This window comes from Neoarius graeffei, chromosome 17 (assembly GCF_027579695.1).
Source record: "Neoarius graeffei isolate fNeoGra1 chromosome 17, fNeoGra1.pri, whole genome shotgun sequence".
Lineage (NCBI taxonomy): Eukaryota > Metazoa > Chordata > Actinopteri > Siluriformes > Ariidae > Neoarius > Neoarius graeffei.
Window position 1 is genome coordinate 70,135,669 of NC_083585.1, and position 142,500 is coordinate 70,278,168.

Consider the following 142,500-nt stretch of genomic DNA (forward strand, 5'->3'; position numbering starts at 1 on the left):
ACTCTTGCTCTTGCCCGCTCTCTCTTGCTCTGTCTTTCTCTCTCTGTCTATTTCTGTCTCTCTCTCTCTGTGTGTCTCTCTCTCTCTCTGTCTCTCTCTCTCTCTGCCTTTCTGACTTTTGCCCTCTCTGTCTCTCTCTCTCTCTTTTGCTCTGTGTCTCTCTCTGTCTATCTCTGTCTCTCTCTGTCTATCTCTGTCTCTCTCTGTCTTTCTGACTCTTGCCCTCTCTCTCTCTTGCTCTCTTTTGCTCTGTCTCTCTCTGTCTATCTCTGTATCTCTCTCTCTGTCTTTCTGACTCTTGTCCTCTCTCTCTCTCTTTTGCTTTCTGTCTCTCTCTGTCTATCTCTGTCTCTGTCTATCTCTCTCTCTGTCTTTCTGACTCTTGCTCTCTCTCTCGCTCTCTTTTGCTCTATGTCTCTGTCTATCTCTCTCTCTGTCTCTGTCTCTCTCTCGCTCTCTTTTACTCTATGTTTCTGTCTCTCTCTCTCTCTCTCTCTCTCTCTCTCTCTCTCTCTCTATCTCTGTCTCTCTCAGTGCTGAATTAAAATTCAAGGACAAAGCAGTAAAAACATGCAGGAAACAAACGCCTAATAAAACAGAATCGTTAACTTTCATTAGTGTGTGTTTATTTTGTGGCAGATGTTCACACCCCACACAGTCAGATGTTCACTGGGGGTCAGTGCCATACACAAGCGCTGTTCACTTTATTAGGAACCCCACATTACATGAATACTGGGTAGGACCTGCTTTACCCTCAAACAGTATCCACTGCAGTTCGACCTGAGCTGGATGGTACAGTGAAAACACTCCCCACATCGTTACACCACCCCCACCAGCCTGACCCAGAGACACAAGGCAGCTTGGGTTGAAGCCAAATTCTCATCTTACCATCTGCAGCAGAAATGTGCATAAAATCTGCATTTGATTTAATATGTAACATATAAAGCTATAAATAATAAATACGACTGAAAAAATGTTATATCTTTATGATTGGCTGACAGACTGATGGGTTCTAACACTCACTCATTATTTTAGGGAGTTTGATTGCCTCTCTGACACGCCCTTTTAAACATCATCTATATTCACACTAAACTTGCGTATATGCATATGTTGTAAAAACAGGTTTATCAAATAGAGCAGATCTGATGTGAATCTGATTCACACGTTCTGATCAAGAACACCATTTTTCAGACAATGAGGCTCTCAGTTTCTTTTGTGTAGTGAATTTAGAGCAACAGGAAGTGTTCTGATTGGCTGAGAGCATCAGGAAGTGCATTCTCGTTGGCTGAGAACAGCAGGAAGTGTGTTCTGATTGCCTGACAGTAGCAGGAAGTGTGTTCTGATTGCCTGACAGTAGCAGGAAGTGTGTTCTGATTGCCTGACAGTAGCAGGAAGTGTGTTCTGATGAAAGTGCATACTAAAAGTACAAAAAGAACAAAAATAATTTTGAAGCAATAAATAAACTATTATTAATTTATTGGTAATAACGAATGAAGACTTTATTGATACAATGTACCTGTGATAGTTAATCAATATGTTTCACTGTACAACCCCGATTCCAAAAAAGTTGGGACAAAGTACAAATTGTAAATAAAAACGGAATGCAATAATTTACAAATCTCAAAAACTGATATTGTATTCACAATAGAACATAGACAACATATCAAATGTCGAAAGTGAGACATTTTGAAATTTCATGCCAAATATTGGCTCATTTGAAATTTCATGACAGCAACACATCTCAAAAAGTTGGGACAGGGGCAATAAGAGGCTGGAAAAGTTAAAGGTACAAAAAAGGAACAGCTGGAGGACCAAATTGCAACTCATTAGGTCAATTGGCAATAGGTCATTAACATGACTGGGTATAAAAAGAGCATCTTGGAGTGGCAGCGGCTCTCAGAAGTAAAGATGGGAAGAGGATCACCAATCCCCCTAATTCTGCGCCGACAAATAGTGGAGCAATATCAGAAAGGAGTTCGACAGTGTAAAATTGCAAAGAGTTTGAACATCTACAGTGCATAATATCATCAAAAGATTCAGAGAATCTGGAAGAATCTCTGTGCGTAAGGGTCAAGGCCGGAAAACCATACTGGGTGCCCGTGATCTTCGGGCCCTTAGACGGCACTGCATCACATACAGGCATGCTTCTGTATTGGAAATCACAAAATGGGCTCAGGAATATTTCCAGAGAACATTATCTGTGAACACAATTCACCGTGCCATCCGCTGTTGCCAGCTAAAACTCTATAGTTCAAAGAAGAAGCCATATCTAAACATGATCCAGAAGCGCAGACGTCTTCTCTGGGCCAAGGCTCATTTAAAATGGACTGTGGCAAAGTGGAAAACTGTTCTGTGGTCAGACGAATCAAAATTTGAAGTTCTTTATGGAAATCAGGGACGCCATGTCATTCGGACTATAGAGGAGAAGGACGACCCAAGTTGTTATCAGCGCTCAGTTCAGAAGCCTGCATCTCTGATGGTATGGGGTTGCATTAGTGCATGTGGCATGGGCAGCTTACACATCTGGAAAGACACCATCAATGCTGAAAAGTATATCCAGGTTCTAGAGCAACATATGCTCCCATCCAGACGACGTCTCTTTCAGGGAAGACCTTGCATTTTCCAACATGACAATGCCAAACCACATACTGCATCAATTACAGCATCATGGCTGCGTAGAAGAAGGGTCCGGGTACTGAACTGGCCAGCCTGCAGTCCAGATCTTTCACCCATACAAAACATTTGGCGCATCATAAAACGGAAGATATGACAAAAAAGACCTAAGACAGTTGAGCAACTAGAATCCTACATTAGACAAGAATGGGTTAACATTCCTCTCCCTAAACTTGAGCAACTTGTCTCCTCAGTCCCCAGACGTTTACAGACTGTTGTAAAGAGAAAAGGGGATGTCTCACAGTGGTAAACATGGCCTTGTCCCAACTTTTTTGAGATGTGTTGTTGTCATGAAATTTAAAATCACCTAATTTTTCTCTTTAAATGATACATTTTCTCAGTTTAAACATTTGATATGTCATCTATGTTCTATTCTGAATAAAATATGGAATTTTGAAACTTCCACATCATTGCATTCCGTTTTTATTTACAATTTGTACTTTGTCCCAACTTTTTTGGAATCAGGGTTGTATAATGTTATAATAGTTATGACATACTGTATAGTTTTCAGAAAATCCAGGCACTTATGGAAGCAGTTGCAGGGGAGAGCAGGTGTGTTGCAAGCTGTTAACCAAATCCAAATCAGAAATCTTAATCAAAGTCATGGGAAAGCAAGGGGTCAAGCAAGGTGCAATCAGAACATCACAGAATAGATGTAGAATCAGAGTCAGGAACAAATGGAACTAAGGTCAGAGTCACGAGAAGTCAAAACAGTAAACAACAGCTTGGTAGGATCAGCTAGTTACATGCTGAGTGATACTTTGCACTGATTGTGTGGAGAGGGAGCTCTGGGATCAGCCTATGCCTGATTCAGTGGCATTTACCTCCATAGTGAAGGATTTTGAGGGGTCTGGGTGCTTGAGGATGGGAGCTGTGGTGAAGGCCAATTTGAGCTGGGTGAATGCATCCTCCGCTCCCTGGTTCCATTGGAGAAACTTAGGTCCCTTTTTGAGTAGGACAATGAGGGGAGCGGTGATGGTGCTAAAGCCCCAGATGAACCTTCAGTAAAAGTTTGCAAAACCTAGGAATCATTGAAGCTCCTTTACTGTAATGGCCGTGGGCCATGTTGTGACTGCAGCTATCCTGTCTGAGTCCATGGTGACCCCCACTGCACTGATAACCCAGAGAAGAGATTTGTGAAGCATTTGCATGTTTTTGCCTTGATGTACAAATGATTGTTGAGGAGCCTGGTGAGCACTGTTCTAACAAGTTTCTTGTAACTCTCCTCATCTGGGGAGTAGATAGGGATGTCGTCAATGTAGGTGATAATGGAATGACCTAGTATGTCTCTGAGTACGTCATTAATAAAACATTGGAATAAGCTGGGTGCACAAGACAGCCCATATGGCATTACACAGTATTCAAAGTGCCCAGAAGTGGTGCTAAAAGCTGTCTTCCATTCATCGCCCTCCTGGATATGTACCAGGTTGTAGGCGGTCCTGAGGTCCAGCTTTCTGAAGATACACACTGCTCATAGTTGTTGCAGCACCAAAGGTACCAGTGGCAATGGGTAGGAGTACTTGACAGTGATTTGATTGAGCCCTCTATAATGATGCATGGCCTGAGGCCCCCTCCCTTCTATTCTACAAAGAAGAATCCTGTTGATGTGGGTGATGTGGATGGGCAGATGGAGCCTTGTTGCAGAGCTTCCTGCATATACTCCTCCATATCGTTCTGTTCAGCGATTGAAAGGAGGTAGATGTGACAGCATGGTGGTGTGGTGCGGTGCCTGGGAGGAGGTCTATTGCATAGTTGTAAGGTCTCTGAGGAGGTAGCCCACTGGTCTTTCCCTTACTGAAGACTTCCTTGAACTCATGGTAACAAGTGGGAACATGCTTGGTGCCAACTGGTGCAGGGATCTCCACTGAGGTGGAGGCTAGGGTAATCTGGGTTGATGAAGATGAAGACAGTGCTGTTGACAGGCTGGTGTCCAACAAAGGGTCTCCCTGTTATGCCAGGAAATGAGAGGGTCATGGAGCTGTAGCCAGGGAACCCCCAGAACAATGGCTTAGCTCTAAGTGCAGGTGAAGAACAGGGATATGGTTTCTTTGTGCATGGCACACACATGAATCTCCAGGGATAGTGCATGAGTGGTGAAGAACCCCTTCCCAATGGTTCCGCCATCAATGGCCCAGAGGCCTACGGTTGCGGGAGTTCTTGCATGGGTAACTTGAGCCTTTGAATGACCTCACAGTTGAAGTTGCCCATGGCCCCAGAGTCTATCAGAGTTGAAAGAATATGGGAAGACTCTGATAGGTTCAATAATACCTTGAGCTTGAGGAATTGATGTAGTGAAGAGGTTTTGGAACTCACCGGGGGAGCGGCGGTGGTGTTAGAGTCTCTCAGTGTGTCGTCACATCTCCTCAGACTTGGAGGTCAGACAAGGCAGTGATCCAGGAGATGGCCAGTTGCTCCACAGTAGAAATGTAGCCCCTCCCTGCATCATCTTTCTCACTCAGAACATGGCATGCGAGTGTTGGAAACCTCCATGGGCATGGGAGACTGGATAAGTTGGGTGCTTACTGGGGAACTCTGCAGGGACGGCCTGTTATGGAAGAAGTTGTCTAAACTGATAGCAAGGTCTATGAGAGAGTCAAGGGTCTGCTGTCCATCACAGGACACTAATTTGGTGAGAATGGGTAGATCTAGTCCTTAGCAGAATACAGTCTTCAGAGCCGGTTCATTCCAGCCAATCCCGGCAGTGAGAGTGCGGAACTTGAGTGCATATTCAGCCACTTGTCTTTCTCCTTGTTGTATAGTCAGTAACTTCTCACCAACCTCAATGCCCTAGGGCTGATGATTGAACACTCTCTTAAACAGTTCAATAAAGTTCTCATATGATGTTGTGGGCTCGCCACCTCTCTCCCACACCATGGTAGCCCATTGAAACACTGAAGCACCTTACCAGTGAGCAGCTTGATGAATTGTGCGATCTTCTGCTGATCTGTGGTGCCAGACTGTGCTGTGAAGAAGAGTGAGCACTGTAGTAGGAAGCCCTTGCATTCCAACACTTCTCTGGAGAATTTATGCAGCCGGGGCACAAGTGTAGAAGGGTTGACACTGGGTGTGGAACGTGTTAGGAAGGCCTGCGATACAGCAGCAGTGAGTTGGGATCAGCGGATGTGAAGATCAGTCAATATTTGCTGATGTTCTCCTAACAAGCGTCCTTGCACGGAAAGAGGTGTTTGTGTTACACCCTGAAAATTTTAGTGGCCAAATGACACCATATTTGATGAGTGTAGTTTGGATGGTGTCCAAAGTCATGCCACTAAACATGGTCTTGATACGTCAGAGCATTTCTGAGATATGAGCTTACTTCCTGTCTGGTGGAAGTAAATCTCTAATTTGTTAAATTTGTATTAATTACATGTTAATTTAAATGGGGGAAGACTTAGAACAAGCCTTTGTGCTTTTTTTCTTCCCCCAGCACATTTTCTGTTTTTGTTCCATTTATATTTATCTTGTAAATTTCTTTTATCATGTGCAAATAAATAAAATAAAATAAAAAAGGGGGAATCTCAGTAAAGACACTGGACACAGTGCTTTTTCTCTATTAGCTTCATTGAGAATGGAAAGAAAATATTTACATAGTCACAATAATTTTGTTTCATTTGAACATTAACCTTTTTTTCTTTTCACAGGTAAACACACTGGTAAGTATCATAATAACATTTCTCTTTTTTTGCTATAGGTCGCATTTAATCAGGTAAGTATATCGCCATTTATCATATTGTCTTACAGGTTAATTTCAATCAGGTGAGTACTCAGGTAAGTATATTCCCATGTCTTTTTCTTTCCCTTTCTTACAGGAAAAATGCTACAGGTAAACATAGAGGTGTGTACAAATCTTAATAATTCAACATAACCTTAAACTAAAATAAAGTGCATTTGAAATAAATAAAAAACATTGTAAACACAACCATTTTATCTTTCTCTTTTATAGTGTTTGATCCCAACGCACACTGCGCCATAATGGCTACCTATTGTATTGTGCAATGAACCAGTGAATAATGTACTGATCAAAATAATGCTCCAAAACACTCAAAGTTCAGTCAAAGTTGCTCAAACTGTACACCGGGGCGATTTCTCAGAGACAACAAGGGAAGCCGAGCTTCCCCTAAAATTCTCTCCCCAAACTGTGGCGTCTACGACGTTGAATTCTCATTAAAACAATAACTTGCATAACATAATATATGCCCAAGATTGTATTTATGTTCATAACGATCCTGCAACTTATTTGAGTGATGTCTGACGAACTTGCAGTTTGCTACGAGAATCACCTTTGCTGCCAGGCTGTAACCTTTCTTATTTCAATGGGCTGTATGGACTGGCAGCAGTGTTGCCAGATTGGGCGGTTTTAAGTGCATTTTGGCGGGTTTTGAACATATTTTGGGATGGAAAACATCAGCAGTATCTGGCAACACTGACTGGCAGCCGGGTATCCATTGCAGTCTATGAGATGGCTCTGAACAGCCAATTTCGGCTAGTTGTTATTGGTTAAAATCAACAAAATTGTCACTTCCAGGGAAGCCGGGCTTCTCTGGGACTAAACGAGACAGTGGGAGGGACAAGAAGCCGGGCTGATGAAGGATTATTGGAGGTGGTGTTTGAAAGACATGAGGAGGGCGGTACTTCAGCGAGGAACACGGAAGTATGATCAGTCAGTCCCTAGTGGATGTCGAGAAAGTGTAGTCATGTGCCAAAGTGCTGTCTGAATTTCTTTTCATATAAACGTTTCTTCTCATTGATGTCTCTGTACATTACTCTGTAAATAAATGTAAATATTACTCGTTGTGCTCCGTTAACTTTCATCCATTCTATCAGTTTGATCATTCGTGAATTCACTCGTTTATTTCATTTGTAGTTCAATCTGGTTGTAGGCTAGCTTGAGCCTTATTGGGATCTGCAGTGCTAGCTGCTAACAGAAATTGGTGAAGTCTCTGGAAAGCACAACCAGCTGGTATGACAGGGTCACAGACCATTTTCTGGAAAAGGAGCGGAGGGCAGAATTTGTGTATAAATAGTGTTCATGTTCATGAATCTGAAGTGTGTATATTGTTCAGTAATGTTAAGAGAATGGTGGGCTCTGTGTTATAGGTTATACCTGGGTATAATATTCAAGGTTCTGTGTGTTGCATAGCCTACCTGGTTATGAATTTCCAGACTGTGTTGCAGAAGATGTTCAAGGATGTGTTGCACAGCTGGATGCTGTGTTAAAGACTCTGTGTTGCATATCAGGGTATGATGTTCAAGGCTCTTCGTTGAATAGCCAGTGATTTTTGGATGTTTGATATTTTTGATTAAGGATATGAGGCACTAGCCTGGCAAGCCAGACTATAACATGAAATGTACAAGCAAAAATACTTTCTGCCACTAGGTAGGGTTGTTTAGTTCACTATGCTAATGGGGCACACCTTTCTATGCTTTGATATCCGGCCTACAGGTTTTACGATGAATGCGTAAAATGGGCTTCCCCTGTTTTAAAAACCAGCAGCTGCCACTGCTGTACACAAAACAATTTAACAACACATACAATCGTGTAAGGGCAGAAATACTTGTTTTATACCTGAAAAAGGGGGAATCTCAATAAAGACGCTGGACACAGTGCTTCTTCTCTGTTAGCTTCATTGAGAATGGAGCAAAGTGCACACGAAAGCCTTCTGCCCCTGCAGACTTGACCAATCGATCTCAGACACCAGGACTGAATGAGTAGATTGCAGAATCACTGATCTTTTTCATCTTTGTTCATCCTTTTAACCTCTTGTATGGACCAAAATGTTTACATAAAAACTGTATATACAGTTATGAATCATAACTTATTTATTTACAAAATGAATTCTTTTAGCTGGATCAAAATCAACCTATCACACACTCCCCCGCAACATTAGATGTCGTCCCGATATCACACATTTATAGGATAAAGGTTGTCGACCTGGCATACTTTAGTTCTTTTAGCTGTGCTTTAAGCGTGATTGCAAATTAGTGACGGGCTGTACAGTATACATATACATGACTTTACTGGATATAGTGACTTTTTTTTAGTATTAAGTAGCCAAAACCTATTTTATATCTAATGTCCCTGCATCAATCATGGCTAGTAAATTTGGTAGGGGTTTGGCCATATTGTCATTGGTTGAATTTCTCCATACAATCTGGGCTGATACTGCTAAAACACTTCATTGGCAGCCTGTACTGTACTATAGCATGCTGGGGTACCAAGTTGATCATAAGTGAATATTTTAGGGGCTCTTCTTTCTCTCCTTGGTCTGTTAGGTACTTGTTCTCTGTCATCATCATCACTTGAATCTGGACATTGGGACATGGCTTGTTCAACTGGTTGTACATCTTTACTCTGATTATCATTTTCCAGCAACACATAGTCCTCCTGTGTTTCAGACTCATTTGTGTTTGTTACAGGCCTCTCTACAACCACTGGTTCATCATCACTGATAACAGGTGTCTCTTGGTCACTATCCTCTTATGTGCCAGGATGCGTAATAACCCTGTCTGCATTGGGCACTTGAGACTGTACTACTGGCTCATAGTAATACCTCCATTCATCTTCATCACATTCCTCTTCCTGGTTTGTATTTTCTGTGTCTGTCCTTGTTATCCTTTCCTTTTGCTTAGGTGCTGCTTTTGGCTGGATTTCCAAAGGTAAATAATCACATGATAGTAACAAGTTGCGATGCAAGATTCTGGACCTTCCTCTTCTATGCTCAGGCTTGACTTCATAGACTGGAATGTCATTTCCAACCTGGCGGATCACCACATGGATAAGTTCTTCCCAGTGATTACGGAGCTTTCCAGTGCCTCCTCTAGGTGTTAGGTTTCTAACAAGGACACGATCACCAGGATACAGCACTGAGCTTCTCACTTTTCCATCATAGTGTCTTTTACTTTTCTCTGTGGATTTCTTTGCATTTTCTTGCACTATTTCATAGGCTTCCTGCATTTCTTTTTTCCACTTCTCCATATATGTGACCCCTCACCGAATCCAGGGACACATGTCGGCCGAAACGAATCCGAGATAATCGCAAAAGAAGCATTTTTTTTCGAAATTTGTGATTTTTGTTTTTTTCCATCATGTGCAAGTTGAGATCTTGAAGAATGCAATCAGTATTTCAGATAATAGATTGTTTTGTTGGAAAAGCATACATTTTTTGTTGCAAATTGTCTCGTTTTTGTCAGGACTGTAGCCTGCTGGAGGGTGTGGGTAAATTACCATATGGGCCATTCACATGATGATTTAAGTCAATTGTTTTGTTTTTTTCCGCGAATCAGCTGTATGATCCGAGTTGAGTGCATAGCTACTTAGGCCAAGTTTACATTAGACCGTATCTGTCTCGTTTTCTTCACGGATGCACTGTCTGTTTACATTAAAACGCCTGGAAACGCCGGGAAACGGGAATCCGTCAGAGTCCACGTATTCAATCCAGATCGTGTCTGGTCCGGTGCTGTGTAAACACTGAGAATACGTGAATACGCGGATACGCTGTGCTGAGCTCTAGCTGGCGTCATCATTGGACAACGTCACTGTGACATCCACCTTCCTGATTCGCTGGCGTTGGTCATGTGACGCGACTGCTGAAAAACGGCGCGGACTTCCGCCTTGTATCACCTTTCATTAAAGAGTATAAAAGTATGAAAATACTGCAAATACTGATGCAAATACTGCCCATTGTGTAGTTATGATTGTCTTTAGGCTTGCCATCCTTCCACTTGCAAGTGGTAAGTGACGCGCATGCCTGACATGCACTGAGATCACACACACAGCGGCTCAGTCCCAAATCACAGCTCGTGCGCTATACTCGCGCGCTCTGTGAGTTGCGCAGGGCCGGAGTGCGCACCCTCCAGAGGGCACTCGCTGTTCAGGGCGGAGTGATTTGGAGCGCAGGATGCCTGCGGAGCTGAGCGTATCCGTGTATTGGCGTTGCTATGTGCACGCAAATCGTGTATTGGCGTTGCTGTGTGCACACTAATCGTTTTAAAAACGTTAATCTGATGATCCGCTGATACGGTCTAATGTAAACCTAGGCTTAACTTGCATACAGGCATGTGATTTCACTACGGAATGAGGAAGCTAAACAGAGCGCAGAGGAGCTGAAACACCGCGAAGCAAACAGACACTCGGTATTTACATCGGAGATAACCATTTCTAGCAAAAAAAATGCAACCTCGTTTTCCAGATTGAATGGAATACTTGAATGATTGGATGATACACAGACCATTCTAGGATTACATTCCATCGGAGGCATTGGTGTGTGCAAGGCGCCGTTTCTCTTTCTGATGGGGTAAGTTTATTAATCTAAGGCTGTGTGGTTATTTTTCCATGTAACGGAGAGTGTTGTGGTTTGGTTAAGCCTAGGTCACAACCGGACGTACGATTTTTTGGCCGTGTGATTTTTGGCATTTCCTAAATCGCTGCGTTTTTTTTTTTGTTCACGGAGAAAGACGCGCGTTGGCCGTAAGTTTGTCTTGCAACCTGAAAAAAACGTAAGCGCCCATAGAGTTTGTTTGACATGACAAAGAACCTCTGCGGCCGGTCTGCGGCTCGAAAATCAGCACATCACACGCGCGCTCTCGTGCTTTTCACACGCGCGCACTCTCGTGCGTTTCATGCGCGCTCTCCGTGCGTTTCATGCGCGCTCTCCGTGCGTTTCTTGCATTCTTTGCATGTAGACTGGCTGTAGGAGCACATATTGTACGGCCGGTTGTGACCGAGGCTTTACATGAAACTAGCGTTGTGTTAGTTGTGTCATCATCGTGCTATCTTTCTTTCTTACGGTGTGAGTAATTTTTCAACCACAAAACGTTAAAGTATACTTTAGGACTTATTTTTGCACTTCATAATTGTGTTGGGCATACTTTGCATGGAAGGAAAATTGACGTGGTGATCTTTGTTTACATGAAAGTAGTATCGTGCTAGCTTGTAGGGGGTAGGGCTTTCCTTAATGTCATGCAAATGAGCACCATTATGTGCCCGCCCTACACCCAGAGTAGCTGAGATGGAAAACTTTGAGGGTGATTTTCTCCCTTTTCTGTTTTAAGAGGTATACACTTTCAAAAGGCCACACATTCTTCAAATATTGTCAGATCTCCACATGGAAGGCATCATTGGAAAGCTTAGAAACTGTACTTTCTGAATCTGTCAATAACTCAAAATGCCCCCAGGCAGACATGTGTCCCTGGATTCTGTGATCTGCCACATATGTTTGATGGTCTGTTTTCCCTGTCTCTGAGGCAAGACCAAACAAGAGGTCAATGGGTAACCTTGGGGACCTTCCGAATAGAAGGTAAAAAGGGGAGAAGCCTGTGACCTCACATCATGTGCAGTTATATGCATAGATTAACTTGTTCAATGACTTGTTCCAGTTGGTCTTCTGCTTATCGGTAAGTGTCTTTAGCATTTGCAACAGTGTTTGGTTAAAGCATTCGACTTGCCCGTTTCCCTGTGGATGAAAGGGTGCAGTTCTCGATCCCGTTACACCACAGTTCTTTTTTAGTTGTGCAAAGAGTTGATTCTCGAACTTGCCACCTTGATCATGGTGTATCCATGTAGGGAGTCCAAACTTTAGAGCATAGTCGTTAAATATGCGATCAGCGACTGCTTTGGCAGACTTGTTAGTGGTGGCGTAAGCCTGTACGAAACAAGTAAAGTGATCAAAGATTACTAATATATACTCGTATCCGCCTTTACATTTGTCTAAGTGGAGGAAATCAATTGACAAGTTCAAAGGGCTGGGTGGTGACAATATTGGTCAGAGGTGCTCGTGTTTCTCTGCATGGTGTCTTGTTTCAGGCAGGTACATGTTCTTGCCACATAATGTTCAATTTCTTTTTGCATGTATGGCCAAAAGAATCTGTCTCTGATCAATGATGTTGTTCGATCTATATCTTGGTGGCCCATCTCATCATGCAATTCTTTCAGTACAATGGCCTTATATCTCTCAGGTAATACAAGCTGTGTTTTGTTTGATGTTTTTCTGCAGAGAATGCCATTTTCATCAATATGAAGTCTCTCCCATTCACGCAGCAGACACTTGCTTGGCTTACTCAAGGCATTAAGTTCATGTCCTGATGGCTTGTTGTCCTTCAGTTTGCATTGCATTATTGGACCAATACTCTGGTCATCTTGTTGTGCCTGCTGAATCTCAGCAATAGAGAACAGCTTGCATGTGTGATCACTGACTGCTGTCCATTGGAGAGGGGTAAGTATGGGGCAAACCCATGGTGAGTTGAAGTCTTGAATCTCAACAGCTTGGTTTGTCGCTGCCACACAATCTGATGTTAACTCCTCCGTACACTGTTCCATCACCTTCTCAATACTCACAGGCATTCTTGACAAACTGTCTGCATCAACATTTTCTTTTCCTGGACGATATCAGATGGTAAAATGGAAATCTGCTAGCTCTGCTACCCCTCTGTATCCAATTGCATTGAGCTTGGCACTTGACAGAACGTGAGTGGATTGTTATTACTGTACATGGTGAAAGTAGGTGCATAGTACAGGTAATCTCTAAATTTTTCTGTGATTGCCCACTTCAAGGCGAGAAATTCCAACTTTCCAGAGTGGAGGTGATAATTATGTTCAGGAGCTGTCAGTGTTTGGGAACTGTGGGCTATCATATGGAGTTTACCATCTTGTTGCTGGTATAGATCTGCCCCAGGCCTCGGTTTGAAGCATCAGTATGAAGGACAAATGGCTGTGAAAAGTCTGGGAATGCAAGGACTGGTAGCTCGACAAAGCAATTTATTAGCCGCTCCAATATGGCTTGATGTTCTTCAGTCCACACAATTGGTTTATGTGATGGAACTCCTTTACTCCTCCTGGTAGCATGCCTTGTGTCTAACCTGGTTTGTAGCACATTGTTGTCTTCCGTCGCTTTCAGCAAATCATAAAGTGGCCCTGCAATACAGGAAAAGTCTTTTATGTGTTGCCTATAGTAACTTAACAGGCCCATGATAGTTCGTCGCTCTCCTACATTGCTCGGTCTTCTATCTTTCAAGGCTCTCATAGCAATGGTGTCAGCTGGATCAATTTTGCTACGTTTGGCTGAAACAACTCTTCCCAAATAGCGGAACTCACATTTGAACAACTTACACTTGCTGGGTTTTAACTTGATGCCATACTTCCTCAACAGCTGGAGCACTTTTCTGACATGGTTTACATGGTCCTCAAATGACTGACTGTACACTAGTGTGTCATCTAGGTAGGGGATGCAGATGTTGTCTCACACATCTTGCAAACACTCCTCCATACAGTGTTGAAAGGCTGTGGGTGCATTCATTAACCCGAATGGGATCCTTATCCATTCGTATAGACCCCATGGAGTCACAAATGCAGTCAAGGGTCTGCTGTCTTCATCCATAAAGCCCTGATGGTAGGCCTTTCCTTGGTCTAGCAATGAAAACCATGAATTGCCACCAAGACTGTCAAGGATGTCCTGGACTCGTGGAATCGGTTGTCTATCAGGGTGTGTCTTTTTGTTTAGTTCTCTGTAATCTATGTAAAGACATAGGCTACCATCCTTTTTCCTTACACAGACTACCAGTGAGGCATATGGTGAGTTGGATTTCTGCACCCACCCTTGTGCAATCAGGTCGTGAAGGTAATCTTTCATCTCTTTATATAATGGCTTTGGCATCGACAGGTAGGCATATGCTACAGGCTCCATATCTTTCAATGATATGCTCAACTTCAGACTCTTGATACATCCAATGTCATTATCTGATTGTGAAAAGGAAGAGCATTCTTCATGAAGCATGTTCTGTGCCATTTCTCTTTCAGGTTCACTCAGGTGACCCAGGTCAATTGGTGGACTCCATGAAGTGCCAGTAACTTGCTCACTCTCTGCTTTTACTTGACTCACTGACACTGGAGGGCAGAGTTTGGGTTTCTCTAAAACAGTAGCTGGATACACAGCCTGGACTTGCTGTAAGGTACCCAAAACAGTTTTTCCTGACAGCTCAATATCATGATCAGTGGGGTTTTGCACATCAAGAACAATGTAAGGGGGGACACCACTTTTGAAAGTTACCAAAGTCTCACAAAACTCAAGGCCTTCAACCCACTGAGGATTTATGTCAGGCTCAAAGACAAGTGTAGTACCTTTTTTCAGTGGCCATGTTTGTGCTTTACAGTCAATCTGAACAGAGGTGTGGTTTGGCACAATGACTTTCTCTTTTGTAGTTCTCACAACATAGTTACATGAATGTTCTGCAGTAACCAGATCAATGAAGGCTGTAACATTTTTCTCGCTCAAGACTTAAGAAAGTTGCTTTTAATGTCTCATGTAACTGCTCTCTTTTCATAGCATCATGTTGTTCTGTGACACTGTTTTTTACTAGGAGCTCAAATGACATTAAAGCCTAGGATGGGCTGCATAAGACTTTGGCCTTTCATTACTAGCATGGGGACAAGAAGTTCTTTGGGGTTGCTGCCCTCTGCAGCTAATCCAAAAGTGACCTCAATGAAACCTATGTAAGGCATGCTCTCCCCATTGGCAGCAGTGATCTTCAAATCATCAGGGGCATCAAGTAATTCAGACACATCTCTCAACTTTTCACATGGCAAATGTCTGTTTTTTCACTTTTCATCAACAATGCAAACTTGGGAGACTGTATCCCATAATGCTTTGGTTTTGTGGCCTTGTATGTAGCACTCAACTATGCAATGTTTTCCAACCAGGCCAACAAGATGAGGACGACTGTCCCTTTTCTCTGTATGAGTGGCATTAACTTTTGGGTGAGAGTGCTGAATGCATCGCTTTTTATGTTTTGGCCAATGTTCAGCTTGACAGATCTTAGAGCAATACAGTTCTTTTTTAAATGACGCACATCTTTTAAATCTTAGGTCTTTATCAGGGACACCACAATTTGGGCAATGCTGCTGGGACACTACACTGTGACTGGTTACTCCCTGTCCCACAGGGGCAACCCTTATGTGTTTAAAGGACCCTCTTTGTCTTGTCTCGTTGTTCTCACCCTGCAGCCTGCGAAGAAGTGTTCACTACTACCACATCAGTAGCAGTGGGTGCAATATTCAGTTCCACTTTGCTGGCAGCCAATACATTTTCTTGGCTGAGTCCGATTTGGGGTGGGATACTGCTGTGGTAAGAATCTGTGCTGGTACTAAGCCCTCACTTCTCTTTGTCCTGGGGGAAGCCAGTAATTTTGTGGGGGATACTGGGGCTGGGGAGGGGGAATGCATTCTTGGAGTACGGGTGAGGCTGGATACTGTGTCTGTGCTGAGTTGGGTTGGTGAGTTGACTCTCTGATTTATGCAACTTCAGCACCTATATTTTTCAATAATGCCATGTCAGAACGCATTTCTTTTAGCTCATTTAGTACATCAGAGTGAGTTTTGTTAGTGGGCTCCGAATTTGGGGGCTTAATCTTTTTCTCTGTAAGGGTGTCACTAGACTAGACTGTGTCCACAGTGGTTGGCCTCTGTTGGATAAGTAGTTTCTTTTTATTTTGTCTTTCTGTTTCATTTGCGCATGCAATATTTAGTTTTCCCAGGAGCACCTCATCACTTCTTGTGGTTTGTTGCAGGTATGGCTGGAGGTCGCTTCTAATGCTATCATTTTACAGGCCTGTCAGAACAGTATGGAGAAACATACTCTGTACCAGTACAGGATCATATTTTAGGCTGGATTCTGCTTCCTGTGAAGCAAAGAGAATTTTTTTTCTCAAATCTAGTGCATGGATAAGGAAATTTTGTGGTGTTTCCTTACTACTTTGAACCTCTGACATGAGCTGTTTATACAGTTCTGTGGCTCCTTTTTCTTGATAATGTGACCTGAGAACGCACCTCAAAGTAGATAGAGTAAGATTGGGTTTTCCTTCTAGGTAGCTGCACAATTGTAAGCCTGGTGCAATTGCCTTGATCACTGCATCAACTATTTCTATTTCAGGAAATTCCTTGCTGATGCCCTGTTCAATTTGGTGGGCTAGGCTGGAGAATGTAAGTTTATCTTTTTGCCCTGGTTCACCAATCTGGCCTGATATTTTGAATTCTCTATTCCACTAATGACACATGAGGCTGGTAGACAGAAGCATGGTCTTGTTTAGCAGTATTATCTTCCCCACCCACTTTTGTTCCCCTGGTTTGGTTTGATTTCTCCTGTAGTGATAATGCTAATGCCAATTGTAGTGCCTCTAATTCTTTTTGCAACCACTCTCTTTCTGAGGGCTGAATGACCTGCTCTGGCTCCGAACCTGTCTGCTTAGCATCTGAGATTGCTTGTTTTTGTACATCCCTTTTAACAATCTGTTGCAACTCAACAATTTTATCTTTCAGTGTAAGCAGCTCTGCCATACTCTGGTCCTCAAGTTGACTTAACTCTTCTCTCTCTAAGTACCTTGTGATGTGAGAGATGAGAGAAGAGCGGTTTTTACCTGACACATTTTCAAACTTTGAACTGGCAATAATCAGAAAATCACAAACTTCAATCAAAGCATCTCTTGATAATGCATAGAAGGTACCACCAATCTCTAGTTTCAAGTCCTCTACTCCTGAAGTCTCCATTTCAGTGTCTGAATGCGCCATCTCAGACTCTGACCCGTGTAGAATGTTAGTGCAATACAGTACCTTATCTTTGCAGGGTAGACAACACAGTTCTCTGTCACATGGATGTCAGTGTGGTGCAAAATCTTCTCTTTCAGGATAGGTAACACAGTTTATTGACACGTAGATATATGTTGTGTAGAATCTCCTTGTTCTCTTCGCAGAATAGATAACACAGTGCTCTGACCCATGGACGTCAGTCAGTATGGTGAAGAACCTTCTCCTCGTGCAGTAGACAACGCAGCTCTCCTGGCACCAGTGGTTGACTTCAGATTGCATGCAGATCTCTCTATGCAGGTGTTGTACCACCACACACTGTTGTCCATGCTGGCTGTAGATGAAAACGTCTGAATGTTGATCAGGGACATCTATCTGTGACAGCTGGCCCTCATCATATCCATCCCAGCGGTGCCTCTAAAATGTTACACCCTGTAAAAGGGGGAATCTCAATAAAGACGCTGGACACAGTGCTTTTTCTCTGTTAGCTTCATTGAGAATGGAAAGAAAATATTTACATAGTCACAATAATTTTGTTTCATTTGAACATTAACCTTTTTTTCTTTTCACAGGTAAACACACTGGTAAGTATCATAATAACATTTCTCTTTTTTTGCTATAGGTCGCATTTAATCAGGTAAGTATATCGCCATTTATCACATTGTCTTACAGGTTAATTTCAATCAGGTGAGTACTCAGGTAAGTATATTCCCATTTCTTTTTCTTTCCCTTTCTTACAGGAAAAATGCTACAGGTAAACATAGAGGTGTGTACAAATCTTAATAATTCAACATAACCTTAAACTAAAATAAAGTGCATTTGAAATAAATAAAAACATTGTAAACACAATTAACCATTTTATCTTTCTCTTTTATAGTGTTTGATCCCAACGCACACCGCACCATAAAGGCTACCTATTGTATTGTGCAATGAACCAGTGAATAATGTACCGATCAAAATAATGCTCCAAAACACTCAAAGTTCGGTCAAAGTTACTCAAACTGTACACAAAACAATTTAACAACACATACAATCGTGTAAGGGCAGAAATACTTGTTTTATACCTGAAAAAGGGGGAATCTCAATAAAGACGCTGGACACAGTGCTTCTTCTCTGTTAGCTTCATTGAGAATGGAGCAAAGTGCACGCGAAAGCCTTCTGCCCCTGCAGACTTGAACAATCGATCTCAGACACCAGGACTGAATGAGTAGATCGCAGAATCACTGATCTTTTTCATCTTTGTTCATCCTTTTTACCTCTTGTACAGGACTGAAATGTTTACATAAAAACTGTGTATACAGTTATGAATCATAACTTTTTTATTTACTAAATGAATTAATTAATTCTCTTTTGTTCATGTTTTTAAGAAATGAATTATTTTAGCTGGATCAAAATCAACCTATCACATTTGCTTTGCCTCCTCTGCTGTGTCCATGATGTAGTCAAAGTATCCTGCCAGAAAAGGTAGGGACTTACAGAAGCAGTCGCAGGAGAGAGCAGGTGCATCACAAACTGGTAACCAAATCCAAAATGGAAATCTTAATCAAGGTCAGGGGAAGGCAAGGGGTTGAGTGAGGTGCAGTCAGAACATCGCAGAATAGACATAGAATCAGAATCAGGAACAAACAGAATTAAAGCCACTAGTGGCCTTGACGGGCCTTCGCACGTGTGGTTCCGCAACCCAGGATATTCTGCCACCCAACAAAACAGTCACATGTCATATAGAGGATGTGAAGTCACGTGACCCGTCCGTGTATACTCCGCCATATTGGACGGCTTCAGGATTGTTTACCTTGCGCGAGTGTAATGGATCCAGGGAGTAATCCCCAAGAAAATTTGGAAAATACCCTATCTACATTGCGCGATAACTTGTCTAAGTTTGTTCAGCATCTTGAAGGTGACATGAGGCAGCGTTACGTGGAAAAGTGTTCCAGGTTGGGGATTGCAGATCCGTACAACTTGCCGCAATCCTTGTTCAGGGAAATTCAGAGCTGCGGTGCCGGAGATTTGCCAGATCTGGCCTACCACGACATTTACACTTTTCTTGTTAATCATGAATCGTGTTACACTGGCAAATCCCTCAAAGCTTACAAGAGCCTGGAAGCTTATAAATATTTTGTTGTGGGATGGGTATCCCAACTATACCTCTGGAAGGTTCCGAAGAAGAATGTCTACTTGATAACCTCATGGGTAAGTGGCATTAAGACATTTATCATAAAGAGACTATGCAGGACGTTTTATCATAAGAATGTTCGAAATCTAAACTCAGTTCCAGATATGAGAAGAAAACAGCAAATCAGAAAGCTGTGCACATTTGCGCAGCTTCCGCGAAAATGTGCACAGCTTTCTGATTTACTGTTTTCTTTTCATACTTCCTATGTTTCATGGACTGTAACGGCATTTGCTTATTTAGTAATTTTAATACAGAATTTACTCTGATGAAATTATTCAGACACTCCAACACCCCCCCAAAAAAAATTGGATCTGCAAGATTCAGCCGTTTGTAGTGAACACTTCATATCAGGTAGGTGTAATCTTCTAATTCAATACTCCTAGTACATCTGTTAAGTTGATTTTCAGATTGAATGATAACTGCATACTCAGAAACTAGACAGTACAGTGTTTGTGGCCGTCAGTCTGCTTGATCTCTAATGTTTAAAATGGCTATGCCTAGCCCTACTACCCTGGCCTAGTCTATGACAATGTTTTATCTTTTTGGCTCATATATGCCTTTGAAAGGCCAATCCATAGTAGGGATGGCAAAAACTAAAAAAAATCTTGACTGACCACCGAGCCTCATTAGCCGGTTAAAGTCGGTTAACCTATGAGTTTAAACAGGGATGCAAATGGCGCGCCTTTTGGCGGATGCTGCCTTTTTCACCCTCATCTGCGGGGAATCTATAAAATGACAGGCCCTCCTTTTGGCCCTGTCTATTGGTACAACCAAATGCTGAACAAAATATAACCATTCTCAAAAGATCTACTCCCACACACTTGATAATTGGAACGGGTTTGTCTAAGTTCTATGCATGGCCATGCTGTCCAAGATGGCAGATAAACAAATATCACGTGACCTCGTGATGTCACGTGCACGCTCTCTATATTCATTAAATGTTCAAAGGTGATGTGCATGTTGCAAATGCCATAACTGCTTGATGGATGAGAGATAGACAGACAAAGACTGTGTGTGTGTGTGTGTGTGTGTGTGTGTGTGTGTGTGTGTGTGTGTGTGTGTGTGTGGTGTGAAAATGTACATTTATATATGTACAAAACTATACGTGTCTCCTCCTTATCTGTATCTCATGCTGTAATCTTAAGTCATCTTAGCTTTCCTGTGTCTGCAGTGTGTGTGTGTGTGTGTGTGTGTGTGTACATGCAGAGTTTTCATATGTCTGCAACAAAAATGCACGATGATGGCAGGTCACTAATATATAGATTGAGGCACTCCCTAAAAGCAGAGCTCCCATCTGTTTCTGAGTTGTAGAATTTTCTTATATCCTAGCCAGTCTTTTTTTGTTTTATTTCTTTACTGGCTAACACTAACCACTAGGCGGTGTGTATGACTGGTAATGGCTAACACTGGCCACTAGGCGGTGTGTGTGACTGGTAATTACTAACACTGACCACTAGGCGGTGTGTATGACTGGTAATTACTAACACTGACCACTAGGCGGTGTGTGTGACTGGTAATTACTAACACTGACCACTAGGTGGTGTGTATGACTGGTAATTACTAACACTGACCACTAGGCGGTGTGTATGACTGGTGGTGCACGTACCTGGACAAACCACAAAAAATCGACTCGATGGGTTTACCATTTTTTCTTAGGTATGGTGCTCCGCTGGAGCTCTGCTATTATTGTGTGTGTGTGTGTGTGTGTGTGTCAGAGGGAGAGAGAGAGAGAAAGTGTGTGTGTGTGAAAGAGAGTGTGCTCATAGATATTGCGTGTGCATGTGAGTGCATACTTGTGAGAGAGTGTGTGTGTGTATGCATAAATATGCATATGACTGTGTGTGTATAAGTGTGCACAGAATTCTATATATCATCAGACTCATGATATCCAATATTTTGTGAAGTTTCAGATCAATCCATCAATGAATTGAACATTTTTCCCCATTTCCTGCTTGGCCAGATGGTGGCGCTGTGCTAGGCATCTGAATTACACATGTGAATATCATCACAATCATCTTATCTCATCTCATTATCTCTAGCCGCTTTATCCTTCTACAGGGTCGCAGGCAAGCTGGAGCCTATCCCAGCTGACTATGGGCGAAAGGCGGGGTTCACCCTGGACAAGTCGCCAGGTCATCACAGGGCTGACACATAGACACAGACAACCATTCACACTCACATTCACACCTACGCTCAATTTAGAGTCACCAGTTAACCTAACCTGCATGTCTTTGGGCTGTGGGGGAAACCGGAGCACCCGGAGGAAACCCACGCGGACACGGGGAGAACATGCAAACTCCACACAGAAAGGCCCTCGCCGGCCCCGGGGCTCGAACCCAGGACCTTCTTGCTGTGAGGCGACAGCACTAACCACTACACCACCGTGCCGCCCATCACAATCATAATACACAATATTTTATAAAGTGTCAGATCAATCAGTTAAGGCATTGCCAATTTCTGGCACATTTCCTGCTTGGCCAGGTGGTGGCGCTATAACAGGCAGGCCCATTGGGCGTCAGGTTATCATAATAATCATAATATCTATTGAAGTAAGAAGTGTCCGACCATACAGTCAATGCACTGTGGCTTTCTGACACATTTCCTGTTCATGTGGCAAGATATTAAAATCATAAGGCCATTTCAACATATTACAAGATATCAAAAATCCCTTGGCAATTTAATATCAGCGACATCTTGGCATCACGTATAACAAATTTCACATGAATCTCATGAACCGTCTAGGAGGAGCATGTTAAAATTCATCATGTGTCAAAACACATATTCAAAACCCTATTCTTTCCTTGGCCAGTTGGTGGCGCTATACCAGACAGGCCCATAATGAGTAAAGAGTATCAGAATCAGAATCATATTACAAGATATCAAGTTCAACATTCAGCAATATCTTGGCATATGTTATAATATTTCAACATATTACAACATACAGTGGTGCTTGAAAGTTTGTGAACCCTTTAGAATTGTCTATATTTCTGTATAAATATGACCTAAAACATCATCAGATTTTCACACAAGTCCTAAAAGTAGATAAAGAGAACCCAGTTAAACAAATGAGACAAAAATATTATACTTGGTCATTTATTTATTGAGGAAAATGAGCCAATATTACATATCTGTGAGTGGCAAAAGTATGTGAACCTTTGCTTTCAGTATCTGGTGTGACCCCCTTGTGCAGCAATAACTGCAACTAAACGTTTGCGGTAACTGTTGATCAGTCCTGCACAGCGGCTTGGAGGAATTTTAGCCCATTCCTCCATACAGAACAGCTTCAACTCTGGGATGTTGGTGGGGTTCCTCACATGAACTGCTTGCTTCAGGTCCTTCCACAACATTTTGATTGGACTAAGGTCAGGACTTTGACTTGGCTATTCCAAAACATTAACTTTATTCTTCTTTAACCATTCTTTGGTAGAACGACTTGTGTGCTTAGGGTCGTTGTCTTGCTGCATGACCCACCTTCTCTTGAGATTCAGTTCATGGACAGATGTCCTGACATTTTCCTTTAGAATTTGCTGGTATAATTCAGAATTCATTGTTCCATCAATGATGGCAAGCCGTCCTGGCCCAGATGCAGCAAAACAGGCCCAAACCATAGTACTACCATCACCATGTTTCACAGATGGGATAAGGTTCTTATGCTGGAATGCAGTGTTTTCCGTTCTCCAAACATAACGCTTCTCATTTAAATCAAAAAGTTCTATTTTGGTCTCATCCGTCCACAAAACATTTTTCCAATAGCCTTCTGGCTTGTCCACGTGATCTTTAGCAAACTGCAGATGAGCAGCAATGTTTTTTTGGAGAGCAGTGGCTTTCTCCTTGCAACCCTTCCATGCACACCATTGTTGTTCAGTGTTCTCCTGATGGTGGACTCATGAACATTAACATTAGCCAATGTGAGAGATGCCTTCAGTTGCTTAGAAGTTACCCTGGGGTCCTTTATGACCTCGCAGACTATTACATGCCTTGCTCTTGGAGTGATCTTTGTTGGTTGACCACTCCTAGGGAGGGTAACAATGGTCTTGAATTTCCTCCATTTGTACACAATCTGTCTGACTGTGGATTGGTGGAGTCCAAACTCTTTAGAGATGGTTTTGTAACCTTTTCCAGCCTGATGAGCATCAACAACGCTTTTACTGAGGTCCTCAGAAATCTCCTTTGTTCGTGCCATGATACACTTCCACAAACATGTGTTGTGAAGATCAGACTTGATCTTTTCTTTAAATAAAACAGGGTGCCCACTCACACCTAATTGTCATCCCATTGATTGAAAACACCTGACTCTAATTTCACCTTCAAATTAACTGTTAATCCTAGAGGTTCACATACTTTTGCCACTCACAGATATATAATATTGGATCATTTTCCTCAATTAATAAATGACCAAGTATAATATTTTCATCTCATTTGTTTAACTGGGTTCTCTTTATCTACTTTTAGGACTTGTGTGAAAATCTGATGATGTTTTAGGTCATATTTATGCAGAAATATAGAAAATTCTAAAGGGTTCACAAACTTTCAAGCACCACTGTATCAAAAATCCCTTCGCAATTCAACTTCAGCAATATCTTGGCATCAATGTTTGCCAAGTTTGACATGAATCTGATGAACCGTCGAGGAGGAGTACGTTAAAAATGACCATGTGTAATTTCACTCCAAATGGCCTCATGACATCATCATTCCAAAGTTGTACCCATTCATTTCAATGGGAAATGGAAAAAGGGGCGCTATGAAGTCCCTGGGCCACGCCCGGGGCCTAAAGTCTGTGGCTGAGTAGCAGTGACAATGACTGATGTGTGTATCAAATTTCATGAGTTTTCGTGCATGGGAAATGCCTCAAATAAGGCCAAATGCAACAGAAAAAGAAGTAGAAGAAGAAGAATCCTTCGAAAAACAATAGGGTCTCGCACCGAACGGTGCCCAGGCCCTAATAAGGTCAGAGTCACGAGAAGTCAAACCAGTAAATGACAGCTTGGTAGGATCAGCTAGTTACATGCTGAATGATACTTTGCACTGATTGTGTGGAGAGGGAGCTCTTAAGTACTGTTGGGTGACTGGGTTGGAGATGAGGAGCAGGTGCCGTGATAATTAGAATTCCAGAGAGGGAGGGCAATGTGGCGTTTGGGAGTTGTAGTCCATGGAGGCCATGTTTGGAGGCTGCCACAAACTCTGGTTGCTAGCAGTATGTATGACAATAATGTTATGATCATTATGATGTACTGTATAATGTTATAATAGGCCACAGACTGGTGTAATGTCATTATTTGGACACTTATTTAAAAAAGGAGGTACTATTCAAAAACAAACAACAGTGTGAATTAAAATAAAGTAAGAAAAATCACAATATATATTGTAAAAAATATAAAAATATCTGAATATATCTTTAAAAAATACAAACGTGAATATAAATATGAATAAATGTTACAGCGTTATACTAGATTTTGGACATTTTCTACATTTTTTTTATTACTTGAATTATAAAATAATCTTATGGCTCATTGTATTGTCATTTAGTATAATTTTAAACAATTATTATTATTATTATTATTATTATTATTATTAGTTTGTTATTGTAATAACTTTTAACATACATGAAATATGTGAAAGATTTCATGCTGAAAAAGTGATTTTTAATATTTTTCCCATTCTAGAGAATATAGAGACCGACTAGTGGCCTAGTGGTAGCGTGTCCGCCTCTCAATCGGGAGATCGTGAGTTCTATTCACGGTCGGGTCATACCAAAGACCATCATAAAAATGGTACCTACTGCCATCTGGCAAGGCACGCTGCAATACAGATGTGCATGGGGAGTTAAACTCTTGTGGTTACCAGAGGACTAGCCCCCCACTGTAACCCTAGCTATGTAATAGGTGAGAGGCCGAGGGCTATGGAAACGGAGATTGGCGCCGCCCGATGCGCCACATACAGGTTGGGCCTGGTTAGTACTTGAGTGGGAGACTGCCTAGGAATACCAGGTACTGTAAGGTGTGGGAAGGACTTTGACTTTTTTTTTTTGAGAGAATATAGAATTTTAGAATTTATTTTATTTTTAACCCAAGCTGCTAATGAGTTAAACCAGCACATGTCTGTTATTCTCAAGCAGCAGCATTACTGCTCTCTTACCCCTCCCTTGCCCCTGTCTTACCGCTTTCTTACCACTCACCTTACCCCTCTCTTACTCCTCCCTTACTTCTGTCTTACTGCTCTCTTACCCCTCCCTTAGCACTCTCTTACCCCCTCTTACCCCTCCCTTACTCAGCAGCTCTCTTGGTAGCTCCCCAGGGCAGTTATTTCAGAGTAACAGGATCAGACCCCAATCTAAGTGAATGGTAGAGAGCCATAACTGCTCTTTCAGAGGTCACTGGGACATAAAGACTGCATGTGTAAAATCATGAGTTAAATCTGATAAAAAAAAACTGCTTCAAAAGTTTGGTGATTTTGCCACAAAATATGTTTTAAAATCCTTTTTCCCTACAGATTACTCTTCTACTACACCTACATGACTGTGCACTTCATCAGTACAACATCTCATCTCATCTCATTATCTCTAGCCGCTTTATCCTTCTACAGGGTCGCAGGCAAGCTGGAGCCTATCCCAGCTGACTACGGGCAAAAGGCGGGGTTCACCCTGGACAAGTCGCCAGGTCATCACAGGGCTGACACATAGACACAGACAACCATTCACACTCACTTTAGAGTCACCAGTTAACCTAACCTGCATGTCTTTGGACTGTGGGGGAAACCGGAGCACCCGGAGGAAACCCACGCGGACAACATGCAAACTCCACACAGAAAGGCCCTCGCTGGCCCCGGGGCTCGAACCCAGGACCTTCTTGCTGTGAGGCGACAGCGCTAACCACTACACCACCGTGCCGCCCTCAGTACAACATGATTTGTTTAATATGTTTCCCAGTTCAGTAGATGATTGGCGTTTTGGTGAGGGGGCAGGATTTGTGCGTACAACCATCATCTTTGGTGTTACGGACTGTAACAGTTCTCAGACTTTGGGAAACAGAGGAATGGGAAGCAGGCTTCAACAGGTGAGCTCTTTTATTTTTGCACACTTTTCAGTGACCATACACAAAACAAATACACATGCAACAGGGTTTCACAGCTCTCTCCCTCATTCCTGACTGTCTGCATGATGCACAGAGACACAGGTTAATAGACAGCCAGTAATTTTATACAGGTGCACCTCATCATGTGTTACCTGCTGGTTCAACCTGCCTCCTCACCATTCACAGCCGACGCTCGACCACGCCCCTGCTACCACACCCCCCCACTGCCCAACTCAGGACAGGGAGCCATCTAGCCTGCAGCTGACTACCCCCCACCAGTGGGATAGGTAATCCTCCACCACCATCTGTGCCCCTGGCCTGTGGACCACCTCAAATTTAAAGGGCTGAAGGGCCAGATACCATACCAATGAGTGAGCCGTGCATTGGCATCCTTCATGCAGTGGAGCCACTGGAGCGGGGCATGGTTGGAACAGAAGGTGAATGGGCTTCCTAGCAGGTAGTAGTGAACAGTGAGTACTGCCCACTTGATGGCCAGACACTCCTCTATTGTGCTGTACTTTGACTCTCGCATGGAAAGCTTGCCGCTGATGTACAGCACTGGATGATCCTCCCCCTCCACCACCTGGGACAAAACAGCCCCCAGTCCTCTGTCCGACACATCAGTCTGTAAAACAAAAGGGAGAGAAAAGTCAGGAGAATGCAACAGTGCCCCCCCCATACACACACACACAAAACCACCTTTACCTGAGCAAAAGCCCGTTCATAGTGCTTTGATCAGTCAGGATTTCCAACTCGGGAGATAACACAGAAGAGCACCTCCGCAACACTGCGTGCTGAGATATTGCAGAGAGGCACTGCTTCCGGGTATTGCGCTGCATAATCCACTATGACTAATACAAAGCAATACCCATGTGCAGATTGATCTAATGGCCTGATGAGATCTATGCCAATTCTTTCGAAAGGGCTCTCTATCAGTGGCAATGGGCACAATGGCGCTTTTGTGTGGCCACTGGATTTACCAGCTGGCATTCGTGACATGCCGCACACCACCTGCAGACATTGGCGCGAATCCCTGAATAGAAATGGGCCATGAGACGATTTAGTGTTTTATCCTGCCCCAAATGCCCAGCCATAGGATTATAATGAGACACATAGAATAAAAGTTCCCTGCAGCTCTTTGGGACCAGCAACTGTGTCATCTTTTCTTTAGTTTGAGTGTTCTGTGTCACTCAATACAGCCTATTCTTAATAATATAGAAAAATACGGGAAGGAAAGTGCAATGTTAATTGATTTGGCCATCAATTACTTTCACTTGGTCAAAGGCGTGTCCCAGAGACTCGTCACATGCCTGCTCTAATGGGAAGTCCCCTAAGGGATTCCCCAGAGAGAGAGGAGGGCTCTCCCCACTCTCTGTGTCATCATGATGCAGAGTTGATGCGGGCATGCCTGAGACCACCTCCCCAGCCAATGTTGTGGCAGGATCCCCCCATGATGTACTACTGCAGGACTCACCCACTACTATTTGTTTCATTAATGTTTTAAACCCTGGCCAATCAGTTCCCAGGATCAGTGGGTGAGTGAGACTAACTGTGGTCTCTACACTATGGTTTTCTCCCCGGAAGTGGATAGTGATGGGCATCAGCGGATATTTGTGTATATCACTGTGCACACACTTAACCTTCACCAAACGTGCATTTCCCAGTGACCCACATTGAGTCAGGCTTTGATGTATGGAGGTCTGATAACAACCTGACTCCACTAAAGCCTGATGTGTACCCCCTTGAATACTCACAGTTATCCTGTATGCCCCCGTTCAATCAGGGGAAGCCTGAGATGCATCGGGAACGTGAATCAGTAGCCCTGCCTCCTTGCAGAAGTGCTGATTCCCTGCCTTCCCTCCACATCTACAGACCTGCCTGGGCTCACTCGCGGTTGTTGTGGGCATGGATGAGTTCATCTGTGGAGAGAGAGAGGGGGTTAATGGCAGCACAGACACAGAAGGAGAAGGGAGAGTGGAAACATGAGGATGGACACAAGTGCGGGGAGCAGGTTTGGGGGGAGCTGGCCCCTGTTTCCACAGGGCTGGGATAGGGGAGGGTTGGAGAGAGGGGGAAGGAGAAAGCAAAAGTGGTTGAGAGGGAGTTGTAACAGAGCCTGCTTTCGGATACACCATCAGATGATCCTCAGCCAGTTGGACTGCCTCCTCCCTTTGCCATAAGCCAGCGTGCAGAAGTGCTGGTGCTGTTCTTCTGGGCCACGTCCAAACTGCTGTAAGATGGCTCACTTCAGGTGGAGGTACTCCAGCACGTTGGTGGCTTGGAGCTGTCGAGCCGTGAGCTGGGCTTCCCCCAACAGGAGCGGCAGTAGGTGAGCCACCCACTGTGAGATTGGCCATGAACTCACCTCTGCGACATGCTCGAACAGCTTGATGATGGCATCGGGGTCATCCTGCAGCCCCATCTTCACCAGCTGGACAGCTATGCTGGCTGCAGGAACGACGGCTGGAGCACCCACAGACTGGACCCAGCTCCGGATCACCTGCCGATCCTCTGCCTGGGCTTCAAGCAGGGCCCGGAAGCGCTGGCCTAGGTTGACAGACAGTGCAACGAGGGCATGCTGCTGGCGCTGGAGGTCATCGGCAAACATTTAGAGGAGTTATTGGACTGGCTCAGATCCTGTGGTAACGTTCATTCCTCAGTCCCGGGTTTCGGCACTAGTGTAACAGTTCTCAGACTTTGGGAAACAGAGGAACGGAAAGCAGGTTTCAGAACAGGTGAGCTCTTTTATTTTTGCACACTTTTCAGTGACCATGCACAAAACAAATACACACATGACGGGGTGTCACAGCTCTCTCTCTCGTTCCTGACTGTCTGCACGACACACAGAGACACAGGTTAATAGACAGCCAGTAATTTGATACAGGTGGACCTTATCACGTTACCTGCTGGTTCAACCTGCCTCCTCACCGTTTACAGCTGATACTCGACCACGCCCCCGCTACCACACGGACTTTTCCCATAGACTTCTATTCAGGTGTGTTTTATTCAAGCTTGTCTCCTCCCTTATAATGTCTATTATATTCCGGTTCTGCTAACAGATTCCATAAATCCTACACAGTGCACCTTTAAGTCACACACCAGTGAGAGCCCTGGGTGGGGGGCAGGGCGGAGCCTATTCTTAGTTTAAAATGGAAATAAAATACTTCTAAGGCCCAATCCCAATTCTAATTTCTACCCCTCCCCCTCCGCCTTCCCCTTGGCCCTTCCCCTTGAAACTGAGCTACAAGGGATAGGGCTTGAAATTCAACCCTTACGTATTGGGATAGCCCTTCAACGATCGCATACGTCATCGCGTACCTCCATCAGCGTTTACATTAGCAAAACGCGACCAAATGCGTCATTGGCTGCGACCAGCCGCTACAGTCAGAGCCAGAGGCAGAACCAGAAATCTCTGCTGGCAGGGTGTGATTTGTTAACTAACACCACTGAATGGGATATCTTTGGTGCTTCGTGCACCACATCCGACAGAATGAGGTGTCAGAACACTCATGTAAACAATAAAAGCGAGAATAACAGAACAAAACGTACGCAGTCAAGCAACCGAAAACAATACTCACTCCCAAAGCTTTTTAGCAGCAGCTTGGATTTCAGAAATCGCTGCTCATTCTCAGCTCGAAAGCGAATCAAGCGGCGTGTTTCCTCTGGATAACAACTTAAAACACGTAAATAATGGAGAAAATACATTTATGACAATCTTTCGCCGCGGGAACCGCCATCTTTATGAAATCCGCATGAAATCTCGCTGAAATCCACATGGCATTGTGGGAAATCACTCAAACCCCTTCGTTCAGAGTCTGCTCCAGGAAAATCTCCGTTTGGAGGGGTACAGAAGCCCTCCCCCTTCCCCTACCCCTCCGCGTTAACTGGGATTGGGATACCCCTACCCCTTCACGTGAACGCGCAAAATGGAGGGGAAGGGCCAAGGGGTTGGTCCAAGGGGTGAAATGGGATTCGGCCTAAGTCTCAGGCATCAGGTCAGGTATCAGAATAATGTTACTGTAACACTGAAGGAGGAAAAGCTCACACACACACACACACACACACACACACACACACACACACACACACACAGTCTTCCTATATTTAATATACTTTCTCTCTCTGCACATGTAACACACAGTAGTGCATTAATATAAATCTGCACTACTGTCAGAGCTGCTGTAATAGAAAACTAATCAACACCTTCTGACCAATCAGAGTACAGGATTCAGCAGCACTGTGAGATAAATACATTCAGTGAACATACTGAAACTGGCTGCAGTGCTAGCTTGCTTTTGTAATAGCATATTTAAATTCATAGTGGTAGTGAGGGGAAAGGGGTGTGGCAGTGATTTGGATAGAGGTGGGATATAGAGGGGGAGGGAATTATATTTGCATATTCAGCATATTTGTGCATATTTATAGACCCTGCTTATTTTCTTATGCTAAAGGTTTAACATTTATTCTTCCATATATTTTATTCATGTGGTTTATAAGGACAGTTTCAGGGGGACTTTAAAAGGGTCTCACACACACACACACACACACACACACCCTGTTCCCTGCTGTCTTTTGTTTTCCTCAGTCTTAATGATGAATGGAAAGAAGCAGAGACACACTGGGGTCCAGTGGGAGGTGTGTGTGTGTGTTTGTGTGTGTGTGTGTGTGTATGTGTGTGTTTTAAACCCCTCCTCCTCCTCCTGCCTCAGTTACTCCTTCCCCTCCCTCTCTCCTCTCACCCTCTTTGTGTCCACGCTGCTCTCCTCCTCACGATCACTCGTCTTCTCTCTACACATTCTGAGGAAAGTCATTCGTCCATCTCTTCATCCGTACATCATCCAAACCAGAAGATTCTGGACGATAGATGAAGATAGAGATAGCAGCGTAGGGTGTGTGTGTGTGTGTGTGTGTGTGTGTGTGTGTGTGTGTGTGTGTGGATGGGTGTGTGTGTGCGCGCACTCACCCTGAAAGGAAACACACTCTCATTCCAGTGAATGGATGAAGACAGACAGATCCAAACTGGAGCGCAATAAACGAGTGAAAAAACGGAGACGGACTGGGAAAGAGTCCCTCCATCATCCACACCATCCGAGAGAGAGAGGTGAGAGCAATGTGTGTGTGTGTGTGTGTGTATGTGTGTGTGTGTGTGTGTGTGTGTGTGTGTGTGTTTTCATAGAGACAGCATTCCATTCACACACCAACCTCACAGGGACAAAAGACATTGTGGGGACAAAAGTCCTGGGAACATGGCACTCATTTGGACCACAATTTATAGTGTGTGTGTGTGTGTGTGTGTGTGTGTGTGTGTTAGACAGTGAATTTAAAACATGCACACTTGAGGTTCAGAAAAAGAACGGTCTGATTCACATGCAGCAATGCAGGTGTGTGTGTGTGTGTGTGTGTGTTCTGAGGATCCCGAGTCAGCAGACATTATATCTGTTAAAAAATGCTAAAATGTTGTGGGCGGAGTTTACTTATCCTCTCAGTTTATGATGTCACAAAGTAGTTTAATTCATTTGAATATGCAAATTATTAGACAGTGATGTGTATTTATTTAGCACACTGATAGCCGCTAACTCCTGCACTAGCTAGCTATTTATTACAGCTAGCAAGATTTACTGCCTTATTTTATGTAGCTCTTTATGTTTAGCTCTCTCTCTCTTTCGTATATCATCAGATGGCCAACTCAGTGTCGTGCAGCCACGCCCTCATCTCTGATCCTAAGTCGAAGAGGCCAGCTTCTGAGGGTGGGCTGTATAGGGGGCAGCCGGTGATTATGCACTCGGCAGTCTGTTCAGGTTCGCCACACTCGCATGCTGCACTGTCCGATAGGCCCCACTTCTTCAAAGATGACTTGGAGTGGCCGACCCCAGTGCGTAGACAGTTCAGTGAGGTCCACAGGTGGCATGGCAGGTCTTCTCGTTTTACACCACCTCCTGGGTCCCTGATGTATCGTTGGATGTGGGAGGGCCCAGCCGTCTCCCACGTCTGTTTCCAGGATGCTACCAGCCAGGCATCTCTGGACAAGTCCTCAGGGATAGACTGTAGCATCTCTTGTGCTGTCTTGTTGTAGAGATGGCGAGACTTGAGCCTGCCTGGTGGCCCCACAGTCTTATTGTGGCTTTGTGCAGGACGTGCCAGTCGTACTTCCGGGCTTTTCTTGCCAGGGTGAGGGTAGCTGCATCCCGTCAGAGACTGGCCAAGGTGATTCCAGCAAGGACTGGCAGGTGGGACACAGGGGTGGGTTTCAGACAACCAGTTACTATCCGGAGGGCGCTGTTGATGGCAGTATCTACCTTGTTCACATGTGGACTTCTGCTCCAGGCAGGGGCACAGTATTCGGCTACAGGTAGGACAAGGGCTTGCATGGATATGCGAAGGGTCTGGGGGGAAGCTCCCCAAGTCAAACCCACCAGACGGCGGATGAGCGAGACCCTTGCTGTTACCTTGGCCTTCACTTCATCCAGGTGTTGCTTATAGGAAGGTGTCCAATCCAAGCGTACACCAAGGTACTTGGTGGCTTGGTGGAACTCCAGGCGGTTGTTGCCAACATACACGTCCAGTTCCCTTCTTGCTTCCCGATTGTTGAGATGATATGCTGCAGACACTGTCTTGCCCATGCTGAGCTGAAGGTGCCACTTCTGAAGGTAGTCTGCCAGGATGCCCATGTCTCAGTTGAGACCATCTTCCGTCGCCTTCCATGTTGGGTGTCAAAGCATGATGGCCAAATCGTCTGCATAGCCGTACTTGGTAGATATTATATCTGGCAGGTCGTGAATGTAGATGTTTAGCTAACGCCAGCTAGCTTATTTAATAACGGTGTAGCGTGAGCAGTGTAGCGAGCCTTCACAAACGTTTTCCCAATTATTTTGATTTTTAATGATTGACAGTACAGTGGTGCTTGAAAGTTTGTGAGCCCTTTAGAATTTTCTATATTTCTGCATAAATATGACCTAAAACATCATCAGATTTTCACACAAGTCCTAAAAGTAGATAAAGAGAACCCAGTTAAACAAATGAGACAAAAATATTATACTTGGTCATTTATTTGTTGAGAAAAATGATCCAATATTGCATATCTGTGAGTGGCAAAAGTATGTGAACCTTTGCTTTCAGTATCTGGTGTGACCCCCTTGTGCAGCAATAACTGCAACTAAACGTTTGCGGTAACTGTTGATCAGTCCTGCACACCGCCTTGGAGGAATTTTAACCCGTTCCTCCGTACAGAACAGCTTCAACTCTGGGATGTTGGTGGGTTTCCTCACATGAACTGCTCACTTCAGGTCCTTCCACAACATTTCGACTGGATTAAGGTCAGGACTTTGACTTGGCCATTCCAAATCATTAACTTTATTCTTCTTTAGCCATTCTTTGGTAGAATGACTTGCGTGCTTAGGGTCGTTGTCTTGCTGCATGACCCACCTTCTCTTGAGACTCAGTTCATGGACAGATGTCCTGACATTTTTCTTTAGAATTCACTGGTATAATTCAGAATTCATTGTTCCATCAATGATGGCAAGCAGTCCTGGCCCAAACCATGATACTGCCACCACCATGTTTCACAGATGGGATAAGGTTCTTATGCTGGAATGCAGTGTTTTCCTTTCTCCAAACATAACGCTTCTCATTTAAACCAAAAAGTTCTATTTTGGTCTCATCCGTCCACAAAACATTTTTCCAATAGCCTTCTGGCTTGTCCATGTGATCTTTAGTAAACTGAAGATGAGCAGCAATGTTCTTTTTGGAGAGCAATGGCTTTCTCCTTGCAACCCTGCCATGCACACCATTTTTGCTCAGTGTTCTCCTAATGGTGAACTCATGAACATTAACATTAGCCAATGTGAGAGAGGCCTTCAGTTGCTTAGAAGTTACCCTGGGGTCCTTTGTGACCTCTCCGACTATTACACGCCTTGCTCTTGGAGTGATCTTTGTTGGTCGGCCACTCCTGGGGAGGGTAACAATGGTCTTGAATTTCCTCCATTTGTACACAATCTGTCTGACTGTGGATTGGTGGAGTCCAAACTCTTTATAGATGGTTTTGTAACCTTTTCCAGCCTGATGAGCATCAACAACGCTTTTTCTGAGGTCCTCAGAAATCTCCTTTGTTCGTGCCATGATACACTTCCACAAACATGTGCTGTGAAGATCAGACTTTGATAGATCCCTGTTCTTTAAATAAAACAGGGTGCCCACTCACACCTGATTGTCATCCCATTGATTGAAAACACCTGACTCTAATTTCACCTTCAAATTAACTGCTAATCCTAGAGGTTCACATACTTTTGCCACTCACAGATATGTAATATTGGATCACTTTCCTCAATAAATAAATGACCAAGTATAATATTTTTGTCTCATTTGTTTAACTGGGTTCTCTTTATCTACTTTTAGGACTTGTGTGAAAATCTGATGATGTTTTAGGTCATATTTATGCAGAAATATAGAAAATTCTAAAGTCTTCACAAAATTTCAAGCACCACTGTATATATACCTATAGCAGTCATTTGTAGTAATTAATAAATAAGTTATTTAGCAATTATTTTATTTTATCAAATTTATTTCCAGGGCGGCACGGTGGTGTAGTGGTTAGCGCTGTCGCCTCACAGCAAGAAGGTCCTGGGTTCGAGCCCCGTGGCCGGCGAGGGCCTTTCTGTGTGGAGTTTGCATGTTCTCCCCGTGTCCGCGTGGGTTTCCTCCGGGTGCTCCGGTTTCCCCCACAGTCCAAAGACATGCAGGTTAGGTTAACTGGTGACTCTAAATTGAGCGTAGGTGTGAATGTGAGTGTGAATGGTTGTCTGTGTCTATGTGTCAGCCCTGTGATGACCTGGCGACTTGTCCAGGGTGAACCCCGCCTTTCGCCCATAGTCAGCTGGGATAGGCTCCAGCTTGCCTGCGACCCTGTAGAAGGATAAAGCGGCTAGAGATAATGAGATGAGATGAGAAATTTATTTCCCCGATTTAGAGCCTGGATAATCTGTTAGTGAAAATGCATATGAGCTCGGTGAGTTAGTCACTGCTTTACTGACGGAGGATTGCGTCTTTCAGCTGAGTGAAATAACATGTTCAGATTTACGTGTTTGCCAAATTAATATGTAATAGTGGGCGGAGTCAGTGCTAATTGATTGCTTTATCACTGCAGTTTGTTTGACTGCCGCCTGAAAGTCGTGTGTTTTTTGTGTGTAAATTAATCCCACTGAAGGGAAAGTAATATATTCACAGAAGCCTGTTTCTGGATTTTAAAAAAAATGATGAAATTTTATTATAATCATCAGATAAATCTTTGAATATTATGAGGCATTATGAGTCTGTGAACATGCCTTACATTTATGGATAGAATTAGCAGCAAACACTCTTTTATTGACATTTCTGTTAAATTAGTTTTTTCACATTTTCTTTTCTTCTTTTTTTACTTTTTTGTCTGAGATCAGAACTCTCTCTCTCTCTCTCTCTCTGTATATATATATAATAATAGGAGCAATAGAAGCAGTTAAAAAAAAAAAGTCGATGATGTGATTTAAAGCTGTTTTCTCGTCTCATGATAGTTTTTCCAGTTAAACATGGAGATGGGAGTGGCACGGTGGTGTAGTGGTTAGCGCTGTCGCCTCGCAGCAAGAAGGTCCGGGTTCGAGCCCCGTGGCCGGCGAGGGCCTTTCTGTGTGAAGTTTGCATGTTCTCCCCGTGTCCGCGTGGGTTTCCTCCGGGTGCTCCGGTTTCCCCCACAGTCCAAAGACATGCAGGTTAGGTTAACTGGTGACTCTAAATTTACCGTGAGTGTGAATGGTTGTCTATGTGTCAGCCTTGTGATGACCTGGCGACTTGTCCAGGGTGTACCCTGCCTTTCGCCCGTAGTCAGCTGGGATAGGATCCAGCTTGCCTGTGACCCTGTAGAACAGGATAAAGGAACAGGAAAAAAAATTTTTCCCACGCTTATCCATTGTTAGGGGTAAAAAAAAATTGCTTTTAAAAATAAACAATTCAAAATTGCAGCCAGAGATATTTGAGATTTAAAAAAAAAAATCAGGATACAAATGTAAAAAATTCCAGTCTCTATGCAGATTTTATGTAAATTAGGTAAAAAATAAAGCATGATGTGATCAAACTGATAATGAAAAAGGTTTTATGTTCTACTGAAATACTGAGTTTTCTACAGTGAAGTTGATGATCACCTGATGATCAGTCTCACTATTTTGCTAACATTCTAGCTAGTTAGCTTATGCTAATGTTAGCTATTGCTAGCTGGTAATCGTGATGTAGCCAATATGAACCTTTTAGCAGATTCATATGAATTTAACTCTTTCAGTCGGTTATAAATACCTGAGATGTTTATATGAACCTCATTATGGTTCATACCATATCTACTGTTTGGTCTTCACTTCCTGGATGTGAGCATGAGAGACAATTGTAATCAGCTAAACACTCCGTTCACTTGCTAGTTTACTTTTATATTTCTCTATTTTCCTCGCCCACGATGGAGTCATCAAGGGGCCAAGGTAATGTTTTCAATGGGGCTTCTTTCTTTCTTTCTTTGTTAATGATATTACAAGAAAATGGCTGGAGCGATCTTCATGAAACTTTCAGGATAGATGGGCATTGGTCTCAAATAGAATCTCCAACATTTTGAGGGTCATCCGGTCAAGGTCACCAAAAAGGTCAAAATCGTTTTTTCGCGATATCTTCCTTCATATTCATTCAGATGTGTTCTGATTGGCTGAGAGCAGTCCAGTGTGTTCTGGTTGGCTGAGAGCAGTATGGTGTGCGAATGAGAATCAGAACCATGTTTATTGGCCAAATATGTTCACACACAAGGTCAAAATCAAGGTCAAGGTCACCAAAAAGGTCCAAATAATTTTTTGCAATATCTTCTTTCATATTCATCATTAGTGCTACCAGGCGAGGTTTGTTTTGCCTAACAACACTTATTATATCTGAAATCCACTTTCAGAATGTTTATCAGCTTTCACGCTCAGTAACACTGACATTAACCTCAAAGTATCCTGTAAAATAACTGAATAATTCACTAATCCTGCAGTTCCTCAGTGGTTGTGATGCTTTGTATAATTGTGTGTGTTCGTTGTTTTTATGGATTTGCCACCAGCTGAAGCGTCTCACTGACAGAACATCTGCTCTTCTCCTGCTCTTCTTTGTTAAATGAATGACTGCTGAACAGCATGCGCTTAGCTTTGCGTAAAGATCCTCCACATTTCTGCAGAGACTGAGGAAGATGAACCCCAGAGCTGATGAAGAGCCGGTGTGTGGTGTAACGTATAGTGCATACTGTCAGCTGAATCCTGGACTGTGATTGGTCAGAAGGTGTTGATTAGTTTTCTGTAACAGCAGCTTGTGTGGTGAAGTTTTCTGTAAGGGGAAATGTGTTTATTGAACATTTATGGAAGGAGTCTCCAGTGTCAGAGCTTTATGCTTCTTTGTAGTTTCTTGGTAACATAACAAGCTGAGGTATTAACTTTAAGAGAGAGAATAAGTCGAAGCTGGTGAGGGAACGACTGTTTTTCGCTTCTATAATCTCAGTGACAACACGAACTAACTCATTTCATCAACATTAAATGTAACAATAAACAGATAAAAACTCTATTTGTTGGCGTAAGAGAGCGAACAACTTGGAGACATGATCTGTTCTCGTGTGTGTGTGTGTGTGTGTGTGTGTGTGGTTTCTGTCAGTGATTATTGTAATTATGTACTCTATTTGTATGATTTCATGATTCAGTCTCCTCTCTTCTCTGCATGTCTTATGTCCGTGTGCAGCAAGTTCTCGCTCCAGCACCAGGACGATGTCTCCGAAGGACAACAAACCCAAAAAGCCCCCCAAAGACAGCATGTCCTTACTGCCGTGCTTTTACTTTGTGGAGGTGAGAACGTCCCTAATATTACACTTTCATCCTCAACTCTGTTATTGTTCATGTTTCCATACTCGGACTCCTGAAGCTCCTCATGAACTTCCTGATCAATGATTCATTTTGAGTTGTTCATATTTATTTATATTATTTAAGCTTATATTAAGTGATTATTATTGTTATTATATTCATAGTAGTACTTTATTTTTATAGTGGGGGCAGGCTTATAATAGTGGATGTGGAATATAGTGATATATAGTGATGGGCGTGGCTGTTAGGGGTGGGATTATGGTGTACAGTGAGTGTGTTTTTTGCTTGGATCAAGATGGCTTTGGATTATGTGGTTATGGTGAGGGGTGGAGTTATAATAAGAGGTGTGGCTATGGATTATGTGGTTATGGTGAGGGGTGGAGTTATAATAAGAGGTGTGGCTATGGATTATGTGGTTATTATGGGGGTGGAGTTATAATAAGCGGTGTGGCTAGACATTATGTGGTTATGGTGAAGGCTGGAGTTATCATAAGAGGTTGGGCTAGAGATTATGTGGTTATGGTGAGGGGTGGAGTTATAATAAGAGGTGTGGCTAGAGATTACATGGTTATGGTGAGGGGTGGAGTTATAATAAGAGGTGTGGCTATGGATTATGTGATTACAGTGGGGGTGGAGTTATAATAAGAGGTGTGGTTATGGTGGGGATGGAGTTATAATAAGAGGTGTGGCTATGGATTATGTGGTTATTATGGGGTGGAGTTATAATAAGAGGTGTTGTTATGTTGGGGGTGGAGCTGTAATAAGAGGTGTGGCTATGGATTATGTGGTTATGGTGGGGGTGGAGTTATAATAAGAGGTGTGGCTATGGATTATGTGATTATTATTTATTAAAGCAAAAAGAACCTGGACATGTTAGAAAGATTGTGCCCAGTTTTACACAATGTTATGGCAGACTTTTGAATGGTAGTCTGTGTGTGTGTGTGTGTGTGTGTGTGTGTGTGTGTGTGTGTTGCACTAGAGGAAGTGGAGCAGCATTAACAGTGCCATATGGCAGCGTTCAGCATGTTGTGTTGTACAAACAGAAACAGCAGGACTGTAACACTGGAGGCTCAGTGATGACATCATGACTCATCTTTATGACGGAAAATAACAGAGACATTTATGGAGCAGCACACTGTCACACACACTTCACTATCCCAGGTTACAGTCACACTACAGCTCACGATGGGTTTGCAAATACTTGGCAATGAAAAATCAGTAGCATCATCATCATGCGATGCACGGTGAATGTTCTCTGAGATTCGTGAGTTGTTTTTTGGTGTGTCTCCACCTCGTTAGTGGCCAAAAGCATCATGAAACTTTTCAGTTCATGCACTGAAATGTGGTGGCGATGCTTTCGTCTGCAAACTAAGTGGCAAATCCTTGCAGATGGGTTTGGGAATGCTTCCCAAAGCTCAGGAAACCTTCATTGAATCTCTTGAGATGCATTTCTCTCGAATCCATGTCCCTGATGCTCATGGAAGCCTCATCAACACAGCAGCAAGGCATAGCGTAACCTTCACCGAGACTTAAACAGTGCATTTTCATTCAGGGATCCTTCGGAGCGCATTGTGTGCGCTTGGGGACCCAGTCATTATGGGAACCACCTGATGCTGATTTGAGTGCAATCAGCACGCACATATAAGGACACTGTTTTCACAGAGACTTTGTTAAGTATTGTGTCGGGCATGCAGCGGTAGACGGATATAAATGCAGGAGGAGTGTTTATTAGCAGGTGTGATATTTACAAAAGCAAAACGTGAGGCAAGGTCAAAAGTAAAACCAAAAGCAGAGTCATAAACATGGCTAGAAACAAATGTGACAGTGATAAAGATAATACTTCGCAAAGTCTCTGTGAAATCAGCGTCCAGATGTTTCCCATAATGACTGGGTCCCAAGAGGGCAGACAACTCGCTCCATTAGTGAGCGTGCGAAGGCATGACAGTCATGTGTCCGCCTGCTGTGTGGCCACAACTTTTATCTCACCTGTACATCACCATGGATCACCACCAAAACATTACATTATATTAATGGCATTTAGTAGATGCTCTTAGCCAGAGTGACATACAACACCCCCAGAGCAGCCTGGGGAGCAGTTGGTAGTTAGGTACCTTGCTCAAGGGCACTTCAGCCATTCCTGCTGGTCCAGGGAATTGAACTGGTTACCTTTTGGTCCCAAAGCTGCATCTCTAACCATTAGGCCATGCTTCATTTTCATCGATAACCCATCGCAAAGCATGGTAAGCTATAGTGTGACTGTAGCTTAAAGCCCAGAACACACCCCAACACACACAGCAGAACACCATGTGTGAGGAGCTTCAGAGTTGTTTATTTACTCCCACACTTCAGTCCTGTCAGGTTTTACGCATGTGGCTCATTTACATCAGCGGTGAGAAATCCTCCACAGCTGAAAAAGTCTCTCGCTGTTCTCCATATTTAGCTAGCTCGTTACGCTACTGTCAGGTGTGGACTTTCATAAATATTCTGTTATAGAACAGGGAGTTTACAGCCACAGTACATCTCCTCTGGGTTCTTTATCAAACTGCTGTCTGTCGTATTATGACAACTTTTGATACAAAAAGCAATCAGGAATGTTGAGGAGACATCAGCATCCTATATCTGCCTTGATTCTCTTCGCCACCTAATCCATGACTTTTTCTTCATGAAATCCTGAACCTCAGTAACAGAAAGATAGTTGGTGAGGTGTGAAGTGTGGTGGAAATTCACCTGTAGGTGGCAGCCTGGGCTACTCTTACCTTACGGACACTGCTTTACCTCTGAGTGCTACGAGATTGAGATTGGATACGGTATATATCTGATAACATTCATTAATTATTCGTTTCACTGTTATTTTTATTCATTTAGTAAAGAAAGAATAAATCAGCACGATTGGATGATCGAGTACACTATCATATTTCATTATCATATTTTAAGATAACTGACTCCTCCTGTGTTCCTCACCATCATCTTCTTCCCATCACGTATCAGTGTTCTGCCTCCTTCCAGGTTGCCTCAGATGGAGGAATCCTCAAGTACAGTTCCAGCTCCTGAAATAAACCTCTAGGGTTTTGAATGAGCCATTTATTTTCTTCACACATCGGTCGTCCTTCCCTTTTTTTCACAAAATGTCTGTGTTCAGTGTAGAGTTAAGGATGTACGCAGTGTGGATTTATTCCTCATCTTAGACACATCGGTATTCAGACCTCAGATGTAACTACAGACGTAATTTAGTGTCTCATGGTGACCTCGGCTCCCAGACAAAAGATTAGATCAAGGGATGACTTTCAATGGATCGCAGCGATGAAGCTGCTCTGCCACTGACGACATCCCGACCCAAAATTGGGTCGTTTATGAGTCATTTAGCAAAAGGTTCAACACAAACTTGTGGCGCCCAATCAGAGAGAGTGTGGCGCTCATCCAGCTGCATCCCAGCCCATTCACAAAAGGATCTGCTCATCGGGGGCCCCTGCGGGGGAACTCCCCGGCTACGCCAGACCAACTGAAAATCCATGGCACTGTGGTATCATTATATTTATGTGGGATTCTGACTTAGAGACATTCAATCATAATCTCACAGATGGTAGCTTTGCACCAGTGGCTCCTCAGCCAAGCACAACACATAATCAGTAGGGTAAAACTACCCTGTCTCACAACGGTCTAAACCCAGCTCACGTTCCCTGTTAGTGGGTGAACAATCCAATGCTTGGTGAATGCCGCTTCACAATGATAGAAACAGTCAACATAGCAGGATCAAAAAGTGACATCGCTATGAACACCAGTTATCCCTGTGGTACCTTTTCTGACACCTCCTGCTTAAAACCCCAAAAAACACAGAGCTCGAATTAATCAGTAAAATGTAAAAGAACAGTGTGTGCTGGATCACGTGCTATTCTACACACATGCTGCTGAATAATGAGTGCAGAAGCTGTTTTGTTGAATTAAACCTGTGATTAATGTGAGAATTACAGCCATCACTATTCTTTCAGTAAAATAGTATTAATATACGAGACTCTAGTTAGATTTATTTCAACACTTGCAAAACTTTCTCACTCACAGATCATCATATTAGTCTTTTAATTTTCATTATTTAATTCTCTCTTGATTTTATGTTACGATTTCTATTAAAACATGATTTCCTTCAGTCCGCATTTTCTATCCCAGACATTTTTCAGGTTTAAAGGTGAGTGTTTGTGTTTAAAGTCGGTCGTCTTGGTGATGGTGCAAAACTCCGTCTCGGCGGTGTGAACTACACATGATGATCTGAATGTGGAGCTCAGAAAAGCAGCTCTGTAACCTGATTCTGAATCCCGGGAACTTTCCCGTGTAAATACTTCTGTAACTTTTATACTTAAGGTGCTGGTTGGGAATGCAGTCGGAGGAATTTATTATTACATTCAGAATTTTATTCAGGTTCTACAGTTTGACTGGATGGGAGTTTAACACAAATATATTTTTACGTTTTGTCTCGCTGTCTCTGTCCCCCAGTTGCCCATCGTTGCCTCCTCGATGATCTCTCTGTACTTCCTGGAGTTAACAGACGTCCTCCAGCCGGTTAAATCCGGTTTCCGTTGTTATGATCAGTCTCTGAGTAAACCGTACGTGGAGACGGGAGACGAGCTCATCCCCCTGCTCATGCTTCTGAGTCTTGCCTTTGCTGGGCCTGCTGCCTCGGTAACACACACACACACACACACACAAACCTAACATGCTACCAGTATAGAATTTTCTCTAAATGCTCCTCAATCTGAGATACATCAATGACACAAACAGGAGTGATTCTGTATTTCATTTTAATCTGAGTGTAATAACAGACACTAATGAAAATAAGGCTCATAAAAATATTATATGTTTATATTTATAATATTATAAAAATATAACGCACAAAGTCGAGCTGTAACATGGTGAATGAAGGCATTAGGTTTAATCCAAGAACCATGGTGTCCATGATGGGGACATAACACGGACACACAGGACCATCATGGACATGTTCATTATAATAACCAGGAACATGTGTGACGTCAGAACACAGAACATGGAATATTAACTCAGAAATCAGGAACGCAGGAAACAAGACTCAAAAATATTGCCAACAGAACTTCATAATAAATTACAGAAAGAGCTGAGGGTAAACAGAGAAAGCGATTATACCAAAGCAGGTGCACACAGTGTGATAACAAGCCAATCACAGGACAGGGGCGGAGACAGGACTAAAGCAGAAACTGAAAGGGATATTTGTTGCCATGGAAACATGAGGTGAGAATCCATGTCAGCACGCCTGAGGTAAAAGTTAGTGTAGTGTGTGTGTGTGTGTGTGTTTCAGATCATGCTAGCTGAGGCTCTGATGTACTGCATGCAGTCCAGAGTGAAGTTCAGTCGTGGTTCTGAAGGCAGCATCAACGCCAGCGGCTGCAGCTTTAACTCCTTCCTGCGCAGAACCGTGCGGTTTGTAGGTAATGCCTGTGTGTGTGTGTCTGTCTGTCTATCTCTCTGTCTGTAGCTCACTGTCTGTCTGTCTGTCTGTCTGTCTCTCTGCCTGCCTGTCTGTCTCTCTCTGTCTGTATCTCTGTCTGTCTGTCTCTCTCTCTGCCTGCTTGCCTGTTTGTCTGCCTGTCTATCTCTCTGTCTGTAGCTCACTGTCTGTCTGTCTGTATCTCTGTCTGTCTCTCTCTCTGTCTCTCTCTCTCTGTTTCTCTATCTGTCTGTTTGTCTCTCTGTGTCTGTCTTTCTGTCAACCTGTGTGTGCACATGTGTGTGTGTGCGTGTGTGTGATGGAGAACTGCAGGAGACCCTCAGACCATTCCTCTGATCATTATTGTTCATCACATATTAGTAACAGATACAGTGCAGTAACCATAGTGAACAGAGCTGTAGCTTTGCACTGAATTCTGTCTGTCTGTCTGTCTCTCTCTCTCTCCCTCTCTCTCTGTAGGTGTGCATGTGTTTGGTTTATGTTCTACAGCTCTTGTGACAGATGTTATCCAGCTCTGCACTGGTTATCACACTCCGTTCTTCCTCACCGTGTGTAAACCCAACTACACTCTGCCTGGAGTCTCCTGCCACAAAGACCCCTACATCACTCAGGACATCTGTTCAGGACGCGACCATTACGCTATCCAGTCCGCCAGGTAACACACACACACACACACACACACACACACACACACACACACACACCACCCACTGTTATCTTCAAACATACCAACAGTCAGACCTGGAATGACTGACAGTTGTGTATTCTCATCTCGTCTCATTATCTGTAGCCGCTTTATCCTGTTCTACAGGGTCGCAGGCGAGCTGGAGCCTATCCCAGCTGACTACGGGCGAAAGGTGGGGTTCACCCTGGACAAGTCACCAGGTCATCACAGGGCCAGTTGTGTATTTACAAACCCAATTCCAAAAAGTCGGAATTCTGTGTAAAACATAAATAAAAACAGAATGTAATGATGTTCAAATCATTTCCAACCTAAATCTAATTAAATACAACACAAAGACAAAATATTTAAGATTCAAACTGATAAACTTTTATTGTTCTTTGTAAAATACACTCATTCTGAATTTCATGTCATCAACACGCTCCAAATAATTTGTACCAGGGGCGTGTTTACTCCTGCATTACATCATCTTTTCTTTCACAACACTCAATAAGTGTTTGAGAACTGCGGACCCTCATTGCTGAAGTTTTGAACATTAAATTCTTTCTCAATTTTGCTTGATATATGACTTCATTTTTTTTTCAACAGTGCAGGGTCTCTGTTGTTGTATTTTGTGCTTCATAATGTGCTACAGATTTTCACTGGGAGGCAGGCAGGCCAGTTTATCACCTGCACTCTTTTACTATGCAGCCACGCTGCTGTAACACGTGCAGAATGTGGCTTGGCGTTGTCTTTCTGGAATAAGCAGGACGTCCCTGAAAAAGACATCATCTGGATGGCAGCACATGTTGCTCCAAAACCTGTATGTACCTTTCGGCATTAATGGAGCCTTCACAGATGTGTAAGTTCCCCCTGCCATGGGCACTAACACACCCCCATACCATCACAGATGCTGGATTTTGGAACTTTGCTCTGGTAATAATCTGGATGGTTCTTTAACCCGGAGGACACAACGTCCTTGATTTCCGAAAACAGTTTGAAATTTGGACTCATCAGACCACAGCGCACTGTTCCACTCTACCTCAGTCCGTCTCCGATGAGCTCAGGTCCATACAATTCACCAGCGTGTCTGGAGGTTGTTGATGCACAGCTTTTGGTTTGCATGGTAGATGCAGTGATGGACTGTGTTTACTGAGTTTTCTGAAGTGTTCCTGAGCCCATGCAGTAATATCCTTTATTCAATCATGTGGGTTTTTAATGCAGTGCTGCCTGAGGGGTCGAAGGTCACAGGTGTTCAGTGTTGGATTTCAGCCTTGTCCCTTATGTTCAGAGATTTCTGTGGATTCTATGAACATTTTGATGATATTATGATAGTTGATGGTGAAATCTCTAAACTCCTTGCAGTTGTACATTGAGAGACATTGTTCTGAAACTGTTGGACTACCGTATTTACCCCTGCAGTAGTGAACCTCGCCCCACCCCTGCTTGTGAATGACTGAATCTTTCCAATTACCAGTGAACCTGTTTACCTGTACAATGTTCCAAACAGGTGTTTATGAGCTTTCCCAACTTTCCCAGTCATTTGCTGAGCCTGTCACAACTTATTTGTAATGTGTTGCCGGCATCAGATTCAGAATGAGTGAATATTTACAAAGAACAATAAAGTTTATCAGTTTGAATATAAAATATCTTCTCTTTGTATCATATTCAGTTGAAAGTAGATGGAAAAGGATTTGCAAATCATTGCATTCTGTTTTTATTTATGTTTTACACAGAGTTCCCTTTTCTTGGCATTGGGGTTGTACCATACTAACTCAGCTGAAATCTCTCTCTCTCTCTCTCTCTCTCTCTCTCTCTCAGGAAAACGTTCCCGTCCCAGCATGCAACACTCTCTGGCTTCGCAGCTGTCTACATCTCTGTAAGCACTGCTCACTTTCCTCACTTTAATTTCTTTTTTCTCCACTTGTACTCAAAGATTGAAATTAAAACCTCATTACCATGGCAACTCCTGCATTAGCGCCTGCTAGCTGTAGCTGATTAGCATTGAGCAAACATCAGCTGCTTGCCAACTTTCATCCTCCTGTATTCCTCCCCAGAGGAAACTTCATCTGACATTATCTCTGCATCGCTGAGCTCCATGTGAGACTCGTACTGTTAATTACAACGCTGGCGCTGAGAGAGACAGACAAGCAGCTGAAATAATATCAGTCCATCACAGTGGCTTCTGATTGGCTGAGACTATAAGGCTAGGCTAGCACAGTTATTGTTAGTCAGATATAAAGTTTTGCATTGAACTGTAATTATTATTATTTTAGTCATATTATTTATTATTTTTATTCTGTATTATTATCTATAATGTTTTGTTCAGACTGAATGCTCTCTCTTGATGCTAATCCAACATTCCTCCATCTTTTCCTGAGCAGATGTACTTTAACGCCACCATCTCAGACAGCACCAAGCTCCTGAAGCCCGTGTTGGTGTTTATCTTCGCGATAGCAGCTGCTCTGGCGAGTCTCACGCAGATCACGCAATACCGCAGCCATCCCATTGACGTCTATGTGGGATTCGTCATCGGAGCCGGAATCGCTGTCTATCTGGTAAAACGTCTGCTTTAGTAACCGGAACCTGTAACGAGTAACGAACCTGTAATGACTTAGCGTTTGTAGCTGAGGAAGTAAAAACAGCACACTCAGGATGTTGGACTATAAACATTAAGACAAAGTGAAATGAAGTCTGCATTTTTATTCCACAAAGTGGAACGTTAAATACGGATACGGACGGAGCCTTCTGTTCATATTCTGCGTTCATTTCATCCATAATTGCACAAATGGAGCTGTACCACCAGAAACTGGCGGGCAGTGTAACCAGTAGTTCAAGTGACACACAATTAAGAAGTAATAAAATTGGTGGAACTTTCTGAGGAGAGGTAATGCGATTTACTAAAAATTTTAAACATCTGCCGCTGTCTATGATGCTGCTTCCGCTTTTGTCTCTTTCTTACCAGATACATTATTACAACTTCCTCCACCGTTGCCATGTTTGTTGTTGTCAGAGACTTTTGACCCTCAACTGCTCTCTAGTGGATGTTTTGCTTCACATCCAGACCAAAATAAAGGACGTGTGGGCAGTGATGGTTACATCATATGAAGCAGACACATTTACTTTTATGAATAAAGGAAGAGTAAATGTGCCTTAACAGGGTATGTTTGTGTGGGCAGGACTTATCCATTGGTTTTATCCATCAGCATTTTATTGGTTAGTAAAAATAAAAGTGGGCAATACAGAACAACAACAGAGTCAGATTTCTGTCCTTAGAGCATCGCTGTTCCTCTGTCCTTCACACGAGAAAGGCGAGGTTTTTTTCTTGTGACACTAAAGTCATCATTCTAATGAGTGAATGTCAGTTTGTTTACAACCCCAATTCCAAAAAACTTGGGATGCTGTGTAAAATGTGAATAAAAAACAGAATGTGAAGGTTTGCAAATCATGGAAACTCTGTATTTCATTGAAAATAGTACAAAGATAACATATTAAATGTTGAAACTGAGAAATTTTATTGTTCTTTGAAAAATATATGCTCATTTTGAATTTGATGTCAGCAACACATTTCAGAAAAGTTGGGACTGGGGTGTGTTTACCACTGTGTTGTATCACCTCTACTTTTAGCAACACTCTGTAAGCGTTTGGGAACTGAGGAGACCAACTGCTGTAGTTTTGAAAGAGAAATGTTGACCCATTCTTGTCTGATGTACAATTTCAGTTGCTTAACAGTTCAGGGTCTCCTTTGTCATATTTTGTGCTTCATAATGGGAGACAGGTCTGGACTGCAGCAGGCCAGTTTAGCACCTGGACTCTTTTACTACGGAGCCATGCAGTTTTAATATGTGCAGAAAGCGGTTTGGCGTTGTCTTGCTGAAAGAAGGAAGGCCTTCCCTGAAAAAGATTTTGTCTGGATGGCAGCATATTGCTCTGAAATGTGTTTATATCATTCAGCATTAATGATGCCTTCCCAGATGTACAAGCTACCCATGTCATGTGCACTAACGCCCCCTCATACCATCACAGACGCTGGTTTTTGAACTGTGCACTGATAAGCCGGATGGTCCCTCTCCTCTTTAGCCTGGAGGACGTGGTGTCCATGATTTCTCATAAGAATTTCTACTTTTGATTCGTCAGACCTCGGGACAGTTTTCCACTTCGCCTCAGTCCATTGTAAAAGAGCTCGGGCCCAGAGACGGGGGCGGGGTTTCTGAATATTGTTTATATCTGGTTTTAACTTGCGTTTGTGGATGCAGTAATGAAGTGTTTTCACAGACGATGGTTTTCTGAAATGTTCCTGAGCCCATACAGTGATTTCCACTACAGACACGTATCTGCTTTTAATGCAGTGTCTCCTGAGGGCCTGAAGATCAAAGACATCCAATGTCAGTTTTCAGCCTTGTCTCTCGCATGCAGAGATTTTTCCAGATTCTCTGAATCTTTTAATGATATTATGGGCCATAGATGATGTGATCCACAAATTTTTTACAATTTTATATTGAGGAACATTATTTTTAAATTGTTGCACTGTGTCAGCCAGGCGAAGTATACTGTCACTGTGATGCAGGTTAATAAGAAGAAGAATAAGCCTTTATTTGTCACATGTACACTGAAGCACAGACTTAAGCACACAGTGAAATTCCTCCTCTGTATTTAACCCATCTGAAGCAGTGAACACACACATGCACACACAAGTGCTTGCTCACTGGGGATAGATTAGGGACAAAATTAACTCATGTTTTAAGTCATTCAACTTCTGTAAAGCTGCTTTGCAACAATGTTTATTGTTAAAAGAGCTATACAAATAAACTTGACTTGACAAATGAGCACACACCCAGAGCAGTGGGAAGCACCCGAGGAGCAGTTGGGGGTTAGGTGCCTTACTCAAGGGCATTTCAGCCCAACCTCAGGCCATGGCTGCCCCTATGTTAACCTAACCCATGCAGACACGGGGAGAACATGCAAACTCCACACAGAAAGGCCCTCATTGGCTGCTGGGCTCGAACCCAGAACCTTCTTGCTGTTAGGCGACAGTGCTAACCACTACACCACAGTGCCATGATGGGAGTGGAGATGTATGTATGTGCAGAAGAGTCTTTATAATAAAAAAAACAGGAAACAGGTATAAAATCCAAAAACGGCAGGCTGCAATCATAATGAGGAACAGGCAAAGGGTCACAGACATCAGTGTTGTTTTTGGCAGCCATTTTTGATTGAGTTTTAGTCTTAGTCTTTTGGATGAAATGCTTATTAGTTTTAGTCACATTTTAGTCAATTCTATCCTTGATAGTTTTGGTCTAGTTTTAGTTGACGAAAACTAAAAGGGTTTTAGTCCAGTTTTAGTCAGTCATTTTAGTCGAAAAAATAATTACTTTAAAACATTAAATTAGGCCAATACAGAGATAGGAAATTGTAATCGAAGTTGACAGGTTGTGCATAACATGCGCTCTACATAAACGCTGTCTAGTGTGCATGTTCTCTATATAAACGCTGTCTAGTGTGTATACTCTCTACATAAACGCTGTCTAGTGTGCATGCTCTCTACATAAATGCTGTCTAGTGTGCATGCTCTCTACATAAACGCTGTCTAGTGCGCATGCTCTCTATATAAATGCTGTCTAGTGCGCATGCTCTCTGCATAAACGCTGTCTAGTGCGCATGCTCTCTACATAAACGCTGTCTAGTGCGCATGCTCTCTACATAAATGCTGTCTAGTGCGCATGCTCTCTGCATAAACGCTGTCTAGTGCGCATGCTCTCTACATAAACGCTGTCTAGTGCGCATGCTCTCTGCATAAACGCTGTCTAGTGCGCATGCTCTCTACATAAATGCTGTCTAGTGCGCATGCTCTCTGCATAAACGCTGTCTAGTGCGCATGCTCTCTATATAAACGCTGTCTAGTGCACATGCTCTCTACATAAATGCTGTCTAGTGCGCATGCTCTCTGCATAAACGCTGTCTAGTGCGCATGCTCTCTGCATAAACGCTGTCTAGTGCGCATGCTCTCTGCATAAACGCTGTCTAGTGCGCATGCTCTCTGCATAAACGCTGTCTAGTGCGCATGCTCTCTACATAAATGCTGTCTAGTGCGCATGCTCTCTACATAAACGCTGTCTAGTGCGCATGCTCTCTGCATAAACGCTGTCTAGTGCGCATGCTCTCTATATAAACGCTGTCTAGTGCGCATGCTCTCTACATAAATGCTGTCTAGTGCGCATGCTCTCTGCATAAACGCTGTCTAGTGCGCATGCTCTCTGCATAAACGCTGTCTAGTGCGCATGCTCTCTGCATAAACGCTGTCTAGTGCGCATGCTCTCTACATAAATGCTGTCTAGTGCGCATGCTCTCTGCATAAACGCTGTCTAGTGCGCATGCTCTCTATATAAACGCTGTCTAGTGCACATGCTCTCTACATAAACGCTGTCTAGTGTGCATGCTGTCTACATAAATGCTGTCTAGTGTGCATGCTGTCTACATAAACGCTGTCTAGTGCGCATGCTCTCTACATAAATACTGTCTAGTGTGCATGCTCTCTACATAAACGCTGTCTAGTGTGCATGCTCTCTACATAAATGCTGTCTAGTGCACATGCTCTCTACATAAACGCTGTCTAGTGCGCATGCTCTCTACATAAATACTGTCTAGTGTGCATGCTGTCTACATAAATGCTGTCTAGTGTGCATGCTCTCTACATAAATGCTGTCTAGTGTGCATGCTCTCTACATAAACGCTGTCTAGTGTGCATGCTCTCTACATAAATGCTGTCTAGTGTGCATGCTCTCTACATAAATGCTGTCTAGTGTGCATGCTCTCTACATAAACGCTGTCTAGTGCAGACATCCCAAGTCTCCCGGAAGTTCCGGGAGTCTCCCGCATATTGATGGCGGCTCCCTGATGCCCGCAAATTGGAGAATATCTCCCAGAATCTAGAGCAAGAGCGTGCACGCGAAACATTAATGTCTGCATCGCGCATATGATGGAGTGCGCGAGGGAGAGCGAGAGAGTCTGCGTGTGTGCCTGTTCATGTAGCGCATGCTAGACAAAGAGCATCCTGATTGGTTTACAGACATCCAAACTCATTTTAGGGAGGTGTTGTGACCCCCCCCCATGGGAAAAAAGTCATGCGTCACGACACCTCCCTGAAATGAGTTTCTGCAGGTTGGGATGTCTGCTAGTGCGTATGCTCATGGGCGCAGATAGAGGGTGGGATGGGTGGGATTCGTCCCACCCAGATTTAAATTCACCTCGTTCGGTCCCCCCCACTTATAGGGAGGAAAAAATGTCTACGCTGTCTTTCTTTGCATAAGGCAAACCTCACAGAAAAATCAAAAGACTAATTACCATTCGGTTTATTGAGGTGCACAGCAGTACATACATAGTTGCAACAACTCACATAAAACAAAACAAAGACTGAGATTCAGTTGGTTGAGCTGCGCAGACTGCACAGGTTGTGAGCTCGAGCTTGGTTGCTATGGTTACCCACAACAAGTTTGACAGGCATATCGGGGACAGCTCCTAGTTCAGGACCCCAACACGGCATGATGAAGGGTGCCAAACCGAAAAGGCAGAAAACGATTGCATCTTTTTTTTTTCAAAAAACAACGACTGTAAGTAAACTGTGCCTTACTTTATCATATCACCTTGCAATTTTTTGATAGTCTGTTCAAAGTAATGTCGTAGTGAAAGTAAAATCATACGGAGTAGAGATGCCTTTCTGGTAGCCTCCTTCTTTCGGTGGTAGCCTGTAGATACAGTGCTCAGAAGGCAGTTTTAATGTTTAATCTGGCGTTCCCTGCCATAATTTCAGCGAGCATATTGTTTCATAAGGAAACTTTGCGAAGAGTTGTTGACTGACTGCCGCTCACGCAACACACAGGAATAGTTAGAAAGTCAGGATGCACTGGTTTACACTTTACACACACACGTAGCCCAGCCTCTCGCTATGTTTAACAGTTGGAAGTTTCAGTGTGCTGAAAGTCAGTTAATGTTTAAATAAAACAGTTTTTGCATACGGCATATGGCATGCTTGGGGAGTGATTGGAATCAGTATCAGAATCAATAAGCTTTATTTCTTTCAATGATGGGTAATTAAGTTTGACAGTCCAAGTCTCAATACATAGGATACACAGACCTAGATGCTATAGATAAATACAAAGGGTAGACAAAACAGTCAGCAGTCATCCAGAACACACACACACACACACACACACACATATTCAACCCACATGACATCCTGTCGTGTCAGTGGTAAATAGCACATGAGAGCACCAGACATCACAGGTGTGCTCTATTCCTACTCTTTATTTATTAGTAGGCCTAAGCTAACGGTTGCAGGGATGAAGGAGTGATTTTTTTTTGTCTTAGCTGAGTAATGTCGCCGCCCTGAGGGCATCAGAGTATATTCCTCGCACAACACATGGTGGGGGTGGGGGTGAGGTTGGGGTTGGTTTGCTGGCAGCTTCCCCCCCCCCCCCCCCCCCGTTCAAAAAACATATCTGCGCCCCTGTGTATGCTCCATTGTTCACAGACTCGTGTTTCTGCCTCCATTTAACATGTTGCAATGCACTGATAGAGCACAAACATGTCATGATGAACACACAACTAGAAGATGACCACACTGTCTGTTAATGTAAATATGATGGCTAAACGTGCTGCTAACGTTAGAGTAGCCAGGTGTGCTGCTGCTCATTTAGACATATTAAGGCACAGCAACAGGTCTGAAAAGCTACATTTCCCCCCGCATGTTTCACAGTAACTCAAATGTGGGTCAATATATGACAAAGCATTCAGTTGCTGTCCCACCAATAATCCCTGCAGGACAAGTTTTACTCATGACATGTTAATTGAATTTAAGTTAGCTTAACCAAGCCAACTTTAGCATGAAGCTAGTGGTCCCATTCATTTTTGCCAGGTCACTGTGTTTTGGAAAACTTCATAGGAAATTCATCACAGCCCGATTGTTGAGTGACATTAACCAAAGCTAGCAAACGTATACATGATCTGTTAACAGGACTTCTTGTAACGTTAACTTACTGTCACAGAAATAGCAGCATGGTGAGCCTTTAGATGGCTCTTGAGGTTGGTCGTATTCTTGCCACGTAGTTTATAGCCACAGCGTGTACCTCTGTTTCCCACTACAAGGCATTCTGTTTTATTTTCTGCTGGATTATGTGTAAAGTATGTCCAAAAATCACCACGTCTTTTCCGCCCACCAAGCCCTTGTGCTGGCGTTGCCGCCGCCATGGTCCATGAACTGTGTGGCTGCCCCGGTGTGCACTGTGCCTGGTGGGCGTGACCAAACAAGGACCGGATGCAGGTGCATTGCTGATATTTTCAGCATTTGGCAGACAGGTTGCACGCGCCGTTGGAGGACACGCCATGCATTTTGATAGTCCTATAGCCAACCCACTAACATTTTCGTCTCGTCTTGTCTTGTCAAGGAAAACAACAGATACTTCTCGTCATATTTTCGTGATCAAAGAGTTATGTTTAGCTCATCACTGTCTCATTTTAGTCATGAAAAAAAGGTGTGTTAACAAAATCATTTCGTCATCATTAATGAAAACAACACTGACAGACATGAACAGGCAAAGGGTCGGGTGAGGCACAAACAGGCTTGTAACAGTTCCTGATATGGATGGAGCACAGAAGCACGGCAGGCGAGAGTTGATGTTCACATACACACACTTTATTTTCCTTATTTTAGCTTTTCAGCTTCATTCCCTCAGTCACACACGCAACATACACATGCATTGTGGTTGGGGAGAGGGTGCAAAGGCACTTTTGGAGTGGCCACGGGATTTAGTAATTGGCATTCATGGCACACTGCACACCACCAACGGACGCCCCCACAAATCCCTGGCCAATAGAACTGGGCCATTATTCAGGCTAGTGTTTTATCTTGCCTCAAGTGTCCAGCCATGGGATTAAAGTGAGCTACATGGAATACGAGTTCTCTATGGCTCTTTGGGATTAATAATTGAGTTATCTTTTCTCCAGTTTGAGTGTCCTGCATCACTCGGTACAACCTATCCTTAATAATAGTGAAATAAGGGAAGGCCAGTGTCGCGCTCAGCTGGAGAGTTTGACCATCGATTACTCTCATTTGGTCAAACACATGCCACAGAGTCTTGTCTCACGACTGCTATAATGGGAAATCCCCAAGGGAATCCCCAAGAGAGGGAGGAGGGGCGGGGTGCTCCTCACTCCTCATATCGCCCTGACGCAGTGCTCACGTAGACTGCTCTATGACAGCTTCCCCAGTCAATGCCACACCGGGAGCTTCCTGTGATGTATTTATGCAGGACCCACCTCTCATTATGTGTTCCATCAATTCTTTAAACCCTGGCCAATCAGTTCCCAAAATTAACAAGTGGGTGAGACGAGGGTTAACCGCCGCCTTAATTCTATGTGTTTGGCCCCAGAATAGAATATGGACAGACACTAGAGGGTAATTGTGAACACCCCTGTGCACACACAACACCTTCACCATTTGTGCTCTCCCCAATGCCTCACCTTGCACCAGGCATTGGTGAACTGAGGTCTGGTTACAACCGGAATCCACCAACGTATGATATTTATCCCCTTGAACACTTACTGGTATGCAATATGTTCCGGCCCTATCAGGGGCAGTCTCTGGTGTGTCAGGGATCTGGATCATAGCTCCCACCTCCCTTGCGGAGCTCTGACTCTGGAGATCAAATCAAGTCAAGTTTGTTTGTATAGCGCTTTTAACAATAGACATTGTCCCAAAGCAGCTTTACAAAATCTGAATGACCCAAAACATGAGCCAATTTTATCCCTAATCTATCCCCAATGAGCAAGCCCATGGTGATGGTGGCAAAGAAAAACTCCCCCAGACGACACGAGGAAGAAACCTCGAGAGGAACCAGACCCAAAAGGGAACCAATCCTCACCCCTGACAACAACAGACAACATGACTATAACATGAACAGTTTTAACATGAAGTCAGTTTCGTTGATGTTGTAACTCTTCATTGATGGAAACTTGAGTGCAAAACTGTTCATGACAACCACAGTCCCAAAGTTAGCAAGCCAAATGTAGTCCTCAGCCACAAAAGCATTACTGTAAGTGTCCAGAGTGTCTTCCAAGTGTGATTTTCAACTGTCCATATGGGGCCGTCCTCCACAGGAGCGATGTGATGAGACTCCAACCAGACATAGGGCATTAGGATGGATCAGGCAGGTCCGAGGAGCAGAGGAGGTTCAGCATCTCGATCTCAGGATTGACATGTAACTTAGAGGGACAGATTGGGGGAGGGGGGGAGAGAAAAAACACAGGTTGTTAGGTATGCCCAATGTCACCTGAATAAGTAGGTACAGTATACATTTTGCGCTGAGTACAAGCAGGGACTCCGGCAAAACTAACTATGACAGCATAACTAAAAGGGGAGAGCCAGAAGATAACACAGGCATGAGGGAGCCCTGGGACATAAAGCAGCAGCCACTACACCATCAACAAACTCGAGTGAGCAAGCGAGTGGGGACTGACAGCATCCATACATCCCAGTTTGCCAAAACACTCTGTCTGAGGACCCTCCAGATCTACACCTTTACCTCATAAACACCATTAACAAAAGGCTTGACTAAACAGATATGTTTTCAGCCGAGACATAAACGCTGAGACTGTGTCTGATTCCCGAACATTACTTGGAAGGCTGTTCCATAACTGTGGGGCTTTGTAGGAAAAGGGTCTGCCCCCTGATGTAGCCTTCACTATACCTGTATGAGGTAACAGCAGATAGCCTGAACCTTTTAATCTAAGTAGGCATGGCAGGTCATAAAGGACCAGAAGTTCACTCAGGTACTGTGGTGCGAGACCATTCAGTGCTTTGAAGGTCAATAGTAGTATTTTATCATCAATACGAAATTTGATTGGGAGCCAATACAGTGTGGATAAGACAGGAGTGATGGGGTCATATTTTCTAGTTCTAGTAAGGACTCTTGCTGCTACATTTTGAACTAACTGGAACTTGTTTATGCACTTATTGGAACATCCAGACAGTAAGGCATTACAACCCCGATTCCAAAAAAGTTGGGACAAAGTACAAATTGTAAATAAAAATGGAATGCAATGATGTGGAAGTTTCAAAATTCAATATTTAATTTAGAATAGAACATAGATGACATATCAAATGTTTAAACTGAGAAAATGTATCATTTAAAGAGAAAAATTAGGTGATTTTAAATTTCATGACAACAACACATCTCAAAAAAGTTGGGACAAGGCCATGTTTCCCACTGTGAGACATCCCCTTTTCTCTTTACAACAGTCTGTAAACGTCTGGGGACTGAGGAGACAAGTTGCTCAAGTTTAGGGACAGGAATGTTAACCCATTCTTGTCTAATGTTGGTTTCTAGTTGCTCAACTGTCTTCGGTCTTTTTTGTCATATCTTCCGTTTTATGATGCGCCAAATGTTTTCTATGGGTGAAAGATCTGGACTGCAGGTTGGCCAGTTCAGTACCCGGACCCTTCTTCTACGCAGCCATGATGCTGTAATTGATGCAGTACATGGTTTGGCATTGTCATGTTGGAAAATGCAAGGTCTTCCCTGAAAGAGACGTCGTCTGGATGGGAGCATATGTTGCTCTAGAACCTGGATATACCTTTCAGCATTGATGGTGTCTTTCCAGATGTGTAAGCTGCCCATGCCACACACACTAATGCAACCCCATACCATCAGAGATGCAGGCTTCTGAACTGAGCGCTGATAACAACTTGGGTTGTCCTTCTCCTCTTTAGTCCGAATGACATGGCATCCCTGATTTCCATAAAGAACTTCCATAAAGAACTTCAAATTTTGATTCGTCTGACCACAGAAGAGTTTTCCACTTTGCCACAGTCCATTTTAAATGAGCCTTGGCCCAGAGAAGACGTCTGCGCTTCTGGATCATGTTTAGATACGGCTTCTTCTTTGAACTATAGAGTTTTAGTTGGCAACGGCGCATGGCACAGTGAATTGTGTTCACAGATAATGTTCTCTGGAAATATTCCTGAGCCCATTTTGTGATTTCCAGTACAGAAGCATGCCTGTATGTGATGCAGTGCCATCTAAGGGCCCGAAGATCACAGGCACCCAGTATGGTTTTCCGGCCTTGACCCTTACGCACAGAGATTCTTCCAGATTCTCTGAATCTTTTGATGATATTATGCACTGTAGATGATGATATGTTCAAACTCTTTGCAATTTTACACTGTCGAACTCCTTTCTGATATTGCTCCACTATTTGTCGGCACAGAATTAGGCGGACTGGTGATCCTCTTCCCATCTTTACTTCTGAGAGCCACTGCCACTCCAAAATGCACTTTTTATACCCAGTCATGTTAATGACCTATTGCCAATTGACCTAATGAGTTGCAATTTGGTCCTCCAGCTGTTCCTTTTTTGTACCTTTAACTTTTCCAGCCTCTTATTGCCCCTGTCCCAACTTTTTTGAGATGTGTTGCTGTCATGAAATTTCAAATGAGTCAATATTTGGCAGAGTCAATATTTGGAGAGGAAGTCCGCCATGACCATCTGCACCCCCGGCCTGTGGACCACCTTGAAATTAAAGGGTTGGAGTGCCAGATACCAACGGGTGATCCGCGCGTTGGCATCCTTCATGCGGTGGAGCCACTGGAAGGGCGTGTGGTCTGAACAGAGGGTGAAAGGGCGTCCCAGCAGGTAGTAACAGAGGGTGAGGACCGCCCACTTGATCGCCAAGCACTCCTCGATAGTGCTGTAGCACCCCTCACGCACCGACAGCTTCCTGCTGATGTACAAGACTGGGTGGTCCTCCCCCTCCACCTCCTGGGACAAAACAGCCCCCAGCCCTCTGTCCGACGCATCTGTCTGCAACATAAAGGGGAGAGAGAAGTCAGGGGAGTGTAAAAGTGGCCCCCCACACAGTGCAGCCTTTACCTCAGAGAATGCCCGCTGGCATTGCTCCGTCCACTGGACCGGATCTGGTGCCCCCTTTTTAGTCAGATCAGTCAGCGGGCTGGTGACATCCGAATAATTAGGTATAAACCTATGATAGTAGCCAGCCAGCCCCAGGAACTGTCTCACCCCCTTTTTGGTCTTGGGCCTCGGGCAGGCCGCAATTGCTGCTGTCTTGTTAATTTGGGGATGCACCTGCCCGTTGCCCAAGTGGAAGCCCAGATACCGTACTTCCACCCGCCCAATCATACACTTCTTTGGGTTGGCTGTGAGCCCCGCTCACCTCAGCGACCTAAGGACGGCCCTCAGATGTTCGAGGTGCCTCAGCCAGTCATTACTATAGATGATGATGTCATCGAGGTAAGCGGCCACATAAGTGGCGTGGGGGCAGAGGACCCTGTCCATCAGCCGCTGAAACGTAGCAGGCGCCCCAAACAGCCCAAAAGGAAGTGTGACGAATTGGTGTAATCCGAACGGTGTGGAAAAGGCCGTTTTTTCTCGGGATAGTGGAGTCAAGGGGATCTGCCAGTATCCCTTTGTCAAATCCAGTGTAGAAAAAAAGCGAGCCATGCCTAGTCAATCGAGCAACTCATCAATCCGAGGCATTGGGTACGCGTCAAATTTAGACACCCGCATTGACTTTTCTATAGTCCACACAGAACCGGACCGACCCGTCGGCCTTGGGTACCAAGACCACCGGGCTGCTCCAGTCACTGTGGGACTCCTCGATGATGCCCATTTCGAGCATGGCCTCGAGTTCTTCCCGAACCACCTTTTTTTTGTGTTCGGGTAGCCTGTAAGGGCGGCTACGCACTACCACCCCCGGGGGCGTCTCTATGTGGTGCTCTATGAGGTCAGTGCGACCAGGCAGGGGTGAGAACACATCCGAAAACTCGGTCTGCAACTGGGCGACCTCCGCAAGTTGGGTCGGGGAGAGGTGGTCTCCGCAGGGGACCGGAGGGATACATGACGCTGATGCCCCTTTTTGAACCTCCGACCCCAGCTCCGCCTTCTCCGGAACCACTGACACCAACACCACGGGGACCTCCTCATTCCAGTGTTTAAGCAGATTGAGGTGGTAAATCTGTAGCACCCCACCCCTGTCCGTTCACCTCATCTCACCTCGCCATGTGACCTCAAAGGGCCCTTGCCACTTGGCGACCAATTTGGAGCTCGATGTGGGCAACAGTATGAGTACTTTATCTCCCAGTGCGAACTCTCTAAGGTGCGTACCCTTGTTGTACAGGCGGGTTTGCCGTTCTTGGGCCTGCCGCAAATTCTCCTGGGTTAAGTGGGTGAGGGTGTGGAGTTTTGCGCGCAGGTCCATAACGTATTGAATTTCGTTTTTGCTTTGTGAAGGTCCCTCCTCCCAATTTTCCCGCAGCACATCTAGGATGCTGCGCGGCTTACGCCCATATAATAATTCGAATGGGGAGAACCCTGTGGAGGCTTGGGGGACCTCTCGCACTAAAAACAGCAAGGGCTCAAGCCACTTATCCCAATTACGTGCGTCCTCACTTACGAATTTTTTAATTATATTCTTGAGGGTGTGGTTGAACCGTTCAACTAAACTGTCCGTTTGTGGGTGATACACGCTGGTGCGGATCGGCTTAATCCCCAATAACCCAAACAGTTTGCGCAGTGTCCGTGACATAAACATGGTGCCTTGATCAGTCAGAATCTCTTTCGGGATTCCAACTCGGGAGATAACACGGAAGAGCGCCTCTGCAATACTGCGTGCTGAGATATTGCACAGAGGCACTGCTTCCGGGTATCGCGTTGCATAGTCCACCAGAACTAATATAAAGCGGTACCCTCGTGCTGACCGATCTAATGGCCCAACGAGATCCATCCCAACTCTTTAAAATGGGGTCTCGATTAATGGTAGAGGGCACAAGGGCGCTTTTGGAATGGCCGCTGGATTTACTAACTGGCATTCGCGGCACGCTGTACACCACCTACAAACGTCGCCGTGAATCCCTGGCCAATAGAATCGGGCCATTATTCGGGCTAGTGTCTTATCCTGCCCTAAGTGTCCAGCCATGGGATTAAAGTGAGCCTCCTGGAATACCAATTCCCTGCGTCTCTTTGGAATTAAAAGCTGCGTGACTTGCTCTTTTGTCTGAGTGTCCTGCGTCACTCGGTATAATCTATCTTTCATAATAGAAAAATAGGGGAAGGATGGGGTGGCGTTCGGCAGGAGCGTTTGACCATCGATTACTCTCACTTGGTCAAACGCATGCCGCAGAGTCTTGTCTCGCGACTGTTCTAATGGGAAATCTGTGAGGGATTCCCTGAGAGAGAGAGAGAGGAGGAGCCTGTGGCTCCTCACTCTGACGCGGAGGTGACGTAGACGGCTCTGTGACAGCTGCTCCCGCCAAGGCGACACTGGGACCTCCCCCTGCTGACGTATGGCAGGATCCACTCTCCACTAAACAGCTCATCAACTCCCCGAATCCCGGCCAATCAGTCCCCAAAATTATCGAGTGGGTGAGGCGAGGATTAACCGTCGCCTTTACTATGAATTTTTCCCCTCGGAAAAAAATGTGGACCGACACCAAAGGGTAGCTGTGAACATCCCCGTGCACACACAACACCTTCACCCCTTGTGCTCCCCCCAATGCCTCGTTTTGCACCAGGCTTTGGTGAATTGAGGTTTGATTACACCCGGAATCCACCAACGCCTGATATCTATCCCCTTGAATACTCACCGGTATGCGATACACTCCGGCCCGATCGAGGGCAGCTTCTGGCGCGTCGGGGATCCGAACCACCGCGCCCACCTCCATTACCGTGCACTGCTGTTGGAGGTGGCCCGGCTCCCCGCAGCGCCAGCAAACCGGCCTGGGCTTCCTCTCTGCACCGGTGTTCTGGGGCTCACTCACCTGAGGGGGGGGAGAGACAGACACAGAAGGGAGAAATGGAAAGGCACCGCGGGTGCGGCAGGCTGGCTGGGGTAGTGCCGGCCCCTGCCTCCGCGGTGGGGGAATAGGGCGAGGACGGGACGCAGGAGGAGGGGGAGAGAGAGAGAAAAGAGAAGAGGCTGTCTGCTGTCCTGCCGCCGGAATAGCTGCCAAATGGTCCTCTGCCAGCTTGACTGCCTGATCCGGCGACGCCGGGCGGTGGCACTGGACCCACTCCGCAGTTCCTGCTGGCAAGCGAGCGATGAATTGCTCCAGCACCACCTGGTCGATGATCCCCTCGGCGTCGTGGTTGTCGGCCCTCAACCACCGCCAGCAGGCATCCCAGAGTTGCTGGCCAAATGCTAACGGCCGGCCGACTTCCTCCAAGTGCAAAGCATGGAAGCGCTGGCGCTGCTGCTCCGGCGTGCGCCCCACATGCTGGAGGACGGCCTGGCAGAGGTCCGTGTAAGCCAGCCGGCGGTCGGTGGGGAGCTGTAGCACGGCCAGCTGCGCCTCTCCCATTAGCAGAGGGAGGAGGCGCGCCGCGCGCTGCTCCATTGCCCACCCCGAGGCCTCCGCCACTTGCTCGAAGAGCGCGATAAATGCCTCGGGGTCGTCCTGCGGACCCATCTTGGTTAGGGTGAGGGGGGGACGGGCCCGCGGTGGGAGCGCTGGTGGACCCCGCCGACGCGAGGAGGTGCCAGAACGCCTCCCGATCTTCTTGCTGGGCCAACACCAGGGCCTCGAATCTCTGCTCCTGCTCCTTAAGGAGCATGACTAGCACCTGGTGCTGGCTTTGCTGGGCCGTGGCGAGGGCATGGACCAGGTCGGCGAACGGGGAAGACTCCATGGGGTGGTTCGGCGTCTGCGCTCCAGTCCCTGGTTTCGGCACCACTGTGAAGTTCTTGCACAAGGGTGGAGCACAGAAGACGGCAGGACAGAGTTCAGGTTGATATACCGTTTTTATTGCTACACTTTTCAGTCTAACAACTATGAATGAATTTTACAGACACACACACACTGGCGTATGGTTCGGGGAAGAGCTCCTCTGCTCTCTGCTCTCCCTCTTTAAGTAGGGCACAGTCACTGGGAAGACACACAAACACAGGTTAATTGCTCTCAGGTGTAGTGATTCTGCCACTTACCTTCCCTGACTCCGCCCCCCTGTCACAGACCAGCGCTTGACCATGCCCCCGCTGCCACACTCACTTTTGACATTTGATATGTTGTCTATGTTCTATTGTGAATACAATATCAGTTTTTGAGATTTGTAAATTATTGCATTCTGTTTTTATTTACAATTTGTACTTTGTCCCAAATTTTTTGGAATCGGGGTTGTACAATAATCCAACCTGGAGGTAACGAAAGCATGAACTAGTTTTTCTGCATCATGTAGTGACATTAAATTTCTTATATTCGCAATATTTCTGAGATGAAAGAAAGCTATCCAGGTAATGTTATCAAAGTGAGTTTCGAATGAAAGACTGGGGTCAATAATCACCCTGAGATCTTTTGCTGCTGCATGTGAAGAAACAGAAAGGCCATCCAGAGTTACTGTGTAATCAGAAAACTTACTTCTAGCTGTATGTGGTCCGAGTGCAAGTACTTCAGTCTTGTCAGAGTTAAGCAGAAGGAAGTTAATAAGCATCCAGTGTCTAATGTCCTTTACACACTCCTCAATTCTATTAAGCTGGTGTCTCTCATCTGGTTTTGCAGAAACATACAACTGTGTGTCATCAGCATAACAGTGGAAACTAATACAATGTTTATGAATAATATCACTGACTTTGGAGATGCTCTGACTCCCCGCCATGCCAGCACACTGGCCCAGGCTTTCCCTCTGCACCAGAGTTATGGGAGTCACTCACCTGAGGAGGAGACAACACAGACACGGAAGAGGGAGATGGGAGGACACCACGGGTGCGACGGGCTGGCTGGGGTGGAGCCAGCTACCGCCTCTGTGGTAGGGGAAAGGGTGGGGAAGGGAAAGAGATTCAGAGGGGAAGAAGAGAGAGGAGAAGCAAGGAGAGACACCTCGTCTGCCTGCCATTGGGAGCCACCTCCAGATGGTCCACCGCCAGCTCAATGGCTCGTTCTAGTGATGCCAGGCAATGACGCTGGACCCATTCCACCGTTCCTTCCGGAAGTCAAGAGATGAACTGTTCCAGTGCCACCAGATCAATGATCTCATAGGTGTTGCGATCTTCCACCCTCAGCCACTGCCATCAGGTGTCCTGGAGTTCCTGGCTGAATGCAAATGGCCGGCCGACCTCCTCCAATGCCAGCATCCGGAAGCACTGGTGATGTTGTTCCAGGTAGTGGCTGACCTGCTGCAAGATGGCTTTCTTCAGGTCCACATACACCAGTTGGCTGTCAGCAGGGAGCTGCTGCGCTGCGAGGTGCGCTTTGTCAGTCAGGAGCGGGAGGAGGCGCGCCATGCGCTGCTCCAGTGGCCACCCCCACATCTTGGCTGCTTGTTTGAAGAGGGCGAGGAATGCTTCCGGATCGTCCTGCGGGTCCATCTCTGTGAGGGTGCTGGCTGCGGTGATGGTCAACGCCCCTGCTGACACGAGCAGATGCCGGAACACCTGGCGATCTTCCTGCTTGGCCAGCATCAAGGCTTCAAAGTGTTGCTCTTATTCCTTTTGGAGGGCGATTTTTTTTCTCTCCGTGCTCTCACGGAAGGCGGTCACATTTCTCTCCCTCTCCTCTCCCTTATCTTCTCTGCTTTGCTCCTCTCATCTCATCTGTCCACTGTCTATACTTTTGAGAGACTCTCTCCGCACTGCTCTCCAAACTAAAAAATCATGGAAATGATAAATTGGTCTCTCAACGCAATTGACAAAATTTTCTCGACAAGAAGCCTGGGTTCGGGGGAACCGGCCTGTCCTGCTGGAACGTTCGCAGCTGGCTACACGATGGACGCATGGGAGAAGAGGCAGGTCATGTGCCTGGCGGTTCTTTCTGTGGAGAACATTGAAGACATCTACCTATTCGGAACCATGATTACAGGTCTTTTGCTGATTGGATTAGGCAGTGCCCTGGTTTATTGAGGAAATCAGAAAATGGTGACAGCTGTTCAAAGCCCCATGAAGCTGCCCGACATGATTGAAGCGGTGGGCAGAGCTGTCGGCACTCAGACTGTGGCTATTCAGAATTTGAACCACAACATGGATAACATCATGGAGAAGCTTTTGGCTTTGCAAAGGAAAATGGATCGATTCGGAGACCAGAATGAACAAACAGAGTAGTCGTGTAAAAGAATCCGTCTACTTGCCCCAAGACCAAACAATCCCAATCTTATCTGCTTTAGGCCCCCTCAGACAGCACTGGCCTTGGTCAAGGCCGTTGCTGGAACAACAACTCCCTCTGAAGATTACTGCAGTGAGACACTCTTGCATTCCTTCCCACGGTTGCCGCTTTTTACCCCCAGTGTGACAAGCAGGTGCGCGACCAGCGCCATCATGGCTGCAGGAACTGACGGCTGCTTGCTTGCACTGGGTTACCTCCCCCCCTGCCCCCTCCTCCCTCCCCTGATCGCCCCCCCTCACCCCCTCACCCCTCAAGTCCCGAATTTTCATGTTGTAAAGTGTACTTATTTTGTGCTTATGTGCTGAGGTGTTTTTTTAATGTTCCCACACTGTACTCTCCACAGGAGCATAGTGTGGGGGTTGCTTTTTCTCCTCCCCTCTCCTCATGTTACTCTGTATTTTTTCTTTCCATCCCTGTCTTCCTGTCCTGTCTACTCCCCCTCTGTCAATTGTATGTTTGTGTATATGTATGGACAGGTTGATGGCCAATTTCGCTGGTACTTGTGACTAATGACAATAAAGGATTCATTCATTCATTCATTCATTCATCAGCACTTGATGCTGGTTCTGCTGGGCGGTAGCAAGGGCACGGATGAGCTCTTCGAATGGGGAGGACTCCATGGGGTGGTTCCCTTCTGTGCGTCCTGGGTTTTGGCACCACTGTAACAGTTCCTGATGTAGGTGGAGCACAGAAGCATGGCAGGCGAGAGTTGATGTTCACATACGCACACTTTTATTTTCTTTATTTTAGCTTTTCAGCTTAATTCACTCAGCCACACATGCAACACACACATTAATTGACACCAGGTGTAATGACTTAGCCACTTACCTTCCCTGACCCCGCCCTCCATTCACAAACTGCCGGTTGGCCACACCCCCATTGCCACAAGGCTAAACGATATCGTCATCAAAAACACGGAACAGGAATCAGGAAACCAGGAGAACAACATGAATAACACGGCTTGGTGATGTGTGACTTGCTATGCAATACTTTGCAAAGTGCGTGAGTACTCAGAGTCCTTATATGAGCGCGCTGATTGTGCCTGAATCTGAGGCAGGTGTTAGTCATTCGTGGCACGTGCTGTTCCAAGCACACATGAGTCAGTTCTTTGCACATGCTGTTCAGAGAACACGTGAGAGAAAATCTGTTGCATGCGCCAATGCGCACGGGAGTGACAGAACCCCCCCAAAGAGCTGCAACTGGGAGCTTAAACCCATCTTCAGTGACCCTGGGGATGGGGGCCTGGCACTGGATGCCGTGCCATCAGCGCTCCATTCTGGGCAGATGTGGCACCAGGTTCTCAGCTCAGGTGGAGGCTTGGGCTCAGGCTCTGGACAGGACCTGGACTCTGGACTGGACAGCGACTCAAGCATGGGCTCAGGCTTTGGACAGAACTTGGACTTTGGACTGGACAGGGGCTCAAACATGGGCTCAGGCTCATATATAATTTTTTTTCATCCATCCATTATCTGTAACCACTTATCCTGTGCAGGGTCACGGGCGAACTGGAGCCTATCCCAGCTGACTATGGGTGAGAGGTGGGGTACACCCTGGACAAGTTGCCAGGTTATCACAGGGCTGACACATAGAGACAAACAAGCATTCACACCTACAGTCAATTTAGAGCCACAAGTTATTCTAACCTGCATGTCTTTGGACTGTTGGGGAAACTGGAGCACCCGGAGGAAAGCCACACAGACACAGGGAGAACATGCAAACTCCACACAGAAAGGCCCTCGCCGGCCGCTAAGCTCAAACCCAGAACCTTTTTGCTGTGAGGTGACAGTGCTAACCACTACACTACCATGCCCCTCCCTCTCTCTCTCATTTTATATATAAATTTTTAATATATAATTTGCATATGTGAATAATTGCCCAGCAAGAGGTTCCCCACAGAGCCAATCAAATGGTTCACTGCAGCTCAAGAACCATAAGAAAATAAGAAATCAATATGCTAAAACAAAAAATAAACAACAATGACTTAAGGTCTACCACTCCTTGAATCGCCACCTTAACATGGTGGAGCGGTTTGAGTGCCTCAGTGATTCTAGAAGCTATGTTGTCAGGGGCATTTGCCCCTGGTAGGGTCTCCCAAGGCAAACAGGTCCTAGATGAGAGGTCAGACAAAGAGCGGTTCGAAAGACCCTTATGAGAGAAAGGGCAAGGATCTGAGTGCCCTCGTCCAGACCAGGGATACCGGGGCCTCACCCTGGAGCCAGGCTTGGGGGAGGGGCTCACCAGCGAGCACCTGTTCAGCAAGCGCCTGGTGGCTGGGCCTATGTCCTTGGGGCCTGGCCAGGCCCAGCCTGAATGAGCAACAAGGAACCACTGTCTTGTGGACCTACCACCCACAGGAGGTGCCGTAAGGGTCCGGTGCATTGTGGATCAGGTGGCAGCCAAAGGCAGAGGCCTTGGCGTACTGATCCCCAGCTGACAAAACTGTTTTTTAGGACAAGGAATGTCACCTCTCTGGTGGGGAAGGAGCCTGAGCTTGTGTGTGAGGTTGAGAGGTACCGACTAGATATAGTTGGGCTCACCTCAATGCATAGCTTGGACTCTGGAACCAATTTCCTGGAGGGGGGTTGGACTCTCTTCCATGCTGGAGTTGCCAAGGGTGAGCGGTGCCGGGGAAGGGTGGGGCTATTCGTAGCCCCCCAGTTCAGTGCGTTAACATCAGAGTTCTCCCCAGTAAATGAGAGGATAGTTTCCCTACACCTTCAGGTTAGGAAACGGTCTCTGACATTTGCACTGATGTACCAAATGGTAGTTCAGAGTACCCGGCCTTCTTGGAGTCCTTGAGTGGGGAACTAGATAGTGCACCATGAGGGGACTCCATTGTTTTATTGGGGGACTTCAATGCTCACATGGGCAATGACAGTGAGACCTGAAGGGGTGTGACTGGGAGGAATGGCCTGCCTGATCTGAACCCAAGCAGTGTTCTGTTGCTGGACTTCTGTACCTAACAAATACCAAGTTCAAGCATAAGGGTGCCCATAAGTGCATGTGCCACAAGGACACCCTAGGCTGTAGATTGATGATTGACTTTTTAGTTGTTTAATCTGATCTACGACCATATGTCTTGGATACTCGGGTGAAGAGAGGAGCAGCGCTGTCAACTGATTACTACCTGGTGGTGAATTGGATCAGATGGTGGAGGAGGAGGCTGGACAGACCTGGTAGGCCCAAACATGTAGTGAGGGTATGCTGGGAACGTTTGGCAGAGGCTCCTGTCTGTCAGATCTTCAACTGCCACCTCCGGCAGATCTTCAACTGCATACCAGGGGAGGATGGGGACATTGAGTCTGAATGGACCATTTTCCATACCTCCATTGCTGAGGCGGCCATGCAGAGCTGCGGCTGCAAGGTTGTTGGTGCCTGTCATGGTGGTAATCCCCGAACCAGATGGTGGACACCTGCGGTGAGGGGAGCTATCAAGCTGAAGAAGGAGTCCTATCGGGCTTGGTTAGCCTGTGGGTCTCCAGAGGCAGCTGATGGATACTGACGGGCCAAGCAGAATGCAGCTCTGGTGGCCACTGAAGCAAAAACTCAGGTGTGGGAGGAGTTTGGTGAGGTCATGGAAAGCGACTTTCAATCAGCCTTGAAGAGATTCTCGCAAGCCATACCGCGGCTCAGGAAGGGGAAGCAGTGCTCTGTCCCTACTGTTTACAGTAGGGATGGAGTGCTGTTGACCTCAGTTGGGGACATTGTCTGGTGGTGGAAGGAATACTTCAAGGATCTCCTCAATCTCACTTTCATGTTGTCCAAGGAGCTCATAGAGTCTGAGGGTGCTTGGGAGGACTCGCCCATCATAGGGGCTGAGGTTGCTGAGGTGGTTAAAAAGCTCCTCTGTGGCCAGGCTCCAGGGGTGGATGAGATTTGTCCTGAGTTCCTGAAGGCGCTGGATGTTGTTGGGCTGTCTTGGCTGACACACCTCTTCAACATTGCTTGTAGGTCGGGAATAGTGCCTCTGGATTGGCAAACTGGGGTGGTGGTACCCTTTTCTAAAAAGGGGGACTGGAGAGTGTGTTCCAACTATAGGGGGATCACACTTCTCAGCCTCCCCAGGAAAGCCTATGCTGAGGTGCTGGAGAGGAGACTCTGGTTGATAGTTGAACTTTGGATTCAGGAGGAACAATATAGTTTTTGTCCTGGTTGTGGAACACTGGACCAGCTCTTTACCCTTGCAAGGGTACTGGAGGGTGCATGGGAGTTTGCCTAACTGGTCTACATGTGTTTTGTGGACCTAGAGAAGGCTTATGACTCTTATGACCCTCATGGTGCCCTGTGGGGGCTGCTTCAGGAGTATGGGGTTCGGGGCCCACTACTGCAGGCCATTCAGACCCTGCATGACCAGAGTAGGAGTTTGGTTTGCATTGCTGGCAGTAAGTCAGACTGGTTCCTGGTGCATGTGGGACTCCACCAGGACTGCCCTTTGTCACCGGTTCTGTTCATAACTTTTATGGACAGAATTTCTAGGTGCAGCCAAGGGGCAGAGGGTGTCTGGTTTGGTGGCATCAGGATCGTGTCTCTGCTATTTTGTGGATGATGTGGTCCTGTTGGCTTCATCAATCTGTGACCTACAGCATGCGCTGGGACGGTTTGCAACCGAGTGTGAAGTGGCTGGGATAAGGATCAGCACCTCCAAGTGCATGACCATGGCGCTCAGCCAGAAACAGGTAGAGTGCCTACTTCGGGTCCAGGTGAGTTGCTACCTCAAGTGGAGGAGTTTAAGTATCTCGGGGTCTTGTTCACGAGTGAGGGTGGGGGAAGCGGAAGTTGGACAGAGGAATCAGGGCAGCATCAGCAGAGATGCAGATGCTAAACTGGTCTGTTGTGGTAAAGAGAGAGCTGAGCTAAAAGGCAAAGCTCTCAATTTACTGGTCCATCTATGTTCCCACCCTCACCTATGGTCACGAGCTGTGGGTAGTGACCTGAAAGAATGAGATCGTGGATACAAGCAGTTGAAATGAGTTTTCTTTGCAGGGTGGCTGGGCTCTCCCTTAGAGACAGGGTGAGAAGCTTGGTCATTCAGGAGAGACTCAAAGTAGAACTGCTGCTCCTCCACATCAAAATGAGTCAGTTGAGGTGGTTCAGGCACCTTGTTAGGATACCCCCTGGATGCCTCCCAGGGGAGGTTCTCTGGGCATGCCCCACCGGGAGAAGACCCCAGGGCAGACCCAGGACATGCTGGAGAGATTACATCTCTCGGCTGGCCTGGGAATGCCTCAGTATTCCCCCGGAAGAGCTGGTGGAGATGGCTGGGGAGAGGGAAGTCTGGGCTGCTCTGCTTGGGCTGCTACCCCCATGATCCAGACCCGGATAAGCAGCAGAAAATGGATGGATGGATAGATGGATGGATGGATGGATGGATGGATGGACTTAAGGTCTATTTTGGAGAAATCCATTTGCACGTCCTTTAAAGGACTCAAGGCCAGATATAGATATGTTGCCAACAGTGTGATCAGGAAGACTGTTCCAGATACGCACATTTGAGTGGATGAAGCCTCTATCCAGTTGGTCATCCATTAACCAAATTTAATTGATAATTGGGTTCAGTTTCACCTAGGCATGATTACTGCCAGACCTGTTCAATCTAAATATCACATAAATAGAACCAGACTGGCAATGTGAAGTCAGTTAATAGATCTTAAAAAGATGGTGTGAAGTAAAGAGTTACAAGAACAGATGCTCCAAACTCTTCCATCTTTTGCAGTATTTGAGTCTAGATAGTCAATGATGACATTGTCGGTGCTGGGTGGTCTATATAAGGCTTCTATCAGTAGCTTCTGAGATTGTAAGGTGACTGAGAACCACATGAGGTCCAGGTCTTCTGGATCCTTGAGAGGGTCATGGTGAATGGCAACTCCTTCTAAGCAATACACAGTGATACCACCTCCAGATGTTAGAGTTCTGTCTTTCCGGAAGCAAATGAGGTACACTGTAGCCTGCTATTGCTATACATTCATCACCATCTTCAACAGTTGAATCAAGGAAAGTTTCCACAACAGTTATGAAGGTGTTTTTTTTTTCTCATTACAAACGTTAGCAAGCTCACCAATGTTAGATCTCAAGCCATGGATGTTTACTTATAGTATTCGCAAATTCTTATACATAGTCGTTCAGCAGGCTTTTGTCGTTTCTATTGAGTTCCATCTGTTCGAGGCTTGTTTTGTCTGTTTCTAGTCATAAGAAGATGAATGATGTAAGGGCAGCTGACCCCTGCATCCCAAACACATTTGAGCAGTGTAGCAGAGGTACACACTATACATGACCTGATCTAAAAGCATTAAATGACTCATAACAGATCATGTTCAGAAGAACTGCTTGGTCAAGGATGTGGTGATCAGTGTTTTTTATGCACCTGCACTACCCCATTTTACTTGAGGTTAAATTATTCACTCGATTTCTCTCACTCTTTCTCATCACTGTGATTCTGGGGCAGCAGCTGAGCACCATCATTTTTTATTCTGTTTCTTCTCGCTGTGTTTGTTAAGCCGTCTGCTGGAAGAGCTAAATATAACACTTCTCTTCTGGAAAAGTCTCTGAATCACCAGGAACAATTTCACAGTTCTCTCCTTCTCTCGCTCTCTCTCTCTCTCTCTCTCTCTCTCTCTGATGTGCTGTTATTTTTTTCTGTGAAAGGGAGATGAAAGAGATCTGAAAGTGCTGCTTCTGTTGGCACCAAAAAACAGAACCACAGTCTACAGGAAGCTGACTGTATATTTATACATTAAAATAACTGGTGTGAATTTACTCACTGTGAATGTATTTCATTTTTAATTTAGTATGATTTTTTTTAAATTTTATTAGCATGTTCTTGAACCCCAGAAATGGAAAAGAAATGAAAAAAAAAAATAAATTCATATTTAGGGTCTTTTGTTTGACGCTTTGGGGGGGGACCCTTAAAGGTTCTGTATAGAACTCTACCTAAAATGTTCCAATTAATGCCCTGTTTCAGAAAAACCCTTGAAGATGAACCCCCCTTTTTATGAAGAAGAAGAAGAAGAAGAAGAAGAAGAAGAATATGCATCCTGATTTAGTGTCATGAAAATATTTTCTAATGCATCATGTCATACATTGTATGTCTTTTTTTAACCCCTTTTGTCCAAATAATACTCTCTTTTTATTGTTGTGAATTTCACCTCTTTAATCCACAAATATGTCACTCATTTGGACCAAAGACTTTAGAAACTACAAAATAAAACAGTTTTATGAAAAAGCTGAAGGATTTTAAATGTCAAAATCTGTTTAGTCAGAAGGTGTGTGCAGAAACACTCGGGTAAACAGTGTGGTGTGTGAGCTGAATTATTTATGGAAGGGATTTCTACAACTATTTATCATTGATTTTTTTCCAAAATCCCATATAATTTGATCATTATACAGTAATAAACGTGTGAAATATGAGGACTGAAGGAAAAAACAAAAACGCATGAAGATCCAGCAAACAGGACAAAAAGGTTGTTGTTTTTTCTCATTTTACTTTGTTCTTTGTTGTTTTTTGGTCGTCTTGGTGGTACAGATGGGGTAATAATAATGTCAGACTTTTGGATTATTTTACTAAAACTTCAAGTTTTCCAAGTACGTTTGTGAACTTGTAAGCAATCATAGTGGAAATGTTCATGCTCAGAAAAACATAGGGGAAATATTAGTATCTCATTATAACCATAACATTGCTCTCTTTTCAGGCACTTTATGCTGTTGGAAATTTCAAATCCTCAGTGGAATCATCTCCTCGGATACTGAAGAAGCCTGTTCCACCTCAGAAGGATGCTCTTCATGCTTTAACACAACGTGGCCATGACTCCGTCTACCAGAAAGCACACGCATCTGAGAGTAATGACGAGCTCACCACGCCGGTGGATGTAGCTGGACTAAACCGCAAAGTTCGCCGTGAAAAAGCCTCAATGGGTAGTCTGAAACGAGCCAGTGCTGACGTGGAACTCCTGGCACCCAGAAACCCAATGGGTAAAGAGACTATGCTGACTTTTAGCAACACGCTTCCCAGAGCAAGCGCTAATGCAAATGGTTTGGAAGAACCTGTGCAGCGACACATGACATTCCACGTACCTTCATCCAAGCAACTGGTATCTGAGTGGAAACAGAAATCTTTGGAAATGCGGACTTTGAGCTTGAGGGAAGACGGCCAACAGGGCAGCTCAATTGATGTAGTAGAAGAAACAAATGAAGAGTCCAAGGAGAACTTGGACATGGACTTGTCCACTTCCTTGTATCCCAGTGTTCAAGCAGCAGCAATGACCACCAGAGTCTCAATTCCCCAAAGACCTGGTGCTCCACAATTGGTTCACATTCCAGAAGAAGCTTCCAAACCGCCACCCGTATCTCCTAAAAGCGCTACAACTAGAGCGAAATGGCTTTCCATGATGGAAAAAGGTCCGATACCAGCAGCAACCCCGGAGCCACCTCGTCTCCCAAACAAGCCGCTGGTCATGCAAGTCACGTCCACTCCAAAGTCTTCCGAGACAGCTTCATCTTGTGCTACATCAAGTGTTGCCTCAAGCACTGAGTCACCATATTTCCGCATGCCTTCTGAGCGAGATTCATGCAGCATTGTCACTGTTGATGCCCACGCACCTCATCATCCCATAGTCCGTCTGTCTTCAGTGAGCTCCAACACCTGGGATTGGAGGAGCAGCGCCAACGGAAGCACAGAAGTCCAAGAAACCAGCCGAACCATGCCCAGGAAGGAGTACCGACCTGCTAAAATGGACTCTTTTGGCTCAGAACTGCCACCACACCCAGATTTGGTGCTGCAATTTCACCGAAAACCTGTACCCACCAAGGAGTGGGATCCTGGACAACCGCATCCCGAACCGGACCATTTCTTCAAGAACTTACAACTAGACCAACGATTTAAAGATGCAAACCTTTAAAAGAGCAAAACTATAGGTGAGACTCAAGACCAGAGTCTTATATTGGGGGCAACTTGAAAGTGTACCAGCAAATTAAAGTCAGGCCTTCAAAAGAGTAGAAAAATTGAGGAGGTGCTTTTGTATAGCCAATGGGGTTTGATGTGAAATATTCATGTATTTTAGGGATGTTGGGAAAAGGAATATTCTTGCTTCTCTTAGCTGTCGCACTTGTACAGCAGGTGACAACTTTAAGAACAAAGATGGTGGCCATTTAACGAACAGCAGCATGGGCAAGAATTATTTCTTGTCTCTACCAGTTGGGGTTCAGTGTGAATAACAATTTATATTAGGGAAGAAAGAAATTGGGAACAGGCAAAGGTACTGATTAAACTTACATAAATCAAGAATTTAAAGATTGAGAACCGAGACCAGTTTCTCTTCTCTTGAAGGTAGGATTTTATGGGAACGCATCACAGATCTTAGGGACATGAGAAAAGCAAGACGGCTGAACTAAGTAAATGTTTTCAGAGCAAGCATCTGAATGTGGTCTTTAGATCAGCTGAAGTTGTTTCTTCGCTTTACCGGATGTTGTTTGGGAATACTTTGTGTATCTTAGGGAAGAAAGGAAGACTAGGGAGGTTTTTAAAAGTAGGTGAATATGCGATTTGGTCAAGAAGCAGGTGAACACTTCTTCCAAGACAACCATCAAACAGGCAATTTAAAGATGGAGGTATTTAAAAGAACAAAATACCGGCCAAGATCGAAGAGTTTCCTTTGTTCCCTAGCAGGAAGGGTTTGGTATTGAAGCGTCATGTCTTGTAGGGAGTTGAGGGGCAAAAACAGACAGTTTAACCCAGAACAACTTGGTCAAGTCTCTCTCTAGAAGGTATGAGGTACTTCAAAAAGTTCTCGGCCCCACCTGGAAACAAGGGGCGTAACTCCCATTTTGGGGCATAACTGTATACTATAAAGCCTTATATCACTCTCCACAAAAACTCAACTGAAAGAAGCAGTCAAAGAGAGAAGGAGAAGAACACTTCAAGCTGGCATGCTGTTCCTCCAGGACAATGCGCCCATCCACGCGCACAGGTGGCGGGGCAGAAGCAGCTTTGAACTGTTGCCCCATGCACCTTACTCACCCACCCCGCACCGTCTGACTTCTATCCATTTCACAACCTGAAATCCCACTTGTGTGGTCACATTTTCAGAGTGATGATGAAGTCATCCATGCTGTTGAGGAGGATCTGGAGGCTCAAGATGTGACCTCCTTCCACAAAGGGAGAGTGAAGCTTGACCATCGATGGACCAAGTGCACTGAAGTTAAGGAGATGATGTAGAAAAATAACAAGAATATTCTTTCTCTCGTGACATTTTCTGGGTGAGGCCGATACCTTTTTGAAGTCCCCTCGCAGGTTTCAGGGTGAACAGTGTATTTTAGGGAACTGGATTTTCTGGAAGTGGATCCCCAGTTTAAAGGCTTGATTTTCCGTTTCTTGAGCCCGTGGCGTTCATTGTAAACATGTTGTGTATCATCAATATGAATGCATCGATACTGATACTGGTATCCGATACAGTGCTCATTTACTCGTACCTGTGAAAAACACTTCAATAACAACATCTGATCCCAGATTATACTGTGTACCGTAACCTTACTGTACGATGTTGTGCTAATAAACTGGATGTATTTCACGAATAACAATTAAAGCCAAACAGACTGCAAACTGTGAAAACCTGAAGATGAGGAACTACAGCATCGTCCTACAAAACAAGTGATATATAAACTTTAACATAAAACCCAGCATGTAGTGGTTAGCACTGTCGCCTCACAGCAAGAAGGTCCGGGTTTGAGCCCCGTGGCCGGCGAGGGCCTTTCTGTGTGGAGTTTGCATGTTCTCCCCGTGTCCGCGTGGGTTTCCTCCGGGTGCTCCGGTTTCCCCCACAGTCCAAAGACATGCAGGTTAGGTTAACTGGTGACTCTAAATTGAGCGTAGGTGTGAATGTGAGTGTGAATGGTTGTCTGTGTCTATGTGTCAGCCCTGTGATGACCTGGCGACTTGTCCAGGGTGTACCCCGCCTTTCGCCCGTAGTCAGCTGGGATAGGCTCCAGCTTGCCTGTGACCCTGTAGAACAGGATAAAGCGGCTACAGATAATGAGATGAGACGAGATAAAACCCAGCAATCATCGTTAACACTAAAGCAAAATAAAATGTTCTGTCACAACTGGACTGATGAATATGTTACTCGTTTCAGTATCGGTGTTCACAAGAACCAGAAGAACGTGTCTCTGTACTGTGAAAACGATCGTGTCGATGCATCCTGATTTTAGGTTGGTAAAGGGAAGACCAAGTCTCATTGGCCTGAGTAAACTTTATCAGTTATGATGAGGCTGGGTATGAATGGAACAGCTGATTCTGTCGATCAGACGTTTGTTTTGTTTCTCTAGCAGGTGAAGAATAACATCATGTATTTCAGGAAGTGACATTTGGCTCGACTCATAATCTGGAATCGGAGATGTTTTCACAAATCACTTTGAGGTACAAACTGGAGTGTGTGAGTGTATGTGTGGGTATAAAGCCCAGTTACAGGGTTTTACAGGAACCACCATGTATTTAGGGGGAAAAATCTGTCATCTGAGAAAAGTTTATACGCAAGTAAGTTCTTACTGATTGCTGGATGTAACACCTTTCTCCTTGGAGAAGAAGAAAATGTGTATGTAAACTTTTCCAGTGTCTACAACCTGGTGGTTACTGTAAAACCTGGTATATACACAGTGTGTGCACTGAGCGGCTAACTCGCACAGCAAACAGCATTTTTAATGATTTTCTAACCATAATTACGATTCAAATGATTCCTACAGTGTTAAATCTGACACTTTGTTAGAGTCCGATTTCCTTTAATCTTTAATGGTTAAAACGTTTGGTGGGGGGGCAGAAAAAAACATCAATGTTATCTCTAATAAATCTAAGTAACTGATGTTAGCGATATAATAAGTGTGTACGGTATGTTAGCGATGTGGAACACACACTCAGATTTTATTCCACTTGAACTCAAATGAACTCAAAACCGTCTGCATTTACTGTGACAGAAGTCAAGGACGACATGGCAGACACGTCACAAACAGTGAAATCAAGTCATGACAAAAGATTCCTCATGTGAGATGAGGGAGGGGCGGGGCTTAGATGCAGTCAGTTAATATCAGGGAGTTCAAAACACAACTGTCAGTCATCCCAGATTCACATGTGGATTGGCTTATCTGTCTTTTTAATTTTATTTATTTACTTTTTTTTTTTTTTTTTTGGGGGGGGGGGGGGTTGTTTATGGTTAATTGAAGGTAGACAGCTCCATGTGTTTGAGTGACATGATGGGGAAGGACTAAACAGACTCAGGATCTGAACCAGCAGCGGGACACGAAACAGGAAAAGGAAACTGAACCAGCATGAAGATGAGATTGTCCTAAAGTGACTGGAGTGGAATATGCAACCAAACTTTAATTAACTCTGAAAATCAGGAAAGTTTCATTTGGATTTTCAAATGTGTTAATTTCCATCATCCATGGACTTGAAGTTGAATTAAACTGTGAAAAAAAAATCCGCCATCTGAGTTTTATACAGCAAAAGTACTGAAAAGTTCCTCTCCAGTAACGTAATGTAACATAACGTACAGTGACTTTTTAATGTACGAGGCCCGATTCTGGTTCCGGCTGAGTTTGAGTGTTTTTATACTTCACTGTTGAAAAGTGTTGCTTGTTCTGATGTGTGTGTTGCATGAAATTTGATTTCTGTGTGTTAGTTGTTGAAGGACTGTTCTACATCAGCAAGAAAAGCTTCTTTATCATTAACTTCAACTTTTTGGTAAAAATAAAATTGGATACTGCTTACACTTACTCTCTGACAGTTTTGTAGAAAATAATCAAAGATTCTTGATTCTCTCGCCTCATTGATCCATCATCAGGAACGAGAGTGTCGTAGCTGTGTGTGCTCCACTCAGAACGGAGAAGAGAAAACACGAGCTGGTGGAGAAACACCTTCACACATCAGATACTTTACCCTTTAATTAACAGCCACATTTGTGCTTGTGGAAATGTTCAGGAATCGTCCCAATGTAGTGAATTCATGTAAAGACTTGCAGCATGTGTCGTTTGCTAGCTTGCGATATTTAGTCAGTTAGCTGAAGTACACTAGTCATCTCGATGTCGTATGATTTAATACAATTAAAAACTGTTGCAAAGCTGTTTTGAGGAGATACAATGATGTCTCTCTCTCTCTCACACACACACACACACACACCATAAACCTGTGAGTAAACACGTCCTGATGTTCACTTTTCCTCCTTACCTGCTTGCGATTGCTAAACGTTTATCCAGCAAGCTAACACTGCTTACCCCACAAAGCTGCTGAGTTCTGGATTCTGACTGGTCAGAAGGTGTTGATTCATTTTCTGTTTCTAGCAGCTGCAAATCAGAGAATTATTTATAACTAATGCTCTCATTCTGATATGTTATCATTTCTATGGTAACAGATCATCCACAGGGGCGTGTACAGCAGACACTCTGCTGATAATAAACAGATTAATCTGTCAGGAGGAATGTGTTTATTTATCATTGATGGAAGGAGTCTCCAATGTCAGAGGGATTGTTTGAATATATAATGTTTAAATTTTTGTCTCAGGTTCGGTCACGGATATTAAAATGACTGTGTAGGACATAAAAATATCTGTAAATAAATACTAAAAATTTAAACAAACAAATAAACACATTTATGTCAGCTTCAAAATCTCAGAATGCTTTTAAAAATAATCTTACAGTGCAGTTTCTGCAGTTTAACATGCCTGTGATTGTTGATATTAGCTATGATTATTAAAGGGGAACTGAAGTCATTTTTAAACGTGCATTATTTCTTAACGTGTTATTCAATTACGTTTTGGGGTTTAGTAACCTTATATCGTGACTCGTATTGGCAACTAATTGCAATTAAATATTATACTTATCGGCTTATTCAGTTTTTAGCCGTGTTGAATTTAGTTCGTTTGGTCCACGGCAGGCGTCGCTTATCCGCGCGATCTTCATGAGACTTGTGCAAGACTTCGAAACGTGACGTGTCAGCCAGGTGTCAGTGCTGCCATTTTGAAAACTGTTTTCCAAATGAAATATTGCACAAAAACGAGTTTAAATGACGATTACTGCCTACTTTTTCCAAACTTTCCTGATCGCTATCAAAACAAACAAAACTTCCAGCTTGATTACATCAGCATTCGAAAGAGGGCGCGCACATCTTTTGACAACGTTGGCAAATGTCGGTCGCTTTGATTTCCGCTGTACATTTTACTTCCGTCCTACGATGTCTCGCACAGGTCTCAACGAATCTCGTTTACAGCCGTTGCTTTGACATATGGACTGATCTATTACAGAGCGTATTTCAAACACTCAGAACTTGCTATAGCAGTGACAAAATAGCGATCAAACATGCATTCCTATATTTAATAAAAATTTTGATAAAAAATTTGCCTTGAGTTCCCCTTTAATGTCACTGTTTCTGAAATGAAGTGTGTTGAGCTGCTCAGCACCGCTAGAGGGCGCCATGAGGGTGAGTTTAACACTGAACCCACAGGCTGTGATGATTTTATCTTTACTGTAGTGTTTTCTGAAGATAAAGAACCTGAATTACAGGTGTGTGTGAATATGATCATGTTTTAAATAACTATTAAATTCCATGAAATATTACACCAAAATTCACCATGTTTTCTTTATACTGATGTCAGTTTATACAGGAGTGTATGGACTACTTGCTTATTTATTTGTTTGTTTACTTATGATAAATATTTTGTCCCACCATTAATTTTAAGGGGAAAAAGACTTTGTTTAAAAAATTCAATATGTCCAAAAATGTACATCAATTAATCAACATTAATTCAAGTTATTTTGTTTTGGGGCTGTTTTACACATTTTATATAATTTTAAAGTATTTTTTAATATTTACAAAGAATTTCTAATTGGCTAATATTCAAAGAAAGGTCAGATGAAACAGATAAAGCCTAATAGAAAATAAACAAAATACAGACAAAACAATAAAAGTGTTTAATAAATCCATTTTCAGATTCCTTTTACAGCCACAGCAGTGTGCAACTCATCTCTCTGTAAACACAGTAAACAGCTGTTTACTGATTATAGATTAAATAAATATCCTAAAAATAATTTAATGATAGTTTGAATAAATGGTAATCGTACTCTCTGCTGTAGCTTTTGTTGGTCAGTAAAAGGTGTGTTGTGATGTTCAGCACTCAGTGATGGTGCTCAGGGAAGAAGGAAGTACACCTGAGAGGAAGGAGGAGAAGTTAGTGACATCACTGATTCCCAGGACAGCCCCGCCCACTTCACATCACCTGAAGAAAATTGAGGCAAATCTGAGTTTGGATTCTTTTGCAGCTCAGTTTGGAATAAATTCACCTCAGACTCTATAGACCTAACATTATAAAGGTAATCACAATAAGAAACAAATGATTAATAAATCACTTTCAGGAAACACAGGAAGTGCAGAATCGTGAATATGGTGATGTTTTCTGTTATGCTTACCACAAGTGCTCTGTCCATGGAGTTTGCATGTTCTCTCCCCGTGTGTGGATTTCCTGCCGGTGCACCAGGTTCCCCCACACTACAAAGACCTGCAGAAGGTCAACTGGCTACTCTACACTGTCCATAGGTAGGTGTGTGTGTGTGTGTGTGTGTGTGTGTGTGTGCGTGCGCGCGCAGAAAGAAACTGGTCACCCTGCTGCTGCACTTCTGGGCAAGTCAAGCAAACTTGGTTTGCCTCAAACCCGGACCGGGTTCAGTAGTGACAACAGTGACTCGCTCCACGCCCACAGGTACTCAGTCCACACCCACAGGTAATCTCTCCATGTGCACAAGTACTGTCTACACACCCACATACTCCCTATGCACAAGTACTCGCTCCACGCCCATAAGTATTTGCTCCATGCCCACAAGTATTTGATCCACGCCCACATTACTCATTCCACACCCACAGGTATTTGCTCCACACCCACAAGCACTGTACCCATGCCCACAAGTACTCACACCACGCCCACAAATACTGTAACCATACTCACAAGTACTTGAGCCACGTCCACAAGCAATCGATCCACGCCCACATTACTCGCTCCACACCCAAAAGTACTTGCTCCACGCCCACAAGTATTGTACCCGCACCCACAAGTACTCGCTCCACGCCCACAAGCAATCGCTCCATGCCCACATTACTCACTCCATGCCCACAAGTACTCGCTCCACACTCAGCAGTACTGTACCCACGCCCACAAGTACTCGCTCCACACCCACAAGTACTGTACCCACGCCCACAAGTACTCGCTCCACACCCACAAGTACTGTACCCACGCCCACAAGTACTCGCTCCACACCCACAAGTACTGTACCCACGCCCACAAGTACTCGCTCCACACCCACAAGTACTGTACCCACGCCCACAAGTACTCGCTCCACACCCACAAGTACTGTACCCACGCCCACAAGTACTCGCTCCACACCCACAAGTACTGTACCCACTCCACACCCACAAGTACTGTACCCACGCCCACAAGTACTCGCTCCACACCCACAAGTACTGTACCCACGCCCACAAGTACTCGCTCCACACCCAAAAGTACTGTACCCAGGCCCACAAGTACGGTATCCATGCCCACAAGTACTCGCTCCACACCCACAAGTACTGTACCCATGACCACAAGTATTCGCTCCACACCCACAAGTCAAGTCAAGTTTATTTGTATCGCGCTTTTAACAATAAACATTGTCACAAAACAGCTTTACAGAATTTGAACGACTTAAAACATGAGCTAATTTTATCCCTAATCTATCCCCAGTGATGAAGCCTGTGGTGATGGTGGCAAGGAAAAACTCCCTCAGATGACATGAGGAAAAAACCTCGAGAGGAACCAGACTCGAAAGGGAACCCATCCTCATTTGGGCAACAACAGACAGCCTGACTATAACATTAATAGTTTTAACATGAAGTCAGTTTCGCTGATGTTATAAACTCTTCATTGATGGAAACTTGAGTGCAAAACTGTTCATGACAACTGCAGTCCTAAAGTTAGCAAGTCAACTGTAGTCCTCAGCCATAAAAGCATTACTGTAAGAGTCCAGAGCGTCCTCCAAGTGAGACTTTCAACTGTCCTCATGGGGCCGTCCTCCACAGGAGCGATGTGATGAGACTCCAACCAGACACAGGGCACCAGGATGGACCAAGCAGGTCCAAGGAGCAGAAGAGGTTCAGCATCTCAATCCCAGGACCAACATGCAACTCAGAGGGACAGATTTTTTTTTGGGGGGGGGAGAGAAAACACAGGTTGTTAAGTATGCCCAATGTCACCTGAATAAGTATAGGCAACAGGTGTCAATGTCTAAAAATAACAAGTATTAAATCTGTGTGGTAGGCTCGCAGAGACGAGAGTCCCTACATCAGGCATAATACACAACAATGGCATGTTAATATGGTTAAAAAATATCATGACCTGCTCTGGCTGGATGCTTGAATGGGTGATGGGTGCACACTCCTCAGCAATGAGACAGTTGGAATTCTAGATCAGAGAGAGTGCAGGCAGATGCAGATGGGACCCTTAGGGCTGGCCAAGACAATTCAGTTGCATTTCACCGCGTCTGGGACATGCGACAGAATGTCTGACGGCTGATTCCCTGCAGGCTACGAGAGCCAGTCGAGGTCTCCACCCTCTCCACCAAAAGATTTCCTGTTGACTCCATGTACTGTAACTCAGAGGGACAGATTTGGGGGGGGGGGGGGGGGAGAGAGAGGGAGAGAAAAAACACAGGTTGTTAGGTATGCCCAATGTCACCTGAATACGTAGGAACAGTATACATATTGCACGGAGTACAAGCAGGGACTCCGGCAACTAACTATGACAGCACAACTAAAAGGAGAGAGCCAGAAGGTAACACAGGCATGAGGGAGCCCCGGGACATAAAGCAGCAGCCACTACACCGTGAACAAACTCGAGTGAGCAAGTGAGTGGGGACTGACAGCATCCATACATCCCAGTTTACCAAAACACACTGTCTGAGGACCCTCCAGATCTACACCTTTACCTCATAAACACCATTAAAACAAGGCTTGACTAAACAGATATGTTTTCAGCTGAGACTTAAACGCTGAGACTGTGTCTGATTGCCGAAAATTACTTGGAAGGCTGTTCCATAACTGTGGGGCGTTGTAAGAAAAGGCTCCGCCCCCTGATGTAGCCTTCACTATACGAGGTACCAGCAGATAGCCTGCACCTTTTGATCTAAGTAGGCGTGGTGGGTCATAGAGGAGCAGAAGTTCACTCAGGTACTGTGGTGTGAGACCATTTAGTGCTTTAAAGGTCAATAGTAGTATTTTATAATCAATACAAAATTTGATTGGGAGCCAATGCAGTGTGGATAAGACAGGGGTGATGGGGTTATATTTTCTAGTTCTAGTAAGGACTCTTGCTGCTGCATTTTGAACTAACTGGAGCTTGTTTATGCACTTATTGGAACATCCAGACAGTAAAGCATTACAGTAATCCAAGCTGGAGGGAACGAAAGCATGAACTAGTTTTTCCGCGTCATGTAGTGACATTAAATTTCTTACCTTAGCAATATTTCTGAGATGAAAGAAAACTATACGGGTAATGTTATCAATATGCATTTTGAATGAAAGACTGGGGTCAATAATCACCCCAAGGTCTTTTACTGCTGCACGTGAAGAAACAGAAAGGCCATCCAGAGTTACTGTGTAATCAGAAAACTTACTTCTAGCTGTATGTGGTTCTAGTACAAGTACTTCAGTCTTGTCAGAGTTAAGCAGAAGGAAATTAATAAGCATACAGTGTCTAATGTCCTTAACAAATTCCTCAATTCTATTAAGCTGGTGTCTCTCATCAGGTTTTGCAGAAACATACAACTGTGTGTCATCAGCATAACAGTGGAAACTAATACAATGTTTACGAATAATATCGTCCAGAGGTAACATATATAAGGAAAAAAGCAGTGGACCCAAGACAGAACCTTGTGGAACACCAAACTTTACCTCAGTACGTCTAGAAATATCACCATTTATATCAACATACTGATAACGATCAGTTAGATAAGACCTGAGCCAGGAGAGGGCCGTTCCCTTAACTCCCACAACATTTTCTAGTCTATCCAGAAGAATGGAATGATCAATGGTATCAAATGCTGCACTAAGGTCAAGCAACACAAGTAGCGAGACACAGCCCTGATCAGACGCCAACAGTAGGTCGTTTACTACTTTAACCAGTGCTGTCTCTGTGCTATGATGAGGTCTAAATCCTGACTGATACATTTCATAGATGTTATTCCTATGTAAATATGAGCATAACTGCTGTGCCACAGCTTTTTCAAGGATCTTGGAGATAAAGGGGAGGTATGATATTGGCTGAAAATTGGACAGCTGACAGGGATCAAGGTCAGGTTTTTTAATCAGGGGTTTGATAACTGCTAGTTTAAAGGATTTGGGTACATAGCCAATCGTGAGAGAAAAATGTATTATTTTTAGAAGCGGTTCAATTACTTCAGGTATTATCTGTTTGAATATACGTGTAGGTAAGAGATCTAGTACGCAAGTTGAGGCTTTTGATGCCAAGATTAATGAAAGTCATTCAGTTTCTCTAAGGGGAGTAAAACATTCTAACTGATGATCTGATACAGTTATATTGTTAACTACAGGGTCACTTACATTGTCTGACCTTAAATTAGTAGTTTGAATTTTTTGTCGGATATTCTCAATTTTGTCATTAAAAAAAATTCATGAAGTCGTTGCTACTACATACTGCAGGTGTGCATGTGTCTATAGTGGTCTTATTCCTGGTTAATTTTGCTACAGTATTAAATAGGAATCTAGGATTATTTTTGTTATCTTCTATTAGGGAGGAGAGATATGTTGATCTCGCAGCACGAAGAGCTTTTCTATACTTCAGGAAGCTCTCCTTCCACGCTAATTTGAATACTACCAATTTTGTTTGATGCCATTTACGTTCCAATTTTCGAGTGGTCTGTTTTAATGTGCGAGTGTCATCATTATACCAGGGTGCTAATTTTTTGTCTCTGGCCAATTTCCTTTTAAGAGGAGCTACATTATCTAAGGTATGGCGGAATGTTGACTCTAAGCATTCAGTTCCCTGATCAAGGTCTGCAGGGGCTGACAGTGACCCAATCAAAGCTGATAACTCTGGGAGATCATTTATAAAGCTCTGTGCAGTAGTTGACGCGAATATACATTTAATACAGTAGCGTGGTGAGGTGCATATATTATTACTCATAGTTTGAGTGAGATGAGATAATGATCTGAGATAACTTCAGACTGTGGAAGTATGACTACAGTGCCTTGCAAAAGTATTCATACCCCTTGAACTTTTTCACATTTTTCCACCTTACAACCATGAACTTAAAAGTTTTTTATTGAGAATTTATGTGATAGACCAACACAGAGTAGCACATAATTGTGAAGTGAAACGAAAATGATAAATGGTCTTCAAAATTTTAAACAAATAAAAATCTGAAAAATGTGGTGTGCATTAGTATTCAGCCCCCTGTACTCTGATACCTCTAAATACAATCCAGTGCAATCAATTGCCTTCAGAAGTCGTCTAATTAGTTAATAGAGTCCTACTGTGTGTAATTTACTCTCAGCATAAATACACTTGTTCTGTGAAGGCCTCAGTGGTTTGTTAGAGAACACTGAAGAACAAACAGCATCATGAAGACCAAAGAACTTACCAGACAGGTCAGGGATAAAGTTCTGGAGAAGTTTAAAGCAGGGTTAGGTTATAAAAAAATATCCCAAGCTCTGAACATCTCAAGAAGCACTGTTCAATCCATCATTCAAAAATGGAAAAAGTATGGCACAACTGCAAACCTACCAAAAACATGGCCGTCCACCTAAACTGACAGAGCGAGCAAGGAGAGCACTGGTCAGAGAAGCAGCCAAGAGGCCCATGATCACTCTGGAGGAGCTGCAGAAATCCACAGCTCAGGTGGGAGAATCTGTGCACAGGACAACTATAAACCGTACACTCCACAAATCTGGCCTTTTTGGAAGAGTGGCAAGAAGAAAGCCATTGTTGAAAGACAGGCATAAGAAGCCATGTAGGGGACACAGCAAACATGTGGAAGAAGGTGCTTTGGTCAGATGAGACCAAAGTTGAACTTTTTGGCCTAAATGCAAAGCGCTATGTGTGGCGGAAAACTAACACTGCTCATCACCCTGCACACACCATCCCCACTGTGAAACATGGTGGTGGCAGCATCATGCTATGGGGATGCTTTTCTTCAGCAGGGACAGGGAAGCTGGTCAGAGTTGATGGGAAGATGGATGGAGCTAAATACAGGGCAATCCTGGAAGAAAACCTGTTGGAGGCTGCAAAAGACTTGAGACTGGGAAGGAGATTCACCTTCCAGCAAGACAATGACCCTAAACATACAGCCAGAGCTACAATGGAATGGTTTAGATCAAAGAATATTCATGTGTTAGAATGGCCCAGTCAAAGTCCAGACCTAAATCCCATTGAGCATCTGTGGCAAGACTTGAAAATTGCTGTTCACAGACGATCTCCATCCAATCTGGCTGAGCTTGAGCTATTTTGCAAAGAAGAATGGGCAAAAATTTCAGTGTCTAGATGTGCAAAGCTGGTAGAGACATACCACAAAAGACTTGCAGCTGTAATTGCAGCAAAAGGTGGCTCTACAAAGTATTGACACAGGGGGGTTGAATACTAATGCACACCACATTTTTCAGATTTTTATTTGTTTAAAATTTTGAAGACCATTTATCATTTTCGTTTCACATCACAATTATGTGCTACTCTGTGTTGATCTATCACATAAAATCTCAATAAAAAACGTTTAAGTTCGTGGTTGTAAGGTGGAAAAATGTGAAAAAGTTCAAGGGGTATGAATACTTTTGCAAGGCACTGTATATTGTCTACGTTTAACCTGAATGTTAGTATTAGATCAAGGGTGTGACCACCATTATGGGTCGGTCCCGTGACATTCTGATTAATCCCTACTGAATCTAAAATGGACACAAACGCTGTTTTCAAAGGTCTTCTGGGTTATTGAAGTGAATATTAAAATCTCCAACAACTAATGCTTTGTCTAAGGAAATAACCAGATCTGAGATAAAATCTGCAAATTCAGAAAGAAACTCAGAATATGGCCCCGGGGGCCTGTAAATAATAAGTAACGGAATTAACTGGGTAGACTTATTTTTCGAGGCTACATACGAGTATGAAGAACTTCAAATGTATTAAATTTATAACCAGGTTTGTGTGTTACACGTAGATCATCATTATAAATAACTGCGACGCCTCCTCTGCCAGTTAGATGAGGCTGGTGTATATAACTGTATCCAGGAGGACTCGCTTCATTTAATGCTATATATCCATTTGGCTTAATCCATGTTTCTGTTAAACACAGTACATTAAACTCCTGATCAGTAATAAGTTAATTAATCATTAGCGCTTTAGATGTAAGAGATCTAATATTTAATAGCCCCACCTTTAGATCAAAGGTGCTGGCAGCAGCTGTACAGTCAGTATGATCTAATTTTATATTGATTAGGTTACTGGAACAAACTCTCTGAATATTTCTACCTTTTTGTTTAGCCCGGGGAACAGACACAGTCTCAATGTAGTGGACCCTGAGTGACGACTCTGTGCAGCTAGCAGACAGTCGGTTTAGCCTGTTTGTCTGCTCCCTGGCCTTGGCTCTGGATTGTCAGGAATTAACTAGGCCTGTTCTGAGACTATGACCTATGCTGCAGGAAATGAGAGCAGCACCTTCCCGAGTGGGATGGATACCGTCCCGCCCTAACAGGCCAGCAGTGCCCTCAAAATTAGCCCAATTATCTATAAAGCCCACACTGTTTTCAGAGCACCACCTGGACAACCAGCAGTTCAGTGACCATAACCTGCTGTAAGCTACATCGCCATGCCGCATTGGGATGGGGCCAGAACGTACTACAGCATCGGACATCGCCTTCGCTAATTTAAACACCTCTACAAAGTTACTCTTAGTAACCTCAGACTGACGAAGGTGTATATCATTAGTATCACAAGTACTGTACCCATGCCCACAAGTACTTGCTCCACACCCACAAGTACTGTACCTACGCCCACAAGTACTCGCTCCACACCCACAAGTACTGTACCCACACCTACAAGTACTCTGGGGACTTTAATCACACTACTTTGGTCATAGTTTGGCTGCTTTTTACCAGGTTGTGGACTGTCTAACAAGGAACAACAGGACAATTGACTTGCTGTATGCTAATGTGAGGGATGCATACAGAGTCACACCCCTCCCCAACTAGGGAAGTCTGACCATAACCTGGTTCGTTTACAGCCGAAGTACACCTCCCTGGTTCAAAGGCAGTCTGCAACAACTAGGTCCATCAGGAGGTGGTCCCTTGAAATGGAAGATGCCCTCAGAGACTGCTATGACATCACGGACTAGGATGTGCTGCCTTGCCCATACTGTGAGGACATAGGGGGCTGACACACTGTCTGACGGATTAGCTCAACTTCTGTGCAGACATGGTCTCCCCCGCTAAGACTGTACAGTGTTACCCTAATAACAAGCCATGGGTAACACAGGAAGTCAAAGCTGTCCTCAACAGGAAGAAGGCCGCCTTCAGGAGCAGGGACAGGGAGGCGATAAAAGCAGCACAGCAGGAGGTGAAACGCTGCGTGAGGGAAGCTAAGGACAGCTACAGGAGAAAGGTGGGGCAGAAACTGAAGGAGAACAGCATGAGGGAGGTCTGGGAAGGTGTGAAAAGCACCACAGGCCACAATATAAAGACCAGAGTCATTGAGGGGACAGTGGAGAGGGCGAACGAGTTGAGTGAGTTCTTCAACCGGTTCAACCAGCCCACGTCCCCCCCACCCTCCCCCTCACTGCAGCCATCTCTCATTCTTCCCTCAACACACCTCCCCCCAGTCATCACAGCAGCCCCCTCCTCCCCCACCTCAACATGGACTCCTCCATGCATTACTGCAGACCAGGTCAGAGGTCAACTGAGGAAGCTTCACCCCAGGAAAGCAGCAGGCCCGGACAAGGTGTGTCCCTGACGACTGAAGACCTGTGCTGCTGAACTGGGTGAACCACTCCAACGCATCTTCAACCTCAGCTTGCAGCTGGGGAGAGTGCCCACCCTCTGGAAGACATCATGCATCGTTCCCAAAAAGAATCGGCCCAGTGAGCTGAATGACTTCCGACCGGTGGCACTCACTTCACATCTGATGAAGACACTGGAGCGGCTCTTCCTCAGCCTCCTCAGACCCCAGGTACAATATGCCCAGGACTGTCTGCAGTTTGTGTACCAGGCAGGTGTTGGTGTGGAAGATGCCATCCTCTACCTGCCCACTCGCATCTGGATAAGGGAAATGGCACAGTGAGGATCCTCTTCTTGGACTTCTCAAGTGCCTTCAACACCATCCAGCCCCTTTTGCTTCAGGACAAACTGAACAGAATGGGAGTGGACCCCTGCCTGGTCACCTGGATCTCCAGCTACCTCACCGACAGGCTGCAGTACATCAGGCTGAAGGACATCATGTCTGACACTGTGATTAGCAGCACCGGAGCACCCCAGGGCACGGTGCTGGCCCCTCTTCTTTTCACCCTGTACACTGCGGACTTCTGCTACAACTTGGAGCTGTGTCACATTCAGAAGTTCACCGATGACACAGCCATAGTGGGGTGTATCAGGGACGACAGAGAGGAGGAGTATAGGAGCCTGGTGAGGGACTTTGCTGTGTGATGCAACAGGAACCCTCTGCAGCTCAACACCTCAAAGACCAAGGAGCTGGTCACTGTCTTTGGGAGGTCCAGACCAAGGTCACGACCAGTTCTGATCAAGGGAGTCGAGGTGGAGGCTGTGGATTCCTACAAGTACCTCGGGCTGTGGCTGGACAGCAAGCTGGACTGGACTTGCAACACCAATCACTTATACAGGAAGGGACAGAGCAGGCTATACTTCCTTAGGAGGCTGTGGTCTTTTAACATCTGCAGGAAACTCCTGTGGATGTTCTATCAGTCTGTGGTCCCCAGTGTCCTGTTTTACACCGTGGCGTGCTGGGGGCAGAAGCACATCCAAGAAGGACACATCCAGGCTGGACAAACTGATCAGGTGGGCCGGCTCTGTGGTCGGCATGAAGCTGGACTCTCTGGTGGCGGAGAAGAGGACTATAGACAAACTATTGAACATCATGGATGATGCTAGTCACCCTCTGCACACCGTCATCAGCAACCAGAAGAGCCTGTTCAGTGACAGAATGCTCCTTCCCAAGTGCAGGACGAACAGACTTAAAAACTCCGTTGTCCCTCACGCCATCAGACTGTACAACTCCTCTCTGGGGGGAGGAGGGGTAACAGGAGGACAGAGGACGGGAAGGAGCAGTAGCCTAGCCTAACAATAAGCAATACTAAGCAATACTGGACAAATGTGCAATATAAAGTGCAATATAAAGTGCAATATCTCTCCTGCTGGCCCCTTCCCCCCTTCCCCATATCTTATTCTTTTTATATTTGTATACGTAAACATTTAATTTATCTAGAAGTTTTTTTCTCTATTTTCTATGTATCCTGTAATGATGCTGCTGGAATCTTAATTTCCCTGAAGGAACCCGCCCAAAGGGATCAATAAAGTTCTATCTAATCTAATCTACTCGCTCCACACCCAGGAGTACTATACCCACACCTACAAGTACTCGCTCCACACCTACAAGTACTGTACCCATGCCCACAAGTACTCGCTCCACACCCACAAGTACTCACTCCACGCCCACAAGTAATCATTCCACACCGACAAGTAGTGTACACACACCTACAAGTACTCACTCCATTCTCACAAATACTCATTCCATACCCACAAGTACTGTACCCACACCTACAAGTACTCACTCCACGCCCACAAGTACTGTACCCATGCCCACAAGTACTCGCTCCATGCCCACAAGGACTCATTCCATGTCCAAAAGGACTCATTCCATGCCCACAAGGACTGTACCCACACCTACAAGTACTGGCACCATGCCCACAAGTACTCGCTCCATGCCCACAAGTGCTTGCTCCATGCCCACAAGTACTGTAGCCACACCTACAAGTACTCACTCCACGCCCACAAGTACTGTGACCATGCCCACATTACTCGCTCCACACCCACATTACTCGCTCTACACCCACAAGTACTTGCTCCAAGCTCACAAGTACTCGCTCAACACCCACAATTACTGTACCCACACCGACAAGTACTCGCTCCACACCCACAAGTACTCGTTCCACGCCCAAAATTACTGTGCCCACGCCCACAAGTACTCCCTGGTTCCTGAGTTGTTTGCGCAGAGTCCTTTTTTCCTGCGAGTGCTGGCATTAATTACTAATCTTTTTTAACTTTTTTCTACAAATAATTTTCCAGGAGCCTCTTAATTTTTATTGTACTGTCGTGTTCCTTTTGTACTTTCCACTTTCACTTTCCTTTTTCCATTTTTTTCTCTCTTTTTTTCGGAAGAACACCGAGACTGGAAGTTTTCTTTTTCTTTTTTTCTCTCTCCTCCTGCATAAAGACCACAAGCGGAGGCCATCTACATCAGATCTGCTTTAATATCAACAGATCTTCGATTAAGGTACGTGAATCTTTTCATCATGGCACACCTTCAGCCTGTTCAGTGTGCTGAGTGCAGGATGTTTAGTCATTCTTCCTCTGTCGCTAGCGATAGCTTTATTTGTGATAAGTGCAGAATAGTTAGCTCTCTGATGGAGAAGATTACAGTGCTAGAAGCGCGTGTCCAGGCTTTAGAGATGGTCAGTGAGCATGAGAACAGTGTAGTTTCTGTAGGGGAAAGTCTGGACGCCTTAGATGGAGTTAGTAATCCCCCAACTCCGGCATTAGAGCCCTTACAGCGGGGCGAATGGGTGACGGCTCGGTGGCATAAGCGTAGAGCCAAAGCTACCGCTGAGGCTCGCCCACTGGAGCACCACTCCTCTCTGCATCACGTGTCGAACAAGTTTGCTCTCCTTAGTGATGCACCCGCTGAGAAACCTGATAGAGCTCTGGTTATAGGGGACACATGAAATTAGCTCAGCTTTTAGGGGCACCAGCAGCTTTAGTTAGGTGTATACCGGGAGCCAGGGCGCCGGACATAGCAGGTAATCTTAGGGTCCTAGGCAAGCAGGTTCTCAAAGATAGTTATCCATGCAGGAGCTAATGATATACGCCTTCGTCAGTCTGAGGTTACTAAGAGTAACTTTGTAGAGGTGTTTAAATTAGCGAAGGCGATGTCCGATGCTGTAGTATGTTCTGGCCCCATCCCAATGCGGCGTGGCGATGTAGCTTACAGCAGGTTATGGTCGCTGAACTGCTGGCTGTCCAGGTGGTGCTCTGAAAACAGTGTGGGCTTTATAGATAATTGGGCTAATTTTGAGGGCAACGCTGGCCTGTTAGGGCGGGACGGGATCCATCCCACTCGGGAAGGTGCTGCTCTCATTTCCTGCAGCATAGGTCATAGTCTCAGAACAGGCCTAGTTACGTTAATTCCTGACAATCCAGAGCCAAGGCCAGGGAGCAGACAAACAGGCTAAACCGACTGTCTGCTAGCTGCACAGAGTCGTCACTCAGGGTCCACTACATTGAGACTGTGTCTGTTCCCCGGGCTAAACAAAAAGGTAGAAATAGTCAGAGAGTTTGTTCCAGTAACCTACAGTGGTGCTTGAAAGTTTGTGAACCCTTTAGAATGTTCTATATTTCTGCATAAATATGACCTAAAACATCATCAGATTTTCACACAAGTCCTAAAAGTAGATAAAGAGAACCCAGTTAAACAAATGAGACAAAAATATTATACTTGGTCATTTATTTATTGAGGAAAATGATCCAATATTACATATCTGTGAGTGGCAAAAGTATGTGAACCTCTAGGATTAGCAGTTAATTTGAAGGTGAAATTAGAGTCAGGTGTTTTCAATCAATGGGATGACAATCAGGTGTGAGTGGGCACCCTGTTTTATTTAAAGAACAGGGATCTATCAAAGTCTGATCTTCACAACACATGTTTGTGGAAGTGTATCATGGCACTAGCAAAGGAGATTTCTGAGGACCTCAGAAAAAGTGTTGTTGATGCTCATCAGGCTGGAAAAGGTTACAAAACCATCTCTAAAGAGTTTGGACTCCACCAATCCACAGTCAGACAGATTGTGTACAAATGGAGGAAATTCAAGACCACTGTTACCCTCCCCAGGAGTGGTCGACCAACAAAGATCACTCCAAGAGCAAGGTGTGTAATAGTCGGTGAGGTCACAAAGGAACCCAGGGTAACTTCTAAGCAACTGAAGGCCTCTCTCACATTGGCTAATGTTAATGTTCATGAGTACACCATCAGGAGAACACTGAACAACAATGGTGTGCATGGTAGGGTTGCAAGGAGAAAGCCACTGCTGTCCAAAAAGAACATTGCTGTTCATCTGCAGTTTGCTAAAGATCACGTGGACAAGCCAGAAGGCTATTGGAAAAATGTTTTGTGGACAGATGAGACTAAAATAGAACTTTTTGGTTTAAATGAGAAGCGTTATGTTTGGAGAAAGGAAAACGCTGCATTCCAGCATAAGAACCTTATCCCATCTGTGAAACATGGTGGTGGTAGTATCATGGTTTGGGCCTGTTTTGCTGCATCTGGGCCAGGACGGCTTGCCATCATTGATGGAACAATGAATTCTGAATTATACCAGTGAATTCTAAAGGAAAATGTCAGGACATCTGTCCATGAACTGAATCTCAAGAGAAGGTGGGTCAAGCAGCAAGACAACGACCCTAAGCACACAAGTCATTCTACCAAAGAATGGTTAAAGAAGAATAAAGTTAATGTTTTGGAATGGCCAAGTCAAAGTCCTGACCTTAATCCAATGGAAATGTTGTGGAAGGACCTGAAGCGAGCAGTTCATGTGAGGAAACCCACCAACATCCCAGAGTTGAAGCTGTTCTGTACGGAGGAATGGGCTAAAATTCCTCCAAGCCGGTGTGCAGGACTGATCAACAGTTACGGCAAATGTTTAGTTGCAGTTATTGCTGCACAAGGGGGTCACACCAGATACTGAAAGCAAAGGGTCACATACTTTTGCCACTCACAGATATGTAATATTGGATCATTTTCCTCAATAAATAAATGACCAAGTATAATATTTTTTGTCTCATTTGTTTAACTGGGTTCTCTTTATCTACTTTTAGGACTTGTGTGAAAATCTGATGATGTTTTAGGTCAGATTTATGCAGAAATATAGAAAATTCTAAAGGGTTCACAAACTTTCAAGCACCACTGTAATCAATATAAAATTAGATCATACTGACTGTACAGCTGCTGCCAGCACCTTTGATCTAAAGGTGGGGTTATTAAATATTAGATCTCTTGCATCTAAAGCGCTAATGGTTAATGAACTCATTACTGATCAGGAATTTAATGTACTTTAATGGAATTTAATGTTTAACTGAAACATGGATTAAGCCAAATGAATATCTCATCTCATCTCATTATCTCTAGCCGCTTTATCCTTCTACAGGGTCGCAGGCGAGCTGGATCCTATCCCAGCTGACTATGGGCGAAAGGCGGGGTACACCCTGGACAAGTCGCCAGGTCATCACAGGGCTGACACATAGACACAGACAACTATTCACACTCACATTCACACCTACGGTCAATTTAGAGTCACCAGTTAACCTAACCTGCATGTCTTTGGACTGTGGGGGAAACCGGAGCACCCGGAGGAAACCCACGCGGACACGGGGAGAACATGCAAACTCCGCACAGAAAGGCCCTCGCCGGCCCCGGGGCTCGAACCCAGGACCTTCTTGCTATGAGGCGACAGCGCTAACCACTACACCACCGTGCCGCCCCCCAAATTAATATATAGCATTAAATGAAGCTAGTCCTCCTAGATACAGTTATATACACCAGCCTCGTCAAACTGGCAGAGGAGGAGGCGTCGCGGTTATTTATAATGATTATCTAGGTGTAACACACAAACCTGGTTACAAATTTAATACATTTGAAGTCCTTCATAGTCATATAATGTATGTAGCCTCGAAAAATAAGTCTACCCATTTAATTCCGTTGCTTATTATTTACAGGCCCCCGGGGCCATATTCTGAGTTTCTTTCTGAATTTGCAGATTTTATCTCAGATCTGGTTATTTCCTTAGACAAAGCATTAGTTGTCGGAGATTTTAATATTCACTTCGATAACCCAGAAGACCCTTTGAAAACAGTGTTTTTGTCCATTTTAGATTCAGTAGGTATTAATCAGAATGTCATAGGACCGACCCATAAATGGTGGTCACACCCTTGATCTAATACTAACATTCAGGTTAAACATAGACAATATAGTCACACTTCCACAGTCTGAAGTTATCTCAGATCATTATCTCATCTCATTCAAACTATGTCTGAGTAATAATATATGCACCTCACCATGCTACTGTATTAAACATACATTCGTGTCAACTACTGCACAGAGCTTTATAAATGATCTCCCAGAGTTATCAACTTTGATTGGGTCACTGTCAGCCCCTGCAGAACTTGATCAGGCAACTGAATGCTTAGAGTCAACATTCCGCCATATCTTAGATAATGTAGCTCCTCTTAACAGGAAAATGGTCAGAGACAAAAAGTTAGCACCCTGGTATAATGATGACACTCGCACATTAAAACAGACCACTCGAAAATTGGAACGTAAATGGCATCAAACAAAATTGGTAGTGTTCAAATTAGCATGGAAGGAGAGCTTCCTGAAGTATAGAAAAGCTCTTAGTGCTGCGAGATCAACATATCTCTCCTCCCTAATAGAAGATAACAAAAATAATCCTAGATTCCTATTAAATACTGTAGCAAAATTAACCAGGAATAAGTCCACTATAGACACATGCACACCTGCAGTATGTAGTAGCAACGACATCATGCATTTTTTTAATGACAAAATTGAGAATATCCAACAAAAAATTCAAACTACTAATTTAAGGTCAGACAATGTAAGTGACCCTGTAGTTAACAATATAACTGTATCAGATCATCAATTAGAATGTTTTACTCCCCTTAGAGAAACTGAATTACTTTCATTAATCTCGGCATCAAAAGCCTCAACTTGTGTACGAGATCCCTTACCTACACATCTATTCAAACAGATAATACCTGAAGTAATTGAACCGCTTCTAAAAATAATACATTTTTCTCTCACGCTTGGCTATGTACCCAAATCCTTTAAACTAGCAGTTATCAAACCCCTGATTAAAAAACCTGACCTTGATCCCCGTCAGCTGTCCAATTATAGGCCAATATCAAACCTCCCCTTTATCTCCAAGATCCTTGAAAAAGCTGTGGCACAGCAGTTATGCTTATATTTACATAGGAATAACATCCATGAAATGTATCAGTCAGGATTTAGACCTCATCATAGCACAGACACAGCACTGGTTAAAGTAGTAAACGACCTACTGTTGGCGTCTGATCAGGGCTGTGTCTCGCTGCTTGTGTTGCTTGACCTTAGTGCAGCATTTGATACCATTGATCATTCCATTCTTCTGGATAGACTAGAAAATGTTGTGGGAGTTAAGGGAACGGCCCTCTCCTGGCTCAGCTCTTATTTAACTGATCATTATCAGTATGTTGATTATAAATGATGATATTTCTAGACGTACTGAGGTAAAGTTTGGTGTTCCACAAGGTTCTGGCTTGGGTCCACTGCTTTTTTCCCCTTATACAGTGGGGCAAAAAAGTATTTAGTCAGCCACCAACTGTGCAAGTTCTCCCACTTAAAAAGATGAGAGAGAACTGTAATTTTCATCATAGGTCCACTTCAATTATGAGAGACAGAATGGGGGGAAAGAATCCAGGAAATCACATTGTAGGATTTTTAATGAATTAATTGGTAAATTCCTCAGTAAAATAAGTATTTGGTCACCTACAAACAAGCAAGATTTCTGGCTCTCACAGACCTGTAACAACTTCTTTAAGAGGCTCCTCTGTCCTCCACTCATTACCTGTATTAATGGCACCTGTTTGAACTCGTTATCAGTATAAAAGACACCTGTCCACAACCTCAAACAGTCACACTCCAAACTCCACTATGGCCAAGACCAAAGAGCTGCCAAAGGACACCAGAAACAAAATTGTAGACCTGCACCAGGCTGGGAATAGGTAAGCAGCTTTGTGTGAAGAAATCAACTGTGGGAGCAATTATTAGAAAATGGAAGACCACTGGTAATCTCCCTCGATCTGGGGCTCCACGCAAGATCTCACCCCGTGGGGTCAAAATGATCACAAGAACGGTGAGCAAAAATCCCAGAACCACACGGGGGGACCTAGTGAATGACCTGCAGAGAGCTGGGACCAAAGTAACAAAGGCTACCATCAGTAACACACTACACCGCCAGGAACTCAAATCCTGCAGTGCCAGACGTGTCCCCCTGCTTAAGCTAGTACATGTCCAGGCCCGTCTGAAGTTTGCTAGAGAGCATTTGGATGATCCAGAAGAGGATTGGGAGAATGTCATATGGTCAGATGAAACCAAAATAGAACTTTTTGGTAAAAACTCAACTTGTCGTGTTTGGAGGAGAAAGAATACTGAGTTGCATCCAAAGAACACCATACCTACTGTGAAGCATGGGGGTGGAAACATCATGCTTTGGGGCTGTTTTTCTGCAAAGGGACCAGGACAACTGATCCGTGTAAAGGAAAGAATGAATGGGGCCATGTATCGTGAGATTTTGAATGAAAACCTCCTTCCATCAGCAAGGGCATTGAAGATGAACCGTGGCTGGGTCTTTCAGCATGACAATGATCCCAAACACACCACCCGGACAATGAAGGAGTGGCTTCATAAGAAGCATTTCAAGGTCCTGGAGTGGCCTAGCCAATCTCCAGATCTCAACCCCATAGAAAATCTTTGGAGGGAGTTGAAAGTCGGTGTTGCCCAGCGACAGCCCCAAAACATCACTGCTCTAGGGGAGATCTGCATGGAGGAATGGGCCAAAATACCAGCAACAGTGTGCGAAAACCTTGTGAAGACTTACAGAAAACGTTTGACCTCTGTCATTGCCAACAAAGGGCATATAACAAAGTATTAAGATGAACTTTTGTTATTGACCAAATACTTATTTTCCACCATAATTTGCAAATAAATTCTTTAAAAATCAGACAATGTGATTTTCTGGATTTTTTTTTTCTCATTTTGTCTCTCATAGTTGAGGTATACCTATGATGAAAATTACACGCCTCTCATCTTTTTAAGTGGGAGAACTTGCACAATTGGTGACTGACTAAATACTTTTTTGCCCCACTGTATATGTTACCTCTGGGTGATATTATTCGTAAACATTGTATTCGTTTCCACTGTTATGCTGATGACACACAGTTGTATGTTTCTGCAAAACCTGATGAGAGACACCAGCTTAATAGAATTGAGGAATGTGTGAAGGACATTAGACACTGGATGCTTATTAACTTCCTTCTGCTTAACTCTGACAAGACTGAAGTACTTGTACTAGGACCACATGCAGCTAGAAGTAAGTTTTCTGATTCCACAGTAACTCTGGATGGCCTTTCTGTTTCTTCACGCGCAGCAGTAAAAGACCTTGGGGTGATTATTGACCCTAGTCTTTCATTCGAAACGCATATTGATAACATTACCCGTATAGTTTTCTTTCATCTCAGAAATATTGCTAAGATAAGAAATTTAATGGTCACTACATGACGTGGAAAAACTAGTTCATGCTTTCGTTGCTTCCAGGTTGGATTATTGTAATGCCTTACTGTCTGGATGTTCCAATAAGTGCATAAACAAGCTCCAGTTAGTTCAAAATGCAGCAGCAAGAGTCCTTACTAGAACTAGAAAATATGACCCCATCACCCCTGTCTTATCCACACTGCATTGGCTCCCAATCAAATTTCATATTGATTATAAAATACTACTATTGACCTTTAAAGCGCTGAATGGTCTCACACCACAGTACCCGAGTGAACTTCTGCTCCTCTATGACCCGCCACACCTCCTTAGATCACAAGGTGCAGGCTATCTGCTGGTACCTCGTATAGTGAAGGCTACATCAGGGGGCAGAGCCTTTTCTTACAAAGCCCCACAGTTATGGAACAGCCTTCCAAGTAGTGTTCGGCAATTAGACACAGTCTCAGCATTTAAGTCTCGGCTGAAAACATATCTGTTTAGTCAAGCTTTCTGTTAATGGTGTTTATGAGGTAAAGGTGTAGATCTGGAGGGTCCTCAGACAGAGTGTTTTGGTAAACTGGGATGTATGGATGCTGTCAGTCCCCACTCGCTTGCTCACTCGAGTTTTTGATGGTGTAGTGGCTGGCTGCTTTATGTCCCGGGGCTCCCTCATGCCTGTGTTACCTTCTGGCTCTCCCCTTTTAGTTATGCTGTCATAGTTAGTTGCCGGAGTCCCTGCTTGTACTCAGTGCAATATGTATACTGTTCCTACTTATTCAGGTGATATTGGGCATACCTAAAACCTGTTTTCTCTCCCTCTCTCTCTCTCTCTCCCCCCCTCCCCCCAAATCTGACCCTCTGAGTTACATGAAGTCAACAGGAAATCTTTTGGTGGAGAGGGTGGAGACCTCGACTGGCTCTTGTAGCCTGCAGGGAATCGGCCGTCAGACATTCTGTCGCATGTCCCAGACCCAGTGAAATGTAACTGAATTGTCTTGGCCAGCCCTAAGGGTCCCATCTGCATCTGCCTGCACTCGCTCTGATCTATAATTCCAATTGTCTCATTGCTGAGGAGTGTGCACCCATCACCCATTCAAGCATCCAGCCAGAGCAGGTCATGATATTTTTTAACCATATTAACATGCCATTGTTGTGTATCATGCCTGATGTCAGGACTCTCGTCTCTGCGAGCCTACCACACAGACTTGTGTTATTTTCAGACATCGACACCTGTTGCCTACACTTATTCAGGTGCCATTGGTCATACCTAACAACCTGTGTTTTCTCTCCCCCCCACAAATCTGTCCGTCTGAGTTACATGTCGGTCCTGGGATCGAGATGCTGAACCTCTTCTGCTCCTCGGACCTGCTTGATCCATCCTGGTGCCCTGTGTCTGGTTGGAGTCTCATCGCATCGCTCCTGTGGAGGATGGCCCCATGAGGACAGTTGAAAGTCACACCTGGAGGACGCTCTGGACTCTTACAGTAATGCTTTTATGGCTGAGGACTACAGTTGACTTGCTAACTTTAGGACTGCAGTTGTCATGAACAGTTTTGCACTCAAGTTTCCATCAATGAAGAGTTTATAACATCAATGAAACTGACTTCATGTTAAAACTGTTAATGTTATAGTCAGGCTGTCTGTTGCTGCCCAAATGAGGGTGGGTTCCCTTTTGAGTCTGGTTCCTCTCGAGGTTTCTTCCTCATGTCATCTGAGGGAGTTTTTCCTTGCCACCGTCGCCACAGGCTTGCTCATTGGGGATAGATTAGGGATAAAATTAGCTCATGTTTTAAGTCATTCAAATTCTGTAAAGCTGCTTTGCGACAATGTTTATTGTTAAAAGCACTATACAAATAAACTTGACTTGACTACTCGCTCCACACCCACAAATACTCATTCCATGCCCACAAGTACTCGTTCCACGGGCACAAGTACTCACTCCACACACACACAAGGACTCGTTCCACGCACACAAGGACTGTACCCATGCCCAAAAGCAATCATTCCATGCCCACAAGTACTGTACCTACACCTACAAGTACTCACTCCATGCTCACAAGGACTTGTTCCACGCCCACAAGTGCTCGCTCCGCACCCACAAATACTGTACCCACGCCCACAAGTACTTGCTCCACACCCAAAAGCAATCATTCCACGCCCACAAGTACTGTACCTACACCTACAAGTACTCACTCCATGCTCACAAGGACTTGTTCCATGCCCACAAGTGCTCGCTCCGCACCCACCAGTACTGTACCCATGCCCACAAGTACTTCCCCCACACCCACAAGTACTGTACCCATGCACACAAGTACTTGCTCCACACCCACAAGTACTGTACCCATGCTTACAAGTACTCGCTCCACACCCACGAGTACTTGCTCCACACCCACAGTTACTGTACCCACACCTACAGGTACTTGCTCCACACCCACGAGTACGTGCTCCACACCCACGAGTACTGTACCCATGCCTACAAGTACTCGCTCCACACCCACACATACTGTAGCCACGCCCACAAGTACTCACTCCATGCCCACAAGTACTCGCTCCAGACCCACAAGTATTGTAGCCATGCCCACAAGTACTCGCCCCACACCCACAAGTACTGTACCCATGCACACAAGTACTTGCTCCACACCCACAAGTACTGTACCCATGCCTACAAGTACTTGCTCCACACCCACGAGTACTTGCTCCACACCCACAGTTACTGTACCCACACCTACAGGTACTTGCTCCACACCCACAAGTACTGTACCCATGCACACAAGTACTTGCTCCACACCCACAAGTACTGTACCCATGCCTACAAGTACTTGCTCCACACCCACGAGTACTTGCTCCACACCCACAGTTACTGTACCCACACCTACAGGTACTTGCTCCACACCCATAAGTACTGTACCCATGCACACAAGTACTTGCTCCACACCCACAAGTACTGTACCCATGCACACAAGTACTTGCTCCACACCCACAAGTACTGTACCCATGCCTACAAGTACTCGCTCCACACCCACGAGTACGTGCTCCACACCCACAATTACTGTACCCACACCTACAGGTACTTGCTCCACACCCACGAGTACTTGCTCCACACCCACAATTACTGTACCCACACCCACAAGTACTGTACCCATGCCTACAAGTACTTGCTCCACACCCACAAGTACTGTAGCCACGCCCACAAGTACTCGCTCCACTCCCACAAATACTGTACCCATGCACACAAGTACTCGCTCCACGCCCAAAGTACTGTACCTACGCCCACAAGTACTCGCTCCACACTCACAAATACTCGTTCCATGCCCACAAGTGCTGCACCCACACCTACAAGTACTCGCTCCACGTTCACAAGGACTCGGTCCACTCCCACAAGTACTCGCTCTGCACCCACAATTACTGTACCCATGCACACAAGTACTTGCTCCACTCCCACAAATACTGTACCCATGCACACAAGTACTCGCTCCACGCCCATAAGTACTGTGGCCACACCCACAAGTACTGTACCTACGCCCACAAGTACTCGCTCCACACTCTCACAAATACTCGTTCCATGCCCACAAGTGCTGCACCCACACCTACAAGTACTTGCTCCACGTTCACAAGGACTCGGTCCACTCCCACAAGTACTCGCTCTGCACCCACAATTACTGTACCCATGCCCACAAGTACTGTACCCATGCCCACAAGTACTCGCTCCACACCCACAAGTACTGTACCCATGCCCACAAGTACTCGCTCCACACCCACAAGTAATCGTTCCATGCCCACAAGTACTGTACCAACATCTACAAGTACTCACTCCACGCTCACAAGGACTTGGTCCATGCCCACAAGTACTCACTCGATGCCCACAAGGACTCATTCCACACCCAAAAGGACCCATTCCACGCCCACAAGGACTGTATCCACACCTACAAGTACTCGCTCCACGCCCACAAGTACTGTATGCATGTCCACAAGTACTCGCTCCACACCCACAAGTACTGTACCCATGCCCACAAGTACTCGCTCCACACCCACAAGTACTGTACCCATGCCCACAAGTACTTGCTCCATTCCCACAAGTGCTCGCTCCACACCTACAAGTACTCACTCTATGCCCACAAGTACAGTAACCACACCTACAAGGACTCACTCCACGCCCACAAGTACTGTAGCCATGCTCACAAGTACTGTGCCCATGCCCACATTACTCGCTCCACACCCACATTACTCACTCTACACCCACAAGTACTTGCTCCCAGCCCACAAGTACTCGCTCAACACCCACAATTACTGTAACCACACCTACAAGTACTCGCTCCACACCCACAAGTACTCATTCCATGCCCACAATTACTGTACCCATGCCCACAAATGCTCACTCTACACCCACAAGTACTCATTCCATGCCCAAAAGTACTCGTTCAACGCCCACAAGCACTGTACCCATGCCCACAATTACTCATTCCACACCCACAAGTACTGTACCTACACCTACAAGTACTCGCTCCACTCTCACAAGGACTGGTTCCATGCCCACAAGTGATCGCTCCACACCCACAAGTACTGTACCCATGCCCACAGGTACTCGCTCCACACCCACAAGTACTGTACCCATGCCTATAAGTTCTCGTTCCACACCCACAAGTACTGTACCCACACCTATCAGTACTTGCTCCACACCCACAAGTACTGTACCCACACCTACAAGGACTCACCCCATGCTCAAAATTACTCATTCCACACCCACAAGTACTCGCTCCATGCCCACAAGTACTGTACCCACGCCTACAAGTACTCGCACCACACCCACAAGTACTGTACCCATGCCCACAAGTACTCGCACCACACCCACAAGTACTGTACCCATGCCCACAAGTACTCGCACCACACCCACAAGTACTGTACCCATGCCCACAAGTACTGTAGCCATGCCCACAAGTACTCGCTCCACTCCCACAAGTACTGTAGCCACGCTCACAAATACTCGCTCCACACCCACAAGTACTGTAGCCACGCTCACAAGTACTCGCTCCACACCCACAAGTACTCACTCCACACCCACAAGTACTGTACCCATGCCCACAAGTACTTGCTCCATGCCCACAAGGTTTCCGGTTGAGAGTACATCGTGCGCGTTCTGGCTGCCGCTTCTCACCGGAGCTCTTATTTTATTTCTTTTTCTATTTTATTTTTCTTTCCTGTGTGTTTGTGTAGTTTGGTGTTTGAGTGTTTTGTCCGCCAGTTGTGGTGTAGCTCCGGACCCAGTTTGGGGCGTCGGTTCCTTCCAGGCCTTGGGTTGCTGTGGGTGATGCTTGCACTCCCAGCTGTGGACTGCAGTGAGCCTGTTGCTCAATTTACATCGTGGTTGTCCAGCGCTCTGTGCTTTAACGCTTGGCGTGATGTTCCGAGCGATGTTGCTCGGTGGCATCGCGGCGGCTGTGCAGGCGGTTTGGGACACACCAGCGCTCTGCGTGGCGGAGCTTCTTTGCTCGCTGTGTGGATCCACGGCGTGGTGTTCGAGCGATGTTGCTGACGGCGTCACGGCGGCGGTGCTGGAGATGTGGGACTTGTTTTTGTGCGCCTTTTGGTGGGACTGTGGCTGCTACACCATGGGAATTACATCCTGACCCCTACTTGGTGGACTTTTTACTTTTTATTATATTTTTTTATTTATTTATTTTTTCTTTCCTTGTCTATAACTGTAAAGCATCCTTGGGTTTTTTGAAAGGCGCTATATAAATTTATTATTATTATTATTACTGTACCCACACCTACAAGTACTTGCGCCACACCCACAATTAGTGTACCCATGCCCACAATTAGTGTACCCATGCCCACAAGTACTCGCTCCAAGCCCACAAGTACTGTACCCATGCCTACAAGTACTCACTCCACACCCACAAGTACTGTAGTCACGCCCACAAGTACTCGCTCCACTCCCACAAGTACTGTACCCACACCTACAAGTATTCACGCCATGCTCACTAGTACTTGTTCCATGCCCACAAGTACTCGATCCACACCCACAAATACTATACCCACGCCCACAAGTACTGTACGAACGCCCACAAGTATTCGTTCCATGCCCACAATTACTTTGCCCATGCCCACAAATGCTCACTCTACACCCACAAGTACTCGTTCCATGCCCACAAGTACTCACTCCACACCCACAAGTACTGTACCCATGCCTACAAGTACTCTCTCCACACCCACAAGTACTGTAGCCACGTCCACAAGTACTGTACCCACACCTACAAGTATTCATGCCATGCTCGCTAGTACTTGTTCCATGCCCACAAGTACTGTACCAACACCCACAAGTACTCGACCCACACCCACAAATACTGTACCCATGCCCACAAGTACTGTGTGAATGCCCAGAAGTACTTGATCCATGCCCACAAGTACTGCACCCACGTTCACAAGTACTCGCTCCACGCCCAAGTACTGTACCCACGCCCACAAGTACTCACTCCATGCCCACAAGTACTTCATCCACGCCCACAAGTACTTGCTCCACGCCCACAAGGACTCATTCCATGCCCACAAGGACTGTACCCACACCTACAAGTACTCGCTCCATGCCCACAAGTACTCGCTCCACACAAACAAGTACGGTACCCACGCCCACAAGTATTCACTCCACGCCCACAAGTACTGTACCCACGCCCACAAGTACTCGCTCCACCCCCACAATTACTCGCTCCACACCCACAAGTACCGTACCCATGCCCACAAGTACTTGCTCCACACCCACACGTACCGTACCCATGCCCACAAGTACTCACTCCACACCCACACGTACTGTACCCATGCCCACAAGTACTCGCTCCACACCCACAAGTACTGTACCCATGCCCACAAGTACTCACTCCATGCCCACAAGTACTGTACCCATGCCCACAAGTACTCACTCCATGCCCACAAGTACTGTACCCATGCCCACAATTACTCACTCCACACCTACAAGTACTGTACCCACACCCACAATTACTTGTTCCAAGCCCACAAGTATTCACTCCACACCCACAAGTACCCTCTTCACACCTACAAGTACTGTACCCACACCTACAAGTACTTGCCCCACACCCAGATATATTGTACCCACATCTACAAGTATTTGCTCCACACCTACAAGTACTCGTTCCATGCCCACAAGTACTGTCTCCACACTTACAAGTACTCGCACCATGTCTACAACTACTCGTCCCACGCCCACAAGTATTGTACCCACCTACAATACTCGCTCCACCCCTACAACTACTCATTCCATGCCCACAAGTATTGTACCCACACCTACAATACTCGCTCCATGCCAACAACTACTTGTTCCACTCCCACAAGTATTGTATCCATACCTACAAATATGCCTTCCATGCCCACAAGTACTGCCTCCACACCTACAAGTACTCATTCCACATCCACTTGCTCCACCCCCAAAAGATGGGTGACCTGAGGGATCTGATTGACCTGTACTGTGAATGCAGGGTGGACTGTACTGTACTGACCTGTTGTGTATCTTGTAAGATTCAGTGATGTCATTAAACCTGGACTCCGTGCTTTCAGAAGTGTAAAGGGGTTTCACTCTGACAGTGTGATTTTTCCGCAGCCACAAGTCCCAATTTGCCAATTAGGGCAGAAACAATCAATCTGGCAACCTGGCAACCCACCATCCCGCTCCAGCCGCGCGCGCGTGAGAGAGAGAGAGAGAGAGAGAGAGAGAGGGGGGGGGGGGGGGGCGGGGGGTTGGCTGGCTCGCGCTCCTGGTCGGGTTGCGCTGCTCCCCGTTAAAATCTCAGCGCGCCAGACGGAGAAAGGCGGCGCGCAGGAGGAGCTCGAGCGCTTTGATGCGGGGTTTTATTGATTTGTGCAGCGCGGCATCATCAAACAGAATTAACGGAAATAAAGAGAAAGTGCTGGAGCTGCAGTTTCACACTGATCTCCGTTCGGCGCGCGAGACTCTGAGATTCTCTTCTTTTACACCAAAATCGGACCCGAGGAAAACAAGCGCGGTGATCTGAGTGAGTGCGCACACACACACCATCACACACACCATCACATACACACCATCACATACACACCATCACATGCACACACACACCATCACACACAAGCGCGGTGATCTGAGTGAGTGCGCACACACACACACACCATCACATACACACCATCACATACACACACACCATATACACACACACACCATCACACACAAGCGCGGTGATCTGAGTGAGTGCGCACACACACACACACCATCACATACACACCATCACATACACACACACCATATACACACACACACCATCACACACAAGCGCGGTGATCTGAGTGAGTGCACACACACACCATCATACACACCATATACACACCATCATACACACCATCACACAAACAAGCGCGGTGATCTGAGTGAGTGCGCACACACACACCATATATACACACACCATCACATACACACCATCACATACACACACACCATATACACACACACACACACACCATCACACAAACAAGCGCGGTGATCTGAGTGAGTGCGCACACACACACCATCACACACACACCATATACACACACACACACACACACACACCATCACATACACACCATATACACACACCATATACACACACACACACCATCACATACACACCATATACACACACACACCATCACACACACACACCATCACATACACACCATATACACACACCATCACACACACAAGCGCGGTGATCTGAGTGAGTGCACACACACACCATCACATACACACCATATACACACACACAAGCGCGGTGATCTGAGTGAGTGCACAGTACCACACACACCATCATACACACACACACACACAATCACACAAACAAGCGCGGTGATCTGAGTGAATGCACACACACACACCATCACATACACACCATCACATACACACCATCACACAAACAAGCGCGGTGATCTGAGTGAGTGCACAGTACCACACACACACCATGCACACCATCACATACACACCATATACACCATCACACACACCATACACACACACCATATACACCATCACACACATACACACACCATCACATACACACCATCACACACATACACACCATCACACACATACACACACCATCACATACACACCATCACACACATACACACCATCACACACATACACACACCATCACGCAAACAAGCGCGGTGATCTGAGTGAATGCACACACACACACCATCACATACACACCATCACATACACACCATCACACAAACAAGCGCGGTGATCTGAGTGAGTGCACAGTACCACACACACACCATGCACACCATCACATACACACCATATACACCATACACACACACCATATACACCATCACACACATACACACACCATCACATACACACCATCACACACATACACACCATCACACACATACACACACCATCACGCAAACAAGCGCGGTGATCTGAGTGAGTGCACAGTACCACATACACACCATCATACACACACACACACACACTATATACACCATCACACACACACCGTCTTCTAGTGTGTGCGCGCGCTCTGTGTAGAGGGATCTGCAGTAACACGGTGATGTCGGTTGCGAGCGCGCGCTTATTTTTCTCCTAAAAACAACGAGCCGCAGTTTTGTTTACTGTTTGTGTGTCAGTAGTCGCGTGCGCGCCCATGGCGATGGACACGCCCATGGCGATGGACACGCCCGGGTAGGTGGGAGGCTCCAATATGGCCGTGTGCGCGCGCTTGTTGCTGTTGTCCCTGTGAGGTGAGACAGGTCGGCTCTGTTTCTCTTCCTGCTCAGGTTCGGGACTTTATTTTGGAGCTTTACACTTCAGTGCAGTTTCTTACATTAAATTTTACACAAATTAAACAGAATAATTAACTGTGAAATTAAAAAATGCAAAATATCTTTCAAAATACTGTAAGGAAAGAAATCTGCGTAAAACCTAAAGTCTGTTTCTTTTTAATAAAATATTTCATTAAATTACAACACTTTATACATTTTATATTTATTTTAAAAAGATGGTAAAAATTTATTTTTTAATGAATGCAGTCCGAATTAAAGCTACATCTGAGTGAAACTAAGTATTTTGGGGAAAAAATAATATTGACGCAATCAGAGTTTTAGTCTAGCAAATGAAAATAAACTGCTGATTTTATTTTTATGTATATTATTTTATCTCAATTTATATATTTTAACTAAAATCAGAATTTTATTAGAGGTTTAAAATATACTGATGACTAAAAAAGTAGTTGTTTACTAAACAATGTTATTAACAAGCTTTAACATTTTACTGTTTTATTATTATTATTATTATTATTATTAATTAAAATATTTATTTGATTACTGTGCCATTTAGTATTAATTTGAACAGTTAACAAACAAAAACAAAATAAAACTCTGTATTTAGCTATAATTAGCTCGCTAGGTTTTTTTTTTAGCTAGCAGCTTGACATCACATTGCGCGTGCTGTAGTGTTAACGTTAACTTTAGCTCACCTAGCTGGAGAAGTGCAGAAGTGTGTTTTAATTAGCCTTTAGTTTAGCTAAGATGATTATATTGCGTAAGTAAAAGCAGTACTGTTTGCTGGTAGTGATGTGGCTTGTGATTGGCTGATGGAGTGTAGCCCAACCTGTATAAAGGCGTGTGATTTGGGACACACCCACTGGGTAATTTATCCAGACTGAAAGATGTGTCCAGTTTGGAAAAAGGATTTTATGTTTCTCAGTTCAAACCCAAGCTGAAGTGACCACAGTAAGTTTTAGTGTGTTTATGGTGTGTTGTTATTTTTACCCCTCACCCAGATCTCTTCCTGTTTCTATCAGCGAGCCGCGACTGATAATCCACTCAACAGGCGCTGACATAAACCCGTCCTGTTCACTTCAGCCAAAATACCAGCACACTCCACGCTCACACTCCAAACTGCACTTACAACCACACTCAAGGTCAAAGCACCCACACAAATCACTGCTGCTCAATAAATCCTGGAATTTCACATCTAATTAGCCTGTTTTCCAAAACGCTAGAACACATGGACTCTGATTTCCTGATTGTGTGTGTGTGTGTGTGTGTGTGTTTAAGAAAGAAAAAAGTATAATGGCATTCATGAGCCAACCACTTTGTTCCAAACTTTCATCCTTTATCACCAGACTGCCATCTTGAGCAATCTTGTGTTTAAAAAGATTAAACTGAGCGCAAGAAGTGAATTTAAATGTAAAATGTTTCCAGATTAAATGTTTCTCCTTCTCACTGTTAGAAATATGTTGGAATATGATGATCATGTGAAATGTAAAGTTTTCTGTGTTTCAGTAAAATAAACACACAGCAGGCGCTTGGGTTTCTCTCAGGTTCCTCTCGCGTTCTCCTGCCGTCGTCCTTCAGGTTCCTCATTGCGATGCTTCACAGAAGAGAAATCTCTGCTCTGTTTATCGTACACACTGGGTAGTCTCACCTGTCCTGTAAATCCGGGAATTTTATACACACGGAGTTTTCAGTCCTGGAACACAGATATCAGAAAATGTTCTGAACCGTCTTGCAAAAGTGTAAAGTCGGACTGTTTGCACAAATAGTTTGGGATTTAGCTTTAAAATGTGCAATAAACACATGTAGCACTGTCGTTCAGTTCACGTTATTATCCCAAAGGGAAACTTGTCTTGCAGTCAGGTACACAGGATAACAAAAAAGACACACAGCAGTCACAAGAAAGAAAAATGTCAACAACAATGGACAATATACAATACAAAAAGTCATTCCATCACACCAGTCTAGGTTTCTACCAGATGGTTTTCAAAATTATTCATATACTGTAAATCAACATTGTGCAAATTAAGCAGGCGTATTGCTCCAGGAACAAAGGAATTTTTAGTCCTGTCCCATTTATAAAATGGGACTCTTAGTCTCTGTCCTGAAGGAAGAGCTTCAAATTTACAGTGAAGGGGGTGATTTTTACAGTTGAATATAGACCTCGCCTTTTGGAGGACCTGTTCCTCATAAATGACCATCAGAGATGACTGTGGGGTGCCGACCAACATAAGCCTAGGTCACAACCGGACGTCTGATTTTTTTGGCTGTGTGATTTTTGGCGTTTCCCAAATCGCTGTGTTTTTTTTGTTCATGGAGAAAGACGCGCGTTGGCCGTAAGTTTGTCTTGCAACCTGAAAAAAACGTAAGCACTCGTAGAGTTTGTTTGACATGACAAAGAACCTCTGCGGCCAGTCTACGGCTCGAAAATCAGCACATCACACGCGCGCCCTCTGTACGTTTCTTGTGTTTTTTGCATGTAGACCGGCCGTAGGAGCACATACGGCCGGTTGTGACTGAGGTTTTACCAGCCACCTTTACCGTATGGCTCAGATGATTTTTGTTCTTAACACTGATGCTTCCATACCAGACAATAAAAGAAAAAGTAAGAACAGATTTTATAAAAGATTTGTAAAACAGGGACAACATTTCCCTATCCACATTAAACAAGTTTAACTTCCTCAGGAAGTATAAGCACTGCTGTCCTTTCCTACAGACGGCTTCAGTATTTACATCAAATTTCAAATTGTTGATCATTGTGCCCAGATATTTATACTGGTCAACAAATTCGATACAACTCCCTCTGATGGAGGTCAATGGTGGAGAGCAAGATCAAATCAAATCAAGTTTATTTGTATAGCGCTTTTAACAATAAACATTGTCGCAAAGCAGCTTTACAGAAATTGAACGACTTAAAACATGAGCTAATTTTATCCCTAATCTATCCCCAATGATGAAGCCTGTGGCGACGGTGGCAAGGAAAAACTCCCTCAGACGACATGAGGAAGAAACCTCGAGAGGAACCAGACTCAAAAGGGAACCCATCCCCATTTGGGCAACAACAGACAGCCTGACTATAATATTAACAGTTTTAACAGGTATAACCCTCAACTGTCCTCATGGGGCCGTCCTTCACAGGAGCGGTGCGATAAAACTCCGACCAGACACAGGGCACCAGGATGGATCAAGCAGGTCCGAGGGGCAGAAGAGGCCAGCATCTCAATCCCAGGATCAACATGCAACTCAGAGGGACAGATTGGGGGGGGGGGAGAGAGAGAGAAAGAAAACACGTTGTTAGGTATGCCCTAAAAATGACAAGTATTAAATCTGTGTGGTAGGCTCGCAGAGACGAGAGTCTTTACATCAGGCATAACACACAACAATGGCATGTTAATATGGTAAAATATATCATGACCTGCTCTGGCTGGATGCTTGATTGGGTGATGGGAGCACACTCCTCAGCAATGATGAGATGCAGATGGGACCCTTAGGGCTGGCCAAGACAATTCAGTTACATTTCATCAGGTCTGGGACATGCGACAGAATGTCTGACGGCCGATTCCCTGCAGGCTACGATAGCCAGTCGAGGTCTCCACCCTCTCCACCAAAAGATTTCCTGTTGACTCCATGTAACTCAGAGGGACAGATTTGGGGTGTGTGGGGGGGGGAAGAAAACACAGGTGGTTAGGTATGCCCAATGTCACCTGAATAAGTAGAAACAGTATACATATTGCACCGAGTACAAGCAGGGACTCCGGCAACTAACTATGACAGCATAACTAAAAGGGGAGAGCCAGAAGGTAACACAGGCATGAGGGGCCCCGGGACATAAAGCAGCCAGCCACTACACCGTCAACAAACTCGAGTGAGCAAGCGAGTGGGGACTGACAGCATCCATACATCCCAGTTTACCAAAACACTCTGTCTGAGGACCCTCCAGATCTACTCCTTTACCTAAACACCATTAACAAAAGGCTTGACTAAACAGATATGTTTTCAGACTAGACTTAAATGCTGAGACTGTGTCTGATTCCCGAACATTACTTGGAAGGCTGTTCCATAACAGTGGGGCTTTGTAAGAAAAGGCTCTGCCCCCTAATGTAGCCTTCACTATACGAGGTACCAGCAGATACCCTGCACCTTTTGATCTAAGTAGGCGTGGCGGGTCATAGAGGAGCAGAAGTTCACTCAGGTACTGTGGTGCGAGACCATTCAGTGCTTTAAAGGTCAATAGTAGTATTTTATAATCAATACGAAATTTGATTGGGAGCCAATGCAGTGTGGATAAGACAGGCGTGATGGGGTCATATTTTCTAGTTCTAGTAAGGACTCTTGCTGCTGCATTTTGAACTAACTGGAGCTTGTTTATGCACTTATTGGAACATCCAGACAGTAAGGCATTACAATAATCCAACCTGGAGGTAACGAAAGCATGGACTAGTTTTTCTGCATCATGCAATGACATTAAATTTCTTATCTTTGCAATATTTCTGAGATGAAAGAAAGCTATCTGGGTGATGTTATCAATGTGCGTTTCGAATGAAAGACTGGGGTCAATAATCACTCCGAGGTCTTTTACTGCTGCACGTGAAGAAACAGAAAGGCCATCCAGAGTTACTGTGTAATCAGAAAACTAACTTCTAGCTGCATGTGGTCCTAGTACAAGTACTTCAGTCTTGTCAGAGTTAAGCAGAAGGAAATTAATAAGCATCCAGTGTCTAATGTCCTTAACACATTCCTCAATTCTATTAAGCTGGTGTCTCTCATCAGGTTTTGCAGAAACATACAACTGTGTGTCATCAGCATAACAGTGGAAACTAATACAATGCTTACGAATAATATCGCCCAGAGGTAACATATATATATATATATATATATATATAGATAGATAGATAGATAGATAGATAGATAGATAGATAGATAGATAGAAAAGCAGTGGACCCAAGACAGAACCTTGTGGAACACCATACTTTACCTCGGTACGTCTAGAAATGTCACCATTTATATCAACATACTGATAACGATCAGTTAGATAAGATCTGAGCCAGGAGAGGGCCATTCCCTTAACTCCCACAACATTTTCTAGTCTATCCAGAAGAATGGAATGATCAATGGTATCAAATGCTGCACTAAGGTCAAGCAACACAAGTAGCAAGACACAGCCCTGATCAGACGCCAACAGTAGGTCGTTTACTACTTTAACCAGTGCTGTCTCTGTGCTATGATGAGGTCTAAATCCTGACTGATACATTTCATGGATGTTATTCCTATGTAAATATGAGCATAACTGCTGTGCCACAGCTTTTTCAAGGATCTTGGAGATAAAGGGGAGGTTTGATATTGGCCGATAATTGGACAGCTGACAGGGATCAAGGTCAGGTTTTTTAATCAGGGGTTTGATAACTGCTAGTTTAAAGGATTTGGGTACATAGCCAATCATAAGAGAAGAATTTATTATTTTTAGAAGCGGTTCAATTACTCCAGGCATTATCTGTTTGAGTAGATGTGTCGGTAAGGGATCTAGTACGCAAGTTGAGGCTTTTGATGTAGAGATTAATGAAAGTAATTCAGTTTCTTTTAGGGGAGTAAAACATTCTAACTGATGATCTGATACAGTTATATTGTTAACTACAAGGTCACTTTCATTGTCTAACCTTAAATTAGTAGTTTGAATTTTTTGTCGGATATTCTCAATTTTGTCATAAAAAAAATTCATGAAGTCGTTGCTACTACATACTGCAGGTGTGCATGTGTCTATAGTGGACTTATTCCTGGTTAATTTTGCTACAGTATTAAATAGGAACCTAGGATTATTTTTGTTATCTTCTATTAGGGAGGAGAGATATGTTGATCTCGCAGCACTAAGAGCTTTTCTATACTTCAGGAAGCTCTCCTTCCAAGCTAATTTGAACGCTACCAATTTTGTTTGACGCCATTTACGTTCCAATTTTCGAGTGGTTTGTTTTAATGTGCTAGTGTCTTCATTATACCAGGGTGCTAATTTTTTGTCTCTGACCATTTTCCTTTTTAGAGGAGCTACATTATCTAAAGTATGGCGGAATGTTGGCTCTAAGCATTCAGTTTCCTGATCAAGTTCTGCAGGGGCTGACAGTGACCCAATCAAAGTTGACAGCTCTGGGAGATCATTTATAAAGCTCTGTGCAGTAGTTGACGTGAAAGTACGTTTAATACAGTAGCGTGGTGAGGTGCATATATTATTACTCAGACATATTTTGAATGAGATGAGACAATGATCTGAGATAACTTCAGACTGTGGAAGTATGACTATATTGTCTACGTTTAATCTGAATGTTAGTATTAGATCAAGGGTGTGACCACCATTATGGGTCGGTCCTATGACAAGATGGATTCCTTCTAAAGTCATTGACCATGTCCTTGGTCTTTGAGGTGTTCAGCTGAAGGAAAGACTCATCACACCATCTGACAGACTCCTCAGTCACTGGCCCATGCTGAGATTCATCTTTCTGCAGTAAACTGACAATAATGGTATCATCAGCAAATTTCAGGATGTGCCTATCCCTGTGCTGACAGTCATTAGTGTAGAGGATGTACAGCAAGGGGGATAGAACACAACTCTGAGGAGAGCCAGTGGAGGAGAAATGCCATTCTGATAGACAGCCATTAACCTTCACCCTCTGGGATCTGTTGGTTTAAAAGTCTATGATCCAGCCCACAAGGTTCCTGTCAAGATTAAAATTAGTTGTTAATTTCCTAGCTAAAACATGTCAAGTCAAGTTTATTTGTATAGCGCTTTTAACAGTAAACATTGTTGCAAAGCAGCTTTACAGAATTTGAACGACTTAAAACATGAGCTAATTTTATCCCTAGTCTATCCCCAATGAGCAAGCCTGTGGCGAAGGTGGCAAGGAAAAACTCCCTCAGACGACATGAGGAAGAAACCTCGAGAGGAACCAGACTCAAAAGGGAACCCATCCTCATTTGGGCAACAACAGACAACATGACAATAACATTAACAGTTTTAACATGAAGTCAATTTCGTTGATGTTATAAACTCTTCATTGATGGAAACTTGAGTGCAAAACTGTTCATGACAACTGCAGTCCTAAAGTTAGCAAGTCAGCTGTAGTCCTCAGCCATAAAAGCATTACTGTAAGAGTCCAGAGCGTCCTCCAGGTGTGACTTTCAACTGTCCTCATGGGGCCGTCCTCCACAGGAGCGATGCGATGAGACTCCAACCAGACACAGGGCACCAGGATGGATCAGGCAGGTCCGAGGAGCAGAAGAGGTTCAGCATCTCGATCCCAGGACCAACATGTAACTCAGAGGGACAGATTTTGGGGGGGAGGGAGAGAAAACACAGGTTGTTAAGTATGCCCAATGTCACCTGAATAAGTGTAGGCAACAGGTGTCAATGTCTAAAAATAACACAAGTATTAAGTCTGTGTGGTAGGCTCGCAGAGACAAGAGTCTTGACATCAGGCATAATACACAACAATGGCATGTTAATATGGTTAAAAAATGTCATGACCTGCTCTGGCTGGATGCTTGATTGGGTGATGGGAGCACACTCCTCAGCAATGAGACAGTTGGAATTCTAGATCAGAGCGAGTGCAGGCAGATGCAGATGGGACCCTTAGGGCTGGCCAAGACAATTCAGTTACATTTCACCAGGTCTGGGACATGCGACAGAATGTCTGACGGCCGATTCCCTGCAGGCTACAAGAGCCAGTCGAGGTCTCCACCCTCTCCACCAAAAGATTTCCTGTTGACTCCATGTAACTCAGAGGGACAGATTTGGGGGGAGGGGGAGAGAGAGGGAGAGAAAGCACAGGTTGTTAGGTATGCCCAATGTCACCTGAATAAGTAGGAACAGTATACATATTGTACTGAGTACAAGCAGGGACTCCGGCAACTAACTATGACAGCATAACTAAAAGGGGAGAGCCAGAAGGTAACACAGACATGAGGGAGCCCCGGGACATAAAGCAGCAGCCACTACACTGTCAACAAACTCGAGTGAGCAAGCGAGTGGGGACTGACAGCATCCATACATCCCAGTTTACCAAAACACTCTGTCTGAGGATCCTCCAGATCTACACCTTTACCTCATAAACACCATTAACACAAGGCTTGACTAAATAGATATGTTTTCAGCCTAGACTTAAACACTGAGGCTGTGTCTGATTCCTTAACACTACTTGGAAGGCTGTTCCATAACTGTGGGGCTTTGTAAGAAAAGGCTCTGCCCCCTAATGTAGCTTTCATTATACAAGGTACCAGCAGATAGCCTGCACCTTTTGATTTAAGTAGGTGTGGCGGGTCATAGAGGAGCAGAAGTTCACTCAGGTACTGTGGTGCGAGATCATTTAGTGCTTTAAAGGTCAATAGTAGTATTTTATAATCCATACGAAATTTGATTGGGAGCCAATGCAGTGTGGATAAGACAGGGGTGATGGGGTCATATTTTCTAGTTCTAGTAAGGACTCTTGTTGCTGCATTTTGAACTAACTGAGCTTGTTTATGCACTTATTGGAACATCCAGACAGTAAGGCATTACAATAATCCAACCTGGAGGGAATGAAAGCATGAACTAGTTTTTCCACATCATGTAGTGACATTAAATTTCTTATCTTAGCAATATTTCTGAGATGAAAGAAAGCTATCCGGGTAATGTTATCAATGTGAGTTTCGAATGAAAGACTGGGGTCCATAATCACTCCGAGGTCTTTTACTGCTGCACGTGAAGAAACAGAAAGGCCATCCAGAGTCACTGTGTAATCAGAAAACTAACTTCTAGCTGCATGTGGTCTGAGTACAAGTACTTCAGTCTTGTCAGAGTTAAGCAGAAGGAAATTAATAAGCATCCAGTGTCTAATGTCCTTAACACATTCCTCAATTCTATTAAGTTGGTGTCTCTCATCAGGTTTTGCAGAAACATACAACTGTGTGTCATCAGCATAACAGTGGAAACTAATACAATGTTTACGAATAATATCACCCAGAGGTAACATATATAAGGAAAAAAGCAGTGGACCCAAGACAGAACCTTGTGGAACACCAAACTTTACCTCAGTATGTCTAGAAATATCACCAATTACATCAACATACTGATAACGATCAGTTAAATAGGAGCTGAGCCAGGAGAGGGCCGTTCCCTTAACTCCCACAACATTTTCTAGTCTATCCAGAAGAATGGAATGATCAATGGTATCAAATGCTGCACTAAGGTCAAGCAACACAAGCGGTGAGACACAGCCCTGATCAGACGCCAACAGTAGGTCATTTACTACTTTATCCAGAGCTGTTTCTGTGCTATGATGAGGTCTAAATCCTGACTGATACATTTCATGAATGTTATTCCTATGTAAATATGAGCATAACTGCTGTGCCACAGCTTTTTCAAGGATCTTGGAGATAAAGGGGAGGTTTGATATTGGCCTATACCTAATTGGACAGCTGACAGGGATCAAGGTCAGGTTTCTTAATCAGGGGTTTGATAACTGCTAGTTTAAAGGATTTGGGTACGGGCAATTCCATGTAAATGTCAACCTCACCATGCAAAAATAAAGGAACATGTAATACATCAAAACCACTCCCAGAGATATCACCTAGGCCTGTATTTTACAGATGTGAATAAGTTGAACCAATTTGTCACAAGAATTGTTCCCTTCGCCTTAATACGTCAGTCTTTCTTTCTTATAATGTAAAACCCAAGCTAAAATCAACTTTGATCATGTACAATTCTATATTATTGCCACAAGCCACAGAAATGTATGCTAAAATCCACAAAACAGCAAAACAATAGCTATCCTAAATATTATTTAAGAACTTTGATAGTTTTAGCTGATATTTAGAGAGTTTTTCAAAGGGTTATGCTGGTTAAATTGCTGATTTTCTAAACATATGCCATGTCTATTTCAGACGCGTCACATCCATAACGGAATTTCGTCACATCCATAACGCTGACTTTTCCTTCCAAAACTCTGCATGAAATATAAAATATTTTAAACAAAGATTTTTTAATATTCACCTTGGACCCCTCTATCAAATGGATATCTCCATTTCGACATTAGGTTTACAATTTCACAGAGTTTGATAAAAATGTACAGTCACCCAAGAAAAGTGATACTTTTTCTGTCACGTCCATAACGCATCTTTTATTGGCATTTTCTGGCATGCCCTAGATGTACTATGGGAATTGTTCTTGTTCTATCACTTCTCCAGTATGGTACAGCCTTAAAATATGCAACACCTGTTTAAATACTGGGAGACAATAAAACATGCACTGGGTCATTTGTTGCCATTTTGAGTTCAAGTGTCACGTCCATAATGCTGGAATTGCTCGTACATAGCCAATCGTGAGAGAAAAATTTATTATTTTTAGAAGCGGTTCAATTACTTCAGGTATTATCTGTTTGAATCGACGTGTAGGTAAGGGATCTAGTACGCAAGTTGAGGCTTTTGATGCCGAGATTAATGAATGTAATTCAGTTTCTCTAAGGGGAGTAAAACATTCTAATTGATGATCTGATACAGTTATATTGTTAACTACAGGGTCACTTACATTGTCTGACCTTAAATTAGTAGTTTGAATTTTTTGTCGGATATTCTCAAATTTTTTAATTAAAAAAAATTCATGAAGTCGTTGCTACTACATACTGCAGGTGTGCATGTGTCTATAGTGGACTTATTCCTGGTTAATTTTGCTACAGTATTAAATAGGAATCTAGGATTATTTTTGTTATCTTCTATTAGGGAGGAGAGATATGTTGATCTAGCAGCACTAAGAGATTTTCTATACTTCAGGAAGCTCTCCTTCCACGCTAATTTGAACACTACCAATTTTGTTTGATGCCATTTACGTTCCAATTTTTGAGTGGTCTGTTTTAACGTGCGAGTGTGATCATTATACCAGGGTGCTAATTTTTTGTCTCTGACCATTTTCCTTTTAAGAGGAGTTACATTATCTAAGGTATACCGGAATGTTGACTCTAAGCATTCAGAATCAGAAGCACTTTATTGCCAGGTATGTTACACACACGAGGAATTTGACTCTGGTTCGACTTAGCTGTCATAGTACAGACAGAAAGAAAGTATAGAAAAAAAAAACACACACACAGAGTCTCACTGCAGTGAACTCCAGGGGGAGAATCACGTTTCTACAGCGACAGCCTTGAAGGCAGTGCTGGCTGGGAGAGCCAAGATAAGATTGGAATTTGTTTAGACTTAAGATGGGTAGACATGTCCTTTTTTGCTTAACCCACTTGTCCATTCTGGCCACCAAAATGATCCATTTCTCTTTGCAAAGCCATCAACTTCTCCATGATGTTATCAATGTTGTGACTCAAGTTCTGAACAGCCACAGTCTGAGTGCCGACAGCTCTGCCCTCCGCCTCAATCATGTCGGGCAGCTTTGTGGGGCTTTGAACAGCTGCCACCGTTATCTGATTTCCTTGATACACCAGGGCAATGCCAAGTCCAATCAGCAAAAATCCTGTGATCATGGTTCCGAATAGGTAAATATCCTCAATGTCCTCCACGGAAAGACTCGCCAAGCACACCACACACCACTTCTCCCAGGCATCCATGGTGTATCCGGCTGCAAACGTTCCAGCAGGACAGGCAGGTTCCCCTGAACCCCGAACCCAGACTTCTCGTCGAGAAGATTGTGTCAATTGTGTGAAGTGACCAGTTGATCAAATCCATAATTTCAATTTGGAGAACAGTGCAGGAAGGGTCTCTCTGACAAGACGAGTCTGCAGGAGAGAGGCTTGTCAGGAAGGGAGAGGCTGAGAGATGAGAGGAAAAAACACCCACACATTTCGCTCCTATCAGGACCGGAATGTGTAGGCATTTAAAAAAAACCTCAGCACAGCATTCCGTGAAGCACGGAGAAGAATTAACACAACAATTACACAAAAACATAGAAAGTACGAGAGAGCAAAGTCCCGTGGCAGCCGTCTGCGGCGCCATCTTGGATTGGAAAAAAAAAATGGTTGTTGATTCAGTTGCCTGATCAAGTTCTGCGGGGGCTAACAGTGACCCAATCAAAGTTGATAACTCTGGGAGATCATTTATAAAGCTCTGTGCAGTAGTTGACGCGAATGTACGTTTAATACAGTAGCGTGGTGAGGTGCCTATATTATTACTCATAGTTTGAATGATCTGAGATAACTTCAGACTGTGGAAGTATGACTATATTGTCTACGTTTAACCTGAATGTTAGTTTTAGATCGAGGGTGTGACCACCATTATGGGTCGGTCCTATGACATTCTGATTAATCCCTACTGAATCTAAAATGGACACAAACGCTGTTTTCAAAGGGTCTTCTGGGTTATCGAAGTGAATATTAAACTCTCCGACAACTAAAGCTTTATCTAAGGAAATAACCAGATCTGAGAGAAAATCTGCAAATTCAGAATATGGCCCCGGGGGCCTGTAAATAATAAGTAACGGAATTAACTGGGTAGACTTATTTTTCGAGGCTACATACATTATATGAGTATGAAGAACTTCAAATGTATTAAATTTATAACCAGGTTTTTGTGTTACACCTAGATAATCATTATAAATAACCGCGACGCCTCCTCCTCTGCCAGTTAGACCAGGCTGGTGTATATAACTGTATCCAGGAGGACTCGCTTCATTTAATGCTATATATTCATTTGGCTTAATCCATGTTTCTGTTAAACACAGTACATTAAACTCCTGATCAGTAATGAGTTCATTAACCATTAGCACTTTAGATGTAAGAGATCTAATATTTAATAGCCCCACCTTTAGATCAAAGGTGCTGGCAGCAGCTGTACAGTCAGTATGATCTAATTTTATATTGATTAGGTTACTGGAGCAAACTCTCTGAAAATTTCTACCTTTTTGTTTAGCCCGGGGAACAGACACAGTCTCAATGTAGTGGACCCTGAGTGACGACTCTGTGCAGCTAGCAGACAGTCGGTTTAGCCTGTCCGTCTGCTCCCTGGCCTTGGCTCTGGATTGTCAGGAATTAACTGGGCCTGTTCTGAGTCTATGACCTATGCTCCAGGAAATGAGAGCAGCACCTTCCCGAGTGGGCGGTATGGTGGTGTAGTGGTTAGCGCTGTCGCCTCACAGCAAGAAGGTCCGGGTTCGAGCCCCGTGGCTGGCGAGGGCCTTTCTGTGCGGAGTTTGCATGTTCTCCCCGTGTCCGTGTGGGTTTCCTCCGGGTGCTCTGGTTTCCCCCACAGTCCAAAGACATGCAGGTTAGGTTAACTGGTGACTCTAAATTGACCGTAGGTGTGAATGTGAGTGTGAATGGTTGTCTGTGTCTATGTGTCAGCCCTGTGATAACCTGGCGACTTGTCCAGGGTGTACCCCGCCTTTTGCCCATGATCAGCTGGGATAGGCTCCAGCTTGCCTGCGACCCTGTAGAACAGGATAAAGCGGCTAGAGATGATGAGATGAGACCTTCCCGAGTGGGATGGATACCGTCCCGCCCTAACAGGCCAGCAGTGCCCTCAAAATTAGCCCAATCATCTGTAAAGTCCACACTGTTTTCAGAGCACCACCTGGACAGCCAGCAGTTCAGCGACCATAACCTGCTGTAAGCTACATCGCCACGCCGCATTGGGATGGGGCCAGAGCATACTACAGCATCGGACATCGCCTTCGCTAATTTAAACACCTCTACAAAGTTACTCTTAGTAACCTCAGACTGACGAAGGCATATATCATTAGCTCCTGCATGGATAACTATCTTTGAGAACCTGCTTGCCTAGGACCCTAAGATTACCTGCTATGTCCGGCGCCCTGGCTCCCGGTATACACCTGACTAAAGCTGCTGGTGCCCCTAAAGGCTGAGCTAATTTCATGTGCCGTATGATAGAGTCCCCTATAACCAGAGTTCTTACAGGTTTCTCAGTGGGTGCGTCACTAAGGAGAGCAAACCTGTTCGACATGTGAAGCGGAGAGGAGTGGTGCTCCCGTGGGCGAGCCTCAGCGGTAGCTTTGGCTCTACGCTTATGTCGCCGAGTCATCACCCATTCGCCCCGCTGTAAGGGCTCTAATGCCGGAGTTGGGGGATTACTAACTCCACCATCCAGACTTTCCCCTACAGAAACTACACTGTTTTCACGCTCATTGGCCTTCTCTAAAGCCTGGACACGCGCTTCTAACACTGTAATCTTCTCTGTCAGAGAGCTAACTAATCTGCACTCATCACAAATAAAGCTATCACTAGCGACGGAGAAAGAATGACTAAACATTCTGCACTCAGCACACTGAGCAAGCTGAAGATGTGCCATGATGAAAAGATTCACATACCTTAATCGAAGATCTGTTGATATTAAAGCAGATCCGATGTAGATGGCCTCCGCTTGTGGTCTTTACACAGGAGGGGAGAGAAAAAAAAAGAAAGCTTCCCATCTCGGTGTTCTTCCGAAAAGAGAGCAAAAAAAACGGAAAAAGGAAAGCGAAAGTGGAGAGTGGCTGGACAGTATTAAAAGCAGGCTGGATAGTATTAAAAGCAGATGAAGAGTCCAAAAATAAGAGCCTGGCATGTGTACCAGGACCTTCCAAGTGGTCATACAGAAGGTTGAGTAATGCAATTTGGGCATCCTCAACTTCTATCCCAGGCCTATATGCAAACTGCATGGGATCCAGGGCCTCACCCACCCTTACCAACAGTACCCATTTCTCCAGCCTTTCAAATGACTTCATGACCAGTGAGGTCACTGCCACTGGCCTGAAGTCATTTAAATTCTTAGAAGTGTTGTTTTTTGGCACTGGGACAATGATGAACTCCTTTCATATTTTTGGAACCCTTCTCTGTTCCAGAGACATTCTGAAAATGTACTTCAGCAGTCTCCCAGTAATCCCATCTGGCCCTGGGCTCTTATTAGCTCACCCGCTACGGAGTAAGCGGGGTGAGGTATTGTTTTCGGTCTTTTTGTTTTTGTTAACGATATTACGTTAAAATGGCTGGATCAATCTTCATGAAACTTTCAGGATAGATAGTCATTGGTCTCAAATAGAACCTCCAACATTTTGAGGGTCATCCAGTCAAGGTCACCAAAAAAGTCAAAATCGTTTTTGTTGTGGCTACTGCCTCATATAGAGGCACTCGCCACTATGCCATCATGTTGTAAGAATGTAAGAGTGTAACAGTCGCGCGCTGCGCATTTGCATACACATGTTCCTATTAAAATGGCTGGTGAGTGTATACAATTCGGTTCACCGTTCGAAATAAATGGACTAGACTAAAGAAATCGCTTTCAGACATGTTTATGCTTATTACAGAGGGAAAGTGCGTTCCACTGAGCTCTAGCACCAAGCCATTTCCGGGAAATAAGAGTTTGGGTCATGGCAACAATGTGCGTATGTCAGCCTCGGTTCGGAGGTTTCAGTTTCGAAAACTGTAAGAGTAGAATAATATAAAGAACAGACACTTGGTATATTTTACTTCTGTGATTTTTAAATTGTTCATTTTTGGATTACACTTCATTTTTGGTGATGATGATGTTTGGTAGTGATGATTTTGTAATGATGGTGAGGGTGGGGTGTATGGGGTGTCAAGTGCCCCTTTTCCACCAAAGCAGTTCCAGGGCTGGTTTGGGGCCAGTGCTTAGTTTGGAACCGGGTTTTCTGTTTCCACTGACAAAGAACTGGCTCTGGGGCCAGAAAAACCAGTTCCAGGCTAGCACCAACTCTCTGCTGGGCCAGAGGAAAGAACCGCTTACGTCAGCAGGGGGCGGAGTTGTTAAGACCAACAACAATAACAAGACCACGAAAGATCACCATTTTTAAGCGACGAGAAGCAGCAGCTGTACAAACGCGAAGTCATCCATTATTATTGTTGTTGTTGTTGCTGCTGCTGCTTCTTCTGTGTTGTTTTTGCTTCGATATTCGCGCCAAGGTTTATGCAAACGTAGCGACGTAACTGACGTATACAACGACATAACTGACATATACAGCGACGTAATGACGTGGCTTCTCTTAGCACCGCGAGCTATGGAAAAGCAAACTGGTTCTCAGCTGGCTCGCAAGTTGAACAAGTTGTGAACCAGCACTGGCCCCGAACCAGCCCTGAAACTGATTTGGTGGAAAAGGGGTAAAGGAGGGTTGGTGCCCTCTGTAGGGGGGGCTTGCCATGTCTTTTTCAAGACAGCTCATCCTGCATTTGTTCCCACTTGGCACTCAACTCCCACCTGTGGCTCCACAAAACTGTAGCATGCGCAGCGGCCACACCCTGGTAACCGCTTTGGCAGGCGGGCTGAACCAGGTGAGGGGAGCCGGTCGGATCTCAAACCCTCAGGTGAGTTTAACAGGGTATGCCTACCCAAGCATGTGAAGACTAGAGTCGGCGGAGTGAGTGGATGAGGTCATCTTTGTCCCAACGGTCATGAAGGCATCGACAGCAAGCGCCGTGGAGCGTCAAGAGCATGACAAGGCACTAGAGACGTCGTGGTCATCCACTGCAGCTGACGAAGTTCCTGGTTGTGACGGTTTCTCCGTACCACTGAATCCTGGCTTCTGAGGCCGAGAGAGTGGGATCTCCTCTGTGTATCGACTTTCCCACTTTAAACTCCTCCCACACAGGTGTTCCCTCTTAATTCCAACCTTTTGCCCCTCTATAAAGTCCTGCTGCGATGGGGAACGGCGAAGCAACAGGTGGAGGTGACCACTGGCAGTTGTAGTTCAGACCATGCACATAGGCAGCCTGACAGCAAGACTCGCTCTCCTTCTGACCCCGGGACAACAGTGGAGTTTGGCGTTCCCCCAGGCGACTGAGCAGCCTCTTCAGGACAGCTCTGCTCACCCTCATATGAGGGAGGGGACTAGAAAAGGTGTCCCAACCAAATGCTTGTCTCATCCAACTGGCCAGCAAACCGTGGCTGGCAGTTCTACCCCTCAAGCGGTCAAAACCAGAGAAAGAAGAAACTGATTCTCGGTGTGTGGAACGTACACATTCTCATGGATGGAAAGGCCTCTTCAAGGCCCAAGAGAAGAACAGCCCTCATTGCAAGGGAACTGGCCCGCTACCGCATTGACATTGTGGTCCTCAGTGAAACCAGACTAGCCGAAGAAGGATCTGTTACTCTGTTGCTGAACTAAAAGGTGGCTACACCTTCTTCTGGAAAGGCAAGGCCAAAGATGAAGGAAGAATTCATGGAGTAGGACTGGCCATCAAAACATCGCTCCTCAAGCAATTACTTGACCTACCAATGTCAGTGAATGAACGTCTGATGAAACTTCGTTTCCCCCTCAACCATACTCGGCACGTTACCTTCATCAGCACATACGCCCCCACTCTTACCAGCAGCGATGAAGTGAAGGAAGCCTTCTATGAAGACCTCGATGCCCTTGTGAAGGACACCCCTTCCAGCGACAAACGCATCCTATTAGGTGACTTCAATGCCAGAGTCGGAGCAGACTGCAGAAATTGGAAAGGCATGCTAGGACCACACGGCACAGGAAAACTAAACTCCAACGGTCTGATGCTCCTTAGTCTTTGTGCAGAGTACCACCTGACCATCACAAACCCACTGTTCTGGCAAGCAGACAAACACAAGACAACATGGATGCACCCAAGATCCAAGCAATGGAATCTGATAGACTTTGCCATATGCTGCCAGAGAGACATCCATGATGTCAGGATCACCAAAGCCATGTGCAGAGCTGAGTGCTGGACGGACCATCGTCTAGTCAGGTCCATCCTGTCCCTACACATAGCCTCAACACACCGAAAGTCATCAGGCTAGCATTCAACATTGCCAAGCTCGAACAACAGTGGCAACACAGTGAGTTTGCGGAGGACCTGGATGACTGACTGACTGCCCATGGACCTTTGACCGGCTGCCCAACACAAAAGTGGGAGCAGTTCAGATCACTGGTGACAGTCAGCAAAGACCACCATCGGCCCCAGGAAACGAGTGCACCAGGACTGGTTCGATGAGAACGATGAAGACATGAGAAAACTCTTAGCTGACAAGCAGAAGGCCTTCCTTGAGTGACAGAACGACACCTCCTCCATCTCAAAGCGTGATCGGTTCAAACACCTCCAGAAGCAGGCCCAAGCAGCACTGCATAAAATGCAGGGTGAGTGGTGGGAGAAGAAGCCAGATGAAATCCAAAGATACGCCAACGCGCAGAACTCCAAAATGCTCTTCAGCACCATCAAGGAAGTCTATGGACCTGCCAAGCCATGTACCATCCCACTCCTGTCAGCAGATGGCTCAACCTTGCTGAAGGAGAAGAGCAGCATCAACTCGCGATGAAGAGAGCATTTCAGTAACCTGCTCAACAGGCCTTCCACTGTAGACCCCTCTGCCCTTGATCTGATCCCACGAAAACCCACTGTTCATGATCTCGACCTCCTCCTCCCCCCACAATGGATGAAGTCTTGAAGGCGATCAGACAGACCAGCTCGGGGAAAGCGCCCGGGATGGACAGAGAGAAGAGATCTTCAAATCCGCCGGTCCCATGGCCCTAGAAGCCTTCCACTCACTCCTCACCAGCATCTGGGAAGAAGACGACCTGCCCAAAGACTTTAGGGATGCCACGGTCATCTCCCTGTTTAAGAATAAGGGCAGCAAGACTGATTGCGGCAACTACTGGGGCATCTCCCTCCTCTCCATTGCTGGGAAGGTCCTGGCTCGGGTCATCCTCAACCACCTGATCACCAACATCTCAGAAGGAAACCTGCCTGAGACGCAGTGTGGATTCTGCCCAAACCACAGCACCATAGGCATGATATTCACCGTCCACCAGGTACAGGAGAAATGCCTCAAGCAGAATATGGACCTGTATGCAGTCTTTATAAACCTGACAAAGGCCTTCAACACGGTGAACAGGGAGGCCCTCTGGATCATCCTGTTCCAAGCTCAGATGCCCAGAGAAGTTTGTGAACCTCATACGTCAGTTCCAGGACGATATGACCGGGCAGGTTCTCTCAGGCGGAGAGGTATCGGAGCTGTTCGACATCAGCAATGGCGTCAAGCAGGGGTGCGTGCTGGCCCTAGTCCTCTTCAGCCTGTTTTTCGCCTGCGTACTCAGCCATGCCGTCAGGGACCTGGACCTCGGGGTGTACCTGCAATACAGGCTCGACGGATCCATGTTCAACCTCCGCCAACTGAGCGCTAAGACCAAGACTGTGAAGAAGATTGTCCTGGAAGCTCTGTTGATGCTGATGACCGTGCCCTCATGGCCCACAAGGAGTCTGACCTCCAGCTCATCATAAACAAGTTCACAGAAGCCTCCCGTCTCTTTGGTCTCACCATCAGCCTCAGCAAGACAGAGGTCCTGTTCCAACCAGCGCCTGCCTTCACCTCCCTTCCGTCTCCATCGAGGGAGCCCAACTGAAGTATGAAGGATGAGTTTAAGTATCTTGGCAGCACCATCAGCAATGATGGCAGCCTGAATAAAGAGATCAGCGCCAGGATCTGCAAGGCCAACCAAGCACTTGGTCACCTCTGTGCACACATCCTGAAGCTCTCCACCAAGCTTAAGGTATACAGGGCAGTGGTCCTCACCAGCCTCCTCTATGGATGTAAGTCATAGACCCTGTACAGACAACACCTTAAGCAGCTAGAGCGTTTCCACATGTGCAGCCTCAGGTCCATTCTGAACATTTGCTGGCAGGACCGGGTTACAAACCTCGAAGTCCTTGACCGAGCCGAGTCCACCAGCATCGAAGCCATGATCTTGAAAAACCAACTCCGATGGGTAGGACATGTTGTTTGAATGGAAGATCATCGGCTACCCAAACAGCTGCTGTTTGTCGAACTGTGCTCAGGCAAGCGAAACCAAGGCAGGCCAGGAAAATGCTACAAAGACTGTGTAAAGGCCAACCTTGCACATGCTGGAATCGCCCCAAAACAGCTAGAACAACAAGCGCTAGACAGATCAAAATGGCGCACACTAACACGGCAAGCCCAGCTCAACTTTGAAGAAAAAAGACGGGAAGACATCACCAACACAAGAACAAGAAGAAAGAAGGCCTCAATTGCGGAGCCGAACGACCCTGGACAGTTCCTCTGCTCTCACTGTCCCCTCACCTGCCATCTCCAAGCCCACAGCAGAAGTAGTCAACCATAAGAGGACAACGTCCTCGTCGGACCGACGGACAACCAAGAGATGGTGAGGGTGGTGCTGGTGGTTGTGAGGATAGTGGTGGTGCTGGTAATGGTGGTGGTGGTGGTGGTGATGACAATGATCACTGCTTACCTCATGGATTTATGGTTCGTTGGGGACTTATGGTGGTGATGATGGTTATGATGCTGATGGCAGTGGTGGTGGCTGTGGAGTTGATGGTCATGGTGATAATTGTGATGTTAGTCGTGATGTTGATTTTGTAATGCTGATAGTGATGGTGGTGGTGGTGATGATGGTTATGATGCTGATGTCAGTGGTGGTGGTTGTGATGGTGCTTGTGGAGTTGATGTTGGTAGTGATGTTGATTTGTAATGCTGCTAGTGATGGTGGTGAGGATGATGGTGGTGCTGGTTATGATGATGACAATGATCACTGCTTACTTTATGGATTTGTTCACTTTACATATATTTGTTACACTGACTTTACACTGAGAGCTGATTGGCCAGAGCTCTGGGTGTAGATCAGGGTTTGTGTTGTGATCAATCAGCTCAACTCCAGACAGACAGATAAATAAACAGACATAGAGACTGCTCAACAGAGAGAGACAGCCAGCCAAAAAGAGGGAAAGATAGAAATGAGCAACAGATAGATGAACATACAGAGAGAGAGAGAGAGAGAGAGAGACAGATAGAAACACAGTCAGTGAGACAGACAGAGAGATAGATTGATTTGAGTGAGATATGTAGATACATGGACAGATAGACAGACTCCTAGACACAGACATGCTGTATAGACAGACAGACAGACATAAATTAAGAGAGAGATGCATAGAGAGACAAACAGAGAACTGGACAGGTAGATAGGCAGGCAGACAGATACAGATAGACAAACAGAAACATGTATAGACACACTAGCTTTTATTTACCTTCACACAGACTGTCTGGATTTTACTTTGTGAATTTGATAATTATTTTCTCGTATTCACGCTAACCAACCCTGAACACTAACTAATCAACAGGTTAGCCACTGAGAGCTTATCTTTAGCATTAGCTATGCTAACCTTTCCCTCACTCATGCTCTTATTAACTCAATTCTAATTGTGTCATTGCTGGCCTTGTCACAGTCTTTCGAGATTTTATTCAGTACGCTAACGCTTAGTCAATGCTAAATTCAGTAGCGTTAATTGTAAATAAACTGGACTGGCTTTTATCTGATTTAATCTGCGCTAGCCGCTGCCTGTGAGCTTTACTTTAACTCCATACCACTCTTGCTAGCTTTTATTTGAATGCTAACTAACTGTGACCCTTTTTTATAGCTACAATTAGGTCCATATATATTTGGACACTGACACAAATTTTGTTTTTTTACCTGTTTACTGAAACATATTCAAGTTATAGTTATATAATGGACATGGACATAAAGTCCAGACTTTCAGCTTTCATTTGAGGGTATCCACATTAAAACTGGATGAAGGGTTTAGGAGTTTCAGCTTCTTAACATGTGCCACCCTGTTTTTAAAGGGACCAAAAGTAATTGGACAATTGACTCAAAGGCTATTTCATGGGCAGGTGTGGGCAATTCCTTCATTATGTCATTCTCAATTAAGCAGATAAAAGGCCTGGAGTTGATTTGAGGTGTGGTGCTTGCATTTGGAAGATTTTGCTGTGAAGAAAATATGCAGTCAAAGGAGCTCTCCATGCAGGTGAAACAAGCCATCCTTAAGCTGCGAAAACAGAAAAAACCCATCCGAGAAATTGCTACAATATTAGGAGTGGCAAAATCTACAGTTTGGTACATCCTGAGAAAGAAAGAAAGAAAGAAAGAAAGAAAGAAAGAAAGAAAGAAAGAAAGAAATGGTGAACTCATCAATGCAAAAAGACCTGGACACTCACAGAAGTCAACAGTAGTGGATGATCGCAGAATAATTTCCATGGTGAAGAGAAACCCCTTCACAACAGCCAACCAAGTGAACAACACTCTCCAGGAGGTAGGCGTATCAATATCCAAATCTACCATAAAGAGAAGACTGCATGAAAGTACAGAGGGTTCACTGCACGGTACAAGCCATTCATAAACCTCAGGAATAAAAAGGCTAGATTGGACTTTGCTAAAAAACATCTAAAAAAGCCAGCACAGTTCTGGAAGAACATTCTTTGGACAGATGAAACCAAGCTCAACCTCTACCAGAATGATGGAAAGAAAAAGGTATGGTGAAGGCGTGGTACAGCTCATGATCCAAAGCATACCACATCATCTGTAAAACACGGCGGAGGCAGTGTGATGGCTTGGGCATGCATGGCTGCCAGTGGCACTGGGTCACTAGTGTTTATTGATGATGTGACACAGGACAGAAGCAGCCGGATGAATTCTGAGGTATTCAGAGACGTACTGTGTGCTCAAATCCAGCCAAACTGATTGGTCGGCGTTTCATAATACAGATGGACAATGACCCAAAACATAAAGCCAAAGCAACCCAGGAGTTTATTAAAGCAAAGAAGTGGAATATTCTTGAATGGCCAAGTCAGTCACCTGATCTCAACCCATTTGAGCAGCATTTCACTTGTTAAAGACTAAACTTCAGACAGAAAGGCGCACAAACAGACAGCAACTGAAAACCGCTGCAGTAAAGGCCTGGCAGAGCATTAAAAAGGAGGAAACACAGCTTCTGGTGATGTCCATGAGTTCAAGACTTCAGGCAGTCATTGCCAACAAAGGGTTTTCAACCAAGTATTAGAAATGAACATTTTATTTACAATTATTTAATTTGTCCAATTACTTTTGAGCCCCTGAAATGAAGGGATTGTGTTTAAAAAATGCTTTAGTTCCTCACATTTTTATGCAATCATTTTGTTCAACCCACTGAATTAAAGCTGAAAGTCTGAACTTCAACTGCATCTGAATTGTTTTGTTCAAAATTCATTGTGGTAATGTACAGAACCAAAATTAGAAAAATGTTGCCTCTGTCCAAATATTTATGGACCTAACTGTAGTTCTTTTAGCATTTTGTCATAAATCTGGCCTTTTTCTTCCATGTTTTTCGGCCCGATGAGCTGCAACAGTCAGGGAGAGTTCATGAGTAAACAGCTGGCCGTTTATCCTCAAAGCGTCGCATGTGATCGGCGTTCTCTTCCCCGTAATCACGCTTTTCCCCAGCGGCTGTGTTTGAAAAGAAAAGTTCTTTCTCTGTGGATCAGAGCTGAACATCTCCAACACACACGGCATTGTGAGGGACTGAATTCACCCACCTTCTGATTGTATGCTTAACCTCGTTTTTATTTGAACACTGACACTTTGTAGGGATTTTTTTTTCCTCCCCTCAGTTTTTTAATTTCTCTGCTTTTCCCACAGTTCAGGATCAGATCAGAGTTGGACAGTTTGATCCAAATGTCTGAGTTTCACAGCCGAGAGCATTTATAATATATCAGATCGTTATAAAATTTTTTGTTAAATGATATTTCTGCAGGATACATGGAACAAAAAAAAAAGGTAAAAGATTTCCTGTTTTCAGTCACTGGGAATCAAGATTCAGAGTCAAATGATTCAGAGTCAATTGATTCAACTCAACTGATTTCATTCATCTTCGGTATGGTGTGGGTTTTTTTTTTTTTTTTTTAAATCCTGGTTGGGGTGGAGGTATGGAGGTGGATCTGGAGTTATTCCCAGGAACACTGTGCACAAGGCAGGAATGCACCCAGAATGGGATGCCACTTTATACTACACACAGGTTCTTTGGGTGAGTCTCTTCAAACTCTGGTACATTTTTGGGAACCTGGAGACCCAAAATCTAAAAAGAGAACATGTGGAACACAGACAGTAACCCTCAGGCTCATACATATTTGAGGATGTACAGCTTGAAAAAAGTGATCGTGTGGAATCAACTCTTAAAATCAATAAATTTTATTCCCAATAACTGGAACTCAAACTGAAGTGGATGCAAAATTCCAAAATCAGACAACGTGATGTGATTCATTTTCAGTGAGCAAAGTGGTTGGGGCCAAGTTATAGAGCAAAGTGGGCGTGACCAGGTGATAATGAGGTAAAGTTGAGTAGTTTCATTTTACACTTGCAGTGAAACATCTGTTTTTCCTGAAACCTTTAACTGGATTTATGAATGAATGAATGAATTTATTTCGAACATGTATAAAAATGTATGTAACTATTTGTACATACAAAAGAAAGAAAACGAGAAATTAAAAAAAAATAACAAAGAGCTAAGGCATTACAAAACACTGCACATTGTTCGAAAAAGGAGTGGGAAGAAGTACAATACTTTTTTAATTTCCCACCCCTTTTTAACTACCCCGAAATCCAAACTACATTAATACACCTATAAAAATATATACCATATATACACTTCATGAATATCTATATAAATATATAATTACAAAAATAAATATATACTCAGGGGCGCTTTATCAACACCCGTGGCCCAGGGGCTACTGGGTTTTTTGAGGCCCCTCATAGGCTACCTGTCAACCCTACCCTTACCTTTGGCCAGGAAAACACTCTTATTTTATTTGCAATACGTGTCAAGCATTTACAATGTAAGCGCGTAATTAGCCTAGAAGCCTACGATAGGTTACGTTTGGCTCAGCGTAGCTGCGCAAGGCCCACGCTCACATCGCTCAACACATCCGACCACAGAGGGAGAGAAGAACGCATGCATTATCATTACAGAGCCGGTTCTGATTATTACCACGGACAGGACAGTGATACTGCGTAACTTTCACACAGGGGCGTGGCCAGAGATAACCACACAAGCGCGCATGTGCTAAAATGTAGACCTATGTGTTGTAAACATAAAACACACACACCTACAGACAAGTCCTTTTAAAAAATTAAATACATAAAAATAGCTTGGCGGCTAGCCCTGTGATGACCTGGCGACTTGTCCAGGGTGTACCCCGCCTTTCGCCCATAGTCAGCTGGGATAGGCTCCAGCTTGCCTGCGACCCTGTAGAAGGATGAAGCGGCTAGAGATGATGAGATGAGATGAGCTTGGCGGCATGAAAACATTCACTGCAAGTCAAGGTACTTGGCTCGGCGGCCACATGAAACGTAAACACCATGGACAGCGGCCAAACTCATAACTCTACAGACCGAAATACACGAAACCAAGTCCTACTAGGGTCTATTTTACCGATCTATGTTCAAGCATCATGCAAGTCTTCCTTCTCCTTGAATAAGACCGTGCATTCAACTGCCTTTTTGACATTACTGCATCGAAATACCACTTGCAACAATATTTCACGCACTCCATCAAGAAAAAAGTTCAACATGATGAACACGGGCATACTGTTTTGAGCATACGATTTTTTAAAAAGAAACTAGCTATATCAAAGTCCTTCAATAAACCCATCCTTTAGCGCAAATGAGCTTAACCTAGTTCAAAGCATGACGCTAGCAGTAGCTGCATAAGGCAAAATCATGTGGGCCTTTCGTCAACAACAAGCCACGGCAGGCAAACGTTAATAATCAAGTGTCCTTAACTTAAAACGTTGTCTTGACCAGAACTTCTCAAGTATTTCACTTAAATCCACACGGGTTAAAAACACACCCAACACAGCTAGCAAGAAATGTGGATCTGCGCTAGCTTTGTATTGCTATTCCCCTCAGTATGCTTACTCTGTCTGCTGCCCGAACTGTGAAAATTATAGGCTAAAGCAGGGGTCATCAAACTGCGGGCCGACTCCGGCCCGCCACCCCCCTTTGACCGGCCCCCCAGCCCCTCTGCCCCCCACCACTTGAACCGGCCCTATGAGGCAATCCCCAAAAGTGGTCATGGCCTATTTTTTAAAAATTGCTTTTTGGCAAATAATAACATGTCTGCATCTTGTATTTTGTTGATTTTATCAATTAAAAGTGATATTTAGTTATAAAATGAACTATTCATATTTTCTGAATTTTTGTCATATGCTCGCGATCAAGCAGTGACAGGCAGCGCATGCGCAGAGAACTGTCAGTGTTCAGGACAGCAAAATGGCTAGCGGTCAGCGAAAAGCTGACAGAGAGTGCAGAGTTTTTAAAGAACAGTGGACCACCGATTATTTTTTCGTTCAGTGTAAGGACCGTGCAGTTTGTCTTGTATGTAAAGAAAGTGTGTCAGTTTTCAAAGAATATAATCTGCGTCGTCACTACGAAACCCGCCACAAAGAGTATGCTAGTTTGCGAGGGCAAACAAGAGAAGACAGGATTCGGAGGATGAAATGCGGACTGGCTGCACAACAGAATGTATTCCTTCACCAAACCCAGATCAACCAGGCTGCTGTCCGAGCTCGCTATAAGGTAGCTCACCTACTAGCTACCCATGGAGAGACGTTTACTGATGGAGACTTTGTTAAAGTATGCATGCTTGCTGTGGCCGAGGAGGTGTGTCCCAACAAGAAGGATGCGCTCAACGCGGTGAGTCTCTCCGCACCTACTATGACCAGGCGAACCGAAGATTTGGGGGACAACGTGTATCACCAGCTGAATGAGAAAGCGTCAGAATTCGAGTTTTTTGCTTTGGCCATGGATGAGAGCAATGACGTGCAGGACACAGCACAACTGCTGTGATCTATTGATCTATTGCTCATATTATTATAATTTCACTGTTTTTTAAAAATGTATTTATTTTATAGGCCTATTTATTTGACCTTTATTAAATGCTGCACACAATTATTATTAATATTATTAATAATATCAACAGGCCTACCTACAATTTATAATTTTCTACTCACCTTTGCCAGTGTCAATCACCTCAACTAGGCAGATGTTTCTTACCCTGACAGCTTTGATGTTATTTTTATTAGAAAATAAATAAATGGAATATCTGTGTTATTTCAAATTAAAACAAAGTGTGAAGACTCGATTACTACTTTTGCAAACCACTAGTAAAGATAAACAAATATGTGCCAGGAATCAAGTGTTGATATAGTAGTGGGGATACAGTAGTGTGGGATATAGTAGTGGGGATGGCTGTGCCAGGCTAGTAATCTCTACTACACAATGAGGCCTGCTGGTGGTCATATTTGTCTGGGTCATACAATTCTATGTTATATAGCTGACCCGACCCCGGCCCCCCATCACAGTCAGGAACGACAATGTGGCCCCCAGAGAAAAAAGTTTGGTGACCCCTGGGCTAAAGTCTGTGACTTTAGGCAACAATTCTATCATTACCTGCATCTCTCTCTTTTTTTTTCCTTTTATGCGCCCCGCTAACATGTGAATGCTTCATCTTTCAAAGCCTCTAAATTTGTGTCTCAGTAGTCTGTAGTCTGCAGTCTTTGGCGCGCTTTCGTGCGTGACGTTACATTTTGTTACATTTTATTCTGGTACAGTTGTGGGTGTTCGTTTCGCGAACCACATCCACCATGTCTCTTACAGCAGGCTACTGTGCGCTCATTTATTTCTAACCTTATTTCTGTCCGTACATTAATGTAGGCCCACGATTCCGACAGTTTATTATTTTATTAATATTACAAGGCCCCTTTACGAGGCCCCTGATTGGCTGTGGCCCAGGGGCTTGAGCCCCCCGAAGCCCCCCCCCCCTTAAAGCACCGGTGTATATACTACATACCATATATACACTTCATAAATATCTATATAAATATATAATTACAAAAATAAATATCAACTACATACCTATCCCTGTAAATAAAATGTATAAACTATCCCCATAAATATATACCATATATACCACATACTAAGTTAGTTCTAATAATAACAATCAACCCTATTCTATTTATAGATTTATCCCTCATCATCCTCCGTTAACATACTTCATCTTCCATGTACTTGTTTAAAGAATTTTTTTGTACCTTTTTTTAAACAGATTTATATTTGCACTTTGTTTTATTTCTGTCTCCAGTCTGTTCCATAAAGTCACCCCACAGCTCGATACGCACATGCTTTTCATATTTGTTCTAACCTTTGGTTTTTTAAAATTTAGGTCTCCCCTTAGATTATATCCCCCCTCTCTCTCACTAAACATTCCTTGTATATTTTTTGGCAATAGATTATTTCTCGCTTTGTAAATTATTTGTGCTGTTCTGAATTTCACCAGATCCATAAATTTCAACGTGTGATTTTATGAATAGTGAGTTTGTGTGAAGGGTGGCACGGTGGTGTAGTGGTTAGCGCTGTCGCCTCACAGCAAGAAGGTCCTGGGTTTGAGCCCCGTGGCCGGCGAGGGCCTTTCTGTGCGGAGTTTGCATGTTCTCCCCGTGGGTTTCCCCGTGGGTCCGCGTGGGTTTCCTCCAGGTGCTCCGGTTTCCCCCACAGTCCAAAGACATGCAGGTTAGGTTAACTGGTGACTCTAAATTGACCGTAGGTGTGAATGTGAGTGTGAATGGTTGTCTGTGTCTATGCGTCAGCCCTGTGATGACCTGGCGACTTGTCCAGGGTATACCCCACCTTTCACCCGTAGTCAGCTGGGATAGTCAGCTGATCCAAAATCACACCAAGAAATTTCATTTCCTGTACCATTTCTATCTTAGTATTGTCTGTTATCAATTCTACATTACAATCTATTTTGTGTCTTATCACAACATTTGGGGAAAATAGTCGTGATATAAACGAGATGTGATAACTCTCATAACTGTTTGATGTGACAAAGCGGCTGATTAAGATTTTGCTCATTTTAGGAACTAAATTAATAGAAAAGGTGGGGGGTTTTTTTATAAACACTTTGTGTAATATAACCCCAAATTATTAGATTAGATAAAACTTTATTGATCCCTTTGGGAGGATTCCCTCAGGGAAATTAAAATTCCAGCAGTATCATTACTGAATAAATAGAAAATAGAGAACTTCTAGATAAATTAAGTATTAACATATACAAATATAAAAAATAAAATCTCATCTCATCTTCTTCCGCTTATCCGGAGCCAGGTCGCGCAGGCAGCAGTCTGAGCATGGAAGCCCAAGCTTCCCTCTCCCCAGACACCTCGGCCAGCTTCTCGGGAAGAACACTGAGGCGTTCCCAGGCCAGCCAAGAGACATAGTCCCTCCAGCGTGTCCTGGGTCTTCCCTGGGGCCTCCTCCCAGGGGGACATGCCTGGAACACCTCCTCAGGGAGGCGTCCAGAAGGCATCCGAAAGAGATGCCTGAGCCACCTCAGCTGATTCCTCTCGATGTGGAGGAGCAGTGGCTCTACTCCAAGCTCCTCCTGAGTGATTGTGCTTCTCACCCTATCTCTAAGGGAGCGCCCAGCCACCCTGCAAAGGAAACTCATTTCAGCCGCTTGTATCCACGATCTTGCTCTTTCGGTCATTACCCAAAGCTCATGACCATAAGTGAGAGTCGGAACGTAGATCGACCAGTAAATCGAGAGCTTCGCCTTTTGGCTCAGCTCCTTCACCATGACGGACCGGTAAAGCGACCGCATCACTGCAGAGGCTGCACCGATCCGCCTGTCGATCTCACGATCCATCCTTCCCTCACTCTTGAACGAGATCCTGAGATACTTAAACTCCTCCACTTGAGGCAGGACTTCTCCACCAACCTGGAGAGGGCAAGCCACCCTTTTCCAGTCGAGAACCATGGCCTCGAACTTGGAGGTGCTGATTCTCATCCCAGCCGCTTCACACTCGACTGCAAACTGCCCCAGTGCATGCTGAAGGTCCTGGTTTGAAGAAGCCAACAGGACATCATCCGCAAAAAGCAGAGATGAAATCCTGTGGTTCCCAAACAGGACTCCCTCTGGCCCCTGGCTGTGCCTAGAAATTCTGTCCATAAAAATTATGAACAGAACCAGTGACAAAGGGCAGCCCTGCTGGAGTCCAACATGCACTGGGAACAGGTCTGACTTACTGCCGGCAATGCGAACCAGACTCCTGCTCCGTTCGTACAGGGACTGGACAGCCCTTAGCAAAGAGCCCCGAAGCACCCCCCCCACAGAATACCACGAGGGACATGGTTGAATGCCTTCTCCAGATCCACAAAGCACATGTGGACTGGTTGGGCAAACTCCCATGAACCCTTGATCACCCTTTGAAGGGTATAGAGCTGGTCCAGTGTTTCACAACCAGGACAAAAACTGCATTGTTCCAACTGGATCCGATGTTTGACTATCGGCCGAATTCTCCTCTCCAGTACCCTGGAGTAAGCCTTCCCGGGGAGGCTGAGAAGTGTGATTCCCTTATAAGTTGGTGCACACACTCCAGTCCCTTTTCTTGAAAAGAGGGACCACCACCCCGGTCTGCCACTCCAGAGGCACTGTCCCCAACCACCACGCGATGTTGCAGAGGCGTGTCAGCCAAGACAGCCCCACAACATCCAGAGACTTAAGATACTCAGGGTGGATCTCATCCAACCCCGGTGCCTTGCCACCGAGGAGCTTGCAAACCACCTCAGTAACTTCGGCTTGGGTAATGGACGAGTCCACCTCTGAGTCATCAGCCTCCACTTCCTCAATGGAAGACGTGATGGTGGGATTGAGGATATCCTCGAAGTATTCCTTCCACCGCCCGACAATATCCCCAGTTGAGGTCAACAGCTCCCCACCCGCACTGTAAACAGTGTTGGCAGAGTACTGCTTCCCCCTCCTGAGGTGCCGGATGGTTTACCAGAATTTCTTCGAGGCCAACCAATAGTCCTCCTCCATGGCCTCACCGAACTCCTCCCAGTTCAGAGTTTTTGCCTCTGCAACTGCCCAAGCTACGGCACACCTGGCCTGCCGATACCAGGCCAATATGGACCAATTGGAGGCCAATATGGCCCAATAGGACTCCTTCAGCTTGACAGCATCCCTTACTTCCGGTGTCCACCTTGCGGCCACAGCTCCGAACAGCCGTGTCAACAATTGAGGCAGAGAACATGGTCCACTCAGACTCAATGTCCCCCACCTCCCTCAGGAGCTGGGAGGAGCTCTCCTGGAGGTGGGAGTTGAAGACCTCCCTGACAGAGTGCTCGGCCAGATGTTCCCAGCAGATCCTCACCATATGTTTGGGCCTGCCAGGTCTGTCCGGGTTCCTCCTCCGCCAGTGGCTCCAACTCACCACCAGGTGGTGATCAGTTGATAGCTCAGTCCCTCTCTTCACCTGAGTGTCCAAGACATGGGGCCGGAAATCAGATGAAACGACAAAGTCAATCATTGACCTCTGACCTTAGGAGTCCTGGTGCCACGTGGACACCCCTATGCTCGAACATGGTGTTCGTCACGGACAAACCGTGACTACCACAGAAGTCCAATAACAAAACACCACTCGGGTTCAGATCAGGGAGGCCGTTCCTCCCAATCATGCCCCTCCAGGTGTCACTGTCATCGCCCATGTGAATGTTAGTCTCCCAGTAGAACAATGGAGTCCCCAGTCTGAGCACTTCTCAATACCTCTCCCAGGGACTTCAAGAAGGCCGAATACTCTATATTGCTATTCAGCCTGTAGGCACAAACAGCAAGCGCCCTCTCCCCGACCCGAAGGTGCAGAGAGGTGACCCTCTCGTTCACTGGGGTAAACTCCAACGCATGGCGGCTGAGCTGGGGAGCTATAAGCAAGCCCACACCAGCCTGTGGCCACTCACCGTGAGCGACTCCAGAGAAGTGGAGAGTCCAGCCCCTCTCGAGGAGCTGGGTTCCAGAGCCCAAGCTGTGCGTGGAGGTGAGCCCGACTATCTCTAGCAAGTACCTCTCAACCTCCCGCACAAGCTCAGGCTGTTTCCCCCCCAGCGAAGTGACATTCCATGTCTCAACAGCTAGCCACTGTGTTCGGGGATCAGGTCGTCGAGCCCCCAGCCTTCGACTGCCGCCCAATCCACACTGCACCGGCCCCATACGGCTACCTCTGTGGGTGGTGAACCCACAGGAGGTCGGACAGACGTCACCGCTTCGGGCTGAGCCCGGCCGGGCCCCGTGGACAAAGGCCCGGCCACCAGGCGCTTGCATACGAGCCCCAACCCCGGGCCTGGCGCCATACCGGGTGACGTCACAGTCCTTGTTTTTATAAATTTCCATAAGGGGCTTGGTGAACTGCTCTTGGTCTGGCCTGTCACCTTGGACCTGTTTGCCTTGGGAGACCCTAACAGGGGTGTAATGCCCCGACAACATAGCTCCTAGGATCATTCAAGCACACAAATCCCTCCACCACAATAAGGTGGCAGTTCTAGGAGGGGACTCTCTGGTGACAGTGGCAGAGAAGAGGACTATGGACAAACTGGGGGGAAATATGGGGGGGAAAAGGGGGATATCTAGCAGGAGAGGTAATGCACATTATATTGCACATTGTCCAGTATTGCTTTTTGTAAGGCTAGGCTACTGCTCCTTCCCGTCCTCTGTCCTCCTGTTACCCCTCCCCCCTCAGAGAGGAGTTGTACAGTCTGATGGCGTGAGGGACAAAGGAGTTTTTAAGTCTTAGTCTTGCACTTGGGAAGGAGAATTCTGTCACTGAACAGGCTCCTCTGGTTGCTGATGATGGTGTGCAGAGGGTGACTAGCATCATCCATGATGTTCAGTAGTTTGTCCATAGTCCTCTTCTCTGCCACTGTCACCAGAGAGTCCGGCTTCATGCCGACCACAGAGCCGGCCCACCTGATCAGTTTGTCCAGCCTGGATGTGTTCTTCTTGGATGTGCTGCCCCCCCCAGCACACCACGCTGTAAAACAGGACACTGGCGACCACGGACTGAGAGAACATCCACAGGAGTTTCCTGCAGATGTTAAAGGACCACAGCCTCCTCAGGAAGTACAGCCTGCTCTGTGCCTTCCTGTACAGGTGGTTGGTGTTGCAAGTCCAGTCCAGCTTGCTGTCCAGCCACAGCCCGAGGTACTTGTAGGAATCCACAGCCTCCACCTCGACTCCCTTGATCAGAACTGGTCGTGACCTTGGTCTGGACCTCCCACAGTCAATGACCAGCTCCTTGGTCTTCAAGGTGTTGAGCTGCAGATGATTCCTATTGCACCAAATGGCAAAGTCCCTCACCAGGCTCCTATACTCCTCCTCTCTGTCATCCTTGATACACCCCACTATGGCTGTGTCATTGGCGAACTTCTGAATGTGACACATCACCGAGTTGTAGCAGAAGTTTGCGGTGTACAGGGTGAAGAGAAGACGGGCCAGCACTGTGCCCTGGGGTGCTCCGGTGCTGCTAATCACAGTGTCAGACGTGATGTCCTTCAGCCTGACGTACTGTGGCCTGTCGGTGAGGTAGCTGGAAATCCAGGTGACCAGGCAGGGGTCCACTCGCATCCTGTTCAGTTTGTCCTGAAGCATAAGGGGCTGGATGGTATTAAAGGCACTTGAGAAGTCCAAAAAGAAGATCCTCACTGTGCCATTTCCCTTATCCAGATGCAAGTGGTGTAGCAGGTAGATGATGGCATTTTCCACACCAACACCTGCCCGGTACGCAAACTGCAGACAGTCCTGGGCGTGTTGCACCTGGGGTCTGAGGAGGCTGAGGAAGAGCCGCTCCAATGTCTTCATCAGATGTGAAGTGAGTGCCACCGGTCGGAAGTCATTCAGCTCTCTGGGCCAGTTCTTCTTAGGAACTCGAATGATGCATGATGTCTTCCAGAGGGTGGGCTCTCTCCCCAGCTGCAGGCTGAGGTTGAAGATACATTGGAGTGGTTCATCCAGTTCAGCAGTGCAGGTCTTCAGTAGTCGGGGACACACCTTATCTGGGCATGCTGCTTTCCTGGGGTGACACTTCCTCACTTGACCTCTGACTTAGTCTGCAGTGATTCATGGAGGAGTCTGTGTTGAGGTGGGGGAGGAGGAGGCTGCTGCAATGACTGGGGGGAGGTGTATTGAGGGAAGAAGGAGAGATGGCTGCAGTGGGTGGAGGGTGGGGGGGACGGGGACTGGTTGAACCGGTTGAAAGTCATTCAGCTCGTTCACCCTCTCCACTGTCCCCCCCTACGACTCTGGTCTTTGTGTTGTGGCCTGTGATGGTTTTCACACCTTCCCAGACCTCCCTCATGCTGTTCTCCTTCAGCTTCTGCTCCACCTTTCTCCTGTAGCTGTCCTTTAGCTTCCCTCACGCAGCGCTTCACCTCCTGCTGTGCTGCTTTCATTGCCTCCCTGTCCCTGCTCCTGAAGGCAGCCTTCTTCCTATTGAGGACAGCTTTGACTTCCTGTGTTACCCATGGCTTGTTATTAGGGTAACACCGTATTGACCCATCCCACGTGACGTCACGACAAATGCAGCTGCCATTTTGGACATGAACTACCAGTAGTCTACCACAGCCAACAACGAGGAACGACGGCAAAGCATCGAAAGGAATATAGCCATCAAAGAAAGTTTTTGCTTTCAGCAAGACTTCCATCATGCCATTATATTGTTGTGCACCTGGATGTAGTAACCATCAACACACAAGGCAAGATTTATCATTTTATCGGATCCCGACAGATGCTGACCGACAGAGAAGATGGATGGTCTCTAAAATATTGGC

General features: G+C 44.9%; 3 protein-coding genes across 5 annotated transcripts in view; all 3 read left to right on the forward strand.

Moving 5' to 3' along the window:
* Positions 1-31,483: 31,483 nt before the first annotated feature.
* plppr3a (phospholipid phosphatase related 3a) lies at positions 31,484-73,541 on the forward strand. Its single transcript, XM_060943450.1, has 8 exons — positions 31,484-31,586; positions 38,246-38,349; positions 42,850-43,035; positions 43,685-43,814; positions 44,294-44,489; positions 46,317-46,374; positions 46,880-47,053; positions 72,336-73,541. The coding sequence occupies exons 1-8, from the start codon at positions 31,484-31,486 to the stop codon at positions 73,539-73,541; spliced, it is 2,157 nt and encodes a 718-aa protein (XP_060799433.1).
* Positions 73,542-104,679: 31,138 nt separating this feature from the next.
* On the forward strand, positions 104,680-105,741 carry LOC132901277 (histidine-rich protein PFHRP-II-like). Its single transcript, XM_060943590.1, has one exon. The coding sequence runs from the start codon at positions 104,680-104,682 to the stop codon at positions 105,739-105,741; it is 1,062 nt and encodes a 353-aa protein (XP_060799573.1).
* Positions 105,742-106,045: 304 nt separating this feature from the next.
* The window catches only part of palm1b (paralemmin 1b), a 51,197-nt gene continuing 14,742 nt past the window's right edge, over positions 106,046-142,500 (forward strand). Inside the window, exon 1 of one of the 3 annotated variants that reach the window (XM_060943451.1) lies at positions 106,046-106,306. The gene's annotated coding sequence lies outside the window, so the exon portion shown is untranslated. Of the gene's footprint in view, positions 106,307-107,713; positions 107,734-109,201; positions 109,232-142,500 lie in introns of those variants that run through there. The other 2 variants (XM_060943452.1, XM_060943454.1) reach the window with 2 other exon arrangements.

Bases quoted from the DNA above. Each gene is read 5' to 3' on its own strand.
- plppr3a (XM_060943450.1), top strand. From the start codon at position 31,484: ATGAAGACAGACAGATCCAAACTGGAGCGCAATAAACGAGTGAAAAAA. The intron at 31,587-38,245 runs GTGAGAGCAATG...GTCCGTGTGCAG, and splicing joins ACACCATCCGAGAGAGAGAG to CAAGTTCTCGCTCCAGCACC. The intron at 46,375-46,879 runs GTAAGCACTGCT...TTTCCTGAGCAG, and splicing joins TCGCAGCTGTCTACATCTCT to ATGTACTTTAACGCCACCAT.
- LOC132901277 (XM_060943590.1), top strand. From the start codon at position 104,680: ATGCCCACAAGTACTGCACCCACGTTCACAAGTACTCGCTCCACGCCC.